General features: G+C 45.2%; 1 protein-coding gene across 1 annotated transcript; it reads right to left on the bottom strand.

Moving 5' to 3' along the window:
• Window positions 1-21,406: 21,406 nt before the first annotated feature.
• Window positions 21,407-114,356, bottom strand: FRMPD3 (FERM and PDZ domain containing 3). The gene is given in 15 exon segments (XM_049872106.1): window positions 21,407-24,462; window positions 26,034-26,855; window positions 36,583-36,727; window positions 53,998-54,177; window positions 56,003-56,092; window positions 58,248-58,374; window positions 58,703-58,839; window positions 66,942-67,061; window positions 68,518-68,649; window positions 71,820-71,927; window positions 75,987-76,091; window positions 90,318-90,372; window positions 93,454-93,547; window positions 96,976-97,130; window positions 114,285-114,356. Coding segments are annotated over 14 exon segments (5,319 nt in total). The 5' UTR covers window positions 97,124-97,130; window positions 114,285-114,356.
• Between the last annotated feature and the right edge of the window lie 29,823 nt (window positions 114,357-144,179).

Raw genomic sequence — 144,179 nt, forward strand, 5'->3', positions numbered from 1 at the left:
TATATCTGGGGCAAGCAGAGGGAACAGCAAGTGAAAAGATCCTGAAGTGAGAGTGTGTCTAGCTACTTTGAGGAACAGTAAGGAAGTCAGTGTGGCCAGTGCAGAGTGAGGATTGTGGGGCAGTGGGGCTTGAAAGTACTGTAGGAGAAATAAGGGAAATAAGGTCAATGAGATAATAGCAGTTGGGTGGAGGGTCCAGATGTACAGCACTTTGTAGGCCATTTTAAGGATCTGGGCTTTTATTGAGTAAAACTTTTTAGCAAAAGTATCACCCCAGCTGCTGAGACTAGAGTGTAGGAGGCAAGGTAGGAATCAGGGAGACAAATTAGGAGTTGGCTTTCTAACAGAGGCCATGAGACATTTGTGCAAATAATCATAAGGCACACCACCACCACCCACTGCTGTTGAGTTGATTCTGACTCATAGTGACCCTGTAGGACAGAGTAGAACTGTCCCATAGAGTTTCCAAGGGGCGCCTGGTGAATTCAAACTGTCGACCTTTTGGTTAGCAGCCATAGCTCTTAACCACTATGCCACCAGGGTTTCCAATTATAAGGCACAGTACAATTTAATACACTACCACAGGGAAGCCTGTGTTTGGGTAAAGGTTAAGCTGCTATAACAAAGGAATTCTGAAATACAGTGGCTCAAATAAGACAGATCCTTTTTCTTTTGCATAACAGGCTGATTGGTCTAGGTCAGTTCCATGCTCCATGCTAGGTCACGGGCACATCCCATTCCAGCTCATGGGACAGGGGAAAGAGAAGAGGTACAGGCAAGGCATTTCCTTTTAAACAAAGCAAAAAACCAAACCCATTGCCGTCGAGTCAATTCTGATTCAAAGCAACCCCATATGACGGAGTAGAACTGCTCCATAGAATTTCCAAGGAGTGCCAGGTGGATTTGGACTGCCAACCTTTGGGTTCATGCCAGTAATGCCTGGGTGAGATGGTATCTCATTGTGGTTTTGATTTGCATTTCTCTGATAGCTACAGGGAAACCCTGGTGGCGTAGTAGTTAAGAGCTACAGCTGCTAACCAAAAGCTCGGCAGTTCGAATCCACCAGGCTATCCTTGGGAACTCTATGGGGCAGTTCTGCTCTGTCCTGTAGGGTCACCATGAGTCAGAATCAACTACTACGTCACCAGGGTTTCCAAAGTGAGGTGGAATTTTATCCATCTCACTCTCGCTCCCATCCCTTTAGCAAGAGCTTAGTTACATGACCACACCTAACTACAAGACAGGATAGGACCTTAGGTGACCCTGTGCCCAGGAAGGAGAGGAGAATGAACCGTGGAGGAACAACTAGAAGTCTCCTACAAGGCCCAAACAAAGCGATATGCAGGTTTAGAGGCAAAAAACTTGACCTCTGCTGGGGATATCCTGTGAGGTTACTTTGCAGGTGGAAGCACATGAGCCAGGCCTTGAAGGATGGGTAGAGTTTGACAGGCAAAGATTGGGAGGAAAGCAGCCCTAGTAGTATAGTGGTTAAGCACTTGGTTGCTAACTGAAAGATTGGCAGTTCAAACCCACCAGATGCTCCATGGGAGAAAGATGTGGCAGCTCTGCTTCTGTAAAGATTACAGCCTTGGAAACCCTGTGGAGCAATTCTCCTCTGTCCTATAGGGTCACTATGAGTCAGAATTGACTCCATAGCAATGGGTTTGTTTTGTTTTTGGGTTTGATTAGGCGGAAGTGCATCTTTGCAGGCAGAAAGCAAAGGTGATGAAGCAGGGAGAGGCTTTGAGGAAAAGAAGGTTGTCTGGTTTGGCCAGACTATCAAGTACCATGTAGAGACTTTACAGTGGCATCACTAAGGAGCTGCTGGGGGTGCAGACCATGACACGTGACACCAAAATGACTATCAATTTTTTTTGTGCAGTGTTTGAGCATAAATTTATCGTTTTTTATAAAAATATCCCTGTAGTTAGTTATAACACCAAAAATGTTTTCTTTTTTATTATTATTTATTTATGGGATTTTTATTTTTCATTGAAATTTAAGGTTTACAGAACAGACTAATTTCTTATCAAACAATACACACATTATTGTATGACATTGGTTAACAGCCCCACGACATGTCAACACTCTCCCTTCTCAACCCTGGGTTTCCTATTACCAGCTTTCCTGTCCCCTCCTACCTTCCAGTCCCTGCCCCAGGGCTGGTGTGCCCCTTTAGTCTTGTTTTGTTCCACGGGCCTGTTCAGTCTTTGGCTGAAGGATGAATCTCAGGAGTGGCCTCATTACTGAGCTGAAAGGGTGTCCGGGGGCCACACTCTCAGCGTTTCTCCAGTCTCTGTCCGGCCAGCAAGTCTGGTCTTTCTTTTTGAGTTAGAATTTTGTTCTACATTTTTTTTCTAGCTCTGTCCGGGACCCTCTATTGTGATCCCTGTCAGAGCAGTCAATGGTGGTAGCTGGGTACCATCTAGTTGTATTGGACTCGGTCTAGTGGAGACCATGGTAGATGTGGTCCATTAGTCCTCTGGGCTAATCTTTCCTTTGTGTCTTTAGTTTTCTTCATTCTCCCTTGTTCCTGAAGGGGTGAGATCAGTGGAGTATCCTAGATGGCCACTCACAGGCTTTTAAGACCCCAGATGCTACTCACCAAAGTAGAATGTAGAACATTTTCTTTATAAACTATGTTATGCCAATTGAGCTAGATGTTCCCTGAGACCATGGTCCCCACAGCCCTCAGCCTAGCAATTTGGTCCCTCAGGGAGCTTGGATGTGTTTATGGAGCTACCATGGCCTTGCCTTGTACAGGCTGTGCTGGCTTCCCCAGGATTGTGTACTGTCTTACCCTTCACCAAAGTTACTGCTCATCTATTCTCTATTAAGTGTTTTTCCATTCCCACCCCTCCCCTCCCTTGTAACCATCAAAGATTATTTCTTTTTGTGTGTAAACCTTTTCATGAGTTTTTACAGCAGTGGTCTCATACAATATTTGTCCTTTTGTGGTTGACTTATTTCATTCAGCATAAAGTCCTCCAGATTCATCCGTGTTACAAGATGCTTCACAGATTTATCATTGTTCTTTATTGCTGCATAATACTCCATTGTGTATATGTACCACAGTTTGTTTATCCATTCATCTGTTGATGGGCATCTAGGTTGTTTCTGTCGTTTTGCTATTGTGAACAATGCTGCAATGAGCATGGGAGTACATATATCTACTCGTGTGATGACTCATTTCTCTAGGAATGGGATTGCTGGATCATATGGTATTTCTATTTCTAGATTTCTAAGGAAGTGCCATATCATTCTCCAAAATGTTGGTATCATTTTGCATTCCCACCAGCAGTGTGTAAGAGTACTGATCTCCCTGCAGCTTTTCCAACATTTGTTGTTTTCTGTTTTATTGATTTGTGCCAGTAATGCCTGGTTGAGCTGGTATCTCATTGTGGCTTTGATTTGCATTTCTCTGATAGCTAGAGGGAAACCCTGGTGGCGTAGTGGTTAAGAGCTACAGCTGCTAACCAAAAGCTTGGCAGTTCAAATCCACCAGGCTCTCCTTGGGAACTCTATGGGGTCAGTTCTACTCTGTCCTATAGGGTCACCATGAGTTGGAATCGACTTAACGGTAACGGGGTTTTTTTGGGGGTGGCTAGAGATCGCGAGCATTTCCTCATGTGTCTGTTGGCCACTTGAATGTCTTCTTTGGTGAAGCGTCTGTTCATTTCCTTTGCCCACTTTTTAATTGGATTATTTGTCTTTTTGTTGTAGAGGTGTTGGGTTTTCTTGTAGATTTTAGAGATTAGGCCTTTCCAAAAAATTTTTTTTCATAAGCCCAGTTTGCGTGTATCAATATACCCACAAGGCTAAAACTCTATGCTAATTTACTTTTTGAACCTCTAATGTGCTCTGGTCATAACTGCCATCATTATTCAATTACAGTGACGCTTCCTATCATGTGATTTCATCTGTATGTGCTACAAGCACTCGCTGGTGTTTTCGTTTCTGTCGATGTTTTTATAGTTGCTGATTTTGTGAAATTTTCTGGTGTTTTAGCTATAATATTATGGTAGTTAGCACAGGGGGGTGACACCATGCATTACCACACTGAGTGACACCAACCCTAGTGGTGCCACTGGGTCAACAGCTGTAGGGGTTGAGAAGAGGGATGCGAGAAACATTGTTTATGAATATCAATCTTTTGGAGATCATGGATTCCCTTGAGAATTTTATGAAAACTGTGGCTCTTCTCTCCAGAGAAATGCTCGTAGAACCCTAGACTCATTACACTAAAACTAAACATCCTATTGGGACAAAAACTAATCTGATCAGCTAATTCCAAAATGTAAAATTTGTGTAGAAAGAATATTGCTATCTTTGTTATTTATTTCTCTTTCTAAAGGTAAACGAAGTCAAGGTATGTGGGAGGGGGTTACTCTTGGGGGGCAGGTGGGCTTTCTTAGTCAATATCTACAGTAAGACAGTCCTGAGACTTAAACAAAGGAAACTTGAATTAAAATAACTGGGGAAAAAAACTGTTCCCCATGCCTTTTGGGATGGATGTGCGGACAAATTAGACGATCAGAATAGGGACAACGTGTGCGAGGTGGGCATAAGGATCATAAGAGGTGAGGTGTTTGAAAAGAGTGTGACTAAGTTGTATGTAAATGGTGGGTTCTGTAAGTTTTATATAATTTAAAAGAAATGTGCTGAGCTTCTTTGATATGCCGGGGCCTCTGCAGGGTAGACATCTAGAGAATGAACAATACACAGTTCTTGCCCTCTAGCAGACAAGACATACCTTACAGAAATAAGGTTAATTATGGGGGTAGGGGGTATTGGTGGTTCATTGGTAGAATTCTTGCCTTCCATGCCAGATTGTTGTTGTTGTTAGGTGCTGCCAAGTCGGTTCCAACTCAGAGTGACCCTATGTACCACAGAATGAAACATTGCCCGGTCCTTCACCATGCTCATAATCATTGTTATGCTTAAGCCCACTGTTGCAGACACTGTGTCAGTCCATCTTGTTGAGGGTCTTCCTCTTTTACGCTGACCTTGTACTCTACCAATCATGATGTCCTTCTCCAGGGACTGATCCCTCCTGATAATATGTCCAAAGTACGTAAGATGCAGTCTTGCTATCTTCGCTTCTAAGGAGCATTCTGGTTGTACTTCTTCCAAGACAGATTTGTTCATTCTTTTGGCAGTCCATGGCATATTTAATATTCTTCACCAACACCACAATTCAAAGGTGTCATTTCTTTCTCAGTCTTCCTTATTCATTGTCCAGCTTTCACATGCATAAGATGCGATTGAAAATACCATGAGTTGGGTCAGTGCACCTTAGTCTTCAAGGTGACATCTTTGCTTTTCAACACTTTAAAGAGGTCTTTTGCAGCTGATTTACCCAATGCAATGCGTCGTTTGATTTCTTGACTGCTGCTTCCATGGCTGTTGATTGTGGATCCAAGTAAAATGAAATCCTTGGCAACTTCAATCTTTTCTCCTTTTATCATGATGATGCTTTTTGGTCCACTTGTGAGAATTTTTGTTTTCTTTATGTTGAAGTGTAATCCATTCTGAAGGCTGTGGTCTTTAATCTTCATTAGTAAGTGCTTCAAGTCCTCTTCACTTTCACCAAGCAAGATTGTGTCATCTGCATAACCCAGGTTGTTACTGAGTCTTCCTCCGATCCTGATGCCCTGTTCTTCATATAGTCCAGCTTCTCGGATTATCTACTCAGCATACAGATTGAACAGGTATGGCAGAAGGATACAACCTTGATGCACACCTTTCCTGACTTTAAACCACGCAGTATCACCTTGTTCTGTTCGAACAACTGCCTCTTGATCTACATACAGGATCCTCATGAGCACAATTAAGTGTTCTGGAATTCTAATTCTTGGCAATGTTACCCATAATTTGTTCTGATCCACACAGTTGAATGCTTTTGTATAGTCAATAAAACACAGGTAAACATCCTTCTGGTATTCTCTGCTTTCATCCAGGATCCATCTGACATCAGCAATGATATCCCTGGTTCCACGTCCTCCTCTGAATCTGGCCTGCATTTCTGGCAGTTCCCTGTCAATATACTGCTGCAGCTACTTTTGAATGATCTTCAGCAAAATTTTACTTGTGGGTGATACTAATGATATTGTTCTATAATTTCTGCATTTGGTTGGATCACTTTTCTTGGGAATAGGCATAAATATGGATCTTTTCCAGTCAGTTGGCCAGATAGCTGTCTTCCAACTCTCCTGGCATCCATTTGTTGAAACATCTCAGTTGATATTCCATCAATTCCTGGAGCCTTGTTTTTTGCCAATGCCTTCAGTGCAGCTTGGACTTCTTCCTTCAGTATCATTGGATCCTGATCGTATGCTACCTCTTGAAATGACTGAACTTTGACTAATTCTTTTTGGTATAATGACTCTGTGTATTCTTTCCATCTTCTTTTGATGCTTCCTGCATCATTTAATATTTTCCCCATGGAATCCTTCACTATTGCAACTCAAGGTTCAATTCCAAGCCAATGCACCTCAAGTGCAAGCACTATCCGTCTGTCCGTAGAGGCTTGTATGTTGCTATGATGCTGAATGGACTTCAGGGGAGCTTCCAGACTAAGGCGGACTAAGAAGAAAGGAAGAAAGGCCAGGTGATCTACTTCTGAAAATCAGCAAGTAAAACCCTAGGGATCACAGCAGTCCGATCCACAACTGACCATGTGGATGGTGCAAGACCAGGCAATGTGCCCTGTTGTGCATGGGGTCCTCATGAGACAGGGGCCAACTGGATGGCAGCTAACAACAAAAACATGAGGCCATGAAAAATGCAATAAAAATGAAAGGATCTGGGAAGGGACGTCTTGAGGGTAGAATGCAGAGAGAAGAAAGGCTAGGGGCAAAAAAAATATATGCGGTGCAGGAAGGTCTGTTGGACCTCAGGCATGAAAGGCAAATAGAAGCCTGTGATGGTCAGTTTGATGTGTCAACTTGGCTAGGCTGTAGTCCTAGTTATCCAGTCAAATGCTTATCTTGGTGTCGCTGTGAAAGGATTTTGTAGATGTGATTAATGTTCATAAGCAGTTGATTTGAAGTAAAGGAGATTATCCTAGGTAATCTCGGTGGGTTTAATACAACTGAAAGGCCTGAAGAGTAGAACAGAGATTTCCTTGAGGAAAAAATTCTGCTTGTGTACTGTAGCTTCAGCTCTTGCCAAGAGTTGCAGCCTCCCCTTCCTGACTGCCTGCCCTAAGGATTCTGGACTTAAACCAATTTTTTGCAATAAATCCCTTAATGTATATCTCTTATTGGTTCTATTTCTCTGAATTCTGACTGATACAAAACCAATTATGGAAACGTTTGGATGCCAGTTTGAGGGTGCTGAGGGTAAGGGCTGAAGTCCTGATGAAGGGATTTCTGATCCCTGAGGTGGAGGGAAAGGGTGGGGGAAGACAGTGGATTATTTTATTCTAGAAAATTCTGAGGACTGCCTTCTTGCCCGTATTTTATGTTTCTAGCTCCGAAAACTCAGGAGAATTTTGTAAACATCCTCTTCATTGGAAGTGCTCACTCCCTCTGCCCCTCTCCGGGGGGTGTTTCTGCCCTTCTAGTTTCATCTCTCTCTGAGATCCCGGGCATTCTAAAATCGAAATTCATCCATTTGTTCAATCAATCATTTCTTCCGCAGACATTTCTTGGGCAACGACTATGGGCAAAGTACAGTGCTCAGACTTTGGATTATAGAAATGAATAAAACACAGTCCTTTTCTTCAAGAAGTCACCTCCTAATATATCTTTAGGTCCCTGGGTGGTGCAGCCAGAAAAAAATCCTCTTTCTGTCCTCCCAGCCCCCATCCTCGCCCCGCAGAACTAGAAGAAGCTTCTTGCAGCAAACTCTTCCTTCTCTGGGCCTGCCACTTCAACCCCAGAGCACTGGGCTTTTTCTAGCATCAGCTTTAATTGATTGAGCTTCCTTGGTATCTTTAGACAACCTTTGCTGCTACTTCTGGGTATTATCCTTTCTTTCAAGATACTTTCTCTTTTCTGTCTCCTGCCTATGTCTGCGTTGATTTTTTCCTCTCGAGGCTGGTGTGACCTGTGCTCATTGTTTGTATTCTCTCTTCCTCTTCTCAACCAACTCCCAATTCAGTGCTAAAGTGATGGCAGGTGGGTGTCTCACTTGTGTAAGCACACCAGAGATCCTTCAAAGGCCACCACAAATCCCATCACATCTGCAGAGACTTTTCAACCTGCTGCAGCCCAGGTTGAGCTCACCAGCTCTCAGGAGTCAGCCCTTCAGTTGAACCCCAGACTCCCAATCTCACAACCACTGTGTCTTCAGTAAGAATGGAAGTTGCTTGAGGAAGAGGCCATGCATATCTCCTGCTGTCTGTAGCATAAACCCAGCCTCAGGGTGGTTGTATTTTAAATGCTTAAGGATTTGAATTGAAAATCTGGATTGACACTGAAAATAACATTAAACCATTTGCCATTCAGTCAACTCTGACCCATGGGACCCCACCTGTGTCAGAGTGGAACTGTGCTCCACAGGGTTTTCAATGGCTGAGTTTTAGGAAGTAGATTGCCGGGACTTTCTTCCAAAGTGCCTCTGGGTAGACTCAAATCTCCAACCTTTCTGTTAGCAGCTGAGTGCTTTAACCATTTGCACCACCCAGGGACACCTGAAAATATACTTCACAGAAACCAAACCCATTGCCATGGAGTCCATCCCAACTCAGGGCGACCCCATGTGTTACAGAGTAGAACTGAACTCCATAGGGTTTTCTTGGCTGCAATCTTTATGGAAGCAGATTTCTATGCCTTTCCTCTGCAGTGCTGCTGGGTGGGTTCGAGCTGCTAACCTTTCATTTAGTAGCCAAGCAAAAACCATTTCGCCACCCAAGGACTTGAAGATACATTAGCAGGTGACTATGAATGCTTTGCAAAAGGATTCAATGTAGGAGTTCTCTGAAAGAGCAAAGGACTTTGTTATGGATTGAATCGTGTCCCCCCAAAATATATGTTGTAAATCCTAACCCGCATACCTATGGTTGGAATCTTGGTGGTGAAGTGGTTAAGAACTTGTCTGCTAATCAAAAGGTCAGCAGTTCGAATCCACCAGCTGCCCTTTGGAAACTCTATGGGGCAGTTCTACTCTGTCCTATAGGGTTGCTATGACTCGGAATACTCAATGGCAGGAGCCCTGGTGACACAGTAGTTAAGAGCTCAGGCTACTCACCAGGCAGTTCTACTCTGTCCTATAGGGTTGCTATGAGTCAGAATTGACTCAACAACAACAGGTTTAGTTTTGGGTTTTACGGTTGGAGCCCCAGTGCATAGTGGTTGAGAGCTATGGTTGTTAACCAAAAGATTGGCAGTTCAAATTCGCCAGCTGCTCCTTGGAAACCCTGTGGTTATAACTATTATTTGGAAATGGATTTTCTTTTTTATGTTAACAAGACATTATTAGTGTAGGGTGTGTCTTAAGTCAGTCCCTTTTGAGATTTATAAAAGACATTAAACAAGCAAGCAAGCAGAGATGGGGGAAGATAGATGCCAAGCCACATGAAGATCGCCAGGATCAGAAGCTCAAAAGAGACAAGGACCTTCCTCGTGAGCCAAGAGAGAAAGCCTTCCCCTAAAGCCGGTGCCCTGAATTAGGACTTCTAGCCTTCTAAACTGTGAGAAAATAAAGTTCTGTTCCTTAAAACCACCCACTTGTGGTATTTCCATTATAGTAGCACTAGACAACTAAGACAGAATTATATTATGTAAATTATGGTTTTTATTAACAAAGTCTATCTTTACATGGAATCTTGTTCTGGAAGAAGTACCTCATTTTACTTATGCTTATTTTTACCTTAGGTAGGATTTGACTGAATCCTTTAGATGGTGTGTCATTCTCCTCAGGTTTCTGTGAGTTGGTTTCCTGTGAATGTAGGCTTTATTGTGCAAGGTCAGTACCACAGGGAGCTAGAATCGTCTAGGGATTTAAACAATTAGAGATTTCTGACCCCCTTGACAGAAGTAGAAACCCTGGTGGCATAGTGGTTAAGCGCTATGGTTGCTAAGTAAAAGGTCAGGAGTTCAAATCCACCAGGCGCTCCTTGGGTTTTTTTTTGTGTGTGTATGTGTGTGACAAAAGTGGCCAATGAAAGAAGGCAATTAGATGAAAACAGTGGAGCCATGTGGGCTTTGTGGTTTGTTCTGGTAATTTTTTTTTATGGGCTGGACGGTTCTCCCAAGTTAATTACTGACATAGGGAATGCTTTCGAGCCCTGGTAGCACACTGGTTAAAAACTCAGCTGCTAACCAAAAGGTCGGCAGTTTGAATCCACCAGCTACTCCTTAGAAACCCTATGGGATGGTTCTAGTTGGAATCGACTTGATGGCAGCAGGTTAGGGAATGTTTGTGTGTTGCTAGAAGTACTTGCTTTTGTTTAAAAATGTTTAAATGAAAGAATGTAGAGAAAAAGCTTTTTTTTTTTTTTTTTTTAAGCTAATAGGCCCTCCAATTCATCCCGCTTATTTTAGAGAGCTAGAAATTGATACCCGGAGAAGGGATGTGAATGTCCAAGGTCACACAGCTAGTTCTTGGAAGAGGTGCAAGTAGACCCAAGTCTTTTGGATCCTGTAAAGGGCTCTTGCTTGAAGCCCTGTTACAGAGCCAAACTAGCCTGGGCTCAGAGCTGCAGAAACTGCAAGTCAAATAAAAGTCCCTTCCAATTTCAGCAGGGGAAATCGTCTGTTTTCTACTTGGTTCTTTGAATTTTTTCAGGTCCCCGGGGGAAATTGGCATTGTACATTCCCATTACGCCAGATAAGGAGAGGGGCAGGAATGCTTATCCTTGCTCTATTGCTTTTTACCAATTCCTCTGTCCTTGGTGATCAAGAATCCTGCCATTGCTATATAGCTTTTTTTTTTTTTTTTGGTCTGTGAAGTCGTACTTGTTGTTAGTTTCCTGTGGACTTGATTCTGACTCATGGAGAACTCACAGGGTTTTCAAGACTGTGACCTTTCAGAAGTAGATCACCAGGCCTGTCTTCTGAGGTGCTTCTGGGTGGATTCAAACCAGCTAGTAGTAGAGCGCTTAACTTTTATGCACCATCCAGCCACCTAAAGTCATACTAGGAAGCAGGACTTTCAAGAAATTGCAAATAGCTTACTCATACTGCAGATTTATCCTCAAATCTATATGAAGTCGGGTGGGGCAAATGACCACATTTAGTTCACATGTGGGCAGGCTGAGGGGTGGAATGGTTAGGATATGAGAGAGGGCAAAGACAGTAGATGTTATTTTAGTGGTCAGGGTACTCCCCACTGTCATAATCCCATAACTGAGAGGAGGAATTTCTGACAGCCACATTACCAAGGTCACAGGGCATGCAATTAAAAGATTGGATTGACTGCATCCTGCATTGGGTATGGCTAAATTTGACAAAAAAATTGGTTAATGTTCAACCATTTCAGGGGGTAGCATATGATCAGGAACCAGTGGTACTGAAGGAAGATGTCCAAGCTGCACTGAAGGCACTGGCAAAAAATAAGGCTCCAGGAAATTGATGGAATACCAACTGAGATGTTTCAACAAACAGATGCAGTGCTGGAAGTGCTCACTTGTCTATGCCAAGTAATATGGAAGACAGCTCTCTGGCCAACTGACTGGAAGAGATCCATATTTGTACCCATTCCAAAGAAAGGTTATACAACAGAATGCTGAAATTATCAAACAATATCATTACTATCACACACAAGTAAAATTTTGCTAAAGATCATTCAAAAGTGGCTGCAGCAGTACATCGATAGGGAACGGCCAGAAATTCAGCCGGATTCAGAAGAGGACATGGAAGCTGGGATATCATTGCTGGTGTGTCAGATGGATCCTGGATGAAAGCAGAGAATACCAGAAAGATGTTGACCTGTGTTTTATTGACTATGCAAAGGCATTGAACTGTGCAGATCATAAAAAATTATGGATAATATTGAGGAGAATGGAATTCCAGAACACTTAATTGTGTTCATCAGGAACCTGTACATAAACCAAGAGGCAGTTGTTTGAATAGAACAAGGGGGATAATGCGTGGTTTAAGCTCAGGAAAGCTGTGAGTCGGAGTTGTATCCTTTCACCATACCTATTCAATCTGTGGAAACCCTGGTGGTATAGTGGTTAAGTGCTATGGCTGCTAACCAAAGAGTCAGCAGTTCGAATCTGCCAGGTGCTCCTTAGAAACTCTATGGGACAGTTCTACTCTGTTCTATAGGGTCGCTGTGAGTCGCAATTGACTCGACAGCACTGGGTTTGGTTTTTTGGGCTTATTCAATCTGTATGCTGAGCAAATAATCCGAGAAGCTGGACTATATGAAGAAGAACAGGGCATCAGGATTGGAGGAAGATTCATTAACAATCTGTGTTACGCAGATGACACTACCTTGCTTGCTGAAAGTGAAGAGGACTTGAAGCACCTACTGATGAAGATCAAAGACCACAGCCTTCGGTGTGGATTACACCTCAACATGAAGAAAACAAAAATCCTTACAACTGGACCAATGAGCAACATCATGATAAAAGGGCAAAAGATTGAAGTTGTCAAGGATCTCATTTTATTTGGATCCACAATCAACACCCATGAAAGCAGCAGTCAAGAAATCAAAAGACCCATTGCATTGGGAAAATCTGCTGCAAAAGATCTCTCCAAAGTGTTGAAAAGCAGAGATATCACCTTGAAGACTAAGGTGCACTTGACCCAAGCCATGGTGTTTTCCATTGCTTCGTATGGATGTGAAAGGTGGACAATGAATAAGGAAGGCCGAAGAAGAATTTAAGGCTTTGAATTATGGCATTGAGGAAGAATATTGAGTATATCATGTACTGCCAAAAGAACAAACAAATCTGTCTTGGAAGTACAGCCAGAATTCTCCTTAGAAGCAAGGATCGTGAGACTGTATCACACGTACTTTGTACGTGTTATCAGGAGGGATCAGTCCCTGGAGAAGGACATCATGCTTGGTAGAGTACAGGGTCAGTGAAAAAGTGGAAGACCCTTAAGAAAATGGATTGACACAGTGTCTGCAACAATGGGCTCAAGCATAGCAACGATTCTGAGGATGGTGCAGGACAGGCAGGGTTTTGTTCTGGGGTACATAGGGTAGCTATGAGCTGGAACTGACTCGATGGCACCTAACAACAACAACAACAAATTTGACTTTGTAGGAAGCCAGAAGCCCAGTGTAAATTATTTCATTCAGTTAATCAGATGGCTCAAAACTTAACATATGCCCCAAATACCACTTTTTACTTGGGGAGAGGAAGAGGTAATTTTGAAGGGAGGGTAGGCCTAAGAGGCATGCCTAGGGGATTGTCACCATGTAGGATACTGAGAAGCCAGAGGAACCCATGAGGACCCAGGGTATCCTGGCAAGACAGGGGTGAGGAGGGAAATTGAGGGGCAGGAGCCAAAGCCAACTTTGCCTTCTAGGCAATTTTTCCATGATCCTGGGACAGAACCCTCACCCAACCCACCCTGTAGGCCTTTGAAAAATAATTTCTCCTAGTACCCTTGGCATACTGCCATACCAACCAACCAACCCAATCTGGTGCTGTTGAGTCGATTCCGACTCATAGCGACCCTATAGGACAGGGTAGAACTGCCCCATAGAGTTTCCAAGGAGTGCCTGGCAGATTTGAACTGCTGACTTTTTGATTAGCAGCCACAGTCCTTAACCACTATGCCATCAGGGTTCCCCTACTGCCATAAGTTTGCAAATTACTAGGGCCGGGGTTGGACGCATGGGAATTAAACGCTGGGCCAAGTAGGTAGAACTCAAAGCTGTCACTGGGAATCTGGCTAAGACGTTGGAGTTTAAAACCCTTTCCTCTTAGTTGAGCTTAAATGTTGAGGGAAAATTAGAATTTCAAGCAAGAGAAAGAATCAGGGTGTTGGACAAAGGCCAAGGAGAGCCTTGGGTCTGCCTGTGTCCACCTGAGGATGTGGGTTCTCCACTGAGGTAGTAGGGGTTCCCAATTTCAAAAGAAAGGCCCAAGGGAGAGGAGGCCTTGCCTGGCCCTTTTGAGGGAAACTGACAGGAAGACAGTTTCTACTGAGAGCCATAGATATTTGGAGAGAGCAGGCCCCCAAAAGACTGCAGGCCAAGTTTCTAGTTTCAGTCCCTTGGTGAAGCTTAATTAGTTTCTGTGGACCAGCTGCAAATGTAGCAGTTCGATTTGTACTTGTTAAGCTTGTACAGCTAGGACTCAGCATCACCTCATTAATTCTCACAGCCACAGAGGGAGGCTGGAGACTCAGTCATTTTCATTTTAGAGAAAAGGCCCAAAGAGGTGAAATGACTTGTACCCCATCATATGGCAAGTCAGCAGCTAGGGTGAAAATAGAACTGAGCCCTGATTCTGGGGTGAACGGCTCAACTCCTTAGCCCACACAGCTTCCCTGCTTAGCTTGTTCACTGCAGATACAGAAATCTCCGGCTTGCAGGGAATTTGGCTTCCCTCAACTGATGCTCGAGGCTGACCCTCTGCTGAAGTGTGTGATAGGCAACACTGGGGGGTGTGGGTGTCCCTGGGAGGTGCAAATCGTTATTGTGCTCAGCTGCTAACCAAAAGGCTGGAGGTTCAAGTCCACCCAGAGACATCTTGGAAGAAATGCCTCACGATCTATGTCTGAAAAATCAGCCAGTAAAAACCCTATGGTGCACAGTTCTACTCTGACACACTTGGAGTCACCAGAAGTCGAAACTGACTGGACAGCAACTGGTACTGGCACTGGTGTGGGGGGGGGGCGGTGAGAGTTGGGGGAGAGGAGGGATCCTTTTAAAAAATTATTTCTTTTCTTTTTGTTGTTGTTGACAATATACATGGCAGAACATTCACGAATTCAACAATTTCTATATGTACAATTCAGTGACATTGATTACATTCTCCAGGTTGTGCAACCGTTTTCACCCTCCTTTTCTGAGTCACTCTGCCCTCCATTAACATAAGCTCACTGCCCCCATCTAATCTCTTGAGTTGCTGTTGGCAATTTGATCCTATATAGATAGATCTTAAAAGAGCACAATGCTCAAGGCAGACATTCTTTACTAGTTAAGCTAAACTACTGTTCGGTTTTAAGAAGACTTCAGGGGATATTTTTGGTTAGAGGTTTAAGGTTTAAAGATTATCTCAGGGCAGTAGTTTCATGGGTTCATCCAGCCTCTATGGATCCAGAAAGTCTGGGTTCCATGAGAATTTGAAATTCTGTTCTGCATTTTCCCCCTTTTGATCAGAATTCTTCTACTGAATCTTTGATTGAAATGTTCACCAATGGTAGCTGGGCACCAAGGACAGATTACCCAGTAAGTAAGGTACAAACAGGCTTACTTGTGCTTACTTACTAATCCATAGTGCACAATTTCACCTGTTTTTCCCCACATCAAAGATGTGCTGAAACCCATGTAAAATTGTTCAGTACAGATTAGTAAGTAAACACAAGTAAGCCCATGCATACCCTGCCTACTGGTTAATCTGCTCCTGCTGGGCACCATCCAGTTCTTCTGGTCTCATGGCAAAGGAAGAGGAGGGATGCTTTGATAACACTCTCCTATGTCTTTCTGGTGTCCCTCTCTGGCATCCTGTCACTCCAGGTCTCTTATCCCTGAAGAACTGCTGTCACCTCACACCCTACACTTACCCACCATCTCTCTGTTGCACAGGCTGCCTGGACCCCGAGCAACAATTACAGATCATCTTTTGTAGAGGGTGTCTGCATCCGTGTCTCTGGAGGCCCATGGGAAGTGCTTCAAAGGTGAGGTGGGGTTGGGCTGTAGGGCAGTGATTGAAAGCATGGGCTGGCCTTGAAAACTGGCTGGCTGCACCACTTACCAGCTGTGTGACCTTGAGCTTAACCTCTCCAGGCTTCAGTTTCCTCATCTGAGAAATGGAGATGATAATAGTACCTCTCTCAAAGGATTGTTCTGGATTAAAAGCGATGGCACAACATAAAGTACTTAGCATGGTGCCCGGCATATGGCAAGTGCTCATCCACAGTTGGTTTTGCATATTTAGGGGCAGAGATCAACTTTTCTGTGTTGTGGAAGGCTCCCAACATAGTACGGACACATCTTTTCTTTTAGCCAAAGTCTTGAAAATAAGAATTAGGACTAAACACCCAGAGGGAAGGACATCAAATCAAAGATAGAATAGGGAAGCAAAAAGTGAGCTCGTCCCTAAGTGGTAGGTCTATAACCTGCAGTGTGAGCACTGGAACGTGTCCCTGGGATGCTGCGAGTGTGGGCAGTGCCCAAGGACTTGGTGTGTGGGTGCTTGGGCATGGCTGGGAAGGAGTCACTAGAAACACTCAAGTGAAACAAGCAGTTTCAAAGGCAGGCCTCTATAATTTTCCCCTAACATTGGCTTCCAGCAGGTCAGGACCCTGGAACAGAGCCCCACATGGACTCTAGAACATTTCACCAAGGCCCAGGATTGAACTCTGAGGGGTCATTTCCCCCCATTCCATGAAGGACCTCTTGACCCTAGACACATCCCCACAGCCTGCTTTTCAGCCTGCAGGATGGTGAAGGGGATGCAGTTATGACTGGAGAAATTTGATTCTAAGACATAAATTTATGCCCCCTTCCAGTGCTGGCAGCTGATTCTCCCCTACCCTTTTGGCAGGAAAAGTTCTGGCTGAGGCAGGTCCTTTCAATTCATTGTTGATGAAATTGCCTATTATTCACAATGCCTTGACAACAGCTTGAAAATATGTGACTGTGCCAGCACCGCTGGCATCCTGGGCCTGTGCCAACAGTATGAACCCATTTTCCTTTAATTGGCTGAAGCCGGAAAGGCAGGATTCAGACTCTGAGGGACTCATTTCTGGTATGCAGTGGCTGGAGAGCATCAGCCTTGGGCTCCAGCTCAGGCTGCAGGGGGCGAGGAAGATGTGGGTGGAAGTAGAGCCTCCCTCAGAGCTCCAGCTACTGCAGAGAATGACCCTGGGTCCCCAGAAAGGGAGACCATCAGAGTCACCTTAAGAGAGTTTCAGAAATGTTTGGAAAGTAGTTGGTGAAACTCAGCTGAGTCAGCGGGACATTTGAAGATGGTCTCAACTCCTCATCCTTTGACAGGAGGATGCCAGACTGACTAACTAAAAAGCAAACCAAACCTATTGCTGCTGAGTCAATTCCAAGTCACAGTGACCCTACAGGGCAGGGTAGAACTGCCCCATAGGGTTTCTAAGGCTGTAAATCCTTATGGAAGCAGACTGCCACATCTTTCGCCCATGGAGTGGCTAGTGGGTTCAAACTGCCAGCCTTTTGGTTAGCAGCCAAGTGCTTTAACCACATGCCACCAGGGCTCCTCCTCCAGACTGCCTAGTCCCATCCAAATGCCCAACTGTGGTGCCCTGGGTGAACCATTCCCAGGGGAGTGAGAACTCTTCTCAAAAGTTACAGAGTCTGGGAGAGCTCTCTTGTGACAGTCACCTCATTTAACATTCATCCATTCTTCATTCATTCAACATTTATTGAAGACCTACTGTGTTCCAGAGAGGCAGCGGTAGTGCCGTGGGGGAATTCTCACCTTCTATGTGGGAGATCTGGGTTCAATTCCTGACCGGTGTACCTCATGCGCAGGGACTGCCTATAAGTCAGCAGAGATTTATGTGTTGCTATGATGCTGAACAGGTTTCATTCAGTGCAGCTTCCAGACTAAGACCAGGAAGAAAGCCCTGGTAATCTACTTCTGAAAATCAGCCAATGAAAATCCTATGGATCACAATGATTTGATCTGCAAGGGGTCATGGGGATGGCCCAGGACTGAGCAGTGTTTCATTCTGCATGGAGTCGCCATAAGCCAAGGGCTGACTTGATGGCAGCTAACTATGTGCCCGGTCCTGGTGTGGATATCCAGGATCTAGAACTGAATAAAAATGCTTTCTGACCTTAAGGAGCTACCAGGGTAGCAGAGGGCCATAGGGGCCCAAGTTTCTGGACTGCCCACTTGGGTCATTTTGAGTGGTAGCAGGCTTTACTTTACACTGGTATTGACTTCCACTGGATACCAACCTTGAAGTTGGCAGGCAGCACCCAGATTTCTGCCACCCTTCCTAGGGCTGTCACCCCTGGTTCCCTCCCATGCACAGAGGCAAAGCTCTGATTTGTTGCTGGGGAACACACAGGGCAGCCCAGCCTGATTATGCTGTCTCTGGCTCCTTCAGAAGGCTTTGCTTCTAAATTCTAAATCTCTTGTAGACATTAAAAAACAAACAAAAAACCTTCAATCAACCTTTGAGGGCAAGTGACTAATCAGGGCCACTGCAGATGATTATGTAGTTTGTGCACCCAGCCAAAGAGGCAAGCAGGCTGGAGAAGGCTGAAATTACCAAGCCATGCACCCACAGGGTTATCACCTAGTTGTCATTGCTGTTAGTTGCTGTTGAGTTGATTCCAACTCATGGCGACCCAAGTATACAGAGTGGAACTGCTCCATAGGGTTTCGAAAAGATCGCCAGGCCTTTCTTCCGAGGCACCTCTGGGTGGGTTTGAACCACCAACCTTTGGGCTAATAGTCAAGCACTTAACCATTTGTGTCACCCTAGAAAGTGAGTCTTTTTCTAATTCGTCCTCAGGGCATGGTGGTAGGGGGAGGGACAACTTTTTCTAATTTGCACAGAGGCTCCACATTGGTGAGTGGTGGACCTGTGACTAACAAAAGGAAATCAGAGAACAGGAGAAACAGAGTAATTTCTCACCATTAGGTCACTCTCTGCAAAGCCAGAGCAAGCTATTCTGCTTAGGGTTGGGCTGTTTCTATCCTACCCAAGCCACCCTCCCCACCTGCCTCAATGAATTGCCAAAGGCAGTTGCAAGGGATTCATTAGTCTAAACTACAAGGTAGTCAGGTAAGCTCTGAGGCAAATGGGCAAGTTTCAGAGGGAGAGACCCCATTTCCCAATCCCAACCTGATACCAAAACCCAAAGCCTTTGCCATCAAGTCGACTCCGACTCACAGCAGCCCTACAGGACAGAGGAGAACTGCCCCACAGGGCTTCCAAGGCTGTAATCTTTACAGAAGCAGGCTGCCACAGCTTTCTCTCCTGGAAAGGCTGGTGGGTTCGAACTGCCGACCTTCTGGTGAGCAGCTGAGCACTTATCCACTGTGTTACCAGAATCCTCCTCATCCTGATAGCTGGCCTAAAACCCTGTCTCCTAAGTCCCAGGCCATCTGGTATACTAGGCATGCAGCACATAGTGTTCCTGTGCTTAAACCCTTCAGCTCTGAGGTCACAGGCATGGTGGCCAGGTGAGCCAGAGACCTCATGGGCCAGAGAAAGGAGTAGATGATATCCAACTCCTATGACAAACAGGCAGCTTCTAAGAAAAGCAAAAGGGGATCTCTTGCATGTTGGGGAGTTGGGAGGAGCTGGGTCCTCAGCTCCCATCACCCATCAGTGCCCAGGTACATGGGAGCAAAGGCCCAGGAAAAGCACTCAATGGGACCACCACCAACCAACAATTCAAGGACACAAGGACACTCACAAAGAGGCACCGTGAAGCCTTACTGGGATAGTAAGATGAATAGATTTATTTGTTCTTGTTTGAAAAACAAGACATAAGTTAGTATATATATAATTTATATATTTTTATGTAGTATATATACTATATACAGACATTAGAAAATGTTTCCTCTCCATGAGGCTGAGGGAGAGGTGAAGGATGGTGGTGGGATGACACAGGTGGGAGCTGAGTGGCAAATGTGTAGGATCAAGAAGTTGGGAGAAGAGGGAGACCAAGTCAGCACTCCGGCTGGCAGTGGTCGCGGGGGAAAAGGATTCCCCACTGGCTGCATCTCTGGCCCATTAAACAAGTTGGTCCTGTGGGATGAGAGGCACGGAAGAGGGGGGCTGGCTTCTGCAGAAGGAGCTCCCCGCATCCCTGCCCTGAGAAATCACCACTCAGAGGGGCTTTATTGCACTGGGGAGGGTACCAAGGACGGGCAGAGGGTGGAGGTTAAAGCACAGTGTATATTTTTATAAAACTCACAGAAGAACGAGCGATTTCACATGGGTCTGTCACATAAGGGTGGAAGAGAGGCAGACACAGGGGATGAGTGTGTGGGAACAAAGGGAGAGATGGAGAGGTGAGCGGTAAGCAATCTGTACAGAAGAAACATTGGCTTTCTTTGTTCCCTACAGTGGGGTCATCCGTAGGGACTCCGTGTCTTCACTCCCAGGAAAGTAGAGGGGTGGGGGGTGGGGGGGGGGTGGGAGAGCAGGGAGGGGCAGCGGTGGCAGCAATAGATGTGTGTCAAGAAGGATGCTAAACAGTGTGAACCCCCTTCCAGATTGTTCTGGAGAGGGGGAAGAGAGGTGCAGGACTGCACTGGGTAAGGCGCTCAGCTGCTTTTCTTAGAGAGACAAATCCACAGGGTCAATACACAGCCAAAAGCGTATACTCGGGATTAACATATCACGCTAGCTTCCAGAAGTTTAAGATATAGTGATCAACACCCCCCACCCCACCCCTCCCCTCCCCACCCCTCCCCCTCCCCCTCCCCCCTCCCCCCCACCCCCCACCCCCCACCCCCAATCCAGAGCTAAGTCAAACTCCTAAGGACAGTCTGTCTGGTAGAGATGTTAAGGGAGGTGCCACAGGCAGGCAGCAACAGCCCTTGGGCTGGGCTGGGCTGGGCGGGCTCCAAGGCCTGCGCTGGGTCTCCCCAGGGCAGAGGTTTTCACCTTACCCAAAACAACTGGGGTGATCCCAGACGCTTGCTCCCTAGTGGACTGAGTTGCCCTGCCCACCAGTGAGCGGCAGGGCACTTTGGGGATGGCTGGTGTGGAGCTACGGGACCTGGGGGCGAGAGCTCCCAAGGTTGCCAGCAGTGAGGCCGGCTGCGAATAGCCCTGTGTGGCTGCTTTCTGCAGATATACCACCAGGGCATGTGCCCTCTGCGGTGGCTCCTGCCAGGTGACTGTGAGCCCAGGGTGGGCGGGCACATCTGGCTAGAACGCCCCCTCCCCTCTGCTCTGCGCTGTGGCCTGCTGCTACTGCCACTGCTCCCTGTCGGAAAGCAGATATCAGGAAGAGCGCAAGGCCCTTGGGCCTGCCTGCTTCAGGCCCCGGCCCCCCTGGTGGAGCAGGAAGTGAGCCTGATGTCACCTCTCAGCCCCTGGGAAGAGAGAAAAGATAGCTTTGCCAGTGGGCGTGGCGACAAAGGGCCTTTGCCCTCACAGTGACACACAGAGGCCAGGGAAAGGTGGAGGACACCCAGGGCAAGCAGCTGCCTGGAGCCTCAGGGAGCGTCTCAACCAAGGGAGTTGTTACTCCCTGGAGACTAAAGGGCTCTTGGACCCTGACAGGCCCAGCAGATACACACACTCACCACAAGATGCAAAGACCACAAAGCTCAAAACCTGGGGCCATGGTTCGGGGAGGGCAGGGTTGGGCAGATGCCCTACTGAATAAGGGTTTTTAAGGAGCGGGTGAATGTGCTCATAACAGTCGCTGAGGTTGGGGAGCCTGATGGGTGCTCTGTGGCTGCCCCTATAGCTGCTGCCTGCTGCTGTTGTTGCTGCTGCTGGTTCAGGTTCCGGGCTGTGGACTCCTCAGCTGCGCGCAGCAGGAAGGTGTAGTTCCTCACCACCTCTTCTACCTTGGCCAGCAGCTCTTGGCGCTGGGCTTCAGAGCGCACGATGAACACCAGCCGCACAAAGGTTTCGATGAGGCTGCTCAGCACCTGGAAGCTGCCTGTGATGGCTGCCAGCATGTGAGTTGGGCTCTTGTCCACGTTGGCCACACGGCGGCAGGAGGCCCGGAGCTCCTTGAACTTGAGAGCCAGCTCGAGCTTGTACTCGGAGATCTGGGAGACATAGGGCTTCGGGGCGCGGGCCTCGGGGCTGGCCACACATTGCCTCAGGACTGTCAGCAGCTCATTGGTGTCCAGCTGGGCAGCCAGGAAGCCATCGGGCAGGCCATAGGCATGGGCCCGCAGAGCATTGATCTTGGCCAGGCTCCCCTCAAAGGTGGACACCCGCAGGTCAATCTCCTGGGTGCGGGCAGCCTCGGGGCTGCTGCTGCTGCAGGTGGCTGCATCCAGCACCTGCAGGGTTCTGCTCACCACAGGCACCACCTGCTCATCCAACTTCATGCCTGGCAGAATCTTCATGGGGATGGAGTAGGAGAGCTCGTCCCTGCCGTCACTCGCATCATCGGCCATGTCGCACTTGCGGTAGTAGAAGCAGTAGCGGATGGAGCAGCACTTGCTGCTCTCACTGTCCTCGTCCAGCTCGGCAGGCTTGCGGTACACCTCCTCTGGCAGTGAGAACACGGCCATCTGCCTGGGGCCTTTGGTCTCAGGGGCAACCTGGACATAGGAGGGCTCTCCTAGAGTTGGTGACTCCAGAGACTTGCTTTTGGGACCCAAGGCTAGGGGGAGGCCTGCCTCTACCTCCTTGGCCTCCCTGGGCAGCATCCCCAGGGGTGGGTGAGGGTAGACATCCGAGGTCAGCGAGGCCCTGTCGCCCTGGTCCTGCTCACTAATACTGTAGCGGCGCATCAGTTTCCTGTAGTTGGGAGCTCCCAGACACTCGCCCCCTGAAGCACACGTGCTCAGGCATGAAACACCGCTCTCAGGGTCTGATCGGCACTCCCGGGATTCCAGGCTGGTGGAGCGGATGCGCTGCATGTTGGTAGGGCTGCTGAGGCTCAAGCCTAGGCCAGCCTCTGGCTGCTTCTGGGTAGGGGGGACCTTGTCCCTCTCCCTTCCCTGGAGGCTGGGCATGGGGGTCTGGGCGGCCTGAGGCCGGCCCCCCCGGCAGATGCGCTTGCAATCGCAGCTGCGCCTCTGCTCCCGCGACATGCCAGGTCCCTGTTGCACAGGGCTGCTGCGTAGCTGGCAGCTGCAGCGGCCAGGTGCTGGAGGTTGCAGGTACTCAGTGCCCGGCAGCTCCCCCTGGCTTGGGGGCTTTAGAAGTTCCTCTAGGAACTCCAGCTCATACTGCTTTACCTTCTGCAGCTGGGCCTGCCGCTCATCTGTCTCCTTCTTCTGGCGGGTTGGGAAGGTGGCAGAAAATAAATTGCGCAGCCGGAAAGGACCTCGGGATGACTTGGGCTTTACAGGGCCTTCAGAGACTGAGTGGGCCCCATCCAGCGTTGTTTCAAGCTTCAGGGAGGGCATGGTGCTCACCTGTCGGCTGTCGACCTGAGGCCTCAGTGGACTCTGGCCTCGCGGCTGGCAGCTGGGGCTGTGGCCTCGTGGCTGGCTGCTGGGGCTGTGACCACGGGGCTGGCAGCTGGGGCTGTGGCCACGAGGCTGGATGCTGGGGCTGTGGCCACGGGGGTGGATGCTGGGGCTGTGGCCACGGGGCTGGCAACTGGGGCTCTGCAGCGCTATGGGGTAGCCAGCTCGGGGAACCAGGCTGGTCTCCTCGAGCTTGCTGCTTTTGGCTGTGTTCTCCAGCTGCCCCTTCTCCCCCTGGCCTGAGGCTGTGCCTGGCTTGTGCAGGGCTGGCTTAGTACCCTCAGGCCCACCCTTGCCTGCCCCCTCCCCTGCAGCCTGCTTGCCCAGTGACTCTCGACTTGCTCGTGAAAGATAGCTCTTGGGAGGAAAACTTTGACCTAGCATCCTGTCCTCTTGCGGGGAGATGTGCAGGCTCTCAGCCCGGCTGCCTGTGAGTGCTCCGGGGCTGGAGGAGGTGCTCTGCTGCTGGGAACTCTGTGAGCGCTCTGGACCACCGGGATTCATTTTGAACTTAAGATTCTTATTGGCACTGCTGCTTGTCATGCTGACCTCTGGCCTCGCCATGCTGGCCTCCAGCCTCCTCTCCCCCCTACTGGGGGGGTTCCCTAAGGGCCCCCCAGGGGTGGCTAGACTTTTACTGTGAACCACCTGCTGTAGGGCAGTGGAGATGATGGCTGGGGTCACACTGCCCTTGGGGTCCAGGATAAGCTTGGGGCTCAGCCTGACTTCCTTGGGCAGGTTCTCCCTCAGCTCAGAGGTCTGCTCTTCACTGAGGGATGGTGTGGCTGCCCTCAGTGACATCTCTAGGCCTGCCCTGGCATGGCCAAACCCTTTGTCCTCAGGAACTGGGGGCAGCAGGCTCAGATTCTTCTGCTCACTAAGCTGGGGGGGCAGCGCTGGGTGCACTGCCAGGGCGTAGGTTCGCTCACCCTGTAGCTGGGCCTCGGACTGAGGCAGCTTCCTCCGAGCACCAGGGGGCCCTGGACTCTGGCCTGTGACAGCCGGCTGGCGGGATGGGTTGGGATCCGGGCGCCCAAGAGAGTAAGGGGCTGTGAGAACAGCCTGGGCTGCACAGGTCTGGATCCGGAAGGGCAGGTCCTTGCGGGCAAGGAGGCTGTCCTTGTTGAGATGCTGGGCCAGGAAGTAGGTGGTATTCTGATGTTGTTTCATGGCCGACATCATCTCCGACATGTCTGTGAGCTCTGATGAGTTGGTTTCATGGCCCGAGTCCAGTGATGATTCAGGGGTGATTGTGGCCAGCACAATCAGACCTGGAGGAACGGGGACAGGGCTTGTTACACTGACTGAGATCAAGTCCCTTTCAAAACAGAGAGAGGTAGAGAGCTTATGGAGGCCAAGGCCAGCTAGCAATGTTTCAAGCCGAGTAAAAACACTAAGGCCTAGAGGCACTGCAGGGCTGAGGGTGGAGGAGCGCAGAGAGGCAAGCTGTGACAGGGATTGTGAAGGAAATCACAAGAGAAACAAAAGATGTAGAGACTATCAGGGCAGATTGATAGCAAATTAACATGCAAATCACACACAAAACAACATGCTAATCAACACTATTTTTAGATTCAACAGCTAGGAAATTTTTTGTTAATTGCCCTGAAGAGGGCTGGCAAAGAAAGGCCCCTCCGTATCCCTCCTCATCTGGACAAACTTGCTTACCGTCCTTGCAGCTGAGACCATTTAGCTTAGCTTGTTCTCTCTCTGGCTGCCTCAAGCCTGGGAGCAACTAGTGCTTGGAGCTCCAGACTTGGAGCAGAGAGAAATGCCAGACCTAGGGCCAAACATGTGGGGTGGGTTCCAATGCCAAGGATGATGCTCATGTGCACAATAGGGTGGCAGGACCCTCACACCCAGAAAAGCCAGGAATTGGTACTCTCCCTGGTCAGCCAGGCTCCCTCAGACCCCAGTCTCTTTACCCTCTCTTCCTGCCACCTCATGTGCTTTCTCATATTCCTTATTCCTCCATATTTATCTTTTGTTTCTATGTCATTGATCTCTTCCTCTTTGTTTTCAGGTGTACATGTATGGAGGTAGGTATGTGCGACTATAGGTATATGTAGGACATGTGTGTTTGTCCACAAGATGTATGTATGTATATATATCAAGGAATAGCATGCATGTTGCATGATTCTCCTACCAAATAATCATTAATAATGACAGCTACAACTTACTGAGTCCTTACCATGTGCTTAGTATAAGCAGTGGTTTGCATGAATGATCTCATTTAATCATCACAACCCTATGTGATATGACTATCATCAACTCCGTTTAAGATGACAAAACTGAGGCGCAATGAGGGCAAGTGCCTTGCCAAAGGTCACACTGCAAGTGAGTCAAGAGGCCAAGACTTGGATGTTTTTGACTCAGAGCCCATGCTCTTAGGCAGGATAAGACCTCAGCCCTGAGCAGTGATGACTCTTGACTCCCCTGATCCCAGGTCGCTAGGTGGTTAGTTGGTTGTTTTGGTTTTCTTCCAATCATATGCATATTGGATGATCTTTGCCCGTCTTCTATATCTCTCACAATTTTTCTCTGATCCTCCATCCTTGCCTGGCTCCGTAGCTGTCATGGCCCCAATCCCTGAGGTCCATCTGTTAGGCATTTCCAAAGAGACAGAATGGTGAGAGCAGAGCTCTAGCTAGAGCTGAGCAGCCAATCACTGCTGCAGGATCACTGCCCCCTTGACCCTATCTGAACTACCTCTGGCCCATCCACTGCCCTGACATACAAGGGTGACTTTGACATCTACTTGGGAAGAAGCAATGTCACCTGCTGGCCCTGCCTGGCCAGGAGAGGGGAGGGGAGGCAAGAGGGAGGAGGAATTGGCCATTACCTGCAGTCTGTGGGGGTGGGGGGTGTGGTCCATCCTCTGAAGCAGCCAGGGCTTCCAGAGCCTGCAGAGTAGACACCAAGGCATCATCTAGCTCCTGGGCATGATCTCGGACTGTCCGGGTCTGCACGCTGTCAATCAGTGTCACTGGAATCTCATCGTACAGGAGCCCACGCAGGTGGCGTCCTTGTTCTTGGCTCTGGACGGCCCGGCGCTTGGTGTCATCCTCGTCAGAACTGTTGTCTCGGAAACCAGGGGGTGGGGCGGCAATGGCAGGCAGCAGAGAAGTGCTCTCATCTTCCTCCTCCTCCTCCTCCTCACTCCCAGGAGGTGGGAGGGACATTAAGTCTACCATATTGTCACGAGAAGAGCCAGGCCTTCCACCTTTGCGAGGGCCCAGCTGCTCCTGGAGTTTGGCTTTGCAAGAGTCACAGTAGAAATTCAGGGATTCAGCCCCAAGGGAATTGTCCAAGGTATAGGACCTGGCCCTGCTGGCACAAGGCTCGTGGTCTAGGCTGGCTACGTCAAAGTCATCTGGGATCACCTCATAGCCTTGGCCAGAGCTTTTGGACGTGGGGTCAGACTTGGTCCGGGGCCTGGTCTCCTCAAAGAAGATTAGGTTCTCGTTGACATCCATCCGGCTTTCCTGCTCCTTCCTTTGTTCGCGCATATGGAGGTAGCAGAAGCTGACAAGCTCAGAGTCGGCAGGCGGGGGCGTACAGTGGCTCGACCTCCTGGGGCTGGTGGCCACGCTGCCCAAATAACTACTCTCCTTTTTCCCCAGGTGGCCCCCAGTGACAGGGCGGTGGGCGCTGTGCATGTAATCTAAACTCAGAAAGAGAATCAATAGATGAGCCCTGGTGCTGAGGACTGTGGCAGAACTCCCTTGGCATCTCTGGCCCATGTCTCTGCAGCACAACTGGGTGGCAGGTACCAAGACCAAGCATTACCTGGCTGCTGGTGATTAGGGGAATGGGAGTTGATGAGTTATGTCAGTGCTGACCCTGGAAGCAGAGTGAGTAGAATATAATGGACTGTGCTACTAGTAGCCCCATTCACCTCTGAAATGGGAAAAGGCATGCAGTGAAGTAGGGTGGGGGTGAACACTTTGGAATCTGGGCCCAGCTGGACTCTTGCATGGGTATGTCTGGTCTGAGAGTCAGCTGTATGCATACTGAAAAAGGTGAGATTTATTTTATGCCCCCTTTGAAACTGTCCCTGCCCTCGCCCTCATCCTTTTCAGAGTCTTTCCAATCTTCAAATATCCAATGCTTTAGTGTTTTCTTGAACCTCTTCTAGAAGAAGGAAATAAATCTGACAAGTACTAGTGCTGGGTGATACAAATAGTTAAGCATTCCCTACAAACCAAAAGGTTGGCAGTTAGAGTCTACCCAGAGGTGCCTTGGAAGAAAGGCCTGGCAATCTACTTCTGGAAGATCACAGCCATTGAAAACCCCATGGAGCACAGTTCTACTATGACACACATAGGGTCGCCACGAGTCAGAATCAACTCGATGGCAGCTGTTTTATTTTTTAGTAGAATTCTAGGCACTAGTACGTATGAAGTGTATGGGAGATATGCCATGATATGCCATGAGATATGGGGGAAGAGAGTCGGGAGAGTAGTCTTATAATTCCTCAAATCGTATCAGTAAAGTGATGGGCTTCTTTGCATTCATGCAGGGCCAGCTCTGTCTGCTACACATGCATGTGGTAAAATGTTCTTAGAATTGTCTTTAGGCAAATGCTTTATCTCTGAATGGCTTCTCTCTCTCGTTCTGTTTTGGGATCCCCTCCCTATATTATCTATGAGAAAATATGCAGAAAATGCCAACTCACTTTGCTATTAGCAGACAGGCAGACAGATGGCAAGCAAATACTAACTTAGGCTAAGATCATTACACACGATCCCATGTAATCCTCACAACAACCCAATGAGGTAGGTACTAACATTGTCCCATTTTACAGAGGAAGAAACTGATCCAGATGGCTTTGTGACCGATATAGGTCATAAGTAGCAGAGTCTGAATTTGAGCTCAGGTCTGAGTGACTTCAAAACCCATTACTCATTAGCTTAACATGGTGGTCAAGATGCTGGAAAACAAAACTTCAAAATATCTTTCAAATTCCAGTTCAGCAAGGTCAGTGTGTCAGTGTTGCCTTTCACTAGAATTTAGAGGCATCAGAAAAGCACAGTACTGGCACCTAACAATAAAAACAACAACAACAACAACAAAAAAAAAACAATAGAACTCCAAAATACATGAACCAAAAATGGACAGGATTGAAGGGAGAAATAGACATCTCAATAGCAATACTTGGAGACTTCAATACTCCACATTCAATAATGGATAGAACAATTGGGCAAAAAGGATCAGTGAGGAAACAGAAGACTTGAACAACATTTTATAAACCAACTAGACCTAGGAGAAATTTATAGAACACTCCACCAAATAGCAGCATTCTTCTCAAGCACACATGAAACATTTCTAGGACAGACCATATGTTAGGTCACAAAACAAGTCTCAATAAATTTAAAAAAGACTGAAATTGTAAAATGATTTTTTCTGACTACAATGGAAAGAAAATAGAAATCAGTAACAGAAGAAAAACTGGAAGTTTCACAAATATGTGGAAATTAAACAGTACACTGTTAAAGAAGTTAAAAGAGTCACAAAAGAAATTAGAAAATACAGATGAATGAAAATGAAAACACAACATACTAAAACTTATGGATGCAGTGCTCAGAGCGAGATTTATAGCTGTAAATGCCTACATTACAAAAGAAGAAAGATGTCAAACCTATAACCTAAATTTACACCTTGAAAAACTAGAAAAAGAAGAGCAAACTATGTTTTCTGATCACAATGGAATTAAATTAGAAATTAGTAACAAAAGGAAATTTGGGAAATACACAAATATGTAGAAATTAAACAGTACACTCTTAAATAACCAATGGATCAAAGAAGAAATGACAAGGGAAATTAGAAAATACTTTGGGATGAATGAAAATAAAAACACACATACCAAAACTTATGGAATACAGCTAAAGTAGTGCTTAGAGGGAAATTTATAGCTGTACAAACCTACATTAACAAAGGAGAAAGATCTCAAATTAATAACCTAACCTTCCATCTTAAGTATCTACAAAAAGAAGAGCAAATTAAACTCAAGGCAAGCAGAAGAAAGGAAATAGTAAAGTATAAAGGGTAGAAAAACAATATAAAAAATCAATGAAACTAAAAGTTGATTCTTTGAAAAGAACAGCAAAATTGACAAACCTTTAGGTAGATTGGAAACCCTGGTGGCGTACTAGTTAAGTGCTATGGCTGCTAACCAAAGGATCAGTAGTTCGAATCCACCAGGCGCTCCTTGGAAACTCTATGGGGCAGTTCTACTCTGTCCTATAGGGTTGCTATGAGTCGGAATTGACTCGACAGCACTGGGTTTGGTTGGTTGGTTTCGGTAGACTGAACAAGTAGAAAAGAGAGGAATCAAATTACTAAAATTAGGAGTTAAAGAAGGGTATCACAATGGACTCTATAGATATGGGAACCATTATAAGGGAATACTATTAATAAGTTCATGCCAACAAAATAGAAAACTTAGATGAAATGAACAGATTCCAAGAAAGACACAATCTACCAAAATTGACTCAAGAAGAAATGGAAAATTTGGATAGACCAATAACTGGTAAAGAAATTGAATTAGTAATTTAAAATCTTCCCATAAAAAAGCCCAGGCCCAGATGGCTTCACTGGTGATTTCTACCAAACACTAAAAGAAGAACTTATACCAATCTTTCACAAAATCTTCCAAATAACAGAAGATGAGGGAACACTTCTCAACTCATTCTATGAGGCCAGTACTACCTTGATATTAAAACCAGACAAATATGCCACAAGAACACTACAGACCAATATCCTTTATGAATACAGATACAAAATTTCTCAACAAAATACTAGCAAATTCAATCAAGCAACGTATAAAAATAATTATATACCATGACTTATCTCAGGAATGCAAGGTTGATTTAGCACCCAAAAATCAACTAATGTAATACACCATGTTAATAGAATAAAAGACAAAAACCACATGATCTCCCAATAGGTGCAGAAAAAGTATTTGACAACATCCAACACCCTTTCACGATACAAGTCAACAAACTAGGAATAGAAGGGAACTTCCTCAACCTGATAAAGAGCACCTACAAAAAACCCACAGCTAACATCATACTTGGTGAAAGACTAAAAGCTCTCCCCCTAAAATCAGGAAAAAGTCACGGAGGTCTGCTCTCCCCATTCCTATTCAACATTGGACTGGATATTCTAGACAGGGCAATTAGGCAAGAAAAATAAATAAAAGGCATCCAGATTGGAAAGGAAGAAGTAAGACTCTCTCTGCAGGTAACATGATCTTGTATATAGAAAATTCCAAAGAATCCACTAAAAAATTATTAGAACTACTAAATAAGTGCAGCAAGGTTGCAGAATACAAGATCAATGCACACAAATCAACTGTACTTTTATACACTAGCAATGAACAATTTGAAAATAAAATTAGGAAGACAATTCTATTTATAATAACATCGAAAAGAATTAAATACTTAGGCATAAATTTAATAAAAGTACAAGATTTGTACACTGAAAATGACAAAATATTTGTGTAAGAAATTAAAGAACATTTAAATAAATGGAAATACAATTCTATGTTCATGGACTGGAAGTCTTACATGGCAATACTTCCCGAACTGATCTAAGGATTTGACACAGATCCTATTAGAATCCCAGGTGACTTGTTTGTAGAAATTGACAAGCTGATGATTCTTAAATTCATATGGAGTTGCAAGGAAGGAAATGCTAATGTACTTCCAGAATAAACTAAACAATCTTGAAAAAGAATAGCAAAGTAAGAGGACTCACACTTCCTGAGTTCAAAACTTACTATAAAGCAATGGCAGTCAAGATAGTGTGATACTGGCATAAGGACAGACATACAGATAAATGGAATAGAATTGAGTATCCAGAAATAAACATTCACATTTATGGTCAAATAGCCCAAGTTAAAAATGAGCAAAGGATTTGAATTGACACTTCACCAAAGAAGATATGCAAATGGCCAATAAGCACATGGAAAGATGCTCAATATCATTTGCCATCAGAAAATTGTAAATCAAAACCATGAGATACCACTCCACACCTACTATAATGGCTATAATAAAAAAGACAGACAATAACAAGTACTGGTGAAGATGTGGAGAAACTGGAATTCTTGTACATTGTTGGTGAGAATGTAAAATGGTGCAGTCATTTTGGAAAAGAGTTTGGCAGTTCCTCAAAAAGTTAAACATGGGGTTACCATTTGAACCAGAAATTCCACTCCTAGGTATCTACACAAGGGAAATGAAAACATTTCCGCTCAAAAACTTGTACATGAACGCTTATAACATCATTGTTCATAATAGCCAAAAGGTGGAAACATTCCAAAAGTCCATCAGCTGATGAATGGATAAAGAAAATGTGGTATATCCATACAATGGGAACATTATTTGGCCATAAAAAGAAATGAAGCACTGATATATGCTACAATATGGATAACCCTTGAAAACACTATGCTAAGTGAAAAAAAAAAAAAACAAGAGACAAATAACCATATATTATATGATTCCATTTATACAAAATGCCCAGAACAGGTAAAATTACAGAGACATAAAGTAGATTAGTGGCTGCTTAGGGTTGGGTGGTAATTAGGAGGAAAATGGGGAATAGCTGCTAATGGGTACAGGGGTAAAAATATTCTAAAATTGGATTGTGGTGGTGGTTGTGGAATTTTGTGAATATACTAAACATACTAAAAAAACAACACTAAATATACTTAAAAAACAACATTGAATTGCACACTTTAAATGGGTGAATTTTATAGTTTGGGCATTATATTTAAATAAACCTGTTTATTAAAAAAGCACAGAGCTGGACACTACTTATAAAAAGAGCTAAAATGTGCTATGCGCTGTGAAAGGACCTCATGTAGTTTATCTCACATAATCCCCTCAAATACCTCACGAATTATTATCCTCAGTCTACAGACAAGGAAACAGACTTAAAGTTTATGGGCCTTACCTATGATCACAGAGCTAAGACGTAGCAGAGCGGGGTGGGAACCCAAGTCTCTCTGACTTCAGATCCCAAGCTCTTGCTGTTTTCCGTAGACCATGTTTTCCCTCTAACTATAGATTCAATATAATTACATTGAGTGAGTTCATTTTGGGCCTTAGTGACTATATTAGCAAACTCTGCATCAGTTGGGGGGAATATTATCTAATAACCCCCCACCCAGGCCTCTGAGACTTAGGGAAGTAGCACTCTCGGGGAGCACCAAGTCAGGAGTATGAACTGTCATTTCAGGAGGTATCTCTATCCCAAGGCATTGTCCACAGCTCCTGGGGATGCAGCAGGTGCTAACTACCTTTGAGACAGCTGAACAATCGGGGTAGCCAGCCTGGCAGTAAGCTTCCATCGGGGGCTGGCACTCAGGGGCATGTTCAATAAGCAGGTGATGACTGTTCTCAGACAAGGGCTGGAGGTCGAAAGGTGGCTTCCCTCCCTGCAAGATGGAAACATCTCCCAGTACTAGGCTGTCAAGGCCAGGTGAAGCAACAGCCCATCACTTGGTACTGGGACTTCCAGATCAGAGGAGCAGCACGAGGCTGTACAGAGGAGAAAATGTGCCTAGAGAAGCCCAAATCTCCTCCAGACAGAAGGTTAGAAGTGCCAGTAAAGCCAGGTGCAGTCGGCTGATGGCTGGGACAGCGTGCCTCCCCATTTGCAAATCTGCTGTAAATTCCTCATCAGTTTCCCCCAAGGGGGATGCTCCAGTTTATCCCTCTGTACTCAGCCACTCAGAAGACTTTCTTAAAAATGTTTGCAAGGAACAGAATGGTGTCCAACTGGAGTTATGTTCAAAAGCATATGCATATATATATGTGTGTGTATATATATATATATATATACACACACACACACACACATACATACATACAGTCAACATGGCATCAATGCAACTCTATGACTCTATGACTTGGTCCTGTTGTATTCTACAGTCCAATGGGTGTTACTGGTCATAATGATGACCCAGCGGCCTTGCGAGAACCTTGGGTTCTTTCTGAACCATCAACAAAAGCGTCTCTTATATCCAGTCTAGCTTTAGTACTCTGTGCATGTTACTGAGTTTTAACTACAGGAAAATTAGTAGGTCATGTGTGGGATATATAGTAGCCATTAGCCAAAATATTCAGTTCACCAATCACACTGCTTTCTAATCACAGCGGAAAATGTAGAGCTAGTTCCTCCAGCTGAGAAACTAGGGCCCCAAAGTCTTATTTTCCTGGATTCCCTCAGATACAGGGAGCTCAGGACTAGAGAGACAGAGCAACTGCCTGTTGGTACAGTGGTTAGGTGCTTGGCTGCTGAACAAAAGGTCCGTGGTTCGAACTCACCAGCCACTCTGTGGGAGAAAGATATGGCAGTCTACGTCCGTATAGATTTACAGCCTTGGAAATGCTACAGGGCAGTTCTACTCTGTCCTACAGAGTCACTATGAGTCAGAATCAGCTTGACAGCAATGGGTTTGCAGTACAGATGGAAAATAGGCATGTTCTGAGACTTTGTCTAAGCTATGTCCCTCAAGCCCAGGTGCAGGTGCTATTCTGTTGTACCTGTTGAAACCTCATGATGTAAATACAAAGGTACTTACCATACTCTATTGGCATTATCCCTTTAATTATCTGTTTTCCCCCACTAGATTGTGAAGTATATGAGTGTAAGGACCATGTCTATTATTCACGGCTATATCCTCAGTGTACGGCACATAATGGGTACTTGAGGAATATTTTTTGAGTGAATAAGTGATATACTTACTTTGGTGAAGCTACTGATAAAGCCCAAGAGGTAATCCCTTCCCTACCATTTCCCCATTTTCTTTTTCTGGGCCTTGAAGGAGGTGATAACATTCTCTTTCGAAGTTCCTGGTTTAACAGTATATATATATATATATATTTGGCCCAGTAGTTGAGTATTGACTTGGGCTAGCTGGCAGCCAGCAGCTGCTGTGGAACAAGAATATGGAGCCAGTCAGAGACCCCCCCTTTTTAGAGAGACCAAGCCCTGAGTGGGCTGGAGCTTTGGCCCTGGAGGATGCCTGTTTCCTGTAGGCCTTTGCTAAAGAACAACAGTTGATACTGGGGCTTCTGTTCTGGGATGAAAGTGAGGACAGACAGAGGAAACCAATCTCAGTTTTGGACCTTGGCTCTAAAGGTCTGCAAGACCAGTAACTAATAGCCCCTCACTATAACCTGAAGTAAGGTCTCCTCAGTGGTGCTGCTTGCTCTCCACCTTTTCTTCTGAGGGGCCATGAGATTAAGATGTGCAAACCAGCCCCTGAGCTCTGCTCCTGCTGTGGCAGCTAAATGATCACAGGCAAGATGATGAAGCTCATCCCACCCCACCCACCAAGAGCACTTGGAGGCTGCTGTCAACCCAGCAGCCACCAGTCTAAAAGGCCAAGAAACTGGGCCCAGACCTCTAATCAAGCTCGTGGGAAGGTGGTGTCAAGCTCAAGTTCTTGCCTTTCTAGCCAAAAGAGATGGGGAAGGGAACAGCAGACTTTTTCCTGCCCTTCTACTCTTGAGCTGTTTACACATCAATGTGGAGAAACACTACAAACAGCAGAGACAGCACAGTGGTCCATCTGGCTCCTGCATGGACACAGAGTCCTTGTGCTAAAAGCAGCCCAAGTCCCCATTAATCTGCAGGCCCAAGGAGCCTCTCAGGAATCAGGACAGGGTCTCTAAAGACATTCCTAGCATTGATAGAAACCTCATTTCCAGTCAGCAGCATCCCCAAGGGAATCCAGTTAAATAGATTTTCCTTTGGAAAAGCAACAGGAAAACAAAATAGGATGTATTTAGGGAGGCTGAGTCCCTGACTTGGTGCCACTGTCCCCACTGCTAGGATAATATTTAGGGGACTGCACTGTTCTAGTGCTGTCTGTGATGTGAAGATAGAAACCCTTTGTCAGGCATGGTGGGAGTACAGAGTCATCTCTGGTGCGTTTTGACAGTGGATCCCCAAAACAACCCTCACTTCCACATTTGGTTCTTGGCTGGGCTCCAGGCTCTTCCTTCTGTCTTCCCTGTTCCCCTTCTGCCTCTTTATCCTGCTCAGTAAAAGTATAATTTCCTTGGATGTGATTACAAAAAGGTGGACCAATCACAGGAGGCACTGATAATGCTAACGTTGGCTTCACATTTGGCCATCGTTAGGTTCTGTAGTATGGCTGGCTACCTCAGAGCTATTCACCTGAATACCTGCAGCATCTCACCCGCTCACCCCCCAACCCCGGTTTTCTCCTATTCCAAGTCAGTTCCTTTGCTTCTCTATGCGTAGCCTCCTTCATATGCCTCGGGCCACCTAGCCTTTTCCAAACACAGGTGGGTTGCTTTTTAATTCCTGTAGGACATGTTATGAGGTGTAAACATGGGTTTGTCATTGAGGTGTTCATAATGAAGAGACTGCGAGGAGAGAGGAAGTGGGGGTACAATGGCCCTCTGGGTGTTGGGCCATCCTTCAGGAGCATGGTTCTGCTCTCAAACACCTCAACCTAGATGAGATGTGACCATGCTGAATACTAAGACAGTCTTGATGAGAGAAGAAATAGTCAAGTGGCAAGGGCAAGCGGACTGAGAATTTTCAGTGAGAAGGGCAACTATGGGGTAGTAAGTCTCAGCTTCACCCAACATGTTTGGGTGCTGGGGTGGGGGCAGCACTTACTGCATATACATGAGCCTTAGGTACTATTTGCGTACTTGCTTCTTTTCCTCCTGTTTCAGTTCTGGGCAGCAGTGCCTGGACTGGGCTGATTTTTCCCAAGGCCCCTGTTTGTGCCATCGCCAGGAAAGCTCTGAGGGGTGGCTGCACTGAGTTGCCTAACTGGGAAGCCTTCTGTTTGGGGGCTGCATTTAAGCTTGTTCTTTGTGATCGTCCCCTCCTATCTCCAAGCCTCCTGCTGGGCTGTACTCTGGCCCTGCGCAGTCTTCCCTACCGCAGCCTGCCATGGCCTCTTATTTCAAGCAGCTCTGTCAATCTCCCTATGATGAACAAAAGAAAGTTTTAAACTTTATTTTCAACTCTATTCAACTATGCAAGAACACCCATGGGTCTACCCTAGATACTGTACCTATAAAGCTTTGCCTTAGAGCCAATGAAATTATTGAATTGGCTCTATTTATCACTCATTTCCTGTTTTTATCTTACGTTCATTCACTGACTCAATCACAATGTGTTGTCACAGTCATCCTTTGCATAACAGGCACATCTGAAGGCCAGCTGACTTTTCTGCTGGGTTGGGCCAGGTAGGATGCAGTGGCACAGCATTGGCTCCTGGTAAACCAGGCACTGTCAGAATGGGGTGAGCACTAAGGCAGAGGAGCTCCTCCCTCCATCTCTCCAGGGTTCAAAGGGCTTCTGGCACACTGAAAACAGAGGCTGAGCCCTACCTGCTTTGATCATCGGAAGTGGAAGAGGCTGGCTAGCAGGCCTAGAAAAGACCATCTTCCTGGAATCCAGCAGGAGGCGGCAGTATCCCGCAATCAGGCAGGCAAAGTTGGTGGCTTCTGGCCACTCCATTAACAGCACCAGAGGCTGGAGAAGAGAGGAAGAAACATGAGGACACAAGAGGGAGGGAGGCAGGTGCATTTCCAGAAGGACAGTAGTGAAGAAAAGATGACTTGCATAGTTACAGAAACCATACTTCCTGATTCAAAATTTGAGGCATATGGCCTGACAAGTAATTTCTTCTGATTTGTGAATTTATTTATAGTAAACTCTTACCCAAGTATAAAAATTAAATCAACCTTTAATTACACATTTAATGAACCACCTTTACTGAAAACACCTAAAATTACATAACATCTTGTGACTGCTGTGGGGCTGTATTTGTGTTTGTCAGGGCTTAGCAGATGTGCATGCAGGCCAGCTGAGAGAGCTGGGGTGAAGCTGGGAGCCTAGGCTAGACTAAGGAACAGCCTGGAACACTCTTTATTTATTTTATTTTGTTGTTGCTGAGAATATACATAGCAAAACATACACCAATTCAACCGTTTCTACATGTACAATTCAGTGACGTTGATTATATTCTTCAAGTTGTACGACCATTCTCACCCTCCTTTTCTAAATTGTTCTTCCCCCATTAATATAAACTCACTGCCTCCTAAATTTCCTATCTAAGCTTTCAGGTTGCTGTTGTCACTTTAATCCCATATGGTTTTTAATAGAACGTAATGCTCAAGGCAGATATTCTTTACTAGTTAAGCTAAACTATTGTTTGGTTTGAAGAAGGCTTTCAGGGGACATTTTTGGTTTCAAGTTTAAAGATTATCTCAGGGCAATACACTTTTTGTTTGTTAAGAAATTGATTGAAGTTTATTTAATATATGATTTGCAGATCAGGGTAACACTTCAGGGAGTCAAAATTGTTTCCCAGAGGATAGAACTTCTGTTTATATAATAACAATTTACCTTAAAACACAGCTTCTAGTATGAACTTAGAGTTTGTTTCTTTTTTACATAATTTATTTTTGTTGTTGTTGAGAATATATACAGCAGAACATACACCAATGCAACAATTTCTACATGTACAATTCTGGAACATTCTTTTTTTTTTTTTAATTTTTATTGTGCTTTAAGTGAAAACTTATAAATCAAGTCAGTCTCTCACACAAAAAGTTATATACACCTTGCTACATACTCCCAATTGCTCTCCCCCTAGTGAAACAGCCTGCTCTCTCCCTCCACTCTCTCTTTTCGTGTCCGTTTCGCCAGCTTCTAACCCCCTCTACCCTCTCATCTCCCCTCCAGGCAGGAGATGCCAACATAGTCACAAGTGTCCACCTGATCCAAGAAGCTCACTCCTCACCAGTGTCCCTCTCCAACCCATTGTCCAGTCCAAGCCCTGTCTGAAGAGTTGGCTTTGGGAATGGTTCCTGTCCTGGGCCAACAGAAGGTCTGGGAGCCATAACCACCGGGGTCCTTCTAGTCTCAGTCAGATCATTAAGTCTGGTCTTTTTACGAGAATTTGGGGTCTGCATCCCACTGTTCTCCTGCTCCCTTGGGGGTTTTCTGCTGTGTTCCCTGTCAGGGCACTCATCGGTTGTAGCTGGGCACCATCTAGTTCTTCTGGTCTCAGGCTAATGTAGTCTCTGGTTTATGTGGTCAATTCTGAAACATTCTTGACGGTAAGTTTCTTCAGCGCAAGAACTAGCTTTTGTTCATTTCTCTACCCCCCTACAAAACCCAGAATTGCTCCCTGGACATAGAGGCCATTCCATGGAATCAAGTGTTAACTGTGCCTTCTGGGCCAAAAAGTCTTTCTGATCTGCAGCCATCCACAGATTTTCATGCTCTCCCCTGTTCCTCTATTCCCCAAAGTGTCCTAGAAATGCTATTTGGTGTTCCTTATAAAAAAAAAAAAAAAGAGTTCCTTGGTCAAATAAGTTTGTGAAACAGCTATGCAGATATTTTTACTACGGGAATTCTCAGACTCTTTAATATAGCAATGTGCACTGTGAAACTTCAAGGGAGGGCTTTAGTATCCCAAATTTATTTGACCAAAAAAAGTCTATTTTCACTGAACATCTCATAGTAATAGTGTTTTTTTTTTTTTAATTCACTTTGGGAAATATTAGAATACTCTGTTGGCTTCTGTTCCTGACCCTGGGATTAACCCTGGGGTTAACTGGTTGACTGTTTCTCTGATATATATAAAAAATGATATAACAAAAGTATCAGAACCTTTGTTAAAAAAATAATTTTTGCATCATGAGATATACTGTATTTTTATGCAAATAATGCATGTTTTCTACGTTTGTTTGCCAACTTGCACCCTCCCTGTGACGTATTTTCATAAATGCTGCTATGCCAATTTTTTTTACATGCTGCTGCTGCCGCAAAAAAAAAAAATAGCATAGCGTGTTTATAAAAATACCTGTGTGGGGGGGGGAGGGCAAAAAAACGTAGAAGGCATATATAGGTTGTTTGTGTAAAAATATGGTATTAAGAAATAACAAGACCAAATGCTGGTTTTTTGAAAAATCTAAAAATTGATAAACCACTGGCCAACCTGACAAAAGGAAAACAGGAGAGGAAGTAAATAACCCGAATAAGAAAGGAGATGGGTGATATTACAACAGACCCAACTGAAATTAAAAGAATCATATCAGATTATTATGAAAAACTATACTCAAACAAATTTGAAAACCTAGAAGAAATGGATGAATTCCTAGAAACATACTACCTACCTAAACTAACACAAACAGAGGTAGAACAACTAAATAGACCCATAACAAAAGAAGAGATTGAAAAGGTAATCAAAAAACTCCCAACAAAAAAAAGCCCTGGTCCGGACGTCTTCACTGCAGAGTTCTACCAAACTTTCAGAGAAGAGTTAACACCACTACTACTAAAGGTATTTCAGAGCACAGAAAAGGATGGAATACTACCAAACTCATTATATGAAGCCACCATATCCCTGATACCAAAACCAGGTAAAGACACCACAAGAAAAGAAAATTACAGACCAATATCCCTCAAGAATGTTAGATGTAAAAATCCTCAACAAAATTCTAGCCAACAGAATTCAACAACATATTGAAAAAAATAATTCACCATGACCAAGTGGGATTCATACCAGGTGTGCAAGGTTGGTTCAACATTAGAAAAACACTTAATGTAATCCACCACATAAATAAAAGACAAGAATCACACGATTTTATCAATTGATGCAGAAAAGGCATTTGACAAAGTTCAACACTCATTCATGATAAAAACTCTCAGCAAAATAGGAATAGAAGGAAAATTCCTCAACATAATAAAGGGCATTTATACAAAGCCAACAGCCAACATCACCCTAAATGGAGAGAGCCTGAGAGCATTCCCACTGAGATCGGGAACCAGACAGGGATGCCCTTTATCACCACTCTTATTCAACATTGTGCTGGAAGTCCTAGCCAGAGCAATTAGGCTAGATAAAGAAATAAAAGGCATCCAGATTGGCAAGGAAGAAGTCAAAGTATCTCTATTTGCAGATGATATGATCTTATACACAGAAAACCCCTAAGGAATCCTCCAGAAAACTACTGAAACGAATAGAAGAGTTCAGCAGAGTATCGGGATACAAGATAAACATACAAAAATCAGTTGGATTCCTCTACACCAACAAAAAAACATCGAAGAGGAAATCACCAAATCAATGCCATTTACAGTAGCCCCCAAGAAGATAAAATACTTAGGAATAAATCTTACCAGAGATGTAAAAGACTTATACAAAGAAAACTACAGTACACTTCTGTAAGAAACCAAAAGAGACTTACATAAGTGGAAGAACATACCTTGCTCGTGGATAGGAAGACTTAACATTATAAAAATGTCTATTCTACCAAAAGCGATCTATACATTTAATGCAATTCCGATCCAAATCCCAAGGACATTCTTTAATGAGATGGAGAAACAAATCAATTTCATATGGAAGGGAAAGAGGCCCCGGATATATAAGGCATTACTGAAAAAGAAGAACAAAGTGGGAGGCCTTACTTTACCTGATTTTAGAACCTATTATACCACCACAGTAGTCAAAACAGCCTGGTACTGGTACAACAACAGATACATAGACCAATGGAACAGAATTGAGAACCCAGACATAAATCCATCCACATATGAGCAGTTGATATTTGACAAAGGCCCCAAAACAGTTAAATGGGGAAAAGATAGTCTTTTTAAGAAATGGTGCTGGCATAACTGGATATCCATCTGCAAAGAAATGAAACAAGACGCATACCTCACTCCATGCACAAAAACGAACTCAAAATGGATCAAAGACCTAAATACAAAATCTAAAATGATAAAGATCATGGAAGAAAAAATAGGGAGAATGTTAGGAGCCCTAATACATGGCATAAACAGTATATAAAACATTATAAAGAATGTAGAAGAAAAACTAGATAACTAAAAAAAAATTTTTTTTTTTTAGTTATCTAGTAACTAGGAGCTCCTAAAAATCAAACACCTATGCTCATCCAAAGACTTCACCAAAAGAATAAAAAAACTACCTGCAGACTGGGAAAAAGTTTTTAGCTATGACATTTCTGATCAGTGCCTGATCTCTAAAATCTACATGCTACTGCAAAAACTCAACTGCAAAAAGACAAATAACCCAATTAAAAAATGGGCAAAAGATATGAATAGACACTTCACTAAAGAAGACATTCAGGTAGCTAACAGATATATGAGGAAATGTTCACAATCATTAGCCATTAGAGAAATGTGGATCAAAAACTACAATGAGATTTCATCTCACTCCAAAAAGGCTGGCATTAATCCAGAAAAAAAAAAAAACACAAAATAATAAATGTTGGAGAGGCTGTGGAGAGATTGGAACCCTTATATACTGCTAGTGGGAATGTCAAATGGTACAACCACTTTGGAAATCGATTTGGCGCTTCCTTAAAAAGCTAAAAGCTAGAAATAGAACTACCATACGATCCAGCAATCCCACTTCTTGGAATATATCCTAGAGAAATAAGAGCCTTTACATGAACAGATGTATGCACACCCATGTTCACTGCAGCACTGTTCACAATAGCAAAAAGATGGAAGCAGCCAAGGTGTCCATTAATGGAAGAATGGATAAATAAATCATGGTATGTTCACACAATGGAATATTACGCATCGATAAAGAACAGTGAGGAATCTGTGAAACATTTCATAACATGGAGGAACATGGAAGGCATTATGCTGAGTGAAATCAGTCAGTTGCAAAGGCCAAATATTGTATAAGACCACTATTATAAGAAGTTGAGAAATAGTTTAAACTGAGAAGAAAACATTCTTTTGTGGTTACGAGAGGGGGGAGGGAGGGAGGGTGGGAGAGGGGCATTCACTAATTAGATAGTAGATAAGAACTACTTTAGGTGAAGGGAAAGACAGCACACAATACAGGGGAGGTTAGCACAATTGGACTAAACCAAAAGCAAAGAAGTTTCCTGAATAAACTGAATGCTTCGAAGGCAGGCGTAGCAGGGGCAGGGGTCTGGGGACCATGGGTTCAGGGGATGTCTAAGTCAATTGGCATAATAAAACCTAATAACAAAACATTCTGCATCCCACTATGAAGAGTGGCATCTGGGGTCTTAAATGCTAGCAAGCAGCCATCTAAGGTGCATCAATTGGTCTCAACCCACCTGGATCAAAGGAAAATGAAGAACACCAAGGACACAAGGTGATTATGAGCCCAAAAGACAGAAAGGGCCACATGAACCAGCGACTACATTATGCTGAGACCAGAAGAACTAGATGGTGCCCGGCTACAACCGATGACTGCCCTGACAGGGAACACAACAGAGATCCCCTGAGGGAGCAGGAGAGCAGTAGGACCCAGAACCCAAATTCTCCTAAAAAGACCAGGCTTAATGGTCTGGCTGAGACTGGAAGGACCCCGCTGGTCATAGCCCCCAGACCTTCTGTTGGCCCAGGACAGGAACTGCTCCTGAAGCCAACTCTTCAGACATGGATTGGAATGGACAATGGGTTGGAGAGGGATGCTGGTGAGGAGTGAGCTTCTTGGATCAGGTGGACACTTGTGACTATGTTGGCATTTCCTGCCTGGAGGGGAGATGAGAATGTAGAGGGGGTTAGAAGCTGGCGAAATGGACATGAAAGGAGAGAGTGGGGGGAGAGAGCGGGCTGTCTCATCATGGGGAGAGTAATTGGGAGTGTGTAGCAAGGTGCATATGGGTTTTTGCGTGAGAGACTGACCTGATTTGTAAACTTTCACTTGAAGCACAATAAAAATTATTTAAAAAAATACGGTATTAATTAGTGGTTTTCTTTGATTGTGATGTTTTTGTTTAATATCAGGGTGTCAGAGAAATAACCTCCTTACAGAATGAGTTAGGAAGCTTTCCCTCTTCCTCTGTTCTTAAAAAAAAAAAATCAGCACCTTTTCAAGAAACCTTCCCACTATGTGTACTATAATTTCAAAAGCACAGCTTGAAAATAAGTTTGGGTCGGATTGAAGTCGGCAGTGGGGGCAGTCTCCCTAGGATAGGGCAATGGTCTCCACATAAAGACCACTAAAGACCAGCTGAAGAGGGAGTATGGGGCTGTGGGTAGCCTTGATATTTTGGGGTTCCCAGACAAGGTATTAAGAGCTAGAAAAATTGAGAGGAGGGAATGAGACCCTCCTCTGACCAGTGAGAAGGCTACTGCCATAGTGTAGGGTAGTGACAGTACCAGTAAAAAGGAAGTGATATCATGAAGACTTGATAGAACTTGGTCACCAACTAGATTATGCTTCTTTGGCTGTATCATCATCTTGGGAATAATTCTGAATTGAAACCAGTTCAGCTTTTTAGCTAATGTTGTACCAGTTTTCTTTGCTATTTCCCAGGATCTCAACACATGAGTTGAATATTTTGTGATTCATAGAGATCAAGAGCTGTACACTTTTTCTATAAAGGGTCAGATAGTAAATCTTTTAGGCTTTGCAGGCCATATAGTTTCTGTTGCAACATTTCTGCCATTGTAGCTCGGAAACAGACACAGACAATTTGTAAACTAAACAAACAGGTGTGACTGTGTTCTAATAAAATTTTATTTATAAAAACAGATGGTGGGCTAGATTTGGCTCATGGGCTATAGTTTTCCACCTCATCTAGAAATTAAGCTTCTTTCCAGCTAAATGCACTGGTTTTTATTTATTCTTCACAACTCTCAACTTATTTGCCAGCAGTGATCCCCTTCTCTGGGAATTCTCTTGGATACTGTTTATATGAGATGATATTATATTCTGGTTCTGTAACTTCTGACCATCCTTGTCTCTAACTCTTTGGCTAGCTTTTTGTGTGCAATCACCCAGTCTCAGTCCTCAACCCTCAGTACTTCTCCATCAGGGTGTCAACTTTTTAAAAAATTATTTATTTTATTGTAGTTGTCGATGAGTATATACACAGTAAAACACCAATTCAACAGTTTCTACATGTACAATTCAGTGACACTGATTACATTCTTCCAGATGTGCAACCATTCTCACCCCCGTTTCCTGAGTTGCTCCTCCCCCATTAACTTCAACTCACTGTCCCCTAACATTCCTATCTGTTCCTATCTAATCTTTTGAGTAGTTGCTGTTGTCAATTTGATCCCATAGAGACAGATCTTAAAAGAGCACAATGCTCAAGGCAGACATTCTTTACTAGTTAAGCAAAAATGTTGTTTGGTTTTAAGAAGACTCCAGGGGATATTTTTGGTTTAAGGTTTAAAGGTTATCTCAGAACAGTAGTTTCAGAAGTTCTTGTAGCCTCCATGGCTCCAGGAAGTCTGGAGTCCATGAGAATTTGAAATTCTCTTCTGTCTTTTCCTTCTTTTGATCAGGATTCTTCTACAGAATCATTGATCAAAATGTTCTGTAATGGTAGCTAAGAAGCATCCAGTTCTTCTGGGCTCATGGCAAAGGAGGCAGGTTGTTCATGGTGGCAATTACCAACACATTCCATTTCCTCCTCCTATTCTTGACTCTCCTTCCAATGTTGTTCCAGATGACTAGAGACCAATTGATGTGCCTCGGATGGCTGCTTGCAAGCATTTAAGACCCCAGGTGTGATGCAAGGAACCAGGAAGTAGAATAGAAACACTAATTATTGGCCCAATTAACTGGGATGTACCATGAAACCATGACCCTAACCCTCCAAACCAAGGAATCAAATCCTATGAGATGTTTGGTTGTACATAAGTAGCCTCAGTACCTCTTCATTTTTTTTTGTCTTTGTTGTAAATATATCTGCCACAGAACTTTTGCCAATTAAACTTTTTACAGGTGTACAGCTTATTGACAGCAATTACATTAATTGACTGTGCAACCCTGCCCTTAATCAATGAGATTTTTCTATCACTGTAAACCGAAACTCAGTACTCCATAAGCAATAACCCCCAGAGTGTCAACTTTTACCTCTATGCTGGGGATTCCAAAATCAACATCTCCAGACTATTTCCCTCTTGAACTCTTTTCCTATCTCAGAAGTTGTATAAACAGCACTTATGTCTATATCACACAATCTTGTGCTGGATTGAATACTAACTTGAATTACTGAATAGTTATTGTACATCCAGTTAGACTGCATACCACGGTAAGGCACTTGGATTCTGCCTTATAGATGACAAGTTCGTGACGCTCCTATGGAACCCATGCAATGTGATTGAGAGGAAAAATGAACAGTCATGCTATTTTCTCCAGTGAGAAAGGGGCCAGGGATGAGATGTTGCTTTTGGGTCATTATTAAAAGGGGCAAAATGAATGTTTGTATTTTCAGTTAATGGACAGTTCTCAGTCACAACGACAATGGTCAACTTTGTATACAACAAAGTAAAGACAGAAGAGGGGCGGAACAGGGAGAGAGTAAGATACCCCTTTCTGCCTTACCCCCTTGTCACCAGTGCCAGAAGGATATGCAGAGGTTTGGATGTGGATAGCATTTGCTAGGCTTGTCTCAGAAGCTTCCACAGACATCATGGCCATTGCACTGACATTGCTTTATTTCAGGCCCTCATCATCTTCCTCCAAGACCAAAACTTCTCAAGGTATGTGTGAGTGGGTTACGAGCGCGCTGAGATACTGAGCTTCTCAGGCCCTTGGTCCTATTACCTCTGACCACAAGAAGTCTCATCTGTTTGTTCCAGTGTGCCATATAAATTGTGTCATTTTCTTATGATATGGAAAATGTTGGGACACACTAACCTAAGGAACTCCAATAGCCTCCTGTCCTAGTTATCCAGTGCTGCTACAACAGAAATATCACAAGTGGATGGCTTTGACAAACAGAAATCTATTCTTTCACAGTCTAGTAGGCTAGAAGTTCGAATTCAGGGCAGCAACTCTAGGGGAAGGCCTTTTCTCTCTGTTGGCCCTGAAGGAAGGTCCCTGTCATCAATCTTCCCCTGGTCTAGGAGCTTCTCAATACAGGGGCCCTAGGTCCAAAGGGTGCGCGCTGTTCCTGTCACTACTTTCTTGGTAGTATGAGGTCCCCTGTCTCTCTGCTCAGTTATCTCTTTTATACCTCAAAAGAGACTGACTTAAACCAACCATAAACCCGTTACTGTGGAGTCATTCCAACTCATAGCAACCCTATAGGACAGAGTAGAACTGCCCCATAGGGTTTCCAAGGAGCAGTTGATGGATTCAAACTGCTGACCTTTTGGTTAGCAGCCTAAGCTCTTAACCACTGCACCACCGGGGCTCCAAGATACAACCTAATCTTGCAGATTGAGTGCTGGCTCATTAACATAACTGCCTCTAACCCTGCCTCGTTAACATCATCAAACTAAAAAACCAAACACAAACTGGTTGCCTTCGAGTTGATTCTGACTCATAGTGACCCAATAGGACAGAGTATAGCTGCCCCCATAGGGTTTCCAAGGAGTGGCTGGTAGATTCGAACTGCTGACTTTTTGGTTAGCAGCCATAGCTCTTAACTACTGTGCCACCAGAGCTCCATAAACATCATAGAGGTAGGATTTATAACACACAGGAAGATCACATCAGATCACAAAATGGTGGGCAACCACACAACACTGGGAATCATGGCCTAGCAAGTTGACACAAATTTTGGGGGGACATAATTCAATCCATGACACCTCCTGATTGGTCTCCCTGCCTCTAGCCTCTACTCACTTCACTCCACTTCATCTCCATATTGCTGCCTTAAAGGTCTTTCTAAAACACAACTCTTATGTCACTTAAAATCTTCAACAGCTCATCACCTACAGGAAAAATTACAGTGAAGGTCCCTGGGTTGCGCTAACGGTTTGCACTCAGCTGGTAACCAAAAGGTTGGTGGTCTGAACCCACCCAGCAGCACTGTGAAAGAAATAGGCTTCTGTAAAGATTACAGCCAAGAAAACCCTATTGAGCAGTTCTACTCTGTAACACATGGGGTCTCCTAGGTCACAAATCAACAACAGACACAAAATCAACAACCAAGTGTCTTACAATGGAATGCAAAGCCCCTCAGGACTTGGACTTGACCTACATCTCCACCCCCCTCTAACTGTGCCTTCCTCCCATCACTGCTCCTCACCTTATGCTCCAGCAATGACGATCATTTACAGTTCACCAGCTATGTTCTCTTACACCTTCATACCTTAACCTATGCTGATCCCTCCAGCTGAAATATTTCTGCTCCCCACTTTGTGCACCTGGCAAGCAGCTACCAACTGGCTAGAGGACTCATGGGCAGAATGACTGAAAGGTGCATCCGTTTATTCTAGAACAAGGCCAACACAGTTCCTGCTCTCATGGAGTTTATACTCTAAAAAAAAAGATAAAACATAAAATTATCACACAAATGAATATGACTGCAAGCCATGATAAGAGCTATGAAGGAAAAGTACAGCGAGCTATTAGAACATAGAAAGTCCTGGAGCGGTGGGTGTGTGGGGTGGGGGGCATGAACATGAGCATGTGTGGCTAATTTGAATTCAGAAGTTGAAGAGAGCTTCTTTGAAGAAATGGCAATGGCTGACAAATGGAATGGGGGACCATTTGAAAAAAGGACTGGCTGACTAACTGATGGACAGACTAAAGGGCTGACTGGCTAAAGGGCAGTCTGGCTCACTGACAGACTGGCTGACAAGCTGGCGACAGGATAGGCAGAACGCCTAACAGCCTGACATTCTGACCAGTTAGCTACGTGGCTGGCTAGTTGGCTGGCTAATGGACAGAATTATTGACTGGAGGCTGAGTGACTAATTGGCAGATCGACTTAACTGTCTGATTTCACTGCAGCTTCCCCTCTTATTTCTTATCCCTAATATAGCCCCGTGTCGGTAATAAAACAGTATGATGGTAAAATCCTGTATACAGAGAGGGCCAAGCACATCCTCAGCTGGCTCAGCACAGCACATCGGGGGCCTCTGCTCTGCATCCCCAAACAGCCAACTAGGCCCCAGCACAGGCCAAATGCAACTTGTAAAAGGAACACAGATGTGCTTATTGCCAACAGGGGTAAAAACCAAATCCAAGGCAGGCGAGCAAAGAGGATGGATAGATTTTCTTAGAAACCTTCAAAAAACATTTTATTTTAAATAGAATTTTAATGATCATGATGTCTAATGTAATGCTTGTCCCTGCAGAAAGCACTAGAGCAATAAAGCTCAAACACAAGAATAGCAGACACACTGGTCCACAAGAGATCCCTTGGGACCTTCCTTTGATGCTTTCTTTTCCCCCTTATGTGCTTCTGTGGTAATGGGGTATGGTAATGGCACAGTGATGTCTCAGTCCCAGACTGCTGTCTCTTGGAGAAAGATATTTGAACACTACCTCATGTTCGCTTCACTACAATCAAATAAGCTGAGTGAAAACTGTAACTAAATATGCCTGGGCCATTTTCAAATGGAAAATGAGAAAAGGAGAATGGATTTTGATGCATGTGTCAGCTGTAGGAAGGTACAGTAGGGATTAATTTGACATGCTCCAGCCCTGTCTCCTTCTCAGGGTGCTCTGGGAGCTTTAAGGCACCCAGAACTTTGGGATGCCAACCAGGGAGAAGATTGGCCCTGGGGTAGCCTCAGCTCACTCTAACATCCCCGAAAACAGGATAATGGTGGGAATACAAGATACTGAAAGGGGAAAGGGGAAAGGGTCTTTGAGCGCAGGAGACTGGTACATTCGGGTTCTTGCCTCCACAGCACTGGGAAAGGCTAATTGGGCACAACCAAAAAACTTGGAGGCAAGGCAGAATATCACTTTAAGACAGTGGTTCTCAGGCTAGATGCACATTAGAATCACCTGGGAAGCTTTAAAAACACTATACACCCTTGGGCCCCACCTCCAGAGATTCTGATTTAAATTATCGCATGCACACACACACACGCACACGCACACGCACACAGTGGTTTATAAATCTCCTCACATGATTCTCATGTGCAGACAGGGCTGAGAACTACTGCTTTAAGTGAATAATCTTAGTTTTACCAGGGCTCTTCCATAATACTCCCAGATCAGAGTAGCATTATCTAGGGGGAAATGGGCCAAGTTTGGTTTTTAACTTCCACGTCCCCATTAAGGGATTTCAGACAGCCTTTCTTAAGCATCCCTGTGTAACAGTGTACCGGTAAATATTTAACAACCAGTTCTCTGAAGTCCTGATCTGTAGCGTTTGCCAATTAAAAAAAAAATTTTTTTTATTCAATTCACCTGGTGTAAATACTCCCACTATGGCCGCTTTCAAATTACTGTCACAAAATCTTTGAACACAGAGTTGGGAGCGATGTGCCCAACTGACTCTTACGAGCCCGTGCAAACCAGCTCCAGAGTGCTACTGGCCCTACGTGTAGACTCCTACCTTGCCCAGGGAAGCCATTCTCTAGTAAGGAGCTTCCCAGACCCTGTTCCCCCAAATCCTGCGCATTGTGCACAGATATGGAGAGAGGCACCTCTGCATAACCAGAGATGCTGCTGACATATAAAGCGCCTCCAGGAAGCCTTCCTTAATCCCCAGCCAGAATTAATGTTATCCTCCTCTCTACTCCTATAACATTCTCTTGGTACCTCTCCTATGCCACCTCCTCCAGTCTGCCACATATTTGTGTACTTCTTTCTCTCATACAAAATGGCAAATTTCTTGAGGACAAGGAGCCATTTTTTGTTTTCAGCTTTGTATCCCATTCAGTGCTTAACATGGTTCCTTGTAACAATAAGTTCATACTAAATGACTCCCAAATTGAAACCTTGATTTGTTTTTTCCCTCAATATTCCCCTTTTTCTCTCTCACTACTATATCGCTGATCCTGTCTCTACTCATTTATGTGGGAAAGGGATAAAATACTGCCTTGTCCATTTCATAGGGCACTGACTTGTAACTAGTGTTGCAAATAGCAGACATCTCTGATTACAGGTGCATCAGATTTTATGTAACAAAAGTCGGGTGTGAGCAGAATGCTCATTATATTGTGAATGTGGTATCTAGGAGCTTGCTATTTAATGGAATCTCATTAGTTTTCTGTTGCTGCTGTAACAAATTAACACAAACTAACTGGCTTAAACAATACACATTTATTCCCTTACAATTTGGAGGTCGGAAGTCTGATACCAGCCTCACTGGGCTAAAATCAAGTGTAAGCAGGACTAGGTTCCTTCTGGAGGTTCTAGGGAAAGATCCATTTCCTTGTCTTTTCCAGCTTATTGTGGTCACTCGCATTCTTTGGCTGATGGCCCCCTATCCCCATCTTCAGAGCCTACAATATCAGGCTGAGCTCACATCATCACATCACATCACATCACATCACATCACATCACATCACATCACATCACATCACATCACATCACATCACATCACATCACATCACATCACATCACATCACATCACATCACATCACATCACATCACATCACATCACATCACATCACATCACATCACATCACATCACATCACATCACATCACATCACATCACATCACATCACATCACATCACATCACATCACATCACATCACATCACATCACATCACATCACATCACATCACATCACATCACATCACATCACATCACATCACATCACATCACATCACATCACATCACTATGATCTTCTTTTCTGCCTCGCTCTTCCGTGTCTAAGGACCTTTGTGATTACACTGGGCCCACCGGGATAATCCAGGATAATCTCCCTATTTTAAGGTCATCTGATTAGCAACCTTAATTCCATCTATAACTTTAATTCCCTATTACGTAGTATATTCACAGGTTTGGGGGATTCAGGCAGGGACAGCTTTGGGGGCGTATCACACGTGGTACATCTTTTTCAAAGTGGAAAAATCCTAATATAGATTATTGCCCTGAGATTTTCATCTGAATTTTATCGACTGCTTAAGGTAGGACATACCTGACTAAACTACCACCTGACGGTTGCACCTCTGGGCACTCATCTCATCTACCTACCTATTCGCTGTTTCCCACTCAGCAAAGCGCAGCCTTTTCCTGGCCCCCAGTCCATTCACTGACACATCTTTTGTTTTTCCCGTAGTGTACTTGCTCATCTCTCCCCCACCCGTGATTTAGACCCACTGTGTGTTGTGCACATAGCACTGCCCTTTGGTGTGCTTCAGCTACACTCAGTAGGGAATAAGTGATTAGATGTAATAAGACATGTGTGTGATGTCTGTGCAAGAGAGGCGTGTTGGGGGATATGTGTATCACTCTCAATGACACTGCATGTTTCACATTCGCTCTTCCCTCTGCATTACCACTGCTGTCCCTCCAGCTCAGGCTCTGATCACTTCACCCCTGCACTGGCACCACGGACCCCTTCTTGCCTCCGTGGCTTCATGCTAGCCTGACTCCCAGCCATACTGATCAAAGTCAGCTTTCAATGTGTTACTCGTCTGCTCAAGAATCTACAGTGGCTTCGCACTCTTCTCTCACATTGAATCTAAATTTTCCTAACTGGCCTTTGAGACTCTTAACCAACTTGCTCTGCCCACCCCCGATCTCTCCAATCTCTTTTATTATTCTCCTCTCCAGCCAAGCAACTATGCCTATCGACCTGCACATATGGCTTGCTTATTCCTGTGCTCGCTCTCTGCCTTTGAACACTTGCCACCTCTCTCTGCTAATCCATGCCTATCACTTCAAGATCCAGTTTACAACACCCTCTTGCAGGAAGCCAGTTCTGGTTAACCCTTTCCTGTTCTTTTGTTCCATGTATGTTCCCCTTCACACTTATCTACATGATTTACCTCATATTAGTTTTTCTTCACCGATGTTTTGCTTTTGAAAAAAATAACAGGTCTCATTTATTGAGTACTTGACTATGTGCCAGGCATGGTGCTGAGACACTTTATGTACATTTTTTTCATTTAATCCTCACAACAACCTTTAAAAAAAATTGTCATAAATATATATACATAATAAAACATTTGCCATCTCAACAATATTTGCATGTACAACTCAATGACATTAATTATGTTCATCATGTTCTCACAAGAACCTTTTGAGATAAGTGCTCATTTTGCAGTTCAGGAAATCAGAGTTCAGAGAGGTTAAGACACTTTCTCAAGGTCACACAGCTAGGAAGTGATAGAGCTGGAATTTAAACCTGGTGTATCTCATTCCAGAGCTATATACATGTTCTAAGGAGCCCTGGTGGTGCAATGGTTAAGTGCTCTGCTGCTAACTGAAAGGTCGGCAGTTCAAACCCAACAGCTGCTCTGCAGGAGAAAAAACCTGGAGATCTGCTCCTGTAAAGATTACAGCCTAGGAGACCCCATGGGGGCAGTTCTACTCTGCCTTATAGGGTCGTTATGAGTCAGAATAACATGATAACAACAACATACATGTTCTGAGGTTGTGCTTTTAAGGCAGGTCATGTATCTTTGTAAATCTGGTCTTCCCAATAAGAATGTATCCTCTCCAGGGCAGCATTCATGTCCACAACTGTGGATGGATTGCTCCTAGAAATGAGCCCCTAGGCAGTCGCCACTGACCCCTGCTCTGCCTGTTTCCTTCCAAAGCTCTGGTTCCATAGACCAGTGGTTCTCAGACCTGGCTCTACTATGGAATCACCTGGGGAACTTAAAATAAATCCTGATGCCCAGGCTGTACCGTGGCCAATTAAATCAGCCTCTGGGAGTAGGACCCAGGCATCTGTACTTTTTAAAAGCTCTCAAGGAAATTCTATTGTGCAGCCAATGTTGAGAATCACTCATGGAACATAGGAGTCTCAGCTGGAAAGCCATTTCCCTGCTATAAACCCCTTTTATTTCTCAGGAGGCCACATCTCCCCTGCATGCTGTGTCTTCCTCCCCTTTCCCTACCTGTCCATTTGGGCTTTTACCCAACGACATCTGAGGAGGGCAGCAATCATTGGTTTAGGGACTAGCCCCGTGCCAATTAAACAACACCTCCAAGTGGGTTCCTAAGCCAATGGGAATCCTGTGAATCACAGGTGGAAAAAATAACATAACGAAGCTTTCTGGGTTTCACAAACACAAAAATAAAGCAAATGATTTACTCTTTTAGAAACAGCAAACACTCCACCTCTTACAACAACAACATCTGCTAACACATCTTTCCCTGGGAAATCCTTTAGAAAGAAAAGTTGTGCCTCTTTGAACAGTGTCCATCAGCTGGCAAGCAGGCCTACTCCCCAACTCACACTGGTCACTAGGTATTCAAACAGGAGAACAGTGGAGGGGTGGCTGACCACGGCTGCCAGACTTTGCACAGGCAGTAGCTGCCCACCAGTCCGAAGGAGCTGATCTATGGGAAAAGTCCTAGGGTTCTGGAAGAACTGAACTCTGGGAGGTTAAATGGGGACCAGGCTCTGTCTTCTTCTCCTCTCTCCAGGTCCCCTTGATTCTGTCCACATACTCAGACACCCTCTCCTCCATGATACAAAGTGCATGTGACTATGGCAGGGCACCCTGCCCTAGGGTGTCCAAAGTGTCTGGGGCTGGTCCATTTACCCCAATGTTCCACACACACATACATATAATTTTCTACATGTGCTATGACATAAGAAAGATTGGGAAGCACTGAGCTGGGGTATAGCTCCAAGTTCTCTAATTAACCTGCCTTTGGACTCTGCTTAAGACCTCTCTTGGATTGATCTGGCACTCCCAAAAGCCTTCCCTAACACTGATTGACCTTACTATGTGGCCAGAATACCATGTCCCAGAAGGTTGAGAAGGGAAAGAAAGATGAGCCCACAGGGGCCCAGCATCTAAACCACTTCAGAATCACTGAACCCCTCACCTAACGAGTTCAAACTCTCTAACTTGGTCAGAGCCCCCAGTTGACTTCTTCCTCTGTTCTCAAGGCCTGGCCCTCCCCTGCACTCAAGGAAAGAAGCAGCCCTTCAAAGTAGGGCTTACCTTGGCATCCATGATGCTGGTCTCCACCCGGGCCACGCCCTGGTTCTCCCGGAACAGCTGGATCTTGCTGATCTTGCTGAACTCGGACAGCACAGTGGTGAGGTTGGTTTTGAGGTCAATAACGTGGCTGATGCCATGACGGGGCCCCACCAGGAGAGTGGTGGCCGACTGCTTCTCACCCTGGTGCCCAAGTGTGGCAGGCATATTCATAGAAAGAAGGGCAGAGGAGGTGGGGTGAGGAGGCAGGAGAAGGAAGTAGCAAACATGCGTTGGATCAGTTTTACTGGGAGGTCTGGAAACATCTAAGGCTGAGTGTCAGGGCATGAGGACAAGCTTGAGGGAAAAATGGTCTTGGACACCTCACTTCCCAGGGTAGGGCCCTAGGTCGCTGGTCTAAATGGACACTTTAGCCTCAGTAGTAGGTTGATTTAAGTGAACAGCAGCAGGGATGATTCTAGCGAAACTGTCAAATCGGTGAGGATTGTTTTGGTGCCTTTTTAAAACTCCTTTGAGCACCCTCTCCCTACCAAGCCCTGGGGACTTGTTTCAGGCCATTCAAGGCCCAGTGCGCTGCCTGCCCAGGTGGCATCCTGTGCTTGGTCTTTATCTTGCCCCCACCAACAGCCATTAAAACTTGGATTTCTCAGTCAGTGCCTGATTTCCTTAAGACCTTGCCAAAAGCTAAACTGACAAAGTAATTCTGCCTCAGGTGTTAAGGGTTGATTGGGAGCTTAATGGGTTTCTCCATCTCTAAGAAGATACTTGCCTTCTAATAGACATTATAGCAGTCTTAACCCAAAGGAATAGCCAATAAATATTTCAGCATTGGCAGGTGGGTGGAAGAGACATTTAAGGGTGTGTATGGGGGTTGCTATGAGTGGGAATCGACTCGATGGCAATGGATTTTGGGTTTATGGGGGTGGAGGAAGGGGAAGTGGACTTGTAGTGTCCCTCAACTCCCAGTACGTAAATGGCTACCAGTGTGCCTGATGAACTGGACTCCCTTAACTGGTACTGGCAGACTCCTTGGAGCCATCAAGCCTGAGCTCTCTGCCAGCCTATTCCCTGGCATTAGCATCACCCTGAGGAACCTCTTCCATCTTCTATAAACCCTTTGATAAGTGGCTTTCTACCAGTGTGCCCCACGAGCATGACAGTGTGCTCCCGAGGGCATGACAAGCATCTGGATCCAGTCAGCAAGATAATTTGGATTTCTTCTCACCATGGCTCACTAGGGTAAACTAGCCTGGGGCATAGTCTTAAGGGGACAAGCTGTGACTTGCCCCGGAGGGGTATTGCTACAGTGGAGGTGCTGGAGACGCAGGGGGAAGTATGAGGACTCAGAAGCCTGGGGTGGGGGAACTGCAGGAGTATGCATAAGGGCAGTAAACAGAGCAGGAGTCGGTAAACTATGGCCCGTGGGCCAAATCTGGCCTACCACCTGTTTTTACACTGCTTGTGAGCCATGAAAGGTTTCTACATTTTTAAAGGGTTGGGGGGAAAAAAATCAAAAGAACCATATTTTGTGACTCGTGAAAATTACATGAAATTCAAATTTCAGTGTCCATAAATAGTTATTGGCACACAGCCACGCTCATTTGTTTATGCACTGTCTACAGTTGTGTTTGTGATGCAATGGCAGAGCTGAGTAGCTGCGACAGGGACCCATATAGCCACCTACAAAGCCAAAAATATTTATTATCTGGCTCTTTACAAAAAACAAATTGCTGACCCCTGACATAGATGAAGGGAGACACAAAACGGTCATGGAGGGATGCTGAACACAAATTTCTCCTCCTACTCTACCATTTTACCAGAGGCAGGGCCAGAGCACTACAGGAGGGGAGAGGCAGAAGGAGGAGGAAGAGGTAGGAAGGCCTTTAGAAATATTTGCTGACAGAAAATGCCACCCTAAAGCCCTAGTGAAGTCCCTTTTGCCTCCTTCCCCCCACCCCCATGGACGACTACCAAGAAAGCCTCCCCCTCCCCCACTGCCCTCACTGACCAGGCCCACAGTGTTGAACAAAACGCCCGTAAAGGTCGGAAGTTCATTCAGGATTCGGAGATACTGGAGCTTTGCCTGTATTGCAGAGCCCTGTGGAAACAACCCACCCAGAAATATGAAGAGCCTGAGGAGCACAGGAAAAACAAACCCATGTTCTCAGGAAAAGTCTTAAGATCTTAGGACAGGCACGAATCAGCAAGCTACAATGTGGGAGTGTGAGGAGGCCCTCAGTAAAATGGCAGGAAGGTTCCAGTTTGGACTGCTCTAACCTCTAGTATCCCATCTCCTCTTTCTAAACACTTCTCCTGCCTCCTCATCCTTGTTCCCAAAGTACCCAGCTTACTCATTTTGTTCTTGGTTTAATTCCAACATCTTTCCCATCTCTGGGGCAGTTCTACTCTGTCCTATAGGGTCGTTATGAGTCGGAATCGACTCGACGGCACCGGTTTTTCGCATCTGACACTCCACCTCCCCTGGACTTCTCTCCTGAGATCTTTCAGACTGTCATAGCTACCTAGGTACTGGCCATCCTCTGCCAGGGGTCCCACTCAATACCTTTAATACTGAGACCCCCTTAGTCCCAAGCCTGCTCTTTTTCTGGCATTCCTGGTATCTATCAGTGGTCCTGTCATGCCCCTGGCATTCAAACCAGAAACCTGATACTCACACTGGACTCCTCCCTTGGCCTTCACCTGAGGGCCATCAGTCATCAAATCATCTTCTGCCTCCTAACTCCCTCTCCAATCTCTCCATCTTCTCTATCCCCACAGTCATTGCTTCAGTGTTTCCTATCTGTAACAGGGTGACAGCCAGGCTACCTTCAGTACTGACACCCCTTTCCCTCAACCTTCTCTACACTGCTGTTAGAAGCATCCTAAAACATAAATTTAATCACATCAGCTTCCTGCTTAAACCCTTCAACGGCTCCCCACTGCCTTCAGAATGAAGTACAAACTCCTTTTTACAGCACATGAGGATCTCCATGGATTGGCTCCTGCCTCCCCTCTTGCCACCAGTGCCCCCCATGCATGTTCCTTGTACTCTCTGTACTTGCTTACTCTGAACTATTTGCATTTCTTTCCATGTATCACATTCTCTCATATCTCCGGGCCTTTGCACAGACTGATCTCCCTGCCTGGCAGTGTCTTCCTCCCACCTCCACCACCCAGCTCATCTAGATAAACTCCTATTTGTCCTTCAAGACCCAGCTCTGGTATCAAAGCCACCAATTCCTGGCCTTGTCCGCCTCCCTCAGGTTGGGCTTGGTGTCCCTCCTCTGTTTCCAGAGCACCCATGCCTATCACACTGTATTGTGACTATCTGTTTTCCCAGACTGTGGCTGACTTGAGGGCAGAAACCATATCTTCTTCATCTTTGTGCCTCCAGTCTGAGCACTGGGGTGACTCAGAAAAATGTTTGCTGAAGAAATGAGTGTGAGCACTGATACTCTCAGCTGGGAAGAAAACAATTTGATTAAATATGCACAGCAAGGTAGGAATGGCTTAACTCTCTGGGGAAATTTGCATTTTAAAAGAGAAGCTAGTTGGTAAAAGCAAGGAATCTGGGATGGGAGGAATATATGGGGGCAATGGTATCCTGTGTTTACATCTGCAGGCTGATTCTAGCGCCTCTCACCATCCTCCTGCCTCTTCGGCAGGGAGCACAAGCTGACCGACCGACCAAGCCTTACAAGACTAAGAAGGGCCTGCGGGACTGGGGAAAGCAGGGACTGAGAATCCCTCAGAGGGCAAAGGGATATGTGCCTTAGAACGTGAAGGACAGCACAGCAGTGACCTGAGTCCTCACACACCTCCCAGTGACCTATTCTCTAGGTCAGGCCTTGTCCCACTTTGGCTGGGGTTTTATCTCCCAGAATTCCATATCCCAGGAATCAGAAAGCTAGTGAGGGACAGATCAATCATTTCCATGGAAAACAATCCCCTCCCCAGGGCCCAATCCTTTCCACACAGTAGGTGCTCAATCAGCATTTACTAAAACAGTGCAAGGACCTGAGAATTATCTCCTGAGTCTTAACCCCTTTGCTCTCTCAGTGACTTGCCATTGAGCTGTTTCTTGGAGGGGATCAGGTTTGGGGAAAACCCCTCTCAGGCCAAGCTGGATCTGTATTTCAGTCAAAGAGAGCAATGAGGTTCCCCAGAGGACCAGGCTGTGCTGGGAAACCAACCAGGAGTCCCCTGTGGCCACTAGTGCCTGAGCAGGACACCAAATGGCCTACTCTGGGTACCTTGGTGCCGCTGGAAGGATGTGTTTGGTGAGCCTTCAGTTGCTGAGAGAGAGATTTCCGGAGGTTCTTCTCTTTGATGCCCTGCAGGAGGGAGGGGGGAAGAAAGGGTTCCAGGCCCCACTCCTTCCTGAAAGCAGAAATAAAGTAAGGAATTAGAGAGACAAAGTGGGGCAGAGAAAGGAAGATGGTAAGACAGAAGTTGAATCTGAGAGACAGGAATGGAGGGATAGAGACTGGGAGAAAAAGAGGGATAGGGCCAGGGACTTAACATTGGCCACAGTTTCCTAGTAGAAGCTGTAGTTCAAAGGCATGTGGTCTAGGTGTGAGAAACTCCAAATCCTTCTCACTTCCATCCCATGCCCTATTTTCCTGAAAAGCATAGCATAGCTCAACCTTTGCATCTTCTTCCTACACAGTTATTTGCCACCCTCCCAAAGGGCCCCAGCACAACTCACTCCACATTCTTGAGTGAGATCTTCTGACTAGGTCGAGTGGCTGAGACAGTGATGTAGATGTGAAGGGCAGCCAGGCACAAAAGCATCTCTGGCTTGGGCTCCATTCCAAAGCGTTCTCGGATAACATCATTCCGACTCTGTGAGAGAGGGGAGTCCAAATCTATCAGTTAAAGGAGATGTTCCCTCCCCACCCTCCCTCGTCTATTCCCTTACATCCCAGAGAAGATTTCACGGTGTCAGTAAGCCATCCTAGATCAATGGAAAGAGAAAGATGCTGCCCTTGGGGAAGATACAACAGAGGAGCCTGGAGTCTCAGAAACACTATTCGCTTCATTCAGCAGATATTGGACAGCCTTCTTCTCAGTGACAGATAGATACAACGTCAAGGCCCAAGTGGACAGAAAGTTTAGATTGCTGCAAAAGTGAGACATGGTACCACTCCCTTTTTTCCCTCTTGTTATAAGAGACCTTTTCTCTGGGGCTTCTACTCACCCCCTAACCATACAGGGCTCCTCTATTAGCTCACATATGATCAAAGGGAAAGACACATCGGGAGGGATTCTCCACAGTGCTCTGGCCCTGAAGCCCAGGGTGAAGGACAGATTGTGGGGATGGGACAGACATTCTGTTCCTTGGAGTCTAAAGGACAAAAACAGTGATGAGTCAATCTTCCCTACACTATCCTGAAAAGGGTCCCCTGGAACTACTGACCAAGGGCATGACAACCCCCAAACCCTGAGATGAGGGTCAGAGTCCCAGTTATCAATGATTCAGCTTTCGTTAGACCAGTTGTCCATTTTGTTGAGGTGGAACCAGGATGGGCTAGGGGACTAGGGACCTGTGGTGGTATCACTACAGCATAGGAGAGATTGGAAAAGAAATGCTTCATCAATGATCATCTATGTAGAAAATCCAATGGAATCTACAAAAGAATCTACTAGAACTAATAAGTGAGATTAGCAAGGTTGCAAGACATAAGATCAATATATAAAAACCAAATATATTTCTATATGCTAGCAATAAAAATTGGAAACTTAAATTAAAAATCATTACCATTTATAATAGCACCAAAATTTTAAATGTTTAGGGATAAATCTGAAAAAAGTATGTAAAAAAAACTTTGTTGTTGTTAGGTGTCGTCAATTCGGTTCTGACTCAGAGTGTCCCTATGCACAACAGAACGAAACACTGCTCGATCCTGCGCCATCCTTAAAATCGTTATGCTTGAGCTCATTGTTGCAGCCACTGTGTCAATGCACCTCGTTGAGGGTCTTCCTCTTTTCCACTGACCCTGTACTTTACCAAGCATGATGTCCTTCTCCAGGGACTGATCCCTCCTGACAACACGTCCAAACTATGTAAGACACAGTCTCACCATCCTTGCTTCTAAGGAGCATTCTGGTTTTACTTCTTCCAAGACAGATTTGTTCGTTCTTTTGGCAGTCCACGGTATATTCAATATTCTTTGCCAACACCACAATTCAAAGGCGTCAATTCTTCTTCCGTCTTCCTGATTCATTGCCCAGCTTTCACAAGCATAAGATGCAATTGAAAATACCATGGCTTGGGTCAGGAGCACCTTAGTCTTCAAGGTGACAACTTTGCTTTTCAACACTTTAAAGAGGTCCTTTGCAGCAGATTTACCCAATGCGGTGCGTTGTTTCATTTCTTGACTGCTACATCCATGGCTGTTGATTGTGGATCCAAGTAAAATGAAATCCTTGACAACTTCAATCTTTTCTTCATTTATCATGATGTTGCTTACTGGTCCAGTTGTGAGGGTTTTTGTTTTCTTTATGTTGAGGTGCAATCCATACTGAAGGCTGTGGTCTCTGATCTTCATTAGTAAGTGCTTCAAGTCCTCTTCACTTTCAGCAAGCAAAGTTGTGTCATCTGCATAATGCAGGTTGTTAATGAGTCTTCCTCCAATCCTGATGCCCTGTCCTTCTTCATATAGTCCAGCTTCTCATATTATTTGCTCAGCATACAGATTGAATAGGTATGGTGAAAGGATACAACCCTGATGCACACCTTTCCTGACTTTATACCAATCAGTATCCCCTTGTGTTTGAACAACTGCTTCTTGGTCTATGTATAGGTTCCTCATGAGCACACAATCAAATGCCTTTCCATAGTCAATAAAACACAGGTAAACGTTTTTCTGGTATTCTCTGCTTTCAGCCATGATTCAACTGACATCAGCAATGATATTGCTGGTTCCATGTTCTCTTCTGAAACCAGCCTGAATTTCTGGCAGTTCCCTGTCGATATACTGCTGCAGCAGTTTTTGAATGATCTTCAGCAAAATTTTGCCTGTGTGTGATATTAATGATATTGTTCTATAATTTCCACATTCAGTTGGATCACCTTTCTTGGGAAAAGGCATAAATATGGATCTTTTCCAGTCAATTGGCCAGGAAGCTGTCTTCCATATTTCTTGGCATAGACGAGCAAGCACTTCCAGTGCTGCATCCATTTATTGAAACAACTCAGTTGATATTCCGTCAGTTCCTGGAGCCTTGTTTTTCATCAATGCCTTCAGAGCAGCTTGGACTTCTTCCTTTAGTACCATGGGTTCCTGATCATACACTACCTCTTGAAATGGTTGAACATTGACTAATTCTTTTTTCTATAGTGATTCTGTGTATTCCTTCCATCTTCTTTTGATGCTTCCTGCATCGTTTAATTTCCCCATAGAATCCTTCATTATTCCAACTCGAGGCTTGATTTTTTTCCTCAGTTCTTTCTGCTTGAGAAACACCGAGCGTGTTCTTCCCTTTTGGTTTTCTATCTTTAGCTCTTTGCGCATGTCATTATAATACTTTATTTTGTCTTCTTAAGCCATCCTTTCGAATCTTCTATTCAGTTCTTTTACTTCATTTCTTCCTTTTGCTTTAGCTGCTTGACGTTCATGAGCAAGTTTCAGAGTCTCCTCTGACATTCATCTTGGTCTTTTCTTTCTTTCCTGTTTTTCAGTGACCTCTTGCTTTCTTCATGTATGATGTCCTTGATGTCATTCCACAACTTGTCTGGTCTCTGGTCACTAGTGTTCAGTGTGTCAAGTCTGTTCTTAAGATGGTCTCTAAATTCAGATGGGATATATTCAAGGTCATATTTTGGCTCTTGTGGACTTGCTCTGATTTTCTTCAGTTTCAGCCTGAACTTGCATATGAGCAATTGATGGTCTGTTCCACAGTCGGCCCCTGGCCTTGTTCTGACTGATGATATTGAGCTTTTCCATCGTCTCTTTCCACAGATGTAGTCAATTTGATTCCTGTGTGTTCCATCTGGCGAGGTCCATGTGTATAAAAAAAAAATGTGTATAGTCGCCGTTTATGCTGCTGAAAGAAGATATTTCCAATGAACAAGTCAGTCTTGCAAAATTCTATCATTTGATCTCTGGCATTGTTTCTAGCACCAAGGCCATATTTTCCAACTATTGACCCTTCTTCTTTGTTTCCAAGTTTTGCATTCCAATCACCAGTAATAATATCAATATATCCTGATTGCACGTTGGATCAATTTCAGACTGCAGCAGCTGCTAAAAATCTTCTGTTTCTTCATCTTTGGCCTTAGTGGTTTGTGCGTAAATTTGAATAACAGTCGTATTAACTGGTCTTCCTCACAAAAGAACTAGACACTGAAAACTATAAAGTATTTTTTTTCTGGTAGAAATTGACAAGCTGATTCTAAAATTCACATGAAAATGCGAAGGACCTAGAATATCTAAAACAACTTTGAAAAAGAACAAAAAAGTTGGAGGACAAACATGACCTGATTTCAAGACTTATTATAAAGCTACAATAATCAGAAGATTGTGATACTGACATAAACATACAGAAGTAGATCCAACAGAATACAGAGTTCAGAACCAGACCTACACACATATATAGGCAGCTGATATTTTACAAGGTTGTAAAGGCAATTCAGTGGAGAAAGGATAGTTTTTCAACAAATGGTGCTAGAACAATTGGATATCCATATGCAAAAATAAATAAATAAATAAACACCCCAAACCAGAACTTTGATCCATACTTCACACCATATATAAAAGTTAACTCAAAATGGATCACAGGCCTAATGTAAACCCTAAAATGGTAAAACTTCTAGAAGAAAAAAAAAAACCAGGAGAAAGTCTTTATGAGCTTGGGTTAGGCAAGTATTTCTCGGCTATGAAATCAAAAGCACAATCCACAAACAAACAAACTGATATATTAGACTTTATCAAAATTCAAACTTCTACTTTGTGAAAGATACTTTTTAGAGACTGAAAAGACAAGCCACAGACTGGGAGAAAGTAATTGCAACAAAGGACTTGTATCCAGAATACATAAAGAACTTTCAAAACTCAATAATAAGAAAACAAGCAACCCAATAAAAAAGTGGGCAAAAGATCTGAACAGACACTTCACCAAAGAAGATGTAAGATGGCAAAAAAAGCACATGAAAAGGTGTTCAACATCATCAGTCATTAAAAGAAAAATAAAAGTTGTCGTCGATTCCCAATCATAGCAACCCTATAGGACAGAGTAGAACTGCCCCATAGGGTTTCCAAGGAGTGGTTGGTGGATTTGGACCGCTTACCTTTTGGTTAGCAGCCAAGTTCTTAACCACTGTGCCACCAGGGCTCTCATCAGTTGTTAGGGAAGTGCAAATGAAAAGCGCAGTAAGAGATAACCACTGCACACCTGTAAGAATGGCTAAAATAAAGAGTACTGACACCAAGTGCTAGTGAGGATGCAGAGAAATTGGAACTGTTATACATTGCTGATGGGGTTATAAAGTTATACAACCACTTTGGAAAACAGTATTGACGTTTCTTTAAAAAATTAAAGATATATCTACCATATGATCTAACCATTCCATTCCTTATCCAACTGTTCCATTCCTACGTATTTACCCAAGAGAAAAGAAAGCGTGTGTCCATACAAAGACTTGTACATGAATATTCATAGAAGTTTTATTTGTAGTAGTCAAAACCTGAAAACAACCCAGATGTTCATCAACAGGTGAATGGATAAACAAATTTTGGTACATCCATACAACGGAATACTACTCAACAATAAAAAGGAATGAACTACAGATGTAACAACATGGATGAATCTCAAAATAATTGTGCTAAGTGAAAGGAGCCAGACCAAAATAAGTATACATACATACATACACATACACACATATACATACACACACACACACACACACACACACACATATATATATATATATAAACCCTAGAAAATGCAAACTCATCTATAAGTGACAAATAGCAAGTCAGTGGTTGCCTGGGGGAACAAATTACAGAGGCGCCTGAGGAAACTTTTGTTAGTGTTGGATATGCTCAATATTTTGATTGTGGTGATGATTTCATGGGTATATACATATACCAAAATTACCGAATTACACATTTTAAGTATGTGTAATTTGTTGTGTGTCAATTATACCTCAATAATGCTGTTAAATTAAAAAAAAAAAAAAAGAAGGAATAGATTTGAAGTCTGTATCATCACTAAGGGGAAAGACAGGCTGGACATAGTCTTGTCATCAAATTCCAAAATATTAGAACCAAGGCAATTCCCAGAAGCTTGAATAAAGAAAATTTAGGGCAAACAAAATGAGAACTAAACTTACAGAATTCATTGCTCCCTAGAGTGCTGTTAAAGGAACCTGAGGATATTTGAGAAATGTTCCTAACATTTAAGGTTGTCAGAAGGGGCAGAAAGGACAACCATGATGTCTCATGGCACATCCCCAGGAATCATCATCAAATGCAGATCAGTTTCCAGGTTTTTTTTTTTTTTCCTCTCAAGTCCTCTGTATGTCCTACGGGCACCTAAACTCAACATATCCAAAAATGAACTCATGTTTTCCCAAAACCCATTGCACTTCTTGTATTCTCTAACTTGGGGGATGATGCCATCTCTACCAGATACTCATTGAGTCAAGGTCTACTGATTCTACCTCATAAATATCTCTTGAATCCTACCCCAGCCCTTCCATCATTACCCTTATTCTGGCCCTCATCATTTTTCCTCCAGATAACTGCAGTAGCTCCCTAGTTGGTATCTTTTCTCAGGATCTTTCTAAATTGTTTATCTGACCAGGTTATTTTTCTCCTTTCTGTGACCCTACCCACCAGCAGAATTTCTTGAGCTTGGCTGTACATTAGAATCACTTTTTTGTTTTTAGGTGCCTCAGTTGACTCCAACTCATAGCAACTCCATGTATAACAGAAGGAAAACGTTGCCCAGTCCAACACCATCCTCACAATTGTTGCCATCTTTGAGCTCATTGTTGTAGCCACTGTGACAAATCCATCTCGTTACGGGTTTTTCTTTTTTTCGCTTACCCTCTACTTTACCAAGCATGACGGACTTCTTCAGGGATTGGTCTCCTGATAACATGGCCAAAGTAAGCAAGACAATCTCACTACCCTTGCTTCTAAGGAAAATTCTGGCTATACTTCTTTTTTTTTTTTTTTTCAGAATCACTTTAGGAATTTAAAAATACTCTTTGGCTCCTACTCCCATAGATTCTGATTTAAATTGTCTTAGGTGGGGTGGAGAAGTCTCTGGGTGGTACAATCGGTTAACATGTTTGCCTGTTAAGCAAATGTTGGAGGTTTGTGTCCACCCAGAGGCTCCTTAGAAAAAAAGACCTAGTAATCTACTTTTGAAATACAAGCCACTGAAAGTCCTATGGAGCACATTTCTACTCTGACACATATGGGGGTCTCCATGAGTCAGAATGCACCCCATGGCAACTGGTTTTTGGTTTAGGTGGGGTGGAATTTTTAAAAAATCTTTCCAGATAATTCTAATACGCAGCTAGGGTTAAGAACCACTGCCCTAAAGCAGTGTTTCTCAAATTCCTGCACGCCTCAGAATCACCTGGAGGGCTTGTTAAAACACAGATTGCTGGGCCCCTGCCCCAGAGTTTCGAATTCAGTTGAATTAGGGTGGGGTCTGAAAATTTGCAATTTCTATCAAGTTCCCAGGAGATGCTGATGCTATGCTGCTTGCTGGTCCAGGAATCACACTCGGAGAACCATTTATAGCATAAAATCCAAGCAGGGGCCTACCTAAGGAAAATAGCGCCTAAGGCAATTAGTGTTAAATTGCTGAATGATCTCTCATAGCTGGTGCTGGAAACTGTGATGGCCAATAAGAAACTGCTAATTGGCGAAGCAGTGCCTGGGGCACATGCCCTACCTGTGCCCCCCTTAGGCCCCTGAGCCTGAGCGTGTCACAGACGACCAAGCCTTTCCCCACCAGCCTCCTGTTTCTCTGACTTCATTTTCTACTGCTCCTTACCTCACATCCTGTACTCCAGCCACAATAAATTACTTGCAGCCCTCCCAATACACCATGCCATTTCATGCCACCATGCCTTTGTGAATGCAAGTCCCTTGCCTAGAGAGTGCCTCCTTCACTCCATCTCTTTACATAGCAAACGTCTCCTCACTCTTCAAGGCTCAGAGCATGCACATGTCGCTTCCTCTGTGCAGCCTTCACTATCACCCTCCCACGTCAAAGTGGCAAACTGCTGCCTGGGTGCCCCCGCTGGTATTGTACTCTGCCACTATCACAGTGCCTATCACACTGCCTTATATTTATTTGTGTGCCTATCTGTCTAGTGGCATAGTGGTTAAGCGCCAACGGCTGCTAACCAAAAGGTCAGCAGTTTGAATCTACCAGGTGCTCCTTGGAAACCCTATGGGGCAGTTCTACTCTGTCTTATAGGGTCTCTATGAGTCGGAATCGACTCGATGGCAATGGATTAGATTTTTACAACAGCCTATCTGTTTATGAGCTCTAGTGAACTGGGACAGTTCTTTGTTCATCAGTGATTGCTAGCACCTAGCGTAGGGCTTGGCCCAGAGTAAGTTCTCAGCAAATGTTTCTGGATGAACTGAATTGAGAATCATCCTTATTAGAGATGGGTATTGGGGGTTGAGATCCTCTGAAACTCAAAGAGGTTTGTTAAAACCTTGGGATCCCATGAGAATGTCAGAGCTACGAGGGTTTCTTGTTCTTGAAAACTGACATATCTGGAAGATTAGACAGGACTTTGAGCCCCAGCCAGCTCAGGTCACCAGGCCAATCAACTTGGCCATGGACTACAATGGTACCAGAAGAGGAAAGGGCCTTCAGAGTTACCTGGAGGCTGAAAAAACTTACAAAGCAACTTCACTCTGATCGCAGACCAGCCTGCTAGCTTGTTTGCCCAAGCCAAACTCTACCTGGATGTACAGGTACTCAAAAGCAGCAGGATCCCGATGTAGCAGCTCCACAGGGTCTTTGGGAAAGAAGCTTATTCGGAAGAGGCATTTCATTCCTTGATAGTGTGTCCGCTGCACCACCTAAATCCCAGGGATGAGAAGTAGGAGGAAAAGAGATCCAGAATCAATGGCTGGGGTGATAGGAAGCCAGCTTGGTGGCTCCTCAAGGTGGGGTTTGCGGCAGAGCTAGGTTGCTTTTTCTCCACTCTGTCTCGCACCTGAACAATTCCAATTACTCTTAGAGGAAAGTGATGAGGAGCCACGTCTCTTCTGCAGCTCTTCTGACTACAGCTTTTGGAATCACTTATCCAGGATGTCCCCTTTATTAACAATTAGGTCTAAGCCCCAAAACATTAGGTAAGAAGAGAGGGATTCTGGGAACTTCTCAGACTCTTTTCTTGCTATGGAGCTAATGTCTTTACCTAACATAGGGGCTCAGCTTTGAGCAGTGTAAGTTACCAGTTATAAGCCAAATTAAAGATATAAAATTCCATTTGAAAGTAAAGAAACAAGTTGGCACTATATTGATAATTGTTGTAGCTGGGGATGGGTAATGAGGGTTCATTATATTATTCCTTCTACTTTTGTGTATGCTTGAAATTTTTCAAAATAAAAAGGTTTAAAAATCCCCATTTGGAACAAGAGACCAATTGAATTCAAAAGGCCTCTTGAGGGTAGGAGTGGAAAGTTTAGGACTCCCTCCAAGCAAGACACCTACAACCTTCTCTTCTTACCTGTGAGTATCTGGATTGCATTTGGCTGAGAACTAAACATGAATCTTTTTTTTTCCCTAAAATCCTTTCATGTTTTGTGTCTGATTTTGGTTTAGCTTTCATTTAGGCTCTGAAATTGTATTTCTTCCCAACTGTCCTTCTCCAACTCTTTCCCATTCTACCCTGAGAACACTGGCTGGCCCTGGGTGCCTCTGACTCTTCTTGGTGCTTCATAGTTGGTGAAACACTATCTAGCAACCCTGGATTTCTCCATCCTTTTCCCATATGGCAAGGGCTAGGAAACATACTGAACAGAAACTTTTTCCTACTCTACCTTGGAAGTTGATCTGGGTGACATGGTGCCCATTCTTGGCCCTATTCAGCCCATACCCTATCCCCACATGTTCTAGTCTCACTAGGTAGCTGTCGTAGGCAATTCCATTTCCTGACCCTTCCAGATTACAGCCTTCATCTGAAGGGCCATGTTTCCTCTCAGGAGGTAGAAAAATCTAGCAGGTAGGGCTTTTAGGAGACAAGAGATTTGACACTACTCTTCAAACTTCACATTCCTGGTACTGTGCAGTGAATAATCACCCCAAACTCTCCCTACTAGAGACCAAGACTAATAACCTTCATGCCCTTCTTGGGTCACAACAGACATTTCCAAAAGCCCATTCTTAGGTGGGTCATACTGACCTCAGTTGAAAACTGTGGGTCTGAGTGTATCATTATTAATTTTCTAGACAGGGAAGGCTTGGATCTTCCTCTCTAGTGGAGGCCACACGCATGCAAAGCAATTAAGCCAGGACAAACGAATTGCTTACATAAGCCAGGGGCTGCTTGTCCTGGAGAAGTAGGAACTTGTGATTCTGTTCTGTCCCGGCATACTCAAGGACGAGCGCAAAGTGCTCAATGTACCTCAAGGAAAGTCGGTCCTGCAGTGTCACCATAACATCCTGTGGAAGAGAAAAGAGCCCTGAGAGGGAGACTCATTTCAGCTCTAAGCCACTCTAAATGTCAAACATAGGGGAGAAGGACTGAACACCAAGAAAGTTAGTCCTGAGGAGAAAGCTGAGGCTGTGAAAGTGGGGCAAACAGAGACACAGGGGCTCTAGAGAAGCTGCCTGGGCCTCTGTGGTGGCCCAGGCCCTGTGTTCCAGGATGAGTAAAGTGACCCATCAGTGCCATCAGAAGCCTGAGCCCTGGGGAACACCAAAGGCGCAGGGGCTGGAGGGAGGTGTTTCTGAATTTTGCTTGGTTCTCCTCCTCCCTCCCTCCCTCCCTCTGGTTCTCACTCCTCCCCTTCAACAGTGCTTACTAAGTGCCAAGCCCCTTGTTGGTTCTTCCCTTACCTTCTCCGGTAAGTCAGAAATGTTAACTCTGGTTTGTCTGTTAACTATTTTCTTAGGCATTCACAAAAACAAAAGCTGCATTTACATGATTAAAAAGTTTACTATTTCTGGATTCATAATCTAAATCAAATGATTTGAGTTACTAGTGAAATGTTCATTTTTAATTGTAGCTGGCTTTTAGAGATGATCAATTTAGCAACTTGAAAAATGTATCCATGCAGAGGAACTATGTCATGTGTTTTGTGTACAGCCATAAATCTGACTACTTATGGGTTCCATCTGCTCTGCTGCCCTACTTTTTCTTTTCATTTAAATAATGTATTTTATTTAATTCATATATCCGAAGTAATTAACATTTCAACATGTAATCAATATAAAAAGTTATCAGTGAGATATAATTATGTAATGTATATGGATATATCTGCATCTTAAAAAAAAACTGTTGCCATTGAGTCAATTCCAACTCCTGGTGACCTCATGTGTTACAGAGTAGAGCTGCTCCATATGGTTTTCTTGGTTTTAATCTTTATGAAAGCAGATCACCAGACCTTTCTTCCATGGTGCTGCTGGGTAGGTTCAAATTGCTAACCTTTAGGTTCGCAGTAGAGTGCAAACCATTTGCACCCCCCAGGGACCTATCTATATCTATATAGATATATGTATATACTATGTCTTCTAAATTCAGTATGTATTTACACTTACAACATGTTTCAATTGCCCTATTTTAATATTAGGGTGTCTCGAAATGTATCCATGGGGGCTGTTCAAATGTCAGTTTTGAGACTTCTGTCATCTATTTGCTGTGACTTCACGTACACTGGGCTCCAGTGTGTATGTTTGTAGAGCTGGCATCACTGAGCTCCCAAAAGCTTGAAAGAAACAGACTTGGGAATGAGAAGCTCCCTTACAGTCAGCATTGCCAAACAAGCCACTCTGAACATTAAAATACATTTAGCCATTCAAACGTTAGCATGGAAATTGGTGGGTACTTGAGAATATCTCTTCGTATTATTCAAGTAGTCACAGAGGTGCCAGTGTTGCTGGCACTCTGGCAGGGACAGATGAGGTTTTCTTTGCAGTTCGGCTGCACTGGGATTGTAGACAGCCAAGCCAGTGATTGCCAACTGGTGTTACAAGTGTAATGGCCCCCTTGCCAGGCTGTCAATTCACCCAGGTACCTCTCTGGTATGAGTGGCTTGGCAGCCTGTCAAAGTTCCAATGAATAACCAGCACACCCTCCATGAAGTCAGAGTGAGATCACAAGCAAGGGGAACACCACTGTCCTGGAAGGCTAAGGCTACCTGGAAGCAACGATAGCTGTGATGGTGTGAGGTGGGAGAATGTTCAACGAAGCCTTTGAGAGGGAAGGGAGGTAAGTAAACCCTGCAGTGCAGAGACATAATATACAATGGACTTATCAACCCATGGGTAATCGCCAAGGAGAATTCTGACACAAAGATATGCATATCTGGAGAGGAACCCCCGGGTGGTCTAGTTCTGTTTCAATGCCTCTTCCCATAGCCTGGGACCTTCAATCACCAAGAGACATCCCATGACACCCGAAAGAATGTGTTTTGGTCCTAGGTGAGTTCCTGGTCCGGGGATCCATCCAGGCCTAAGCCTTCCAAAGAAACCCCGGGTTCAATCAATGTGGTTTGGGCACAGTGTTTCTCAACTAGGGTGCTACTGGCACTTTGAACAAGACTATTCTTCATCATTCAAGGACTATTCTGCTTCCTGAAGGACACTTAACATCCCTGACCCTGAGACACTAAATGTCAGTAGGACACCAAATCATTGTGACGATCCAAAATACCGTCAGACATTTCTAAAAGCCCTCTGGGAGTAGGCAGTACAGACCCTGGTTGAGAACCACCGGTAAAGCCATTTCTGAATACCTAATAACTCTTCTTAGCAAAAGTCTTCCTAGATCAGGGTTTTTCTTTTTTTGTGTAGGGTTTTCTTTGCCCTAGCATAGGTACCTCAGGACCTGTGGGCCAAGGTGGGCTTTCTGGGTAGGCACTGCAGGTGCCCAGGAGTTTGGGTGGCACTGGTTGCATTAAAACATTCCTTCTGGGGCTGGCGTTCTCTTTCTGGCAAGAGTCCAGAAGAAGTAGGAGTGGATATTTTTGTCCCAAAGCAAAGTGAACCTGGGGGTTAATCATATCATCACCTCTACTCCTCAGGACTAAGAGACTCGCTACAACTTTTAGACGCCTGGCTGAGCTGTTAAGAATCACAGCTCAGTAATTGCTCTTCCTGTGAAAGGAATAGCCAAATGGGCAGTTGCTGGACTTTTCAAATCTTGGTTCAGTGTTTAAGGTCTGGTTGTTATTTAAAAAGCAAGGCATGGCTAAGCTAATCTCAGAGACTGCATTTGTTGATTTCTGTGTGTAAACTTGTGTAGGTGTTATTTTATCAATATAAATTGCATTTGCTTTATAAATGGCTTGCTTAATGATCTTCACACTCCTTGGCTCCTAAGAGTCTCGAAGGACCTAGTGTAACACAAACACAAAGCAGTTCACAAGTAGATGTGCACCCATGTGCTCATGAACACACACACACACAATCACCAGCACACAGCTGGGCATATAAATTTCCACCCCTCACCCCCATCTGGGAATGGTGTTTTTACAGCCTCATAAACAGCAGGGGCTAAAAGGCCACCTTGCTCCAGCAGTGAGCAGCTATGTACAGACTCGGTGGAACATGAAGACAAGCAGCTGTGTGGCCTTTGGAGAGGCTAACCCAAAAAGAGACTCTGTATGTACCTTAACAGTGGTCCGACCATCAAATGTGAATGACTTGATCTGCCCATTTTCTAAGAAAACCTTCAGGACGTTGGGGATAAGGAGAAGACCTTCTTTCTTCATCATTTTCTGTGAACAGGCAGGGAAAGGACAAGAAGAAGGGCTCATTTAGAAGGAGGAGGGAAGCCAGAGGAGGAGTGTAGAAAGGAAAAGGAGGAAGAGAAAGGAGAAAGCAAAGGAGACAGGGAGCCAAAGGTGTGGGAGGACAAAGAGACAGAGGAAAAGCAAATCAGTAATGATGTTACATGGAGACCAGAGCCAAATTCCCCAAGGAGACATTGATTGGTCTATGTCAGAAGTTCACCCTTCATTCGACATCACAGCACACCCACATGATAATGTGGTTCAAAGCTCCTTCTGAGCCCAACTCACTCACCTGACCTTGTCTCCTGAAACATCCCTACACACAACATTCTCCTTCACATATCAAGATCACTTCCACATCCATGCCTTTGCTCTGCCATTCCCCCTCCCTCATGGCATCTAAGGCTTTTTCTGGCTTGGGCCCCTTCCACCTCTCCAGCATCATGTCTTACCATTCTTGGTTTGTACACTGCTCTTTCATGCCTCCATACTTTTCAATAGGAGGTGGTACATGTTAAGTTCTCAATAAATATTTGTTAAACAAAGGCTGTTCCCTCTGCCTAGAATACCCTTCCTCTTTCTCTCCTTGGCAAACTCCTACTCATCCTTCAAGACCTAGCTCAAATATGTATCATTTAAAGCCTTGTCCAAATATCCTGAGGTACTTGGACCTGCTCTTCCCATGCGTTCTCACTGCAATTTATGTGCACCTCTCTCTCTACTCTTATATTTCTGGAGAATATTTGTCTTTCTCTTCAAATGGTGAACTCACAGCACAATGACCATGTTCTCTTCATCTTTGTAGTCCCAACACTGAGCAGAGTTCCTGGCACACAATTGGTGCTCAATAAATGGCTGCTAAATGAATGAGCAGTAGAGTGGAAGTGCATTCCATAGGGTTCTCAAGGCTGTGACCTTTGGGAAGCAGATGGCCAAACCTTTCTTCTGAGGTGTCCTTGGGTGGGTTTGAATCACCAACCTTTGGGTTAGTAGTGGAGTACTTAACCATTTGCACCACCCAGGGACTCCAGTAGGTGTTTAATATGTGTTTACTTGAATAATTAGGAGCCCTGGTGGCGTAGTGGTTAAGAGCTATGGCTGCTAACCAAAAGGTCAGCAGCTTGAATCCACCAGCCACTCATTGGAAATCCTATGGGGCAGTTCTACTCTGTCTTGCAGGGTCACTATGACTCAGAATCAACTGGATGGCAAAGGGTTTTTAAATCATTAGACTTAGCAGAAGAGTTCAACCATTTCCCTGAGCCTACATCGTTAGTGCTATAGGAACTGAAAAGCGGCATAAGGTGGCCAGATTCCTTAATTCAATGGACATTCATTGAGCCTCTACTATATGCCCAGCACTATGTTACGCCCCATGAGGACTATATCAAAAATAGAAGATCTGGGCCCAGGCTTACACTTCTGTTGTAGTGACCTGGCATACACACACAAATCCACTAGGGACTAAAACAACCCAACAAGGTAGATAGTAAGGATTCCTAGATAGGTTGAGGAAACCCTGGTGGCGTAGTAGTTAAGTGCTATGGCTGCTAACCAAGAGGTCGGCAGTTCGAATCCACCAGGTGCTCCTCGGAAACTCTACGGGGCAGTTCTACTCCTATAGGGTCGCTGTGAGTCAAAATCGACTCAACGGCAGTGGGTTTGGTTTTTTTTGTTTTTAGATAGGTTGAATTGGATTTTGATTTTGAAGGTGATGATGGGTGTGGATTATCAGGTCAGAAGAGAACAGTCCAGATCAAGGGACTGTCATGGACAAACCATGGGAATAAGCGAGTCCTCTTGGGTTGGGGTGTGGCTGGTAGTGGTGGGAGCCAGGAGTCAGGTTTGACTGGGGTGAAGCCAAAGGTGAGAAGTGATGGTATACTGTATCATACTGGAAAAGTGTGACTCCCTGGCTCTCTCACTGATCCCGAGAATCCTGCCAAGTTCAGAGGCCCTGGTCCCCAGGCTGATGATGCTCAGTGGTGGCAGGTTTTATTTAGCACACTGGGTTGGACTCAGATAATTACTTAATTGATTTTGCTTAAAAATAGAGTTGGCAAGGAACGCCCACAGGATTTATTTTTGCTGTGGCTGCTTAATAAAGCCTTGGAACAAGGACGGAAAAGGATGATAGGCTAGCCAGGAGTCACCTGGGCCTCGACACCCCTAGTTCCTGGCCAATGGTGAGGCTGCTACGGTCTGCACTGGTGGTAGGGAAGGGAGGGAGGTTGCTATTGTGGCATCAGGTAATTTCCTGAGCGCAGCCAGAGTCGGAAGATTGATGTCTGTTTCTCTCCCAGCCAAGAGCCTCAAACCGTGCCTGGTGGCCTGTCCAGGAGAGAAAGAAGTTACTCTAGGTGGGTCCTAGCTACTCTGGTGCATTTATGTTCAGATTGGTCTGGAGTGGGAGCTTGATTCTGCCCGTGGCCTAGCTGAGAAGTATAAAGAAGGGATTCCTAATGGGGGAAGGATAAAATGGAGAATGGAGAGTAGAGGAAAGAGAAGAGAGGGGAGGAAAAAAGGAAGGGGAAGGAGGGGAGGGGAAGCGAGGGAGTTCTTTGCTGAGTGGCTTGGCCTTGGTTGATTATTCTGTAATGTTGGGGTAGAATACGATGCATCTGCCTATACTTTCCAAATTCAAGTCACATTTCCTCTGAGTTTTCAAGGGCTCAGGACACAAACATCTGCTTAGTGACTTAGACCTCAAGGTCTGCTTCACCCTGATCTGCAGGGACTCCCTACTGCTCCCTTTCCTCTCTGGTCACTAACCTACCCCCTCCCCCCGCCCGCTTCTCTTCAACCTTTTCTGCTAGGATTGACATGACAATTTGCCTAGTGGGGTCCTGTAGTCCCCTGGACTTCCCATACTTCCTTGGATAGGGATCGGGGAGGACATGAGCTCAGTTTGGGGATAAGAGTCAGGGAAATGGGGATGGGAGACATCTGTGTCCTTTATCCCTTTTTCTGAGTGACTCTGCCTCAAAGAACTCTATAAGTGCCTGGTGCCCCAGTGATTTCCCTGTTCAGTCTGGGCTTGCTATCTTCTCTCAACAACTGCAGCTGTGCCTCAGTACGTAAATGACAAGGGCCTCCTGAGAGCCCAGCCAGCAACAGCCTGAAAAAGCACACAAGTGCCTATTAGCTCCAGCTCTCCCCACCCCCCTCCCCACCGGGATATCACCAACTTCCACAGATTCCTGGGGGACTCTGGGCCCCAATCCACTCCTGCTTAATATACATGTTTCTGCTCTCCACCCACCTCTTCACATTTGCACATCTGGGGCAGACAATTTACTTCATGCAAACCCCACAAGCAATGAAAAAGGTTGTGGGCTGCCCATGACCCTTAAAATCCGCAGGTATGTGGTATGGGCTATTGAACATTACCTGCTCCTTGAGACAATGCCACCCAGCAGTATTGTATTGTCTCAATCTGAACCACTTATCCCCCCAACATCACTGAGAGCTATCCAGTGCCAGGGAACACATATCTATTTTGCATTCTATGCGGGCCTGGGAACCCAGCAAGTGCCTCCTAAAGACTTTGTGATTTAATGAGCGTCTGTATCATTTTCCCTATGGAAGCTTCATCTACCACTGCACAGTCTTCTCCAGTCAAGATGTGGAGTTGCAGGATCACTTAAATGTGAAGAGAGCTCAATTTCACCAGCCGCTCCTCCCATGGATCTTAGGAAAACCACTCCTCCTTCCTGCTTCTTTCAAACAACCAAAATATGTTTATGGAGTATCTGTTCTGAGTGTAAACTACTATGCTAGGGATGGGATTTCTCGAAGCACCATGAGGATCCTCAGTGACTCAGTACGTACTCCTTCTCCCCACAACGCCCAGGGCCTCTCTGGACATCACTCACTCCTCACTCATGACCCACCTATATAGCACTAGGGTCCTCCCACTCCAACCCCTTCCTAACACTGTCCACTATGAGGAAGAGTGGACAAGCAACTGCCCCCAAATGAGGACTTGACATTCAGACCAATTCTGGCCAAGGGCCCAGGAGACGGAGCTGAGGCTGCACTTACTGTATCTGTTTCTCCAAATGCCGCTTGCTCAGAAAATTGGACCTTCACAGGTTTGGACCTCAGTTTGGCCTTCTTCGCAGCACTGATGAAGGCAGATTTGGGGGACTGAAAAAAGAACAGGGGACTGGTTATTTTTCCATCCCTGAGGAAAAACTCCCCTTTATCACGTTGGAGTTAAGATGTCTCAGTACACATACACTTTCCCTTATTGATCAGTAAGTCAATAAATAAGTATTGATTACCTACTAGGTGCAAGGTAATGTGTTAAGTGCTTCCTTATATAATTGGTGTGTTCCAAGAAAACTGGGCATGAATTGAATTTGGGTAAATTGAATCCCATTGTTAATGCTCTAGGCCTAGAGGAGTTTGCAAAAATTCTTTAGTAATAACAAATACTGAATTTTTATATATTTGGTTTTCCTAATATGAGATATAGCTAAGTGGTGGTTTTTATTACATCTGAATACCAGCATCCCAAAGGATTTATAGAAACGATCTTACTCATCTCACAGATATGCCTTGCCCCTAGGAAGGAGGCTTATAGCAAATGTTATTTCAGATGTGGAAGAAAAGAGGCCTAGCACTCCAAAGTGATTTACCCACAGTTTCTATACTATTCAGGAATAGAGATGTTAGGGATTTAACCCAAGTCTCCTGGCTTTCTAGTTCTAGGCTGTACACCAATTTGTACAACCAATTCTATAAGAAATGCTCAAAGAATTGGCTAGGCTCTCTAGTTCTTGAAAATTGTCCCACAAATTCCCCAGGAAGCGTGGCTAGCAAACACTGGAAACTAAGCCTTTCCTGGGTGCTCCCTGGGTGCTTACCCCTCTCCCCACTGAGCTCTATATAGCCCATTGTTATGGATTAAATTATGTCCCCGTAAAATATGTGTTGGAATCATAACCCCTATATCTGTGGATGTAATGTAATATAGTATAATCTCCTTCCATAATGTAAATGTAATGTAATGTGATCAATCAGTTGAGGCCATACCAGTGTAGGGTATGTCCTAAACCTAATCACTTCTGAGTTATTAAAAAAAACAGCAGAGACACAGAGACAAGAGAGCACAAATGAGGAAGAGAGACACTATCTGATGATGATGGAGGTAGTTGAATCTACAACCCCAGGAACTCCAAAGACTGGAGCTACTAGAAGCTGAAATAGATAAGGAAGGACCTCCCCCTAGAGCTACACTCTGAATTCGGACTTATAGCCTCCTAACTTCTGAGAACTGGTGGCGTAGTGGTTAAGAGCTTGGCTGTTAATCACAAGTTTGAATCCACCACCTGCTCCTTGGAAACCCTATGGGGCAATTCTACTCCGTCCTATAGGGTTGCTATAAGTTGGAATTGACTAGACGGCAGTGGCTTGGTTTGGTTTAACCTGTGAGAAAATTAATTTTTGTTCTTTACAGCCACCCCCTTGTGGTATTTCTATTTTAGCAGCACTTTAGATAACTAAGACATCCACCAATCAGGAAATACAAGAGTCCTGGTAAGGGCCAGCCCCATGTCTTTGGGGCATTTACTCATTCATTCAACAAACTTATAGAGAACCTATTATGTGATGTCAGGCACTGTTCTACATGAAGGATACAGCAATGAACAAGACAGACAAAATTATGTGCCTTCATGGAGTGTACATTCTATCAGAGACAGGTGATTAAAAACAAATACCTGTTAGGTAGTATCTTAGTCATCTAGTGCTGCTATAACAGAAATACCACAAGTGGATGCTTTTAACAGATATTTATTTTTTCACAGTTTAGGAGGCTAGAAGTCTGAATTCAGGGTGCCGGCTCTATGGGAAGGCTTTCTCCCTCTGTCAGCTCTGGGGGATGGTCCTTGTCTCTTTAGCTTCTGTTTCCTGGTTCCTTGGAGAGCTCCACATGGCTTGGCATCACTCTTACCCCATCTCTGCTTCTCTCTTTTGGTTGCTTAATCTCTTTTATGTCTCAAAAGAGATTGGTTCAAGACACACCCTATACTAATCCTGCCTCATTCACATAACAAAGACAGCCCATTCCCAGATGAGATTATAACTACAGCATCTAAACCCCAAACCCACTACCATCCAGTCAATACTGACTCATAGCAATCCTCTAGGACAGAGTAGAACCACCCCAAAGGGTTTCCAAGGCTGAAATCTTTATGGAAGCAGATTGCCACATCTTTCTTACACAGCAGCTGGTGGGTTCAAACCGCCGACCTTTTGATTAACAGCCAAGCACTTAAGCACTGTGCCACCAGGGCTCCTTAAACCATAGGCATAGAGGTTAAGGAGCCCATTTATGGGGACAAAATTCAATCCATAACATTCAGTTTTTTGGCCTCCAAAAATTTATGTCCTTGCCCATTCACAACACATTCACCCCATCACATCATCGCAAAAGTCTTACATCAACTCCAAATCCAAAATCTCATCTTCTGACTCATTTAAATCAAATATGGGTGAGACTTTAGGTGTATTCCATCCTGGGGCAAAATTCCTTTTCATCTGTGAACCTGTGAAATCTAGACTATAAATTATCTACTTCCAAAGTACAATGGTGGACCAGGCACAAGGTAGATATTTCCATTACAAATGGGAGAAATTGGAGGGAAAGAAGGGATAACAGGCACCCAGCAAGTCCAAAACCCAGTAGAACAATTTACATGAGCTCTCAAGGCTTGAAAATAGTCTTCTCTTCTCTGAGGCTATCTAGGCAATGGCCCTGCCCTCCAGACTCAGGGTGTTGGCCATGCTCTCTGGATTTGGGGTGGAGGCCTCTGAGCCCTGGGCTTCAACTCTGCCTTCTATGCCCACTAAGGTGGCAACTCTGCTCCCTCAGCTTTGGGGAGCCCCATTTTCCTAGTCTATCTGAATGGTACCCCACTCCCTCGGCCCCATTCTTCTGCCCCTTGGGCATGGCAGCCACACCCCCTCAGCTTTGGACAGTGGCCTCATCCCCCTGGCACACATTAATGGCAGCCCCATACTTCAGAACCAAGCTGGCAAATCTCTGACTCTGAAACCTAGGAGGCTGTGGCCCCACACTTTGAAACTGAAAAGGCCCTGCTTCCCATATTCCTTCCAACAGTTCTTCTGCTCTCTGAGCTGCTCCAGGGATGGTCCTTTTCTTTTCTTGGAGGGCAACAGATGTAGCTCCTTTGGCCTGTTTCCTGCCTGTAGAATTCCAAGAGGCAGACAGCTTTCCTTCTTTTTGTCCTATCCCTGTCCCCTTCAGTCTAAGCTGATGGGTTTTCTGCTATGGTAGTTGGTTAGATCCATCAGTCACAGGTTTAATCTCTTTAACAAAAGATTGTGTAGTTACATCCGTGGTGAAAATTCTAGGACACATGTCCTTAGTTTGTACAACAGAATTTTCCAAATCTTTAAGTTTCATTTTCACTTTCCACGGTTCAATTTTAAGTCCATCTCTTTCCTCCCACATTTTACTATAACCAGCAAGGAGAAACCATGTGACCCCTTTAAGATCTTGCTTAGAAATCTTATCAGCCAGATATCCACGTTTATCACTTACATGTTCTACCTTCCACCAAACATTTGAACACAGTTCAGACAAGTTCTTTGCTGCTGCATATAAAGCATTGCCCTTCCACCATTGTCCAATCACATATTCATCATTTCCTTTAAAAGCCTCACTGGAAACACACTTAATGTCCACATTTTTATCAACTTTCTGTTGCTGGTGCCATACGTATTCTCTAACACTACAGAGACCTTCTCTATGGCTCTCCTTACTCCTTCTGGGCCCTCATCAGAATTGCCTTTGACGTCCATAATTCTACCAACAGACTCTTCAAGGCAATCTAGGCTTTTACTACTAGTCACCTTAAAACTCTTCCAGCCTCTACCCATTACCCAATTCCAAAACCACTTCCACATTGTTGGTATTTGTTAGAGCAGCACCTCCACTTCTTGGTACCAAATTCTGTTTTAGTTATCTTGTGCTGCTATAACAGAAATACCATAAGTGGATGGTTTTAACAAACAGATATTTATTTTCTCACAGGTTAGGAGGCTAGAAGTCTGAATTCAGAGTGCCAGCTCTAGGGGAGGGTTTTCTCTCTCTGTCAGCTCTGGGGGAGGGTTTTCTCTATCAGCTCTGGGGGAAGGTCCTTGTCTCTTCTGCTTCTGTTTCCCGGTTCCTTGGAGATCTCCAAGTGGCTTGGCATCAATCTTGCCCCAGCTCTGCTTCTCTCGTTTGCTTGTTTAACCTTTTTTATATCTCAAAAGAGACTGACTCCAGACATAACCTACATTAATCCAGCCTCATTCACATAACAAAGAAAACCCATTCCCAGATGGGATTATAACCACAGGAATAGAGGCTAGGATTTACAACACATATTTCTGGGGGACACAGTTCAATCACAACAGGTAGCAAATAAGGACTATGAGGGCAAAAGGAGGAGTGAGTGAAGCTGGGAATGGTGGGGGTGTTATTTTAGACAGGGTGGTCGGGAAAGACTTCTCTAAGGAGGTGATATTTAAACAGAAACCTGAAGGAAGTGAGGGAGAGACAACCATGAGGCTATCTGGGGAAAGAGCCTTCCAAACAGAAAGAACAGTAAAGGCCCTGAGGTGGGTGTAGGATTGAGGCGTATGAGAAACAGCAAGGAAGCCCACTATAGCTGGAGTAGAATGACGGAGAGGGGATGGGAGGAGATGTGATCAGAGAGGCAGATGGGGGCTGGATCATGTAGGGCCTTGAAAACCATGTTAAGAACTTTGAATTTTACTCCATTGGAGGGTTGTGGAAGCCCTGGTGGTGTAGTGGTTAAGAGCTATGGCTGCTAACCAAAAGGTTAACAGTTCGAATCCACCAGGTGCCCCTTGAAAACCCTGTGGGGCAGTTCTACTGTGTCCTATAGGGTTGCTATGAGTCAGAATTGACTCGACAACAATGAGTTTGTTTTTTGGAAGGTTTTGAGCAGACCTGATGCGACTTGCATTTTAAAAGGATGCCTCTAGCTGTTGTGTGGAACACAGACTGTAGGAGGTAAGGACAGAAGTAGGGAGAGCAGTCAGGAGTTTACTGCAATAATACAGTCAAAATACGATGGAGGCTTAGGCCAGGATGTTAATAATGGAGATGATAAAAAATGATTTGAGTTCTGGATATATTTTGAAGATAGAACCAAGATATGTTGATGGATTGAATGTGGAGGGTGAGAAAAAGAGAGGAGTCAACTGGAAGAATGGAGTGGCCATTTACTGAGATGAGAAAGACTAGGAGGAAAAACAGGTTGGGTGCTACTTCAAACCACCATGGAGCTTGAGTCCTACAATCAGAATTCCTTCAGGTTAAAGCCATGAAGGTCTCTGCCAGCTGGGGAGGCAAATTATTAAGCCATTGTCTATCATTAATGCTGTTGTTGAGATTCATTTACCAGATTAGCCACACGAAAGCAGGGCCCAACAATAAAGACACACCAGAAACAAACATCCTCATCTTGGGCCCTCGTCCCAGCTGTGTTTTCTTTCAGGCCCAGCAATCTCATTCCCTCAGAGGTCAGATTGCAGCAGGGCTTCGGAACTGGTTCATTCCAGTTGGAGCCCCTGCTGAGAATTTGCATTCTCACCCCAGATATACTGAATCGGAAGCTACAGTGTTTATTTAACAAGATCCCCAGGTGATTCTTATCTTGTTAAAATGTAGCTTCTCCCGAAGACAACTCATCAGACATGGAAGGGACTGGACAATGGGTTGGAGAGAGATGCTGATGAAGAGTGAGCTACCTGTATCAGGTGGACACTTGAGACTGTGTTGGCGTCTCCTGTCTGGGGGGGAGACGGGAGGGTAGAGAGGGTTAGAAAGTGGCAAAACCGTCACGAAAGGAGCGACTGGAAGGAGGGAATGGGCTGACTCATTAGGGGGAGAGTAAGTGGGAGTATGGAGTAAGGTGTATAAAAGCTTATATGTGACAGACTGACTTGACTTGTAAACTTTCACTTAAAGCACAATAAAAATTATAAAAAAAATGTAGCTTCTGATTCAGTATATTTGGGGTAAAAAAAAATGGAAATGCAAATTTTCAGCAGGGGTTCTAACCGGAATGAACCAGTTTGAAGCCCTGGATTGCAAACAGCCACCTGTTCCACCTGAGTCCAGCAGGAACTCAAGCGGTGGGTTTTAATCCTGGCTGCACTTTGGAAACACTAGAGAGCTTTGAAAAAATCCTGATGCCCAGGCCCCACCCCAGACCAATAACACCAGAATTCCTGAGGGTGAGTACTGGGCATCAGTATTTTTTAAAACTCCTAGTGATGTCAATGTACAGTCAAGGTTGAGAACCACTAAGCTAAAGGAACCTTCTTAGACTTCTCATCCTGAGCTACAGGGACAATTTGTTGGTAGCAGATGATACAGCACGATGAAATCCAGAGCTGGAGATCCTTGCAGAAAGTGATTACAGTATTCATTGTTTATGCACGTCAATAAATGCCTTTGTATGTTGCACCGCCTAGTACTCAAATCCTAGGAGGGGGCTGGTGGGCCGGGGGCTGGTGGGCCGGGGGCTGGTGGGCCGGGGGCTGCAGGCTGCAGCGGGAACAAAGGGAAGGGGGAAAATAGAAAGATCTGTAGCTATGCTCAGGCAGCTCTGCTTGACTCTATCCCCACCAAAACTAAACCTGTTGCTGCCAAGTTGATTCTGACTCATAGCGACCCTATAGGACAGATTTGAACTGCCCCGTAGAGTTTCCAAGGAGCGACTGGTGGCTTCGAACTACCCATCTTTTTTTTTTTTTTTGGTTAGCAGCCAAGCTCTTAACCACTGCACCACCAGGGCCCCCATCCCCACAGTAGTCCAAATTTCCACCAAAGGTGCCACAAACATGACGGAGGTGAAATTTTCTTTCCACCTGACGGTTACCCTTTCCTTTCTCTGTGATCAGTTACCATCGGACATCTCCATGGCTCAGTGTGAGATGAGGTATCCCTAGAGACATAAATGGGTCATGTAGTCCATGCTTCATTTTTATATGTGAAACTGAGGCCCGATAAGAAATATGGTTTACCCAAAGTAACAAAATAATTTGGTAGCAGAGCTGAAACCAGAAGCCAGATTTCCTGAGTCTTCAATTAATGACCCACTGCAGCAGCCTGAAGCTGGTAGTTTCTTTCTATTCTTTCATCCATTGGTTCTACCTTGGTCCTGGTTAATGGGTTTAACCAAATGAAGAAGAATATCAAATGGTCTCCTTTTTTGTATTCACCCACGGTGGAGGTGAGTTAGATCCTGTCCTAGAGATGCCACTACATATTATTCAGATATTTATAGAAGCAAAAGCACCAAGGAGGAAATGGAATTGCCAATATTTTCAGGGATTATAATTATTTCCAGGTGTCTGTTTTAGCACTGTTTTCAGCTTGTTTGTGCCTCATTCCACATTGACCCCTGTCCTGTTGGTCTCCAAGAGACTCCATGCTATTCTTGGACATCAGCCTTGATCACTGATGGTGATTCACTCATTGCCAGCTGGTCTCTGCTAGATGTCACAGAGTCATGTCTAGCCTTATGCTCAGACACAGATGAGGCCTGCCTTGCAGTGTAATATGAGGGGCCCTTAAAGGCCTGGGAGAGTAGGGCCCAGGAATCTGCATTGTTTAAATGCCTAACCCATGAAGCATAGATTAATTGAGTGCCTTTGGCTGGGACATCTGAGTTTTTCACTGACCCTATTTTTCCTCCAAGGAGTTGGGAATCTTTTTGCAACAGGCACCCTTTCTGGCTAAAATGAATTTTGGCTTGAAACACGGGACTAGAATGGCTAAGTACCTCCGAAGCACATATGCAGCCAGCAGCTAGGTGAAGTAATAGAAGAGAGCCTGCCTCTCCCTCAGGGCTGAATTCAGCAGATGGTGATTCTTTGACCATTTTTTAATTTGTTGGCTCTATTATTACAAAAAAAAATTTTTTTTTTTTTATTATTACAGATTTAAGGGTTGTGATCTCTCATATCTTAGCCAATTTCAGGTGTCTGGCCAACAATTTTAGTGCAAGATAGCACTCTACTGTGATAACTATGAAAGACTTTTAAGACAATGGGGCACTTGTTAAAATGTCACCAGATCCCCAGGTATACGTAAGAATCACCCGGGGATGTTGTTAAACTGTAGATTCTGATTCAGTATATGGGGTGGAAATGCAAATTCTTTGAACTGGAATGAATGGGTTCAAAGTCTTGGTTCCCACTTCTGTGCCTGCCACATTCTATCTCCTCTCTGTCGCCACCCTTCAGGGCCCCCAGTTTCCCTTTTGCCCAGCTAAATGTCATCTCTTCCTTAAAGCCCAGCTCAAATTTCACCTCTGTCCTGAAGCCTTCCCCAACTTCTACATTCCCATCCCCTGATCTCCTACAGTACTCCTTGATAATCCACACTGCCTTATCTCATCCCCCCAACCAGGTTGTAAGAGAAGAGATGACATTTTATATTACTGTGTCTCCTCCTAACACCAGGCAAATAGTAGTAACAGAATAAAATAGATTAGTTGATTGTTATGAATAATAATTCATTAATTCAGCCAAGTATGGTTTGAGTACTTACCGTCTGCCAAACATTATACCTCAAACAGCTTGTGGAAAACCAGTTCTTCTACAGCGGTTCCTAGTATTTGGGCTTTTTTTTTCTGGAGTGGTGGCTCCAAGCAGAGGGGATTGAAGCTCTTTGGGTACAGGCTAGGCTTTCAAAACCAGAAAACCAGGGTTCCATTTCAAGGAGTTGTCTGTTTTCTTTACCAGAGCCATTCTAGGTTATAACCCAGTGCTTTGTTGCTCTATTTAAAAGACACTTATTGAGGATCTACTATGTGCCAAGGTCTAAGGGTTGTTGTTAGGTGCCGTCGAGTCGGTTCCGACTCATAGTGACCCTATGCACAACAGACCGAAACACTGCCCACTCCTGAGCCATCCTTACAATCGTTGCTATGCTTGAGCTCATTGTTGCAGCCACTGTGTTAATCCACCTCGTTGAGGGTCTTCCTCTTTTCCACTGACCCTGTACTCTGCCAAGCACAATGTCCTTCTCCAGGGACTGAGCCCTCCTGACAACATGTCCAAAGTATGTAAGATGCAGTCTCGCCATCCTTGCTTCTAAGGAGCATTTTGGTTGTACTTCTTCCAAGACAGATTTGTTCATTCTTTTGTTAGTCCATGGTATATTCAATATTCTTTGCCAACACCACAATTCAAAGGCGTCAGTTTTTCTTCGGTCTTCCTTATTCAAACTATTTCTGATGACTGACTACTTATTAACCTTGGTAACCCTTAGACCTTAGACAATGAATAAGGAATAAGGTCTAAGGGTTACCAAGGTTAATAAGTAGTCAATCATGGGAAATAGTTTGTCATTCAAAAATTAAGGAACACACTTAAATACATATAGGCTTAATAAGGGTCTATTTATGCAGTATGGTTTGAAGGGCCCTAACAAAGGATCCCTGTGTCCCCAGAATGCCCCCCAAATGGCCTGCCATAGTAAGAGTCACTCTGGTAGAAGGAAAATATTTTCTGAAAGAGACAGTATATTAGACCAGCAGTTCTCAACCTTGGCTACATATCAGAACCATTGAGGGAAGCCTTGTGAAGACCAATGCCTGGGCCCTATCCCCAGCTTTTAATACAGTTGGTTCAGGGCAGAGCCTGAGTAGTAGTAGTATTTTTTTAAAAGCTTCTCAGGTGGTTCTAGTGTATAACCAGGGCTCAGAACCACGGTATTAGATCATTATCAGCCACAGAATGTAGGAGCTAGAAGGAGTATTAGAGATTGCCCAGTGTTTTCCCAGATCCTACTGATCACCAGAATCACCTGTGGATCTTGTTAAACACAGATTCCAGGCCCCGTTCTTAGCCCTATCGATTCCCAGTTTCCAGGAGATTGTCCTCTGGAGGATGTGGTCATCAAACTTTAACACAACAGGAGTTTGGTGGGAGGCAGCAGTCACCATGCACCTGTAAGATGTCAAGTGCCCACTGCGGACACAGAACTATATTCTGTGATCCAGAGACTATAACATCAAACATACGTTGGAGTCTTCAAGAAGCTTTCGTTATACCTTCAAGATACAAGATACACATGTATGCAAGGCTGACATTGTCGGGATGCACTGGTATGGCCCATTGTAAAATTTTGAGGGATTCTTTCACATTGATTGGTAAGTAGCTGCCCTAAGCTTCCTGGGTACTACTTGACCTCTCTCCTAAGACCCCCTTACCCCTTTACAAACCATCAACTGAAGGGTTAACACCTTCCACTGTTGGGAGGCCTCTAAGACTAGCTTATATTCTGAATGGTTGGCCCCTGCTGTACAGGTTGTTAAATATTTTGACTATCACCCTTGTGTGTATGTGTTCACCCACTTCTATGCTTTAGGGGCTTAGAGAGCACAAAGCCAGGAACTAGAACGTAAGCTCTATGAGGGCAGGAACCATGTCTGTACCATGCACTGCTATATCATCAGTCTAGAATAGTGCCTAACATATCATAAATATTCAATAAATGCTTGAAGAAGTAATGAGTGAATAAATTAGAAACTCTCATTCAGGTTAGTCTGGCAAGCCTGCTTGTAAGCCATGATTCTCAAGCCAAGTCTTAAAACAAACAGGCATGAATTAGAAGAGGTGTGGACCAGTATGAGGACAAAAGTTCGCAGGGCAGTTAAGACCAAAGAAATGTGCAGGGAGGAGAAGGAAAGCAGCCTGTCCATAGCAAAGAGGCTAAGGGATGGAACATGTGGAGACATTAGAAATGGGGGGCAAGGAAGTGTTGGGGGCACTGGGATGTGAGAGCTGAGATGGAGATGTGGGGGTAGGCTCTTCATTCTGCACCTTAGTTTGGGCACTAGAGTTTCATTTATTTTAAGTTGCTATAAGGCTGGATGCTGTGTTTCCTTCATTCCTTCAACAAATATTTGTTGAGTACCTACTCTGTGTCAGGTGCTGTTCCAGGTGCTGGGGATGCAGCAGTGAACAAAACACAATCCCTACCCTCATGAAACTGACATTCTAATGAGGGAGAACATACATACATACATACATATATATATATTTGTTGTTGTTGTTGTTAGGTACCGTTGAGTCGATTTTTGACTCCTAGTGATCCCATGTGACAGAGCATAACTGCCCCATTGGGTTTCCTAGGCCGTAATCTTTACAGAAGCAGATCACCAGGTTTTTCTCCTGCAGAGCCACTGAGTAAGTTAGCAGGTGAGCCCTTAGCCATTGTGCCACCAGGGTTCTCTCTCTCTCTAGAAAACAAAGAGCCTGTTGCCATCGAGTCGATTTCAACTCATAGAGACCCTATAGGACAGAGTAGAACTGCCCCATAGGGTTTCCAAGGAGCGGCTGGTGGATTCGAACTGCTGACCTTTTTTTGGTTAGCAGCCGCAGCTCTTAACCACTGCACCACCAGGGTTCCTCTCTCTCTCTCTGTAAAATCAAAACCAAACCTGTTACTGTCAAGTTGATTCCGACTCAGGGTGACCCCATGTGTTACAGTGTTACAGAGTAAACTACTCCATGGGGTTTTCTTGGCTGGGTGGCGCAAATGGTTAAGCACTGGACTATTAACCAAAAGGTTGGCAGTTCAAACCCATAGGCACCTCAGAAGTAAGCCCTGATGATGTGCTTCTGAAAGGTCACAGTCTTGAGAACCCTATGGAGCGCGGTTCTACTCTGCACACTTGGGGTTGCCATGAGTCAGAATCACTTCAATGGCAACAAACAACAACAACAATCTTTACAGACTCAGAGAGCCAGAGCTTTCTTCTGTGGTGCCCCTGCGTGAGTTCAACCTTCACCTTTAATCCTTTAGGTTAGTAGACCAACCAAACCAAAAAGCAAACCCATTGCCATCGAGTCAATTCTGACTCATAGTGACCCTTTAGGTCAGAGTAGAACTGCCCCATAGAGTTTCCAAGGAGCACCTGGTGGAACTGAACTGCCGGCCTTTTAGTTAGCAGCTGTAGTACTTAACCACTATGCCAGCAGAGTTTCCAATAGACCAACATTTACCTTTAAACCTTAGGTTAGTGGTTGAGTGCAAACCATTTGTGCCACCCAGGGATTTTATATGTATCATCTTTCGTGGGAATATAAAATGGTACAGCCACTCTGGAAAACAGTTTAGCAGTTCCTTAAAAAAACGAAACATTTACCTTCCAACCTAGCAATCATACACCTTGGGCATTTACGCCATAGAAATGAAAACTTAAGTTCACACAAAAAGCCTGTACGTGAATATTCATAGCAGCTTTATTTGTAATAGCCCCAAACTGGAAATAACCCAGATGTCCTTCAATGGATGAATTGTTAAACTGGGGTACATGCATACCACGGAATACTATTTGACAATGAAAAGGGACAAATTGGACATGAAACAACTTGGATGAATCTCGAGGGCATTACGATGGATGAAAAGAGCTAATCCCCAAAGATTACCTACTGTATTATTCCATTTATATAATATTCTTCAAATGCCAAAATTACAGAAATGGAAAACAGATTAGTGGTTGCCAGGGATTAGGAGTGGGATGAAGGGAGGGAATTGGGTAGGGTTATAAAAGGGCAACATGAAGGATCCCTGTTGTGATAAAACTGTTCAGTATCTTGCTGTGATGGTGGATACATGAACCCACACATGTGGTAAACTGACATTGAACTATATGTACACATTATATCGATGTCAATTTCCTGGTTTTTATATTATACTGTACTCTTTGCAACTTCCTTATTATTCTATAATTATTTCAAAATAAAAAGCTAAATATATATATATATAAAATATTTTAGCTCTGAAGAAAAACTAAGCAGTATGAGGAGGTAGTGATAGGTAGATTCTACCTTAGAAAGGGTAGTCAGGGAAGGCTTCTACAAGGTGACATTTGAATAGAGACTTGATTAACAAAGCAGCCCACAACAGATCTCTGATCAGAGCAGTGAATTCTAACCAGACAGCAAGCATGTTTTTTTTTTTGAAAACCGGTTGCCATTTTCATGACAAGAGTCCAGGGGTGAGAATGGTTGTATAACTGGGAGAGTGTAATCATTGTCACTGAGTTGTACATGTAGAAAAGGCTGAATTGGTATATGTTCTGCTGTGTATATTCTCAAAACCAAAGTATTAAAAAAAAAAAACGTATCTGCCAGGGAGCACGTGTATGTGTGTTGCTCACACTAACACAGAAGAGGGCTTGGAAGCCATGGGGTGAGGTAATTAGTACCAGAGCTTGATTTGAACTCCCATCCTGCTGACTCATGAGCCCATGCTTTGCACCTCTGCACTATTCCTGGCTTTGGACATAAACATTCTCTCTCTCTCTCAAGGCATTCTTTTCCTCTGTCTCTTCCTGGGAAATTCTACCCCATTCCTGAAGGTCCAACTCTGGTGCAGCCTCTTCCGTGAAGTCTCCCCTGATTTCATATGCCCCACCCCTACCAGATGTGACCTCCCCTGAGGCTATGGGATAGGGGTAGGGATGGGGCATCAGTGCTGTGGTGCAAGGGAGTGCTGGGGACACTGGGAAGGGACAGCTGAGTTGGAGGTGGAGAAGGGGCTCTGAGTTTTGCACATGGAAGTTTTGCACCTAGGTTTGTGCACGTGAGTTAAGATTGCTATAAGGATGTAACCTAGTAATGGATACTGGGCCTTCTGAATCCACCTCTTGAGGACAGAGGCCTGGGAATTGTTATTTTTAATAAGTAGTCCTGGTGACTGTTATGATCAGGCAAGTTTGGGAAATACTGTTCTAGTCTAAACTCCTTAAAGATGAGGAAGCTGAGGCTCAGAAAAGGAAAGTGACTTACCCAAGGTCACACAGCCAGTTAGTGACAGAACTAGGACAAAGATTAACCCTTTTGTCCAATTGTACCTCCCCTAGCAACTTTATACTAAATTCCCCACGTTACACTGTCTCATACATTGAAGGTCATTTAGTAAATACTGGTATGAATGAATAAATAAGATTAGCACCCACCACCTGCCGAGACTTTACGGGAGGTGGACCCTGCGCAAGTAAATTTTGAAAAAAAGAGGTGGAAAATAAGTCTGGAACTGAGGCAGTGGGCAGTGTAAGTAGGGTAAAGCAGAGGGTACAGGGCAGAACTGCCTACTGTAAAGCCCTTCAAAATCCTGAAGTCTTGGATGTGAGAGCAGACATTATGTCCAGAAGGTATTCTTTAAGTTCCCCTCTAAATCCTTGACTCCCAAGATGTTGGTCCTAGTCTCTGCTCCCTGCTCTCCCATCACTATCTCTTTCCAATATGGGGTCATCTCTTCTCAGTCAGGAGGAAGAGCAGATGGAAAAGAGGCTCACTTACCTGATGAGTATGCAGAACTGTAAGAACGATGAGTTCCTTAGCACTCCTACAGAGAAAACAGGGAACAGAAGAGTAGTGTATCACGCACTAGGTATTCATCTAGCACAAGAAGCAACAACAGGATTTTCCCATGGGCTGCATTCACCTATACGGACTAGGAGAGAGGGCAATATGAGTATCTGTATGAATGCCTCAACTCCCATCACTTGTGGAGGCCAACATAAGCCATCCAGATAGGTTCACACAGGCACCTGAAGACGGTATTGCCATTACCTCTGGGGTTGTTATTTTTCAGGTCTTCTTTTTATATTCCTTCTTACAATTCTCTCTGTAGAAATGCCCAAACCTTAGGAGCAATTTTATTTGAAGGCTAGAATATTCTCAAGGAAAACTAAAGGTCTGAATTATGGAACTCAAAGGACATACTTTCAGGGAGTCCTGGGAACCATGTATGATGATTACTGGTAATTTGGTATTTAAGCAAGAAGAGAAATTCAAAGAAGAAACCCAAAGGAGGTCATTTGGTCATCATGACTCATACTTAGCAGATTTGTTTTAATTGAAGGACCAAAAAGTGAGAGCCAGGGAGCAACAGATGGAAGCCAAGACTCCCCAGATAGCAAATATTCAAAAGGGTGAAGAATTTGAAACTCTCCCGACAAGAATTATGCCAATCATCAAACAGGCTGTGAGGTATGAAAAACTCTCTCCCAGGAATACACAATCCTTCAACAGAACTAAAGGAATGAAAATAGTTTGCCTTGAAGCAGCTTCCTCTCCCCTTTTTGGCCCTTTTCAAATGTTTATTAGAACAAAGGTATTCAACAAGCAGAGTCAAGATGCCCTTGATTCTGGGTATTCAAGAAATGCCAAGGCCCCCTACTCAAGAACTTTGAACATTTCCTATTTTTGGTGAAGCACAAAAAAAATGACCAGGGATAAATCAGCTCTCAGATCTGGGAAGCTCCCATGAGATGTAAGGAGTTGCGTTCCAGGAAAACACTAGGGGAAAAAAAAACCTTTATCTTGAACAGGAAAGGGGCATAATGTAAGTCAGATTAGGTGACTGGTCTGCTCCAGCCCCTGTCATGTCTCCCCATTTCATTTAGAATAAAGCCAAAGTCTTCACAGTGGCTTAAGGCTCCACATAATCTGGACCTATCTCCTACAATCCTTCCCCTTCTTTACCTCCACTCCAGCCACACTGGCTTCTTCAGACATGCCAGACACACTCTTGCCTTAGGGCCTTTGCATGCCTGTGTGCTCTTTTTTCTCCAGCACCCGCACATCCTACAAGTTTTCTAAACAAAGCTGACACTAGCCATGTTATTTAAAATTGCATTCTGCACCCCTGCACTCCTAATCCTCTTTGCCCTGCTGTACTTTCTGTTCTTCAGTAGCATTTATCAACTTCTAATATACTGTAAAAACAAAAAAAACAGTTGCCATTGATTCTGACTTGTGATGACCCCATGTATGTCAGAGTAGAACTGTACTCCACAGGGTTTTCAATGGCTCGGATATTTTGGAAGTAGATTGCCAGGCCTTTCTTCCGAGGTGCCTCTGGGTGGATTTGAACTTCCAACCTTTCTGTTAGCAGCTCAGCATGTTAACTGTTTACATTACTCAGGAACTTCAATACAGTATACAATTATTTACAAATCATGTTTACCACTTATGGTGTGTCTCCTTCCACAAGCATGTAAATGCCAATGGGCCAGGGATTTTTGTCTGTCTTGTTCACTGCTATGTCCTCAGTGCTTAGAACAGTGCCTGATACATAGTAGACACTCAGTAAATATTCACTGAATGAATGAATAACTTACTGGCCCTGAGGTTATCAAAAGAGAGTGATTCCTGACCCAGACGGAGCTCTGAACTTCCTAAAAAAAATGAGCTGCCATTTTCTAGGGTGCAAAGAAATCCACTAGAAGCAAAACAGTTCTGAGGGGTCAGGCTAAAAGGACTCCAACATGGCCTGCTGGGGTTGAAAGCCCTCATCCCATATTGGTGTGGTGGTAAAGGGTGGAAAAATGCAATGGACAACTGAACTTGGAGAAGGGGCAAACTAAAAGTTGTTAGGGACTAGACACATTCCAAGATATTCACCTGGAGGAGGAGCATGTCAAGGAAGACCTGCTCTAGCCTTCAGGAGGATGCATTCCAAACCCCTCCTGAGTTAGTGATAGGACGTTGTTCCATACACAGAATGCTAAGTCTGCCTTTGAAGGGAGAGGGGCTCTGAGGGCAGGTGGACCTTTGGGAGCCCAAGAAATATGAATGGGATGAAAATACTCCAAACCAAGAGGGGTTGAAGGAGATGGAGGCAGAGATGGAGCCAGATTACACAAGCAGAGAAAGAGGGGGCACAAAGTTCCATTTGTGGGGAGATAGCCAAAGTCTCTAAAACTGAGGTCAGCCCAAGGACTTTAGAGCCTTCTACCTGTCTTCTCATTCCCCATCAACAAATCCATACAAGTGTTTGTGTTACGTGTGTGTGTGTGTGTGTGTGTGTGTGTGGTATGTGATGTGCATGGTTTGTGTGTGTGGTGTGTAGGGGTAAGGGATAGGAAAACTCAATGCGATTATTCCCCACTTACAGATGGTAGTGGTCCTCCTGATACTCCCATCTTTCCCTCACCTGCTTCCATCTTGGGAGGGCGCTAAGGAGTAACAAACACCTTCGGCAGAACCCACTGGCCAGGGATTGGGATTTTCCTTGCCTTGTATTTTTTTTTGGGGGGGGGTAGGACAGGAAACAATATCTTCCTCATACATTTTCATTGGTCACTTGGTCTGTTCCACTGTGTGGTAAATCAAAAACAAAGAGGCTTGAGTGAGGGGATTAGTTGGGTGGAAAGAGGTGAGGGTGAAGCTCTAGCAGGTGGCTGTTCTTTGTGTATATTCACACTACTGGAGAAGATCAACCAGAGCGTGTGAGGGTCCTTTGTGACCCTGACTGGCTGAACCCTGAAGTTCTAGGAAGCCAGTAGACCTGGCTAGGGCTGCTCTGCCTAGAAGGGCTCCTCTATAGGGGGCAGGTATGACAATGGTAGCCTTATACCACTGATGGAACAGGGGTCAGGGTACTGCTTAGCTCCTGCCAAGGCCCAAGAGGCCCCTATTACCTGATGAGTCTATGAACCTCTCCCAGGGGGATTCACTCCCGTCCTCCTCGTTAATAGCCACAATCTGGTCACCAGCCAGGAGCTTGTCCTCAGAGGGACCTCCTGCAGAGGAGAAGAGAGAGACTACTGCTGGGAAAGCTCAGATCTGGGCAAGAGTCACAGTACCAAGCCCACAGGCTGAGTGGTGGTGGTGGTAGGGCATGCTATTCAAGCTGTCTACTGCCACCACTTTTGGTAAATGGAGGGCAAAGGGATGAAGGAAGAGAATGGAGAGGACCTCCTTTAGCTGGGAGTGGTGTGTGGCAGTAAAAGGTTCAAGACTGGGCCTAGCACTCAGACAAGGTTAATAAGTACTTCACTGGCTTGGTTCTAAAGAGGAACATGGACCTCTGTTTTATTAGGAGGGATTTACTTAGGTACAAAGAATGACTCCCAGACTACTGGAGGTGGCACAGGTGACAAGAGGAGGCTGAAGAATCATCTTACTTGAATATTATTCATACTCACTTGTCTGGAATGATTTAGGCATTCACTTGCCTGGAGACAGGGGGATGAACTAAAAGACCTAAGCGATTTATTTTCTTTCAACACTGAGAGAAGCTATTCCCCAATAAATGAGAGGAGCAAGGCATAGACCCTAAATCACGGGCAGCTAGAAATTTGCTTTCTCGCCTTCCCATCTCTACTGCCAAGGTTAAGAAAGCAGACTGTCTGAGGACCATACCTTCTTGGATGGGTTGTAGAGAGGTGCAAATAAGGCTGTACTGCCTCTAATGTTTAGCAAAGTTCTTGGAGAAAAGCTTTTCAGAGACTCAGGAGGAACACGAAGTCAGATCCAGCCTAACTCAAACCCGAAAGAAATATTTAGTGACATGTCCCACTCTGAAGCCAGCCTTGACTTTTTTTTGTGTCCACTTCAAAGGGACAAATCCGATTGCTCACTTGCTCTACAAAGAAGTATGCACCCCAATTCCAAAAACATTAACATACAAAGCAAGCATGTCATTTGAGCACAGCTCAATGGCTCTGAAGTATGGGGCCTGTGTGCTGAGGGTAGGATTCACCACCTGAGCTGGAATGGCCCTAAACCCAATAGGCAAAGTCTGACAGCATAGTGACTTCAGGACCGGATAGTGTGGTGGTTAAGAGTACATTCTTTGCAGCCAGATAGGCCTAGACTCTAATCCAGATTCTGTGCAAATCATTACTTGTGTTATCTTGGGCAAGGTACTTCATCTCTTGGAGTCTCTTTCTTCATCTGTAAAATGGGAAAAATAATAGTACCTACGCATCATAAAAATGTTGGGAGGATAAATAAGATGATGGATGTGCAGCACTGAAAACAGTGCCTGATGTTAGTAAGAATACAATAAAAGGCACCTTTTAGATCCTCTAAGGGACAATTTCTTTAACTCATTTTACTTATTTTATCTACTTCTGCCGAAAATGCCAATCTTTTAGATGGAGGCTATCCTTTCTTCCTTCCTTCCTTCCTTCTAAGGGGCCCTGGCTCTTTGATGGCAGCCGTAACATCAATCTACTACTGCTTTCAGGAATGGCTTGTTGGCATGCTCAACCATAACTGCTCCACTATTGGATACTTCCTGTCTTTTCTTACGGCTTCAGCTACAGCACCAAATGAGTCCTCTGCATTCAGGGACGCCTGGGCCAGCAGCAGCCCTGTGGGTCAGCCCAAGTCTTTTATGAGGCTATGCCTGCCAGCCCATGGCTTTCTGTGATGCTCACCTGTGACTTTCCTTCTCTACTCCTCCAACTCCTTCCTCTTCATTCTCTTACCTTTTGCAGCTGACGACAACTTCCCTTCTAAGCCTGGGGGCTTCCTTCAGCCCTGGGAATTCTAACTGCCTTCTTTGAAGTTGAATCAGGAGTTCCTGGTGTTCTTCACTAAGTTTTCTTTGGTCCCTCTTTCCCAGGACAAATTTGATTTCTGATCAGAGATTCAAAAACATTTTGCCCAACTGCATGACTGACTCCGGAGCCTTAGGTCAGCCACTAACTCCTGTACTGAATTGTTCTTTTTTTTTGCTCTGTGCCCTCTAGTTGCAGAGCTCACAAAATCTTTTTCTTTTCCTTTGAGGACTGCAAAATTCATCAAATTTCTGTAAGACCAGTTTGTACTCCAAGTGCTCCTCTTGACTGAGCGAGAAACTGCTGTAAACATCTAAAGCCTCAGGCCCAGCAAGTCAGGAAGAAAGCTTCTTTCCGTTTGTCTTTTCTGTCAATGCCTAGCAGATTTGGAACAAAACAGTGCTTAGGTTCTTTGCCATTTCATTCATGATGGCACAATTTCACAGTTTGGGGGGGCTTTCACTTGTTCCATACTACATGGTCCCATTCAAGCCCCACATTCCCCATGTGGCATCAGCAGGCCCAGGTGCAAATCCTGGCTCTGCTGCTTCATAGTTGCGTGACCTTGGGCAAGCCATTTTTGTTCTCTATGCCTCAGTTTCCTCCTCTGTAAAATGGGAGTGCTGTGTCACTTACCTTGCAGGCATGGCTGTGAGGATTAAACAAGGTGATATAAAGCATGTTGTGGTTGTGTGCCATCCAGTCAATTCCCACCCATAGTGACCCAATGTGACAGGGTAGAACTGCCCCATAGGCTTTTCTAGACTGTAATGTTTATAGAAGCAGGCTGCCACATCTTTCTCCCGTGGAGCAGCTGGTGGGTTCAAATTGCCAACCTTTCGGTTAGCAGCCGAGTTCTTCAGCATGTAATAGGTGTTTAATCAATGGTAGCTGTCGGTGTTGCCACTCTGACATTTAGATATTTTTTTTTCTCCTCTCCCCTCCTATGGAAACCCTAGTGGTGTAGTGGTTAAGTGCTACGGCTGCTAACCAAAGGGTCGGCAGTTCGAATCTGCCAGGCGCTCCTTGGAAACTCTATGGGGCAGCTCTACTCTGTCCTATAGGGTCGCTATGAGTCGGAATCGACTCGACGGCACTGGGTTTTGTTTTGGTTTGGTTTTTCCCCTCCTATCGCACCTATGGTCTATATTTTGATTCTGGTCTTCAGTGGCTGACCTGTTTCATGAGTACGTAACAGTTTCCACAGCCTGATTGTTAGATTCTTGAGGGCAGGAACTGTGTTTTGTACTTCCCTACAATATTTCTGGGTTTAGAGTAGGCAATCTATAAATACTTGTTGAACTGAATAGGTATCTACTTTCTCATCCAAGACATGGTGGCCCTTCTACGAATGTTCTGTGCAAACGAAAGCTTTATGAAGACCCAGACCCTACTAACCATCAACTACACCCTGACTAGGCTCCCAAAGAGCCTCAAATCTATCAGTCTTAAAAGGCCATGCTCCTTCACCAGTTATTAGTTGGTGAGACTGCACCTACTCTTCATGAATTTTTAGGCAATGGGTTGCTATGAGTTGGAATCGGCTAGATAGCAATGGGTTTTTGGTGGTCTAGGGTATACTGGGGAGCTCTGCTCCTTGGAAAGAGTGGATGTTGGGGGACAGGAGCCAGGGCTAGGGGGACACTCTGAGGGACACCTACCTGGCCTCACAGATCACACCACCACAGGCCTCTCACTGCCAGCCACGAAGCCAAAGCCACATATAGGGTATCGGTGAATGGTCACTTGTCGTAGTGTCTCTGCTGGCAGCTGCTCACATTCCATATCATTTGTGCTCTCTTCCTGCATCACATGACTGGGGGAAAAGGAAGATGGGGGCAAAACAAGACACAAAGGGAACTAAGCCTCAGAACCACCTGGGAGGGACACAGATTAGTGTTCTGGCCGTGACACCCAGGAGTTCCCACGCTTAGCTTCATACATCCTCTGGAACCTGCAGAGGCGATGACTGCCTCATTTTTCAGATTGAAGAAAGAGGAGTCTAGAAAGGAAAAGCCCACTGTTTTCAGGGCTAGGGTCAACAGAAGAAACTGGTGCTACAGAGCTTGATGTTAGAGTCAGTCCTTTCCTCTAAGATATTGGGACTCTAAGAAGGACCCTAACTTCAGATGTGTTATTCTGAAGGTTCACTGTTATCACCCACTGAATTGGACATTAACTCTCTAAGTGAGGCCAAACCTTGACAGGGCAAACCACAAAATAGGTAAGTAGGTGGGGAAGGAATGTGAAGTCATTCAGAATGTGCAGGATCTTCATCAAGTCCTTGTGCAATTTTAAACTTTAATATCTCTTAAAAACCCAGTATGGTTATGTATAAAAATAAGCTATTTAAATGGCATATAATAAGCATATTTGCTAATGTTGAGGACCATTCATTACTTTACACAATTATACATAATGCCAACTTATTTCAGTGAATGGAGCAAATGGAAAATGGCTTCTGTGGGCAAGAAGGGGTACTGCTCCTTGTGGCTGCCAGCAGATCTGGAACCTAGATGAGCTGGGAGAAGATAAATCTCTGTTCCAGCACCTGGAAGAGATTACAGAATCGTTCTTCTGATGCCTACAACTAAAATTACTAATGCTTAGAAATCACACAAGGACTTTATAAAGATTCTATATCAAGGGTCAGAGCAAGGCATATCGCAGGCAAGGATGAGCCTGAGTGCAGTATTCAAACGAAGAGCCCTGAGGAATGAGGGTGGAGAGGCATTGGGGGTTGTGAGGGTCCTGGGTGCCAGGGGCAGGGAAGGAGGTAAAAAGGAGAATGAATGGCCCTGCGAAAGGGGCAAGGCAGGTAGTGGTGGAAGAGAGGGGGCCAGAGCCAAGTGACCCAGAGCCTTAGTTCCCTGATTTGGCACTACTCTATTCCCAGGCTTTCAGGCCTAATAAGCCAAAACCCATTGTGTTGGAGTCAATTCCAACTCATAGCAACCCTATAGGACAGAGTAGAACAGCTCCACTGGGTTTCTAAGGCTGTATATCTTTACGGAAGCGGAATGCAACATCTTTGGTAACCCTTTGGTTAGCAGCTGAGCACTTAACCACTGCATCATTGCAGTTCCTTCAGGCCTAATAGATGGGGTTAAGTTCTCTAGCCTCGATATGTGCATTCTCTAAAATTAGGGCTCTAGGCAGGGCCCTTCAGAAAAAGATACCGAGGGAAGGGAGCTAATGAATCAAATAGTATATACAGCTAATAGAAGAAGTAGGAGGTTTTGACACTATGAGAGTGAGGCAATGGTTGACTAGCTAAGAATACCAAATTCTTCAGTAGCAAATGGTTTCAAGCAATTAGGTTGTTTATCGGGGCACAAATTCAGTAACTAGACAGGAGCTTTAGGACTATTAATGGGGGAGGGGGAGCAGATTTACAGTAACTGTTAAAAGAGAAATACATAGCTCAGCAAAGAACTCTGCAGTTGTCTCTATCATACAAGAACTTGGGAAGGAAGACAGTACATGGCTGTCCCCAAGCTGGCCTAGAATCTTTCTATCGCCCCTTAGGGAGGTGGAAGGGGCTGCTAGGATGAGGTCAAGTCCCCTGAAGGTGACTTCAGAAACTGGATCATTCCCTCCTGCTCTAGTAAGACTAATAGTCACCTTTCAACAGAAAGCCGGAATGTGGCTCGTTCGTGCTTCTCTCATTTCTGCTCCTGGTGGCAGAAGCTCAGCCTTGAAGAGAGCCAGAGAACATCTTGCAGCTGCCTTCCTGCCTCACCCCAGGGGCTGCTTCTGAATTGAGCCCTTTGCCTCCTGTTATCCAACCTCATCAGCTCTAAAGTGCCTCTTCTTGGGATGACACCAGCTCATTTCTGACATGGGCTCCAGCCAGGGCAGGATGACAGTCCGTGGGTCTGCACAGCCTGTGGCACGGGGAATAGGGACACTGGCAGGAAGATGTAGGCATGCCATGGCCATGCTCTCTCCACTGTCCTTACTCAGGGCCCCTGGCCACAGCAGCCTCAGCTTTGCCATCTCTTTATTTTTCTGAAGCTGGGGACACTTCGGTACCCACTGGGCCTTGAGGCACTGCCAGTACTGATGAAAATGGATACTCCTGAGCCAGAGGAACCAACTAACAAAGAGCCTTTTGTGATACAAGTGTTTCGCTTTTCTTCTTTAACTGATGTTACTCAATCAACAAGTATTTATTGAGTTTTTTTTTTTTTTTTTTTTACTGTCAGTCAGAGAGTCCAAAGCTTCTGGGGACACAAGAGAAGCTACAGATCTCTGCCTTCAAGGAGTTTCCAGTCTAGCTGGGGTGAAAAGACTAGTGGACTCTAAACAAGATAATTAGAGGGGTACCTGAGAATACCCAGCCCACCCAGTGCTGTCCAGTCGATTCCGACTCATAACGACCCTATAGGACAGAGTAGAACTGCCCCACAGAGTTTCCAAGGAGCGCCTGGTGGATTTGAACTGCCGACCCTTTGGTTAGCAGCCGTAGCACTTAACCAACTGTATATTCAGAAGGAGGATGGAGGAGCTGGAAAAGGCTTCATGGAGGAGGTGGAAATTGTGCTGGAGGGTCAGGAATGGCAGCAATGGGAAGAGAAACAAGAACCCAATCTCTGCCCATGGATGACCCCCATCTTCCCATGGGGAGGGGGCAGACTATTTCTCCCTCAGCACAAATATGTCTCCGGGTGTAACTGGAGCACATTCAACCCTGGGTTGTCCCTGCATTGGACTAACTGTCCCTAACTAGATCCCCACCCCATCCCAAATTCTCCAAGCAGCCCTTTCCTCACACTGCCTGGGCCTTCCAAACCATCCTTGGTCAGGGGAGAAACACCTCCATTAATAGACCAGAAGGCCATTTTAAAATTCAAATGGAAGTTGTTCCTTCCTTCCTTGGCTGTGCATCTCTTAGTGTCTACAGTTCAGTCCCTCTGAAATTTGCTAAGTGCCTGGAGACTTGGGAGTGACACTGAAGGCAAGCAGTGATGGATGACAAGAGCTCAGCTGGCCATGAGTCACGTGACCGCCTTCCCGGGGGGAAACGGCCAATTTGACTTTGAAAGATGTTTGGCTTCTGGTCCCTTCACACAGGGCAACCCTGAACTAAATTATAAAGCAGCCAAAGCTATGCTCCCCAGCTTTGTTTCTGGGACCCCCTACTTTATTCCATTGTTTGTACCAAATCACAAAATGTTTTCGTTCTCCCCCCTTCCTGCCCAAAGCCTCCAAAGATACCCCCTCACCCTGCTCCAGTCTTGCCCTCTCTATTCAGTGAGCCAGGTAAAGGGCTTGCCTGTTTCTTCGGCCTGACAGTGTGATTCTTTTCATTTTTATATCCATTACCTCATTTGACAAACAGTGCTTTCACATCCATTATCTCCTCACAGCCTCTCACTGTCCTGCCAAATAGGCTAGGTGAGTGCTCTCCTCCATCACAGTCTCCAAGGGTGGAAATGAAGAAATGGAGGCCCACAGAGGCTAAACACGTAAGCAAACCAGCTGGAGCCAAAACTCACACACAGAGCCCACAATCCCCGCACCCTCACCTACACCCACTCAGTGTCCCAGCCCCTCTGACTTTCCAGGGTCTCCCTTGCAGGGCTGCCCCACTCCTCTGCCCAGCAGTCTTCCACATTCTGGCCTGGTCTGGATGCTTGGCCCCCATCACAAGTAACCTGTCTCTGGTCCCATTCACTTGAGGTTGTTGGAAGAATGAAATGAGATCATGGCTATAGAGGCACTTTGAAGGTTAAACACCACATAAATGTAGAGGTGGTGATATTACTGGTTGCATTATTTGGGGGTGGCCAGAGGAGCAGAGAAAGGGAGCCAAAGATAAATTTCACCTGCTTCACAGGGTCTAGGCCCTCCTCCCACCAGCTCGTTGCCTCTAAGAGACACAATGCACTCTGTTCCCTCATTTTCCAGGCAGCTCTTTCTCTGACCAAACTATCAGACAACCTGAATCTCTGGACTCTCTGACTCCCAATTCCTCTGTGGGGTAAACTAACTCCCCCACCCCCCATCACTGTCTAAAGAGGAACTGGAAACTCGAGCTCATGCTAACAACTGTTGCTAGGCAGGGCCTGGCTAGATGGCAAGTGAACTTTGGAAAAGATGGATTGGCTCTAAGCTGATGCTTCCCCCCGCTGTGCTTTTGGGCAGGAAGATAGAAATGTAACAGCTAAACTTCCAGGCATCAGCTTTTAGGTCTCCATCCCTCCTTGCCTTTGGCTCGTTTTTCTTTACATTTGGTCGGCTCCTTAGGGAGTCTTGTCACTTCCCTTGAAATTGGCAGGGATATGGAGCCATGTGGGGCCAATTAGCCCTCTGATTCCAATAAAAGGAACCTGACTCTTCTGGAAGCTCCAGAGATCCAGCATGGCAGATGAGCAGTTGAGGCCCCATGAGATGCCATCTTCTCTTGGTGGTAGGAATGGAGACTCCATCCCTGAGGCTCTGAATTAGCATCTCTGGGTGCCCTATTGTAAGGAGCTGGGACACAAACCCTTCTTCCTATAAAGGAGCCCTCACCTGCTACTTCAAGGTAGCACTAACTCCTCCTTACATGAGTAGTGCTGCTCAAACTTTAATGTGCATCTGAATCATCTCAGGATATTATTAAAATTATTCTAAGGCAGTAAGTTCTGGAATAAGGTCTGAGATTCTAACAAATGCCAGGGTGGTGTCCATGCTGCTGGTCCTTGACCACACTTTGAAATGCAACGATCTAAAAGAGCGCTAATCTAAGACAATGGGACAGCCAAATCTGGTGGGAAAACTGAGGTGCTTATGGCACTGAAGGCCCCAATTAAATAATACACAAATATTATCTTGGAGAAAGGATACATAAACTCATGCAAACAAAGGACTCACTGGCTCAAGCAGATTTGCCCCAGGAGAGAATAAGGAGGGCTCTAAATGGATACCAAACAAGACAGGCGAAGCCGCACTGGGGACTAGGAGAGAAAAATCTGAAAGATGGAGCATTGTTGGGGCCTACTGAAGAGTTTGGTCAGCGAAAGAACAGCCTGAGGACTTGAGACATTTGGGAGTAAGAAGAAGAAGATGCTGAAAGAGAGGTGAGTGCAGAAAACAATAATTTCAGCTGCCATTTATCGAGGACTTAACTTTGCTCCAGGCACTGTGCACATATTACCTCATTCCATCCTGACAACCCCATGATCTAGAGAGTATTATTGTCATTTTACAGATAAGGAAACTGAGATTTGGAAAGAGAGATGAAGTAACTTGCCCAAGGATATATACCTAGTAAGTAGTGGAGCCACAATTTTAACCTACACCTGACTGACTCCAGAGATACTTGTCCATCCTCCTTGACTTTTGCCAAGTACTTGTGGACTAGTTTCCCAGAAGGCAATGAGGTAGACTCAGTGGGAATATTCAGTAGCTTATTTTTCCTCAAGCAAACTGAGGGTCGCTCTGGTGCTATCTGTAAGAGCAGCCTCCCTTGAAGCCACCACACCACCAGGTAACATATTGGAGACCCCAGCCCCAGAATTGACTTCCTACATGCCTCTAAGTCCACTCTTGGGACCAATTCCATAAGTCCTCACATTGCTGTTAACCTCAGTCACCGCCAGAGAGAAGTCCAAGTCTTCTTGGACTCTGGTCATCCCTCAGAACCCAGACTCTCATTGCCATAGTGGTCTTGTTCATATTTTAATCCCACTCTTCCTCTCCCTTTCAAGCCCTCCAACTGTGTCCTCTGGAATTCACAGTCAACAGCAAACTCCTGTATGTCTTCAATATAATTTTCTGAAAGTACCCTTAACCTTCTTTTCCAATTGAAGCCTAGTTACTCCTTAAGGACACTATTTCCCCACCAGCCCTTTTAAGTGGAATTTGTTTTTTCTTCCTCTCAACTCTTAAGTCCTTCAGGACCTGGAGGTGGGATAAGGTGTCCTCTTTGCTCACCACTGTTGCCACCAGGCCATTATCACCGCTCCCGTCTGCAAAAAGCCTGTTCCTTTAAGGAACATGCCTGACCTCTACTTCTGCCACTTGTTTTCCCTCCTCATTATTATTTATGGACCTCCTGGCAGTCCCCGCATTCACTGAGGACTTGAGTTCCTAGTCACATGTGATCTTCCCCTCCACTCCAATTCTTTTTTAAACTTTGTTTTGTTGTTGTTGAGAATATACACAGCAAAACATACATCAATTCAACAGTTTCTACATGTACGATTCAGTGACACTGATTACATTCTTTGAGTTGTGCGATCATTCACATCCTCCTTTTCTGAGTTCTTCCTCCCCCATTAACATAAACTCAGTGCCCCCTAAGGTTCCTGTCTAATCTTTCTAGTTGCTATTGGCAACTTGATCCCATAGACATGGTTCTTAAAAGAGCATAATCCTCAAGGAAGACATTCTTTACTAGTTAAGCTAAACTATTGCTTGATTTTAAGAGGGCTTCAGGGGATATTTTTGGTTTAAGGTTTAAAGATTATCTCAGGGCAATAGTTTCAGGGTTCATCTACCCTTCATGGCTCCAGGAAGTCTGGAGTCCATGAGAATTTAAAATTCTATTCCACATTTCCTACCTTGTGATCAGGATTCTTTTATAAAATCTTTGATCAAAATGTTCAGTAATGGTAGCCAGGCACCATTCAGCTCTTCTGGTCTCATGGAAAAGGAGGTAGTTGTTCACAGAGGTCCACTTCAATTCTTGATAACACTACTGGTGAATTCTACATCCACATGGTGGTGAGGAGGCCTTCAACAACTGCTTCCTCCACTTAATCACTCAACTCCATCATCACACCTAAACTTTGGGTCACCATCAGATATCATACCACTTCCCAAATCTGCATCGTCAATATCCCACTGTTTACTACACCATCTAGCCTGGCAGCTTACCTCTACAGGGATTCCTACTACAGTAATAATTGGACATGTCACGATCACCTATTCAGTTCTTACTTGGTATTCCTTTTTCCTGGAAATCTCTTCCCTCATTCTTTGCGGGGCTGACTCTTTATCCTGCAGGCCTCAGCTTAATTGTCACCTCTTAAGAGAGGCCCTTCCCTAAGCACTTTCCCCTAATTATTTGCTTTCTTACTTTCCTTCAAGCTCCTTCCTATCTTCAAGTCTCATGTCCAGATTAGAACCCCTGGTCTATTATTATGATCTTTCTCTTGCAAACACCTTCAACTTCCTTGTTTCCTCTCCCTGTGTCGTATCTTCTTTGCAAAACCTCACTCCTTGATGTAGCTCTTAACCACTGAGCCTCCAGGGCTCTACCACAGGCACAGAGGTTAGAATTTACCACACATATCTTTGGGGGACACAATTTAATCCATAACATGGGGACTGCTATTATGCCATAATGACAGCATGACCACACTCTCCCCATTTCACAGATGGGGGTGTGGCAGCCTGGGGCAAATCAAAACAGCATGAGGGAAAGACCCAGTGTACCTTCCTGACTTAGGTCAATTCGCCAGTCACCAGAGGAAGAAAGGCCTGGTGATCTACTTCTGAAAACTCAGTCACTGAAAACCCTATAGAGCACAGTTCTACCCAGGTACATGTGGGGTTGCCATGAATCAGAATCGACCCCAAAGTAACTTGTTTATATGCAGATAATTCCCAAATCTGCTCCTCTTTGGTGAACTCCCGAACTTATATATTCTAACCACCTACTCTGACATCCCCACTTTTATGTCTCACAGGAATCTCAAACCTAACATGTCCAAAACTATACTCTTGATTTGTTTCCCCCTCAAGCCTAGGCTTCCTTCATTCTTCCTCATCTCAGTACATGGCACCATTATCTCTTCAATTACTCAAGCCAGAAACCTGAGAGTCATTCTTGATTCCTGCCTCTCCCTTTACATCGAATCCCTCAGTATCATCAGCTGTTCCTTCAAAACACACCCAGAATCTGACCAACTCTCTCCATCTTCACTATTATCACCCAGTTCAAGCCACCATCAACTCTCCTCTAGACTGCTGCAGCATCTCCTTACTGGTCTCCCTGTATCCATTGGTGTTGCCCCCTTCCAGTCTGGTATCTACAGATATTGCCAAAGTCCAAATCAGATCCTGTCACTCTCCTGCTTTACAAGCCTTCAGACATTTCCTACTGAAAGTGAAGAATATCCAAACTGCTTTCCATGGCCTATGAGGACCTGTGTGATCTGCTCTCACCTTCCTTACCAAACCCCTCTTATGCTAGTCTTACTCTTGCCTATTACAGTCATGACCCACTGGCCTCCTTTCAGTCTCTGAACAACCAAGTTCTTTGCCACCTCAAGGCCTTCCCACGTGGTATTCCTTTTTTTCTGAAAACCTCTTTCTGCATTCTTCACATGGCTCTTCTTCCATCCTTCAGGTATCCACTTAAATATCACCTCCTCACAGAGACCTTCCCTGTTATGCCCTGGCTATTCTCTGTTACTGCAACCTGTTTGTTTCCTTCATGAGACTCATCGTAATTTGTAATTAGATGTGATTATTTGTGAATCACTATGAGTCGGAATCAACTCGACGGCACTGGGTTTGGTTTTTGGTTTATTTGTGATTCATGTAATTATTTGCCTGTAAACCCCATAAGGGTAGGGACCCTTTGTCTTTTGTTCAACACTGTATCCCCAACACCAAGTATGGTACCTGGCCCATAGTAGGTACTTTAATAAATTAAAAAGTAATTAATAAATATTATCTAAATGAATGAATGCATGAATGATACTGAGCAACATGGATTAGAATCATTTGGCCATTCCATGCAATTCATTATCAAATACCTACTGGTTCTGTCTCAGCCTGTGAAAAACAGGTTTCTGGAATAGATGCCTATTCCATGGGAGAAACCTCCCAATGTCTCTGGTCAAAGAGAAAAGTGAGGAAAGAATAGAGTCCAGGGAAGAGTATAAGGAGGGCTACAATCTAAGAAGAAATGAGAGAAAGTGTGGCTGGGGTTTGAGCGTGGGGAATCCAATAGCTATTCCTTTTCAGGGAAGGAATTTTTCTCGAAAGGACAATTATCCTTTAAGAATGGCAAGAGGCAGAGGGGTAGACAAGAATGACTTTGGATAGTCCTTCCCACTCCTGAGAGTCTCTGGTTACTTTACTGGGGCAGCTTCCTTCTTTCCTTTCCAGGCCTTCATGGCCCTGCAACTTCCTCCTCAGCTGAGCTTGGAGAGGAATCTTCTGGAAAACCTGCTATTGTCTGGATTCTTTTTCTGCTTGTCTGAACAGTTGTTTTTCCCAGTAGGCTGGAATGGAGACACCTGTCAGTCTGTTCTAGTAGGTCACAGGGGAGCAGGCAGAGAGGTCAAGACCATCTGTCCTTCCATAAATACCTGGGAGCCTAGAGTCACCTCATGAAAGACCAACCCCATAATACTTCTGAGAAGATGCTGCAGAGGACACTTTTGGCAGCCACCCTTCCCCTTTCTACTTCTCCCCTCAAGGGCTACACATCCAATAGACTCAGACATGTTGTCTAATAGGCCCAGACACGTTCCTAAACCCTCCCTGCTGGGGCTGCCAGCCCAGTGACAGATGCAAGGACTGTGCCAGATGTGAGGTTGATGCCATATGGCACTATGGGCCACAAGGTCTGAAGCTGCTGCCATTGATCTGTGGTGAAGTTAGTGGGGAGATCCTCACATTTTAGCCCCCACTCACCTGTCACTGGCAGAGGCAGTAAGGGGAAACTGGAGCAATGAAATATTCATGGGAGCTTGAAGGAGTTATCTTGTAACTCTGAAGAGCTCTGGGCACCCCAGCCCCCACCCTTCATGTACCACACCAAGTGTTTCTGAAGAAGGCAGAGACAGGGACTGACTGAGCCAGAGGTGGAAAGAGGAGGAATGAAGGAAAAGACAAGCAAGTGGGGAAGACAGCTGCACAGGAAAGGGGGCCAGACAGAGCCAAGAAGGAGAGGGGAGGAAAGGCTGAGAAACAAGGCAGAAGAGAAGAGCTAAGAGTCGGGCCTAGGAGTCAGCAAAGGAGAAAGAAAAGGCTTGGGGGAACGCAAGCAGTACAGAGAAGCTGTGCCACCAACTTTGGTTTGCTTTAGCTTTTTGTTGTTGATTTGTGACTTAGGAGAAGGCCCATGTGTTACAGGGTAGAACTTCTCCACAGGGTTTTCTTGGCTATAATCTTTATGGAAGTAAATCGCTAGGCCTGTTTCTTCCATGTTGCCACTGGGTGGGTTCGAACTGCCAACCTTTTGGTTACAAGCCAAGCGCAAACAGTTTGTGCCACTCAAGGACCTTTGCTTTAGATTTTTGGAGGCCCTCTCCAGTTCCTCACCTGTTCTCTAAATGTCCTGAAATTGCCCCCTAGTGCTGCTAAAAGGCCACATGGTAATAACAGCCTTCTGGTATAGGACTTCTGGTGATCAAGCTCTAGTGCTGCTGTAACAGAAATACCCCAAGAGGATGGCTTTAACAAATAGAAATTTATTTTCTCACAGTTTAGGAGGCTAGAAATCTGAATTCAGGGTGCCAGCTCTAGGGGTGGGCTTTCTCTCTCTCTCAGCTCTGGAGGAAGGTCCTTGACTCCTTGAGCTTCTGCTCCTGGGCAATCTTCATATGGTTTGGCATCTCTCACACCCCATCTCCGCTTCTCTCACTTTCTTGTTTGATCTCTTTTATATCTTGTAAGAGATTGACTCAAGACACACCCTGCACTAATCCTGCCTCATTGACATAACAAAGATAACCCATTCCCAAAAGGATTATAACCACAGGCATACCAAAATCCATTGCCATGGAGTCTCATAGCAGAGTAGAACTGCCCCATAGGGTTTCCAAGGAGTGGCTGGTGGATTGGAACTGCCAACCTTTTGGTTAGCAGCCGTAGCTCTTAACCACTGCACCACTAGGGCTTAACCACAGGCATAGAGTTTAGGATTTACAACACATATTTTGAGAGGACACAATTCAGTCCATAACATAGGGACTACTATCATGCCATACTGACAGCATGACCGCACTCTCCCTGTTTCACAGATGGGGATGTGGCAGCCTAGGGCAAATCAAAACAGCTTGAAGGAGAGACCCAGGGTACCTTCTTGACTTAGGTCAATTTGCCAGCCACCAGAGGCTGTTATTTTTCTTGTGCGAGAGAATGAGATTGAGATGAGAAAATAGGAAGGGGAGAGAATTCCAGAAGGTGGGAGGGAATGGTCATAATGGGAAAAGTGGATTTGGCAGGGAAGGGAGCAGCAGGCCTGAATTCTTCCCCTCAGTGAACACATCTCTCTGAGGCCAGGCTGGGCCGTGGAGTTCTCACAGAGTGCTAAGCCAGGAGAGGGTCCCTGGCCACCCAGACCTCTCTCTCCTCTTGGATCCCAGCCTCCAGTCTGCCAAGTGCTGAACTGTAAGCAAAGCTTGGAGGCTGAAGGGGGAGCAGGTGTCAGCAGGAGCTTCTGGGAACTTCCCAACAAGTAGCTGCCTCCAGCAGCCAAAGACCCAGGACTCAGATAGCGCCCCTCTGGGGGCTGCTTGGCAGGCGCCAGCTGTACAGGGCTCTGAGCAAAGCCTCCTGAAGCCAAATGAGGGCCTAGTCAGCTGGATGGCTGTGCCTGTTCCCTCCTCTCTGTGAGGTTGATAGGCTTCAATGGCCTGGCCCATCAGCCTTGGCTGTGCCCAATCCCTGACTCTGGTCAAACAGCCAGAGAATCTCAGTTGGCAGGGACCTTGAAAGGTATTTACTTCAATCCTTGTCCACCCTCTGCTGATTTCCAGAAGCAGCAGGGGAAGGCTTTCCAGAGGAGGACTGCAGCTGGGTATTGCAGGAAGGACCAGAATTTGGATAAGCAGAGAGAGGTGGAGAAAGCACCCAGGACAGGCCCAGAGACAGAAGTGAGCAGGGAATATGTAGTAGGAGGCATGAAGACCACAGCCTAAGTGGTGGTGGGAGGTTGCTGGAGAGAGGTTAGCTGGGAAGCAAGAAGCTGTAGCACACCCTGAGTAGACAGTGAGTAGGCCTCTCCCTCACTCCCTCTCTCTTGTCTGGCTCTGCTGGGCTACAAGGTCCTCTCCTCAAGGGAGCTTGTGAGGAAAGAGGCTAACCAGTCTAGTCATAAAACCAAAAAAAACAAAAAACAAAAAACCAAACCTGTTGCTGTCTAGTCAATTCCGACTCATAGTGACCCTATAGGAGAGAGTAGAACTGCCTCATAGAGTTCTTGTCTTAGTAATCTAGTGCTGCTATAATAGAAATACCACAAGTGGATGGCTTTAACAAAGCGAAATTTATTCTCGTACAGTCTAGGAAGCTAGAAGTCTGAATTCAGGGCACCAGCTCTAGGAGGAGGCTTTCTCTCTCTCTTGGCTGTGGGGGAAGGTCCTTTCATCAATCTTCCCCTGGTCTAGGGGCTTCTCAGCACAGTGACCCCAGGTCCAAAGGATGCACTTTGCTCCTGGTGTTTCTTTCTTGGTAGTATGAGGTTCCCTCCTCTTTGCTTGATTCTCTCTTTTATATCTCAAAAGAGATTGATTCAATACAACCTAATCCTGTAGATTGAGTCCTGCCTCATTAACATAACTGCCTCTAATCCTGCCTCATTACATCATAGAGGTTAGGATTCACAACACATAAGGTAATCCTATCAGATGACAAAATGGTAGACAATACTGGGAATCACGGCCTACCCAAGTTGATACACATTTTGGGGGGACACAATACAATCCATAACAGTTTTCAAGGCTGTAATCTTTACAGAAGCAGACTGCCACATCTTTCTCCTGTGGAGTGGCTGGTGGGTTCGAACCGCCGACTTTTGGTTAGCAGCCAAGCTCTTAACCACTGCACCACCAGGGCTTGTAAGTCTAGTCATAAACAACAACAAAAAAAAACACCCAGTGCTATCGAGTTGATTCCAACTCATAGTGACCCTATAGGACAGAGTAGAACTGCCCCATAGAGTTTCCAAGGAACACCTGGCAGATTCAAACTGCTGACCCTTTGGTTAGCAGCCATACAACTTAACCACTACACCACCAGGGTTTTCAGTCTAGTCATAGCTGAGCAGAAAAAGGTCCATCCATCCCACTGCTTTGCCTAGATGTCCCTCTGGCCTACTCCAGCCTTGTGTGAGATGATGCAGGTCGTAGCTGAAGCTCATACGCTATATCAAGCAGGAACCAGGCTGACCTCTTGTGAGGGAACTAACAGGAGGACACCTCCACCCCCCACAGCCCAGGTTTCCTCCCTGTGCACCATCTTCAAGCTCTCCATCCAGGAGTACAGAGTAGAGGCAGAGCAGAAATGAGGCCAAGGAACAACTGGACAGAAAAGGGTATGTGAGCAGAGGCCTGGTTAACTCCTATCACCCAGTCAGGAGGTGTCCAGAGATGCCAACTGCAGCCTCAGGGCAATAGGGCACCTTTCATTCTGCCTAATTGCAGCTTCCTGCTGAGAGGAAGGAAGGATAATAAGGTCTTTCCTAAGCTGGGGTCAGAAAAGGGAGAGGGAGGCTGGGAAGCCTCCACATAAGAATAAAAGCCAAGGGCAAGAGCGCATGCTGAGTTACTATCACAGAAGGCACGAGTTAGCACTCAAACACTACACAATTCCCCCATGCTGTTTGTTGTGAAGCCCCTGTCTGTGTCCTAGAGGTGAGTGGCAGTAAAACTGTAAACCTCAAAGGGTTTGTAGGCTTGTCTTTGTCTTTGGAGGAAGCAGGGAAGTGGGGAATGAGGAGATTATATCCTACACTGCAACCAGAACCCTAGGGAATACCAAGACCTTGCAGGCTCCTTCTTGTGGGCACAATTTGATAATGGACCCCAGACTAGATTCACTAAGGCAGAAAAGCAGACCCAGGCATTTTAGAAAGAACAAAAAAGGGTAAGGGAAAAAAATGTGTATATACTTTTTCTTTTTCCCTAACCCTCAGTTACCAGAACATTCTATTAACCAGAAGAGCCCTTCCCCAAACATTTGAGTTTCAGCATTATCGCATATTTCCATTTTTTCAGTGATTAAAAATCCACAGAGCTGGGACTCTCTGTTGTTGATAAATGTGAATTCTGCTCTCATTTCCCTTCTTATAACGGAAATAATAGCAGAGTCCCTTGTTGTGAATCAAGGGCTCTGTCCAGCAGCTTTTAGATAGCATTCATTTATTCATCCGTATAGTCAACAAAAATTTCCTGAGCACCCACTATGTGCCAGGCATGGTGCTGGGTACCGGTGACACAGAAATAAGTAAGTCCCAGTCTCTCCCCTCCGGGAGGTTGCTGTCTAAAGTGGGGGTCTAGTTGACTGGAGTTGGGTGCCTTTTTGACTCATAGCAACCCCATGTGACAAGAGTAGGACTCCCCCATAGGGTTTTCTTGGCTCTGATCTTAATAGAAACAGATCACCACGTCTTTCTCCTGTAACAGCTGGGTGAATTCGAATCACTAACCTTTGGGTTAGCAGCAGAATACTTAACCATTTGCACCACCAGTGCTCCTTCTAAGGTGGGGGACAGGTATGTAAACAGACATACAAAACCATGTGTCATCTGGCACCACAAGGGGCAGCAGAGGATGCTATGGGAGCTTGGAGGAGGCTACCTTCCCCTGCCTGGTGACTCCTAGCAGACCCTCGAACTGAGTCGTGAAGGTAAGTAGGAGTCCAGCAGATAGGCAAGGCAGAGAAGGGCATTTTAGAAATGGAATGGCAAACATGACAGCACACAAATAATACGATTTGGTGAAGAGTGAAATCTAGGTATTTAAGGTGTTTAAGGCACTGCAACTAGAAGAAGAAATCATAGAACAAATTCAGACAAAAGTGAAAGGCAGTTTTAATTCCTGGTTGCAGAAATGAGGGTAGAGGATGTTACCCATTGACCCCTTTCTTATGAAATGACTCAATGTATTCAGAAGAGGCCGTAGAGACAACCAGAGACACAGCCCAGCACTAGGGTTATCAGCCAAGGATCTTATGAACCACTAAAGCTATATATGGAAGGCCCCCCTCTCACAGGAGGCAGGAAGGGTGGACCTCCCCTAGATGCACTGAGAAAGAGCCATAGTAACTGGAGACCAAAGCCACAAAGTTCACACACCCCGGTATGGCCACACTGAAGAGGTCTGTGTGCAGCTAGATCTAAGAATGGGCAACAGCCAATGGTGGGAAGTCACAAACAACTCAGCCTCAGGGCCAGATGTAGACACAGGAAGAACCCCTTGGGTCCTGGCCACATTCCCTGTGTTTCAGCTCACAGGGGCAATGTTCGGGGAGGGGACTGAATATCAACAGGCACAGCGTTAACACTATTCAGGTAGAGACTGAGCGCCCCTCCCCGAGAGGTGGGAAGATGGCCTTATCCGGCATTGCAACTAAGGCTCTAAAAACTTTGTAGAAAATAATTCCTAGCACAGCTACTCAGATAGAGCCATAACATCGGATTAACAACTCCAAGTCAGCAGACCAGGCAGTTGTCTAATTAATAAAACTTATAAAGCAGAACAACTTATTGATGTTACAGGCACGGCACTTAGTGTAACAACAAAACCCAAATCCATGCAGAACACTCCACCTTCTCTAGGAAGCCCTTTCTTCACCAACCTGTATAATCCCTTCCTTAGTGCAACTGCAGGCTGGGAAATGGAGGGGACAGGACAATGCTTTGGGTAACTGGCTGGGGGTACTGAGAGGGGTAAAAGCCAATTCATCATATTTGTAGTGGTTAAGAATGGGGATGCTGAAGTAAGACTGGATTGAAATCCAGCTCTGCCTCTCACTAGCTGTGGGACCTTGGGCCTGTCGACCTTTCTGTGCCTCTATTTCCTCATCTGTAAAATGAGGATATTAGTATTTACCTCAGAGGGTTGTTCTAAAGATTAAATAAGACAAAGTATGCAAAACACTTAGAACTGTGCCTGGCACACAGAAAGCTCTGAGTGAATGCCAGCTACTGTTATTATTGGGCAATAATTCTTATTATTACATAAAGAGCTTAGCACACTGCTTGGCACATAGTAATAGTAGCTACTATGACGGCAGTGGTCTGGTTATGATCATCAGTACTCTCGGTAAGGTGAGCTGCTGAGAACAGAGGAGCAGAGGGAGATCTGGGTCTTCTCTGAGAAGGGGACTAAGTGACTTAGGATAAACTCGCCTTTGTGATCTCAGAACCCCTGAATCTTACACAGCCCAAGCAAAGAAAATGACCGGGATGTGCCAGTATATTCCCACTTGCCAAGGTTTCTACAATTAATGCGCCGCCTCTTTTTTTCGTATGGTGGTCTTGTTTCTCAGCCCCACAGGAGCTTCCAGAACTCTGAGGCTTCGCACCCCAGGGAAGGCCATGAGAGGGTAAGCCAGCCAGAGTGCCCCGCCCTGGGTCAGCAGAGACGCTGTGGGGGGGGGGGTGCAAGCTCAAAGCCCACTGCACTTCTGACGCAGCCCCCCCAGGGGGTGGAGCTTCAGGGCAGAGCGAGGGCGAGGGCGGGTCCCAACACCTGGAGGGGGCGCCCTGCCCTGGCCCAGCGGTGGCTGCCCTCTCAGCTGCTCACTCCTTCTCTTCTTCCTCTCTCCCAGCTTCCACAGTTCTCCCCAGCTGAAAACTTACCGCTACCACCGCCACTTTCCACAGGCAACCAAACAAACCCTCAGCCCCACGCATCTTGCCTTCCAATTTCCTCGTAGGCAGCGCTGCAAGGGGCGTCATGGGCTGTCCGGTGGCCTGGACGAAGCCCTCGGGACTTGGGGTGGAGGTAAAGGTGCAGGTGGGGGGAGGGGAGAGGATGGGGGGGAGGGGATGTCGGCTCCCAGCGCGCCAACTCCAGTCCAGGGACTGCGGGCGCTGAGCGGGCGCGCACCCAGGAAGAGGGGGCCCAAGCAGAGCACCGCCACAAGTCATTTGGAGGGGCCGATGAGGTGCCTAGCACTCAGCTGACAAGCCCTCCCCCACCCCGGACCCCTGCCTCAAGTGCCCGACGCCCCGCTTTCTGGCATGTCCCAGGCGAGCCCAGCCCTGGCTGCCGGCGAGCGTGGTACTTACTGTCGGGGCCTCTCCCGGAGCTGGGCTGGGCAGCTGCCCGGCACCGGCACCCTCTCCGGCTTGCGCGCTGCCCCTGGCTGTGCCCAGCGCCGACGGTAGCGGCAGCGGAGTCTGTAGGAAGAGAAAGATTACGCCTGCCTTAGAAACCCAGCCCCTGCTGTGACCAGAATCTTAAAGAAGGAGGCGACTGGCTGGGCCCCAGAGCCGCGGCTGAGGTGGCGAACTAGCGAGAGAGCTGGTAAACACAGCGTCTGACGCCTGTCGCCCGCCCCGCAATCTAGCCGCCTGAGCCTCCTGCGCTCCCTGGAGGATCCTCCCTCCCCCCATGGACTAGCCCCACGGGGGAGTTGAGGAGGCGGCGGCTCAACTACAGACTCCTGCCGCTTGGTGAGCACTTACTAAGTGCCGGGCATTGAGCTTTACATGCGTTTTTCTCATTCCATCATCCTCTGTGTAGTAACAATCACGTCTACCCATTGTACAGAGATAAAACTGAGGCTCGGAGAGCAAAGCAAATAGCTCCAATTATAGGAGCTAGTAAAGGTTTAGTAAAGGAGCCCTGGTTGTGCAATGGTTAAGCGCTGGGCCGGCTGGAATTTACCAGCTGTTCCACAGGAGAAAGACCTGGCGATCTGCTCCCATAAAGATTACCAAACCAAACCCGTTATCCTTGGTAGCAACCCTATAGGACTGAGCAGAACTGCCCCATCGGGCTTCCAAGGTGGTAATCTTTACTGAAGTGCACTGCCACATCTTTCTCCTGTGGCTGGTGGATTCGAACTACCAGCCTTTTGGTTAGCAGACAAGTACTTAATCATAAAGATTAAACAACCTAGAAAACCCTATGGGGCAGTTCTACTCTGTCATATGGGGTTGCTATTGGCACCTAACTGCAACAACAACAATACTACAGAGCAGCATTTAAATACCCATGTCACCACTGTCTGTTTCTCCATTTTTTTGACTGGGCTAGGGACAAAGTGGCAACTCCAGGTCAGTTTGCCTGACGCGGAGGTCCTGGGAGGCAGGGATCCTAACTGTAGTGCCTAGTACCAGGGAGCGCTCATCCCTCTGTACCTCAGACAATTCATTCATTTAACACTTACTACACACCTACTATGTGCCAGGCCCTGCAGAAGACAGAAAAAGGAATAGGAGGCAGTCTCAGTCCAGGTAACAGTCCAGGCAACAGGCACTGGGCCATCTATTATGGCCAGGTCTGGACTATGCCAGATGTGTCAAAGGTGGGGGTTGTGCAGAGGCCCTACAGACACCTTTCCCTCTGCAGAACCTCAAGGAGCCACTGTCTGGGACAAGGGGAAAAAAGAGGTTTGTAGAGACAGTGGGGAGGATGCTCTACCCCTAGGGCTGATTCTGTCTCCTTGCTGGTACTGTTGGGAGATTAAGTCCCCGTGGCTTCCCTATGGGAGCTATCCTACTCTCCATGCCTTGGCAGTGACATCTGAAAAGATCTCCTACTCCCTCTTTCCTGGTCAGAATGAAGACATAACACAGCATTCCTGCCCTTCTATGCTGATCATGGAGAGAGAGAGCCGTTTTAGAACTTGCATTCCTCACTGCCTTGCCCTCACTTATCCATTCATTTACTCAGTTAGCAAATATTTATTAGCATCATGGAGTTCAAAGTTCCTGGGTGTCGAAAACAATTAAGCATTTGACTACTAACCAAAAGATTGGCAGTTTGAGCCTACCCAGAGGTGCCTCGGAAGAAAGGCCTGGGCAATCTGCTTCCAAAATGTCCCAACCTTGAGAACCCTATGGAGCACAGTTCTACTCTGTACACATGGGGTTGCCAAGAGTCGGAATCAACTCAAAGGCAACTGGTAACGGATATACGGAATGAAGTTCTACTTTGATACACATGGGGTCAATACGAGTCAGAAACACCTCGACAGCAATGGTTTTTTTGTTTTGTTTGTTTTTATTTGCCAGGAACTGTGCAGGTATGCTGGGCACCTCCCCAATTCTGTGGAGGAGTCCACATAGGAGGTGGAAAGAATGGAGGGCTGGAAGTTAGGAAACACATTTTAAGTCTTTTACATCTTTGACTAAATAGCTGTGTGACCCTGGATGAGTCATGTACCCTTAGTTTCCTTGTTGGCCGAACAGGGATAATAACACCTTCCCATCCTACTTCACCGGGGTGTTTGTGGGGCTCAGTGGAGATAATGGATGTGAAGGAGCTTTGAAAAGTATAAAGCCACTAGGCAAATGTCAGAAATTAGTCTCTCTCCAGGGTGGGAGGGGGCTATCGATGTTAAGCTTAGAAGAAATCCTGGCTGATTCTCCCAAATTGATTGCACTGAATTCCATCTTCCCCGAATCACTGATCCTACACCTGGGTGGGAGTCTCTGCACTGTGAAATATCGTCCTTCCTCGGCAGTGCTCGTGACATATGGGTTAGTGATGACCTGGCCTTAAGCCTGGGAGATTGTTTGGGGGACTTGAACAGAACCAGAGGAACAGTTTTGGCTCTGGGTCTCTAATTCCTGGCAACAGCAGCAAATCAAGTTGTGCCACTGCAGCCCCCTCCCCCACCGAGCCCACCCAACCCCGGGACTGCACATGTTTGGGCAGAAATCACTTGGGGCCTCCAGGGACACCCTTTCAGGAAACATACAGCTCATGTAAGACAGCGGAGGGTGGCCTTGACGATTGATTCTTATTTTTTCAAAGCTGTAGGTTCTGGGTTCTGCCCAGATAGCTGAGTCCTACAACAGAACTAGTAGGTGCTTTGGGAGAGTCTTTAGCTTGCTCAGGTCACCCCCAAGCCACCCCAAATACACCTACAATGTAAGTTAGAATACCTATGCTTGTTCTGCAAACACAGAGTCAAGGTAAATCCCCAACTTTCCAGAAGCATTTCTTCCACCCCTGCCACCCCAAGTAAACACATACTCAAAGGAAACAGGGGGGCTGTGCCAGGCGAACAGTTTTAGACAAATCCGCTAGCCTCCTCCCTCCCCTCCCCTTCCTACCAGCTTGGCACACTGAAGCCCCTCCAATATAAATATACTAGAACTGACGCTGAACAGGGAAGGCTCAAGAGCCTGGGAGCCACGGCCAAGCCCAGAGCTGAACTACATAGCTCCGGAGAAGAACTAGGATGGGAGTCCGAGGCAGTGACAGAAAGCAGCCCAGTCTCAGCCCAGGCCACCTGCAGCCAGCAGGTCTCTGGGGGAGGTGCAGAACAGACAGATCCCACACCCAGCCTCTCTTGGCAGTCTCGGAGCCCATCCCTCTTGCAGCTAAGGCTCCTCTCAATGTCTTCATAGATTGCCTTGTCACATCCATCTCGCCCAGGCTGCTCCTCTTAATAAAGTGCCCCTGCGGCCACACCAGACAGCCTGATGTTATCCTTCACTCTGCCGCCCTTCGCCCACACAGCAGTGATGCAGGCCTCCCCGGTCACAGTACAATCTCTCGGGGAAATGCTTCCTGAGTGCCCAGGCCAGGGCCTGACAGAAGCTTTGGGTGAGGGTGTATCAAATACTCCTTTCTTGCCCTATCAGGGCTGCCTGAGCTCTGGATTCAGATTCTTGCCCTGAGTCCCCATGCCTATCCTAGCCTGTATCTTCCTTCCTGATGAGCTGCTGCTGCGCTCCCCCAGCTGCATAACCTGGGTCCAAATTGCAGAGCTTTTCTCTCAGTGATTGTCAATAAATCCCCAATCTAGACTTCCCTGAAAGCCCAGAAAGCTTCAAGATCCAAAAGAATGAATCACCGATGGTGGAATTTCAGGCACAATGACAGGCAATTGAGGAGACTTATTTGGTCACATCGTGTTTACCTATGTATAAGGCTGGCCCTGAGGATATTCTGGCATTTTCCCTCGACTATAATGAAGACATGGGATAAGAGCAAAGAAGGTAATGGAAAATACACCAGGCTGGGAGTAGGGACGCCTTGCTGCTTGTCCCAGCTCTGGCATTAATTAGATGTATGGCTGTACACTTTCCCTTTCTAGGCCTCAGTTTCTCCATATGTCAAAAAAATAACACTGGATTAGCTTGTTTCCAGGGTCCCTTCCTGTCCTAATAGGCTAGGATTATAAGCTATTTGGCACTGAAATAGCCTTAGGTTTCCTCCAGAGCGGGCTCCTATTCCAGGACTCTGGGCATGGCACTGTGTGTGCATGGAAGTTAGACAGGAACAAAGGGTTGGCACTATGGACAGGGAGGGGTTATCCATTAAGCAAGGTATGCCCGGGCTTACTTGTGCTTACTTACTAATCTGTAGTGCACAATTTCACCTGTTCACACATTACAGATTAGTAAGTAAACACAATTAAGCCCTTGCGTACCTTGCTTACTAGTTAATTCTCCCCTGACTACGGGCATGGGCCTGGCACTGCTATTCAATGTAGCCTAGCAAAGGGAAAATTTGTTGACTGTCCCCCACCCTGTCCTATAGACAGAATCCCTCAGTTTCCCAGAGATACCTGTCCGCCTGTGAATCCCCTATGCCACCAGGACTGATTCCCTCTGCTCCGGGATCAAGGCTGACATTCCACCAGCAAACACCAGCACCACCACCCTACTTGTTCACATCTTACATTCTTGCCTTAGTGATAGGTAAAGAGCTCCTGCCCCAGTCCCCTCTGAGTACCCCTTCTGCTGCTCTGGCAAACTCTCACCCCTCACCTGCTCCTGATCCAGTAACTAAAGGGTTAATGCCTGACACAGTAGGGGACCTCCAGAACACTGCTCTAGTTCTAGGGCCAGCATTCTTTCTGACTGGTCAGTGCCCTCGCCATATAGGCAATACAGTGTTTTTAATATCACCCTAGTCTAGTTCAATCACTCTAGTTCAACCACCCTCCCCCTTCCCAGGTCAGTTCTCTATAAAGATATGTCAAGGGCTTTCCAAGTTGAGGTATGCCTAACTCACTGCTCCTGAGTCAGGTGGGCCCTGGTTGTTTCACAGAAGGAAGAAAAAGAAGGTGGGGAGGGGGCATTCTGTAGTTAGCCGCTGCCCTGGTGACCCTTTGCTCTATGGTCTGGATCCTGTTACCAGAAGAAGAAGCCAAATGTGCTGTTATTACCTGAACCAGGCATTGATTCTGCACCCAGTGGTTTCCCATGAACGGCTGTCAGCTGCTCCTGCCTGCTCCCCAGGCCCACCTGGGGTACTTGCCGCCATTTTCTTTTCCCCCTTCATAGCTGACCCCTTTCTTTCTGCTCTTAGCCACAGAACTGAAAACCCTCATCACTTGGCCCCTCTCTTCCCTCTCTGCTATTCTACTTCCTTCTCCCTGCCAAGGCATAGCTTCTTCAATGGGTGCTTTGCCCCTGCGGTGTGAATGTTCTGTTCTCCCTGGGCCTCATATTAATTTGCTCTTATTTGTGAGCTGCTTTGTTAATGTGAGTGGCCTTTTCTCAATGTGTATTGATGCTCCCTGCTGCCTCTGTTGCCTCCCCACCCACACTCTCCTTAACCTTGTAATAACAGGCCCTCCCATGTGCAGAAGGGGCTGGGCTTTTTCAAAGCACTTCTTGTACAGGATTTTTAGTTCACTACAACCTCACAACCACTCAAGGAAACAATGCAAATGTGATTACTGATCCTTGTGGGATGGGTGAAGAGACCAAGGCTCAGAGAGGTGAGAAGTCCTACCTGTGCGAATAGATACTGTGTGATGGCTGAGTTTGCCTAGAGCCACAGCTCTTTCCCATAGTACCCCACGTGCTTATGTCATTCATCTTTGGCACTGCCCTTCGAGGCTCTGACCAATTCCCCCAGAAAAGTGCACATATGCACATACACACATATACATTTTTGCTTATGATTGTATGAGGGGTCATAGAACCTCTGAGGCTCAGGCCCCTGTATTGGTATTTTTAAAAAACTTCCCAGGTGATTTAATGTGAAGCCAGGAGTGAGACTCATTGCTTGAAAGGAAGATGTAAAATAAAAGATGAGAACATAACAGCTTAAGCAACCAAGAACTTTCTTTAATGGTGGCCAAATTATTTTCTGCTTTGAATTTTTTTTTAATACAAAGTGTTTTCAGCAATGGAAGGCATGCTGAATCATTGAGTGTGTCTGAATTTTTGGTAGGTATTATGGGTAACATGTGGGACACCTATATCCCTATGGATTCTGGGGGGATGATTAGTTGGATCATAGGTACATACTATGAATGGAGCCTGAAAATGAGGTATTCACACAAACACAGAATCATTGCGAGTAACACAACTTCCAAATAACACACCCAAACCCAATAAAAACACACAGGAACATGGAAATACAAGCTTATCTCCCACTAAAAATGGCGAAAGAGACAAAAGTTTTGCAAAATCACACCTCCAGGACACACAACCTAATACCCTGTAAAAACACTAATTTGCGGCACACACCCGTTCCTTCAGTTTCAAACGTTATACAGGCCCCAGCCTTGCAGTAGTATGCATTATAAGTGGGGAAAAAGCTTCCCAAGAAACCCAGAGGCATAAAATTTAGGTGGGAGCAGTATGTCCCACAGATCACCAAAGGGTTCAAACCTTGGGCATCACCAGTAAGAACTGAAGGTGGAGGGTGATTTGAAGCATGGCCTAGCCTCCCTGCCTCAGTTGCCTGCATCCTGCCTTAAGGCCTTCTCAGTCCCTCCTCAGTTCTGGACTGGCTTTGTAAATCAGTCAGCACTGAGTTTGCTGTGTGAAGGGGTATAAAGAAAGAAACACACACATGTATCTTTAGTATCTTCTGCCTGCAGGAGTGGAGCTAAAGTCCCGAGTAAAGCATGGGGTCTCTCTTGAGGTGAAGGGTAAAGACTTAAATGTCAATCACCAGGAAAGAGATGCTCCTCAGATAAGAGAATGAAACTATGTGGACAGCTCCTAGGTAATAATAATCATCCTCACAGGTATCATGTATCAGCCATGTACTATGTGATAGGCATTTCACTTATATTATCTCACTCAATTCTCATAATAACCCTCTGAAGTAGGTATTATCCTTATTTTACATAGGAAACTGGGGCTCAAAATGTTAAGTTACTTGCCCAAAGGTCAACCAGCTAGTAAACAGATGTGTTTTGTTTGGCCTGCACAGCGTTTTCAAAAAAATGTTAAATACACTATCAGCATTTTAAAACCATATATTTTCATATATGAATCCAGATTTCTGTTTTCTACTGAAAAATCATCTTTGGCAACCCTAGGCCTTGAAGTCCCACCCAACAATAATCAGCTGGAGCTAAGTCACAGTGTCCCTTTTGGATGATGGATGGGCTCTCCAGGTCACCCCAGTCCCCACCACTCCTTCGAGGACCCTCATCATGGGGTCATATAGTTGCCATTTAATATTGTACTTGCACTGTTGTGTTTCTGTTTTTATTAAACTAATAATACAGGGGAAAATGAAACAGTCCTTGGGCATACATGCTGATCTGACCTCAGCTAATACATTTATTCATTTGTGTCTGGCCCTGTGGGCATGTGAGTTTATGGTCCCCCCACCCCACTCCTCTCTGGTGCCTCTTTAAGGTGGTAAGAGAGAAGGTTGGGCACCCCATCTTAGCCTGGTCTTTTTGGAGTCTCAGTGTTAGGAACGCTGGGGACTGAGACAGCCCCTAGTCTATGGAGGAAGGAGGAATGGGTGCCCAGAGGGCCCTAGCAGCAGAAGATGACTGATGAAGATGATCATCTAGTCTAGCTTCCTGGTACTTTTCCTCATCTGTAAAATAGGCGTAATGATAATAATAGTACTCTGCCTACCTCATGGGGTTATTATGAGGATTAAATAGAATAGTGCCTGGCTCAGAGGAAGCACTCAACAAAAATTAGCAATTTTTATTACTATTACTCTCTGTATTGGTTTCCCTTTTGTCATCCTCTAGCCTTTTTTTTGAGGGGGGGCAGCCTTTAACATATGATTTTGCCTAAAAGTTTCAGCTTGATCCAAACAATACTGTGGAGTACTAAGGAACTCCTGGAGTTCCTGGGTGGTGCAAACGGTTTAATGTGCTTGCCTGTTAACTGAAAGGTTGGAGGTTTGAATTCACCCAGAGGTGCCTTGGAAGAAAGGCCTGGTGATCTACTTCACAAAGAACGCAGCCATTAAAAACTCTACGGAGCGTATTTCTACTCTGACACACATGAGGTTGCCATGTGTCTGAGTCGCCTCGACAGTAACTGTTTTTTCAGAGGCCTGGGTGGTACACACAGTTAAGTGCTTGGCTACTAACTGAAAGGTTGGCGGTTTGAATCTACTCAGAGGCACCTGGGAAGAAAGGCCTGGCAATCTACTTCCGAAAGGTCAACAGCCATTGTAATCGCATGTGCAGTTCTACTCTGAAACACATGGGGTAGCCATGAGTCAGAATCGACCCAACAGCAACTAGTTTTTTGGTTTGTGATGGGTCAATAGTAGAGAAGAAGGTGAAATTAACAGATGTGTCTTCTCTCTATAACAGTCTCCTTCTAGGTCCAATCATGGAGGTTCTGGGTGACGTTTTGTTAAGGAAGATAACATTTCCTACCCTAGGGAGAAGGCAGTCTTGGCTTTCTCATGGGGCTCATACCATGCTCTTTCACACATTTTACATTTGCTGTTTCTTTACCCAGGATGCCCTCCACCACCTTGTCTACCTGGCAACCTCCTACACATCATTCTGGACTCAGCTCAAGAGCACTTTTCTGAGAAATGCTTTCTGAATCTCATCTGAATCCCTAGGCAGAGTTAAAGTCTACCCTGCCCCATTAGAATGTCAACTCGTTGAGGGCAGGGCAAGACATACATCTTGTTTGCTATATCCCTAGTACCTGGCACAAGAATGTTGCTGTTGAGTATGGTTGAGTCAATGCCAACTCATAGGAGCTCCATGTGACTGAGTAGAACTGCCCCATAGGGTTTTCTTGGCCGTAATCTTTACGAAGCAGAATGCCAGGTTTTTCTCCCACAGAGCTGCTGAGTGGGTCTGAAACACCAACCTTTGGGTTAGCAGCCAAGTGCTTAACCATCGCACCACCAAGGCTCCTTAGAAAAAAGAATAGTACTTAGTATATATTCATTGAATGAACTGGGAGGAGGAAGGTGTAGGAAAGAGAAAGGTTTAAAGGGATACCCTAGCAACAACATTTTCTGGGGCTCCCTGGCGCCTAGCAGACATCTGCATCTGCCTGGTCCCCCAATTTCCTTAAACTAGCAGTGCATATTCTCTTTGCCCCTCCCAAGCCTATTCTAAGGCTCACCCGTAGGGCAGGTGAATTTGACTGTTTTTAGAACTCTTCCCAACTTTCAAGAAGCCCTGGTGGTACAGTGGTTAAATGCTCACCTACTAACCAAAAGGTCAGCCATTGGAACTCACCAGCCACTTCGAGGGAGCAAGATGTGGCAGTCTGCTTCCGACCTGGAAACCCTATGGGGCAGCTCTACTCTGCCCTATAGGGTTGATATGAGTCAGAATCAACTGATGGCAATGGATTTTTGGTTTTCCAAACTTTCAGCATACCCTTACTCCTCTGAACACCCCTTCATTATGATGTGCTCCCCTCTCCCAAGCTGTTCAGGGTACCCCCAATGCACTGATCATTTCCTGGGGATTCCTCCTGAGCATCAAAACTTAAATGTTCTATGTCCCCATTCCCTTCAGGTCCCTGCTCTCCCACTGGATCTTTCTTCCCAGACAACATAATTGAATTTCCAATGCCTCCATCTAAAGGGGATTTCTAGCCCTGGGAGGCTAGGTAGGGAGCTATTTCCAGGCGAGTGGGATTCCGGCACCCCTTCAGTCACATCCCACAGCCCGCCCCCTAGCTCTATGATCCCCAATGCCAGGAGGGGAATTTTCCTTACTTTTGTTAGAAGTACCAGTCCTTTGTGGAAGAGCAGGCTAATATAGCCACCCTCCATTAACAGTAACACAGTGTAGTTGTGGAAGCCCCTCAACCCAACTTCTCCTACCCTCACGCGGGGTGGTCCTGGTCATCATCTCCTATCCCAATGCAACCTCTGTGCCCCATTTCCTCTAGTTCTAGATCTGAGTTCTTTTGCCAGGAGCAACCTGCCTGTGTGCAAGAACAACTTGAGAGCCATTAACGGGAAACTACATCTTTCAGAAAAGCCGGATGATTCTAAGGCATTAACAGACACCTTTGTGATCCTGTCTCAGGAGGAGCTAATATCTTGTAAGCTGGCTGGCACTGGACCGAGAACTGCTCTGCACAGCAGCCCTCCAACTCTGAGAACAAATGCCCTAGGACCCCAGTGTGCCAGAAGAACCAGGCGAGATCCGGGGAGCAGTGAGAAAATGCAGGATGTGAGTTCCCATACAGTGCCAATCCCAACTCCATGCACACATATCCAGACACACAGGCGGGTCCACACGCTGGCACAAAAACACCACCCACACTCTTGCTATAAGACCCACATGTGATTTGCCAACAAATTGCAAATTAACCTCCTAGTGAACAGATTAATGGTATTCATGGTAATTTACACTCCAAGTTTCATAGCAACAGACTTTGAGCATTCTGTTTGCATAAGAATTCAAAGATTTTCAAGTTTCTGGAGACACTGTAGTAACTAACCTGATAAGCCCATGCAAATTAGCCCAATTTGACACTGTCATTTTTTTAATCCAATATCCAGGGTATTTGCCCAGAAGGTTACCTACCCATCACTGCTCCAGCTCCTTGGCTTGAGGTGCTGACAGATGCCAGTCTGCATCTGTCTATGCAAATGAGGCCCCAGAGCAGAACTCCAGGAAAGGGACTAGATAGTTGCAAGTGGACAAATGATACACTTGCATGGTGACAAGAATGGAGTCAAGGCTTCTGGAAGAAATGTGGAGAGGACGCCAGCCAATTTGCACAGGACTGACAGTTATCAATTTATGATCCCTGGTTTGAGGACAAAATTCCTGACTACACAAGAGTTCGAGCTTTCTACCTGAAGGTCAGGAAGAAGAAGCTTCCCTGTGGCATACTGCCAAGTGCCACTAGAGTTTTTGTTTTTCCAGAAAGATAAGCTTCCTAAAATAAAACCGAAGGCTGGGGTTCCCAGTTTCCTCCCTGGGAAGGTGAAGTTTAATTGGCTCTATTGCCCATTTTAAGCAAAAGTCACAGAACGTACTAAAAAAAAAAGGCTCTCATCAAATCAATCAGCTATGGGCACAGCTTGCGTGTTCTCTCCACGGGTGGACTGGTTCCTGTCTAATAATATTTAGCCTCAGGGGGTGGCTCTCCTCCTCATCCCACCCCCTCATACACTGAGATCCATCCTTGACCTCCTTTTTGTTTGGTCTCTTGAACTACCATGGCTCACTGAACCCCCTGGTTAATCCACTTTGTGCTTCCCGCTCTGCAGAACACAGCAGTGAAGTTCCAGAGAGGAGAATATCCATGGCCACTGACTACCCACTCCTGCTTCCCAGCTCAGCTCTCCCTAGGACCTCAGATCATTGTTCTTTGAGTTTCTGCCCTACGGATTGTCTCAAAAATAACTTTCTTTAGCCCCCATTTGTGGGGAGGAGGTGAGCAGGGAAATACTGCAGAGAGGTCACCCCAACCCAACCTCCCGCGAATGGGCTACAAACTGGAACTCAGAATTCTCTATGGAATGCAAGGCCAGACAGGGTGATGATTAGAGAAGCCTCACCACTCTCAAGAGCTAACACTCTGAGGTGATAATACACTTGAAACTTCTACCAGGGCTATTCGGTAATAACTATCTTTATCTGTCTTCCTGAGCAACCTTTAGCTAATTCAGAGGATTTTAAGTGTTGGAAGGCCCCCTGTGCAGCTGATGGATTTCTCTCTGAATGCATATGTCTAGCTATTATTCCAAAATGATGCCTACGGCGACTCTCCCTCTGGTCTACCTTCCCATTCTCAGTATGCCCACGTCCCTAAGCACTCAGGCACCCATTGATCTTTGACTGCCAACAACACTTAGTGTCCACTGTACTAGCTCCCAGAACTGTGAGCCCAGGACCATTGGGCTACACAGTACTGCAGGAAGGATGCAAATCCATACACTTTGAAGCACCGCCTGCAGACTCAATACATAACCCATGATAATAATGATGAAAATGGCTCCCATTTGGGGATCATTTACTACACGCCGGACACTTTACATAAGCTCTACATATGATACCTCACTGAATCACCACAATGACCCTGTGAGCTTGATACTATTATTAGTCCTCTTTTGCAAATGAGGAAACCCTGGTGGAGTAGTGGTTAAGTGCTACAACTGATAAGCAAAAGGTCAGCAGTTTGAATCCACCAGGCGCTCCTTGGAAACTCTACAGGGCAGTTCTACTATGTCTTATAGGGTTGTTATGAGTCAGAATCAACTCGATAGCAATGGGTTTGACTTTTGTGCTTTGTTTGCAAATGAGGAAACTAGGCAAAGGTTTAATGAACTTGTTCAAGATTACATGGGGAGTAAGTGTACATTCTGGAAATCAAACCCAGGCTGACAGATGCCAGAGACTAGGAATTTAAGTACTATCCTATAACATCTCACACATATATGTACCACTATTTTCCAAACGTTAGACAGATGCCATACTGATTAACAAAATACAACTTATTTCAAAATATCACTACATTCATTAGTTTGTGGTCATTATGTGTCTCTCAATCAGTGGATACTAAGAGTAGATCAGCTGTCAAGAGGCATCCAGAATATGGGTTCTTGCATCTAGCCAGTAGGGAACCATGGACATTTAGCTCATAAAGTACTCCCAACCCATGTGCTCTCACCTATGAAGTTACACATTCTCTTATCTACTCACCTTCTGTTTTACCTCTAAGGACCTGTGTGTCTCTGTAGATATGGCAGGGGTGGGGAACCACGGTTGAAGTTATCTGCACATTCAGTAATTCACTAAACAAATGTCAGTTGAGCTCCTACTGTGTGCCACACACTGAGGACACTGCAGTGAACAAAAAAAAAAAAATCAAAAGAAATAAAGAGCACCCAAACTGGAAAGGAAGAAGTAAAACTGTCCCTATTCACAGATAATACAATTCTATATATGGTGAACTCCAAAGATTCCACAAGAAAACTACTGAAATTAATAGAAAGAGTCAGCAGAGTAGCAGGATACAAGATCAACATACAAAAATCAGTTGAATTCCTACATACCAACAAAGAGAACTTCAAAAACGAAATCAGGAAAACAATACCATTTATAATAGCCCCTAAAAAGGTAAAATTGTTGTTGTTGTTAGATGTCATTGAGTTGGTTCTGACTCATAGCGACCCTATGTACAACAGAAAAAAACACTGCCTGGTCCTGCGCCATTCTTACAATCTAAATCTAACCAGGGACATAAAAGACCTATACAAAGAAAACTACAAAACGCTATTGCAAGAAACAAAAAGAGACCTACATAAATGGGAAAACATACCATGCTCATGGATAGGAAGACTCAACATTGTGAAAATGTCAATTCTACCCAAAGCAATCCACAGATATAACACAATCTTGATCCACATATCAACAGCATTCTTTAATGAGATAGAAAAACTAATCACCAAATTTATATGGAAAAAAAGAGGCCCCAGATAACAAAGCATTATTGAAGAAAAATAACAAAGTAGAATGCCTCATACTACCTAGTCTTAGAGCCTTCTATATAGCCACAGTAGTCAAAACAGCCTGGTACTAGTACAATGATGGACACATAGACCAATGGAGCAGAATGAAGAACCTAGACATAAATCCATCCACCTATGGTCAGCTGATCTTTGACAAAGGACCAAAGTCATTAATTACATTGGGAAAACACAGTCTTTTTAACAAATAGTGCTGGTAAAACTGGATGTCCATCTGTAAAAAAATGAAACAGGACCCATACCTCACACCATACGCAAAAACTAACTTGAAGTGGATCAAAGACTAAATAGAAAACCTAAAATGATAAAGATCATGAAAGAAAAACTAGGGACAATGCTATGAGCTCTAGTGCATGGCATAAATACAATACAAACCATAACTAACAATGCACAAACACCAGAAGATAAATTAGATAACCGGGAGCACCTAAAAATTAAACACTTATGCTCATCAAAAGACTTCACCAAAAGAGTAAAAAGAGAACCTAGAGACTGGGAAAAAATTTTTTGGCTGCGACATATATGACAAGGGTTTAACCTCTAAAATTTAGAGAATACTTCAACACTTCAACAACAAAAAGACAAATAATCCAATTAAAAAATGGGCAAAGGATATGATCAGACACTTCACCAAAGAAGACATTCAGGCAACTAAGAGACACATAAGGAAATGCTCACGATCCTTAGCCATTAGAGAAATGCAAATCAAAACTACAATGAGATACCATCTCACACCGACATTACTGGCACTAATCAAAAAAAAAATGTTGGAGAGGCTGTGGGGAGATTGGAAGGCTTATGCACGGCTGGTGGGAATGTAAAATGGTACTACTACTATGGAAAATGATATGGCACTTCCTTAAAAAGGTAGAAATAGAAATACCATAAAACCAAAACCAAACCAAACCCAGTACCGTCGAGTCGATTCCGACTCATAGCGACCCTATAGGACAGAGTAGAACTGCCCCATAGAGTTTCCAAGGAGCACCTGGCAGATTCGAACTGCTGACCCTTTGGTTAGCAGCCGTAGCACTTAACCACTACGCCACCAGGGTTTCCATATGATCCATCAATCCCACTTCTAGGAATATATCCATCACACATATAGACATATGTATACCCTTGTTTACTGCAGCATTATTCGCAATAGCAAAAAATGGAAACAACCTTAGTGCCCATCAGCAAATGAGTGGATAAACAAATTATGGTACCTACACACAATGGAATACTAAGCAATGATAAAGAACAATGTGAACCCATGAAACATCTCACCATATGGAGGAATCTGGAAGGCATTATGCTGAATGAAATCAGGCAATCACAAAATGACAAATATTTCATGAGACCACTATTATAAAAACCCAAGAAAAGGTTTACACACAGAAAAAAGCAATATTTGATGGTTATGTAGGGAGGGGTGGGGAGAGGAAATCACTAACTAGATAGTAGACAAGTGTTAACTTTGGTGAAGGGAAAGAAAACATACAATATTGGGGAAGTCAGCACAACTTGACCAAGGCAAAGTCATTGAAGCTTCCTAGACACATCCAAACACCTTGAGGGACCAAGTTACTGGAGCTGAGGGCTGGGGACCATGGTCTTGGGGGACATCTAGGTCAAGTGGCATAAAACAGTTCATAAATGAAATGTTCTACGTCTCACTTCGGTGAGCAGCGTCTGGGGTGTTAAAAGCTTGTAAGCGGCCATCTAAGATACATCTATTGGTCTCATCCTGTCCGGAGCAAAGGAGAATGAAGAAAACCAAAGACACAAGGAAACAATTAGTTCAAAGGACCAATGCACCACATGAAGCACAGCCTCCACCAGCCTGAGCCCAGAAGAACTAGACAGTGCCTGGCTAACACCACCATGGCTCTGACAGGGATCACAATAGAGGGTCCCAGACAGAGCGGGACAATAATATAGAGCAAAATTCAAATTCACAAAAAAAGACCAGACTTACTGGTCTGACAGAGACTGGAGGAAGCCCCAAGACTATGGTCCTTGGACACTCTGCTAACTCAGAAATGAAGCCGTTCCCGAAGTCGACCTTTCAGCCAAAGATTAGACAGACTATAAAACAAACAATAGCACACATGAGGAACGTGCTTCTTAGTTCAATCAAGAATAGGAGACCAAATGGGCAACACCTGCCCAAAAGCAAAGATGGGAAGGCAGGAAGAGATAGGAAAACTGAAGGAATGGCCATGGGGAACCTGAGGTGGAAAGGGAAAGGGGGAGAGTGCTGACACATTGTGGGGATTGCAACCAATGTCACAAAATAATTTGTGTATAAATTTTTGAATGAGAAACTAATTTGTGCTGTAAACTTTCACCTAAAGCACAACAAAATTAAAAAAAAAAAGTTAAAAATCCCTGTTCTTGCGAAGCTTGCATTCTCGTGAGAATACACAGATAATAAACAAAAAAAAAGCTAAAATTATATGGTATTTTGGGTAACGATGAGTGATTTGGAGAAAAATTAAGCAAGGAAAGGGGATACAAGTTCTGGGATGAGGGGCTACAACTTTAAATAGAATGGTCGGGGAAGGCCTCACTGAGAGGGTGACAACTGAGCAAAGGCCTGAAGAAGAGAGAGGGTGAGTCATTGTAGATAGGTGGGGGAAAGAGGTTTGCAGGCACAAGGAACAGCAAATGCAAAGATCCAGAGTTGGCGTGTGCCTGGAATGACCAAGGACTATGAAGGAGGGCAGCGTTGCTGGAACAGTCTGTCTGTGACAATGTATGTGGACAACCGTGTGTGTAGAAGTGGATTCAGGAGTGGGCTCTGTCATTAGATCTCCAAGTGGGCTATGAAGGTCACCTTAACCTCAGCTTGCTTGCAGCGTGGGCCCTAGGCAAAATTATGGGGCAAATACACTTGTCTGCCAATCCTTAACCCCCTAGTCCTTCCTTTTGCCTCCACAGGAGCCCATTTACCCCCTCAGAATTTGGGGGCTTTATAGTGCTTTCTCCCGTCAAAGCCAGTCTTTCAGCCTGAGGAATAAAGAGCACAGACTTGGCAGTCCCACAGATCTGGGCTTGCCTCCTGGCTTCACTTCTTACCAGCTGTGTGACTTTCTTTAGGTAAGTTATCTACTTCTCTGAGCCTCAATTTCCATATCTATAAAATGGAGATAATAAGGTATTAAGAGGAGTACATGAGATAATACATGTAGAATGCTGAGCCCAGTGCCTGGGCATAGTATGTGCCCAAGAAATGGTAGTTGCTATTATTCATTCACACCCAGCTATAAATTACAGAGAACAATCTGTGTGCCTTGAGACCCCTGAAAAGACCCATGGGTTTCTTGAAAGAAAAATTCTTGAATACAGCACTTGTGGATTGTCTGTAGAGAGAAAAAATAAAAGTAGAATCACTATTGTGGGAGTGTCCTACATTTTTCCACATTAAAACTGGGTCTTCATACATAGAAAGGTTAGGAACCCTTGGCATCAATGGTTACCTTTTCCAGGTGGGTTCACATTTAGCTTTAAGCTGATAGGGCGCTGAACAAGTAGCATTTCCAGCAACAGCGAGCACTTGGGAGATTTGAATGAAGCCTTGGATCTCCCGAACCAGTGTGATGTGTTGCTTCCGTAGCCTCTCCTGTCTTTACCCTGTTGCTTCTGCTCTGATGGAAGTGTGGGAGAGGTCAGAATCACTGTACCAAACCCACAGTGCGCAATCTCTAGGGTTGGCAGGCCCTCCAAGCCTGGAGGCCTAATAGTATATTTCTTCCTCACTTTCACACATCTCTAGGCACCGTTTTCCTGCTCATCTCACCTCCTCTTCCCGTATTCTGAGCAGACAACCCTAACTAGCCACAGAAAGTGGCCACTGAGAAGGTGCTGGGTGACAACCCCTGAGAAACTTTGCTAAGAGCTTTGCCCATGTCCTAACCAAAGCTTGGGCATAGCAGCACCTTGCTTTACAGAATGATTGTATCCTGGACAAGTTTTGTGCAAATCAAATTTTCACATATTTTTTTAAGCCTATTTTTCATTTTATTTCTAACATAAATTTGGAGATGTATTTCTCTGAGGGAAAAAATGGGGCCCTGAGGCTTAATAAAAATCATATTTATGAATGCAATGCAGCAACACACTTGAAAATCACAAATGTGAATGGAAAAATGAGAATTTTCTTGTAAAATATTAACAATGTCCCCAAATGAGTTGCAAGATCTGAATACAAAATACCTAGTGTTATTTTGATGTTTGGCACAATAGCTTAAAGGCCTAAAAGAAAAACAACGACAGCTTAACTGAACAGAACACACTGGACTGAAAAGTTGCCCAGCTTCTATAAAATTGCCTTTATAATGTTCTACAGCAGAGGACCACGCAACTTTCTTTGCACACTTGGATCCTGAGCTCTAGTACTCTGGAGAAGCTGCTGGGTTTAAGAAACAAACAGATTGATCTGGGCCAGAAAAGACATCAAGAAGTACAGCCATGACTCTGCTTAAAGATGCCCCAGTAAATGAGTTAATGGAGGTGGGTGAGGGAGGGGGACTTTCTGGTAAAACAGGGTTCAGAAGACTTGAAACCTCTATGCAGTAAGTCTTTGAGTAATGTATAATGCATCAGTTCATCAATATCTAAATGTTGGATTGGCTAATGGCTTTCTATGGAGTCTCTGTACAATGAGAAATTCCTGTGCAGGGCTCTCTAGCCTCAGTATTTCTCCAAAGTATGTATCATTTTGGAACGCTAGTCCCACAAGAGGCTTTACAAAGGGGTTCCACGGACAAAAAAAAGTTGAGAAGTGCTGCATACTCTAAATCAGTGCTTCTCAAAATTTACTGTGCATACAAATAAACTGATGGTGCCTGTTACGGTGTCTATTCTGACTTGGCAGGTCTGGGGTAGGGCCTGAGATTCTGCATTTCTATGGAGCTTCCAGGTGATGCTGATGCTGTTGGTCTTCAGACCACACTTTGAGTAACAAGGCTCTAAATGGCCTCTCTCAGGGATTCATGATTCTCATTAGCATACTAAGGGCTCTACAAAATCCTGTAGTAAAGTTGAGCTTGTTTAACCCAGCATTTACCAAACTCATTTGTATCCAGAAACTTTTCTCCCCCATAAAATAAAAAAATAAAATAGTATCTATTAATCCCTCACAATCAGGGTACCATGGGAGCCAATTTGGGAAATGCCGCTCGAGCTGATACTACTCTACCTGGAGTGAGTGCACATCATCTGCAAAGTGTACATTTTGGGCCATGGCCATAGGCCTCAGCTACAGCTAGTTAATAGCCCCTCAGAGACACAGGTATGCCAGGGCTGTGAACTGCCATTGGTTTTCAAGCTCGATGACAGTAAAATACCATAAAACTCTATTTACCATTGTGCCATACTCACAACTTTCCAAAGGGCTTTACAAGCTTAACGTAGTTTGAGGCGAAATAAAAGCAGGAAAAAGTGGAGCAATTTGGAGCAGAGAGGAACTGGCATTTTTGCAAGAGGAATGAAATGAGTTGATGAGCAAATGACACCGACACTAGACAGGAGGTAAGGGACTCGGGTTAGCCGGTATAAGGAAGAGGCAGGAGGCATCATTGGCAAGACATGCCAGTGGGCAGGGTGTCCTGGAAGTATAATGAAGAAAATATATACTCTATACAGTCCTAGCTTATAGAATGAGGAGGAAAAAAACATGAACAGTCATCTTGTTTGCCTGGCCTCTGCCTATACAAGTCTCAGACGCTGTAATTTCCTGAAGTTCTGCTGTACAAATTGTTTGGCCAGGGAGTGCTCTCTGGGTCAGATTTCTTATTCTCATGGCATTGGCTGCCAGATGGAACGGGGCTGGGCTGTCAGTTCATGCAGGGGGCAGTTGCTCACACCGTGGTGGCCCACCATTCCAGCCTTCTAGCCCAGTCAGCAGATGGGTCCAAGAGAGCTCTCCAATGATCAGAAGCCAGTACTCCCAAAATGGGAAAAAGGGAGAGATGGAACCATCTCTGCAGGCAGGACCCCTGATACGGGAGGCAGTACTGCATAGGAGTTACGGTTCTGGAGTCAGAGGAACATGGGACACACTCCAGCTCTGCTACTCACTAGCTGTGAGATCATGGGGTAAGTTACTTAACTTGTTTAAACCTCACTTCCCTCCTTCTCTAAAATAGGGCTAAGAATAGTATCTATCTCATAGCGATATGGTGAGGAATTATTAGGGTAATTCTTGTAAAAGGTTTAGGATAATGCCTGACACTTAAGACCTCAGTAAATGTTAGCTGCTATTCATAGTATTATTATTATTATTAAGAGCATTTTAGTGTGATGCTTGGCACAAAGAAAGTGCCTGACAAACGGTAGCTGATATGATGGCAATAACAACCACCACCACGAGGACAGTGATGATAGATTGTTACTGATGATGAGGGAGTTTGCTTTCCCTCTGCTCTGCTTTGGAGGTTGGTATCAGGAGTCTTATGGATTGAGCCCCCCAAAATGTATGTTGTAAACCTTAATCACTATACCTGTGGACGTTTAATCACATTTGGGAATAGGTTTTCTTTGTTATGTTCATGAGGCCATATCATGTAGGGTGTGGCTTAAACCAATCACTTTTGAGATATAAAAGAGCAGATCAGGCACAGAAGCAAGGAAGCATAGACGGGATTAAGATAGATGCCACGCCACATGAAGAACGCCAAGGAACGGAGGAACAGAGGCTGAAAAGACACAAGGACCTTCCCCCAGAGCCGACAGAGAAAGAAAGCCTTCCCCTAGAGCCAGCACCCTGAATTCAGACTTGTAGCCTCCTAAACAGTGAGAAAATTAATTTCTGTTCATTAAAACCACCCACTTGTGGTATTTCTGTTATAAGAGCACTAGATAATTAAGACAAGGAGGCTATGTGCTTTGAAAGGCTCTGGGGTCAGAGGTAGTCCTGGGTTTGAATTCTGACTCAGATACCTAATAGTAGATGATGCATTTCCCCAATTGTAAAATGGGGATGATAATACTTCCTACGTCATTGCTGTGAGGATGAAACGAGATGACGCATATAAAGTAGCAAGCCCAGTGCCCAGCTCGTTGTAAACACTTGATAGCTGTTAGCTAGCTAGGGATCCAGCAACCAAGAACTTAAGAGAGATTTGGGAAGGACAGTTTCAGGGGTAAAGGTGCCTTCACAATCCAGTTGGACAATCATGCACAGGCCCATAACAGGCTTACGTACACATCACATACTTTTTCACAAACACATGGAAATAATGTGTTCAGGCTCAAATACAGAAGCATACCTGTTCGCTGAGGAGAATTTTCAGTACAAATCTGTCTTAGAAGGAGTACAGCCAGAATGCTCCTTAGAAGCAAGGATGGCAAGACTATGTCTCACACACTTTGGACATATTATCAGGAGGGATCAATCCCTGGAGAAAGACATCTTGCTTGGTAGAGGGTCAGCGAAAAAGAGGAAGACCCTCAACAAGATGGATTGACACAGTGGCTGCAGCAACGGGCTCAAACATAACAACGATTGTGAGGATGGTGCAGGACCAGGCTGTGTTTTGTTCTGTTGTACATAGGGTCGCTATGAGTCGAAACTAACTCTATGGCACCTAACAACAACAGTGATTCTTGATTCAGAGCTTAAAGTGTTTTGTTTTACAAATAGTGCCTTTTAGCTCAAGAATAGAAGTTCAAGAAAGAAATAAAACCCACTAGACTGTAAGTACCGGGCGTGCTGATCTGGGTCACCATCAAATCCAAAGCACCTAGCCCAGCGGCTGGTATATAAAGGCACATGAGAAATATTCATCAAATAAAATGTCACTTTTTCATCTCAGAGTATTTTTTGTAGTAACAATATCTTTATTTATTTATTTTTAGGTCATGAATCAAGAACATTTTTCTCTGCACTTGGGAAAGTCTTGTCAGTCTGCAAATGGACCAAATTTGAATATTAGCCATAAGGAATAGACACCCACAAGTACACAAAGACTCCCTCAACTGGATACACAGGCAGTCACTCTCCAAATGCTGTGCCAACTTTGGGCCTCCCCTGCAAGATCTGGACCCTGCTTCTCTAGGTGGAAATAGCAGAGCATGCGACTGTGATGGTTTTCGGAGTCAGTGGACATATAAAAACAATGAGGCAATTCAGGGTCCTTGTCAAGACCATGTGGAACTGAGGTGAAAATGTGATTGCCTCACTATCTGGCACCAGAATTCCTCTTAGGGAGGGAACCAGGACTGTCAATAGGAAAAGATTTTGATAAGCTGCCTGCCTTGATGGCTTGAGTAGGCAGGAGCCAAGGCAACTGAGGAGAGAGCTTAACACTGTGTGGTAAAAGTGAACAGGACTTTGGGGCTGTGGGAAAGCAGAGAAGAAAGGAGTGGATGGAGGAGGAAGTGGACTGACAAACATGATGGAGGCTGCAGCCTGATTGAAAAAATGACCAAAGGTCTTCTTAGATACAGGGATTCCTAATCTTATATTTTAAGTTGTTTGTGCTGCTGTGAGGTAAATCTTTCTGTTTCCCTAAAGCCTTTGATGCATTTTCTTGGGTGAATGGTTATTTGGGTGGGATTAAGGAAGAGTGGTTAGGAGCTTGGCTGCTAACTGAATGGCTGGCAGGTCGAACTCACGAGCCGCTCTGTGGAAAAAAGATGTGGCAGTCTGCTTCTGAAAAGATTAAACCAAACCCATTGCTGTTGAGTCTATTCCGACTCATAGCGACCCTATAGAACAGAGTAGAACTGCCCCACAGGATTTCCGAGGAGTGGTTGGTGGATTCGAACCGCCGACATTTTGGTTAGCAGCCGTGCTCTTAACCATGAGGCAGTTCTACTCTGTTCTGTAGGGTCGCTATGAGTTGGAATCAACTTGATGGCAAGGGTGTTTTTTTTTTTTTTTTTTTTTTTTTTTTTATTTAAGGAAGAGGCTAAGGTTCCGCATTCTGGTTGACATGAAAAGATGTAAGTGGAACATCTATTCAGTTCGGTTTTTTAAATTTTTGGTGGCAATACATACGACAAAACATATATCCATTCACAATTTCTACATGTACAATGACATTGGTTATATACTTCACACTGTGTCACCATTCTCACTATCTCTACTCATATTGTTTCATCACCATTTATTTAGACTCTTTGCCTCTAAAAATTAAGTTTTCATCTGTGCTTTAGATTAACTGTTGTCAATTTGAACTCATATAGATACTTTTTTATAAGCCTGCAATGCTCAAGGCACACATTCTATATTAATTGAGCTAAACTGTTGTTTAGTTTAATGATGGCTTCATGGGGTAGTTTTGGGTCAAGTAAACCAGCAGTTGTGAACTCTGTGGATAGCCACATCTGAGCAATATCTGGAACAGCTGGGACCATTCTTCAGGAGTCATTGGCCCCAGCCCCATGAGGCTCTTCTAGCATTCAGCCATGAGCTTCTTTATCCCCACTACTCCATAGTCCCTTCTAGCTCTTTACCCCTCCAGCCTTTTATGCAGCCCTGAATAAAATACGCCTCACAGGCCAAGCTACCCTGTTAAAAGCTCACTCCATCATGGACAAGGCAGGAGTCAGCATTTCAGCAGCAGTTTAGCTGCAGCCAGAGAAGGCAAAGGCACAGAATGGCAGATTGCAGGTGCCAATTCCCTAGTTTTTATAGGCCCAGGCCAGAGGGATGGATCATCCTGTCACACCTCCTGAGGCTAAATGTGACAAATGAGTGCTCTTCTTTGGGAAAACCACTAACCAAGACAGAAACAAGAAGGAACAGTTCTCTTTTCCCTACCCGCCCCCATCTACCTTTAAGGGGGGTGAGATAAAGGTAAGGCTCCAAAGAGCCTAAGGCTTTAGAGGCAACCAGCTGGTGGCCACAACCCCTATGCAAACTTACTCAGGGGCGGGAGCTGGAATTGAGCAGACTGGAAATTTGAAATAAAAATGAAACCCATTCATTTGCTTAATCTTCCACAGAACTCAGATTCTTATTGAACAGAGAACCAAGGTGCTTTTAAAAATCTAGTAAACCATTTAATCGCAGGAAGAAGCCCACATATTTTCTAACATTACTCAACAAAATTTAAACATCCGCTACATCTGAACAAGATTTAGTTTGGCCCAGGATCCTTCTTAGTAGCTGGGAGATACTTGCTTAGGAACTCTCTCCTCTGCCTCAACATTTCCCCCTGCCCCACCCCATCTTTCCCCCAGAAAAAAAATCCCGACTGAGTTCTTGTAGTGGGGCCCCTGCAAAGACCCACACAGTCCTGCACCAGATTCCTGAAGAACTGCCTCACCAGTAGGGGAACCCAAGCTCCGTGCACAAGAAGTTCAGTCCCATTCCTGAGTGCCTTCCCCTTTCCTCCTCCCTCGCCAAATTACTTGGTTGGCTTAGCCCACTGGTGTGACTAAATTGGAACATTCTTCCAGGGCATATGGTTCTTTCCAAGAGAGTTCAGAAGAACCAGGAAGCAGACATTTCTGACTGAGAGCAAACCGAATCTGGGGTTCACTCTTTATATAGCTCTCATATTTTGGCATGGCCAGATCTTCACTCTTCACAATTAGCTCATTATATCCTCTGGCTGACTGAACCGTTAGAAGTCCTGCAGGTGAAGAGTACTGGGCACTGGGAAAACCAGCAGCTTCCATTCCCCTGAGAGGCAGCAGAGAGACACTGCTGGACACTACAAAGCTTGGCTGCCTGTCCAGTATCCATTCAGAGTTGGAGTTGCCCTGGTCTGCACACTCCCCAGAGGACCCCTTGTTACTGGACTTCTCCGTCTGTGCTTGGCCGCCCCCGCATGGGCATCCCAGCCTTCTTCCCTGGCCCCGGCCCGGTCCTGGCTCTAAGACCCAGTGCCTGGACTGCCACGTGTCCCTCTTTTCCCCTGCTCCTCCTGGCCAGGACCCACTCCAAGCTCCCCTCCCCCTTGCCCCAGGGGAGCCAGCTGGAGCCAGTGATGATGCAGCTTGTCAGGGCAGGAGACTGATGGCAGGCCCTCTGCTTTCTTTCCCCGCCCCTTCTTCCACAGTCTGGCTCCTTCCAGCTCTGGGATTTGGGGAGGAGGAAGGAGGTGGAGAGGGGGAATGCTTAGCTGTTGCACTCACATTCTTCTTTATTCAAGGGCTTTTGCTAGTCCTCAATTGAAGGGGCTCAGCTGAGAAGACGCTGGCCTCTCTTCAGAGTGAAGAGGTTTAGGAAGTGAAGCTCCCTTGCTATTGCCTCCTCCCTGCCTGGCCCAGTGCTGGTCCTGACCAGAGGCCCCTTTCTTCCCCAGCAGTGCTCTGTTGGGCAGTTTGCTTCAGACTCATCTGGCATCATAACCCCCTCACCTCTGGGAGAGTCTAGTGAGCTCACTTGGAAGCCTTGGGCCTATGCTGGCAAGGTGGGGGTCTTGGCACATAGCCAGAAGAAGCTATTCTGAGCCCAAGGAACAACCTGCCCCCTACCACCTCACATCACACAGGTTTCCACAGCCCCTACTACCCTGAAGCCAAGGAAGGATGGGTTGGGTGTCAGCTGGGGTCTTGACACAGCACTGTGTAGAAATGACAACACTCTCCAACTGAGAGTCCTCTGCTACTGTTGTCCTCCCAGCCCACCCTGTATGTATGTTCTTTTGCAGTAAAAAGCCCCAGTGGGAGGCCTCCATCCAGATAGGCAGGCAAGGGGTAAGAATTGCCCTCTTTCCCTGATCCCTCTTGCCCTCATTAAGGCCACACAGGCCTAAGGGATAAGTTCTAGCTTTGACAGCTCACCATAGATGGGTAGCTAGGAGGGCAGGGCACAGAAAACAGGGGACATAGCAGTCAGAGTCATGGCACCAGACTACCAGGAAGGGAATGGACAACTCAGATGTGACAGCAGAGCCAAACAGGTGGGCCAAGCACAGAGGCAGAAAATCCAGGACTAGGAGAGCTCAGAAATCTGGGCGTCATCATGGAGGTGGGGCCTCAGGCCCCAAGAGGGTTGCCTCACTGAATTTTTGCCCTTGTGCTCAGAGGGTGGTTGGCAAGAGCAAAAAGCCTAGGCCTGGGAGCAGGGGGTACACAGGAATGGGGAGAGCCTCGTGGGAAACTTAGGAGCCTAGGGATGGTTTGCCACAAAGCACTGGAGCCCATGGCTGGTGGCAGCCAGAGCCAGAAGTAGTCCATTCAGTGCCTTTGCGTAATTAGAAAAAGCTATGCCCTCTGGGAGGAAATAGCCCCATGAACAGGGATGATGGGATGTACCCCTTCACCCAGGTAGACTCAGCCCTGTACGAGGACACATGGTTTGGGCTGGATTTCTGCCCTTACTTGTCTTAACTCTTGGCCAAGTACCTTTATGGAGTTTACAACCTGCACAACTATACGTAGTAACCCTGACTGCAGCAAATAACTTCTCTCCTCTTCCATAATTGAGGCTCAGGGAGAATGAGCTGCTGAAGCCTTGCCTGGATCCTGTCATCATTGGTTCAGAAGCATGGAAAGGGCTGGGCTTATGGGTAGGGATTGTCCCCATTTCATTTGTTTGCATTTTAGTCTATCGTGAAAGTAATACATATGTCTTTTGCACCCTCCAACCTCTCCCTTGGGCTCCTCTCCCCAACAGCCCCCACTTAACTGCCCTGCCCAATAGTATTGATACTCCTGTTCAAGCAAGCTCATGCTTTGCTCCAAAACGAAAGCTAAGCTATGCTATTACGATAGTGATCCTCAGTTTCCCTATGTGTACAATGGGGACAGATTAAGGTTGGTTCTTGTTCTGAGGTTCTGTGACTTTGAAAAGCCTACACTACTCTGAAGGAGCCAGGCTGCACAGTGGTTAAGCATTCGGCTGCTAACTAAAAGATCTACAGTTCAAACCCACCAGCTGCTCCATGGGAGAAAAGATGTGGCAGTCTGCTTCCACAAAGATTACAGCCTTGGAAACCCTATGGGACAGTTCTACTTTGTCCTATATAATATATGATATACACACAAATACATATACACTACTCTGAGGAGTGCCCGAGTGGTACAAATAGTAATTTGGAGGTTTGAGTCTACCCAGAGGTGCCTTGGAAAAAAGGCTTGGTGATCTATTTCTGTGAAATTAGTCATTCAAAACCCTACGAGGCACAGTTCTACTCTGACACACATGTGGTCACCATGAGTCAGAATTGCCTCTACGGCACCTGGTTATACTACACCTGCCCCAAGGTTTGCTCTCTGGCTCCTCTGCTTCAGCAACCCAACAGAGGATCTTGTGGCCCTGGAATGTGGGGCAGCTAAAAGATGGGCCCCAGGGCAGAACCTGGTGACCCTTTTGCTCAGGGTCACAAGTAAGAGGAGTTCAGCCAGGTCTGGTCTCAAATAGAGGCCGAAGAAGATGATCAAGTCTGTAGTTAGCCAGCGGCTACCTACTAACGAGCACTTCACTGACATTATCTTCATTTCAGAATGGCCTTTCCAGTAAACCCTGGCTGACAAAGGAGAGGGAGGGGGAGTGGGCTGGAGAGAGAACAAGACCTACTGGAGCTTGGCCTGATTCTGGAGTACGGCCACCTTGCTGTGGTCAGACAGGGAGGGAGGAAAGGGAGGTCTTTGACAAGACTGGGTTTTAGTCAGTGCCACCTTGCAAAGATGTTTGAGAGAAAAAGAACTCTTGGCTCTTGGGGTTTTTGCTTGCCAGCACAACATGCATTGCGATTTACAAAAAAGACTGCACTAGGATTCAGGGGCTCTACCCATACTTGTGGAGCTCTGGTGATGTAGTGGTTAAGAGCTCGGCTGCTAACCGAAAGGTCAGCAGTTCAAATCTACCAGGTGGTCCTTGGAAGCTCCTTGGGGCAGTTCTACTCTGTCATATAGGGTCCCTATGAGTCGGAACTGACTCAATGGCACCTAACAACAACTCCTACATGTATTTGTTGCTATCAAGTCAATTCCGACTTACATGGACCTTACAGGACAGAGTAGAACTGCTCCATTCCAAGATCATAATCTTTACAAAAGCAGACTGCCACATCTTTCTCCTGCAGAGTGGCTGGTGGGTTCAAACTGCTGACCTTTCGGTGAGCACTTAACCAACTGCGCCACCAGGGCTGCTCTCAGGGGCTCTGCTACCTAGACTAATTAGCTGGGTGACCTTGGGTAAGCCCTTTCCCCTCACTGAGTCTCAGTTTTCTTATCTGAAAAATCACAAAGGTAATTGAGCTATTCTATTCAATCTCCCACCTGCATTCCTCTGTTAGGACTATATTGCATCAGTCCTTGCTCATAGCCTGATTTTGTTTAGACCCAGACTCAATTCTTTTGGAACATGGCTACCAAAGATGACTTGGAAGGAGATCTAATTTTCAAGAGAGTGAGGCTCCAGAGATTCAGGAGATGGAAATGAGAGCTCATGAAGGACTCTTTCTGGCCACCTCTTTTCCAGACCAGATTCCTCCCCTCCCAGTAGGCCCCACTGCTTGTTCAAGCTTGCTTGCTCTCTCTGGCTTGCTCCATCCTCTTGGTGGCATTTATCCTTTACAGTGATTAATGCAGACACCAAGCAAATGCTGGCCAAGAGAACATGCAAATTAAATCCCTGTCCCTTTCCCTTGTGCACTTGGGGTGGGAAGTGTGGGGGGAGGGGGTGTTTCTAAAGCCCTTCTGCCTGCTGAGGAGGGATGAAGGAGGCCATGGTGGGGCTGAAGCTGGGCAGGTCTTACAAAGCAACAGCAGGGAAAAATTGATCCCTACAAACTATAGGGTTTCATGTGGCTGGAGGGCCAGACCCCAACCATTAGGCTCTGTTTGTTGAGTTCTAAACTGAGCCCTCAGGCCCTGCCAGCAGTGAGATGGATGGCACCTTCATACTCTAGGTAAGAACATCTGGGAGGCCCCTGCACTGAGCCAGATCCTCCCCATCCCTCTCATCAACAAAGGCTCAAATCGCCAACAGAACCCACAAAGGTAGGGCTGGGTGACTGAGTCACAGGCCTTCCCTTTTGACAGCTCCTCTCACCATACCTTGGGTCCTCGAGCCCTTATGGATCGCCTTTCAGAGAGCCCTTCTGACCCCCTGCCTAGAGGTTGTACAGTTTGGTGGGATTTCAAGAGTGAAGTTGGGTGCCACAAAGCTAACCAAATAAACTGATGAGAGTTCCAGCAACTTCTACTTCTTGGCTTCATTCAATCATGAGAACTCAGAAGCATCACCGTGGCCCATAGGAGATGTGAGGCAGAAACTGAACAGGCAGCCTCTGAGTAACTCAGAAGCCTTGCAATATCCCCAACTATGAGCTGTATTATATTGCATCCTAAGTACCTGTCATGTAATCACCGACCCCAAGTAACAGGCAGAGTATGCACCTGGCTCAACTCTGCCATCTTACCTGTTAACTGACCAACTCCACCCAACCACATGGCAACCCATTCATTGCCTCCTCTCCATCACTCTGTTCCAATCTTCCATGTGCTCTTGGGACCCCTGACTCATCTTTGATACAATCTTTGGCTATGACAAATAACCATGTGTCCATTTATCCATAAGCCTGGTCACGTTACGAGTTTCTTTTCATCCTCTACTTTTTATTAGGAACATTTTCAAATACACAAAGCTGCTAAAGTAGCCTTGAGAACAATACAATAATCACCTCTGCATCCATCGCCTAGACTCAACAGTTATTAACATTTTGCCTTTTTTGCTTTAACTATCTCGCTGTGTATACATATAGAGAAAACACTGTACCATTTTAAAATTTCAACCATTGTGACACTTCAACCCTAAATACTTCATCATTTATCTCCTAAAAATTAGAACATTCTCCTACATAATCACAATGTCATTCTCACACCTGAGAAAATTAACAACAATTCACTGTCCAGTTGTAAGGTCTTCTTAAATAAGCAAAGGTTTCTACATTTAAAATGAGGGCAAGGAGTCACATGTAGTCATTTCATAAACTATGATGTGCTATATGAATGTGAAGCATTCATAATCTTGTTAGAGGACCTCTAGAGTTTGTTACAGCTCTAAAATTCCATTAGTGTTTATGATTTTTCCAAAGGGCTCTGCTTCCAGATCAGCTGATGTAGCCAGAGGGTCCCTCTCCACTCCTCCCCAGCTCCATAAGACAAGGAGACAATCCCTCTAGATGGAAGCAAAGGCCTTAACACCAGCCAAGCCTCCTCTACCAGCAGGGTTGATCGGCAATAAACAAAAGCATCAGATGAATCCATACCAATCTCATCACTGTGGCTTCAAAAAGCAGGGCTTCAAACAGCTTTGTTGAACCCCTGCTGAGAATTTGCATTTCTAAGGAGTCCTCGGGGGAAGTCATACATAAGAATCACCTAGGGATCTTGTTAAAATGTAG

This window comes from Elephas maximus, chromosome X (assembly GCF_024166365.1).
Source record: "Elephas maximus indicus isolate mEleMax1 chromosome X, mEleMax1 primary haplotype, whole genome shotgun sequence".
Classification (NCBI taxonomy): Eukaryota; Metazoa; Chordata; class Mammalia; order Proboscidea; family Elephantidae; genus Elephas; species Elephas maximus.